Here is a 144179-nt window from a genome sequence, read left to right as displayed (position 1 = left end):
GAGCTGGCTGTGATCGTCATCTACATTTCAGAGCGAATGGAGACAAAGTAAAGATCACTTTCATCATTCATTTAGTTATGGCTTTCCGTGATTGTTGTCTTAAAGAACCAGCACAGCAATGCGAAGGACGGGCTGAATTAAGTCTAACAGTGAGTTGGCAAGTCTCTGATAAAACGGGGGTCATTACTATTCATGAAAACCAAATTAAATCCTCCATTGCCATTTGAAATGTTATCTTCCGCACCACAAGACACCCGAAACAAACAACAAGCAGAATGAAACTATTGCATAATTACGCTTAATAAATAATGAATACATTCTGAGCGTGGCTTAAGTTCATTCACAAAACATTTAATTGTTTTCGTGTAATTAGGAAAAGCCTGTTCAAAGTATAGATAAGCCTAATTGGACAGTTGAAAAGCATTGTGAATGCACGGTTTTGGGTGTGCGGTTTTTTTCTTTCTTTCTCCGAAGCGTGTGCTGAATTAATAAAACACGTGCATTCTGCTCCTAGTTCAGCGTGACCTTGCACGGTGCGTGTTCTGGGAGATTTTGCGTCTGCGCTCTCTTGTGATTCTTTGTGGTATGCCAAACAAGACCTGCGTAAAGCATTCCAGATATGCAAATGGCATCACAAGCCTGCTTCTGCATGCAAGAGGGGCGTCCAGAAATCTGTGCGTGTCAGTAATGTGTCCGTCTGACACCGGCGAGCTACAGTGGAAATGCTCGAGCGAGCCCCTCTCAGATTCTTTCTTGGGTGACCTTAATGGGTCTGGTGGAACCTTGCTCAGCACTGCAGGAGATGGTTTAGGGAAAGTAATTATTTAGCTCTCCGATTATTGACCTTGTTTCCTGCAAGGATGAATGATTTATGATTTCTGTAAGAGATGGACCCTCACAAAGCTCTAATTCCATAATACAGGGAGCGGAAATAGAATCTGCGACAATCCTTGGATATCAAAAACAGAGGTAGACTTCAAAGAATTAACAGCTACTAAAATACAGAAATGATGCAATTCAATGTGCATGTTTTCTTGCTGTTCTTTAAAAATTACATATTCATGGTTCTAATTGAACACATTGTTAATTCATAGTAATACCTGGCATTGTGAATCTGTATTTTTCTTTTTGTTTGTTTGTTGATTATCTGATTAAATAGCACTGTCATTCTTAATCTTGCCCTGAATCCTGGGGAATTTTTGATTGAAGGATTTGATTGAATCCAGGTGATGGTCACCACATCTTCGGACCTAAATCTAGTTACTAAAGGCTAGATAATAAATTACAGTTCCATGAAAAAGTATTTTTCCCCTTTCTGATTTCCTCTATCGATGCCTATTTGCCACTCTGAATGGTTTCAGATCTTTAATATTATAAAAAGGGGAAATTTTCATTATTATTTCATTTATTTAATGAAAAAGGTTTGCAAACAACCATATCACTTGTGTGAAAAAATAATTAGTTACTCAATCGACCTATTAACCAACATTTAATTGGTAATTGAATTCAACTGATTGAACGCAGTGAGGCTTGATTGTAGCCAGCACTGTTGAATCTGAACTTCACTCCTGTTACTTGAGTGTGAAGTAGTCACCACAAAGTTTCTACAAGCACATTATGCCACCAAAATTCCAGAAGAGATGAGAAAAAGTTGTTGAAATATATCTGTTTGGAATGCTCTGGAACTCTGAACCACAGTGAGAGCAATTATCTCCAAATGGAGAATACTTGGAACAGTGGTGAATCTTCCCAGGAGTGGCTGGCCTATCAAAATTTCTCCTAGGGTGGAGCAACAACTCACAAGTTCCAAAAGATCCCAGAAGAACATTCAAAGAACTGCAGGCCTCACTCACCTCAGCTAAAGTCAGTGTTCATGACTCCACAACAAGAAAGAGACTCGACAAAAATGGGATTCATGGGACTAAAGAGGCTATGTTTGCAATATATTTCTATATTTAACTTTGACCTGCAGCCAGCTCTTTATGTAGCATTGGAAAATTGTATAATTTAATGTTTCTGTGTGGTGACATCATCAAAAAGCAAGTGAAGTGTCTTATGTAGGCATATATGCATATTTAATTTATCTGCAATTATTTTCCGGACTTCCGCTCTCATTCTGGCCACTCTGGCTATGCTTAATTTGCTAGTTAAAATTGCTTTCTCTTGATGAGTTCTTGATCTTTAGAGGTGAAATAAATATGCCCTCTTCAGTGTTGCCATCATTTTGTGATCTACAACCCTCTCCCCCAAAAAAAAAAAAATAAATAAACAACATAGGTTACATTATGATTTTCTATGTGTTCTGTGATCTCGCAAAAACCAGCGTCACCTCCCTTTGTGCTTATATAAAGAGTATGATCCTGTTTTGGCATGCAATTCATCAATGATTAAATCCTGGAATAACTACTAAAATCATAATTCACGTTTTATTTAATAAGATAATTTGATAAGATATGCCTCAAATTATCCTAGATTGTTTAAGCAATGTACGTGAAACAGGACCCTATACTCACAATTCATAATCACACAATTCACATGTGGTGAAAGTGCACATTCTCATTTTTCCTTTAAGGGCATTTGCATATGCATTTTGGTTTTACAATGTATAAATTACAGCACTATTTATAAATAGTCCCCCCATTTCAGGGCATCATGATGGGCCACACCTTAGGCTAACCAAAATAAACTGTTTGGAACATTATTAAGAAGAAAATGTTCTGGGGAGCTAAGAAATCACAAAGAGCCTTTCAAGCCAAGGAAGATCTCTACAACTGATGACTAAATAATTCACACCATATTGAAGAGAAAACTCAGAAATAGCTACACGACAGATAAGATGAAAAAGCTGTTATTTCTGCATGCATTTCTGGCCTTTCTATAAGCTTGAACAGGTCTGCCCATTCTCCTCTGACCTCTCTTGTTAACAGGGTGTTTTTCATACACACAGCTGCTCCTGCTCACTGGATGTTTTTTGTTTATTGCAACATTCTCTGTAAACTCTAGAGACTGTAGTGTGCAAAAAATCCCAGAAGCAGCTGTTTCTGAGATACTGGAACCACCACATCTGGCACCAACAATCATGCCAAGGTCGAAAGTCTCTTGGATCACACATCTTACCCATTCTAATGTCATCATCATCATGTCTGCATGCTTTACTGTATATATTGAGTCGCAGCCATGTGATTTGCTTTTTGGAAAAGCATGCTATTTGTGTTAACAAGCAGTTGTACCTAATATAAGTGGTTGGTGAGTGTACAAGCACAATACACACACACACACACACACACACACACAGGGCCAGCATGCATGATGCCTGGGCCCGGGACAAAATTATTTCAACGGGCCCCGCCCCCACCCCAATTAAAATAAAAATACGCTTGACAGCACGCTTGGAATATTCAACGTCATGTTTTATTGTTAGGACAACTGAAATGTCATTCAAAAACGTTCAAAAAAACAGTCAGAGTGTCAACCTTTTTGGTAGCAAAGTCATGTATTATGTCCTTAAAGTCCAGATTCTGCGCCAACTGGCTCTCTATTGAAATCAGTGCCAAAATATTTAATCTGTCTTGAGACATAGGCCCTAGGTTCTTCTCAAATGTAGCCTTGTATACCGATTTTATGTGATTAATCTGCCTTTCGAGACAATTTGTCAAATCATCTTCGTATTTTGCAGACAGCTTTCTGCAGGACGCACCATTGCACTCCTCTGCTCTGACATGTTCCTGAAGTTCTACAAGATGGAGAACCAAGATGGATACCTGCTTCGTGGTCAATGACCTTACGTTTACGTTAACTAACTGAACCTGAATTTCCAAGCAGGGCTCAATAGTTAAGATTTTAATTTTTCTTTTTTATTATCTAGCTTTTTAAAAAAAAATGTAGCTAGCTGGTAGCTAACCACTTAAAGTAAATAGCCTATATAGTAGTACTGTAGCCTACAGTAGTAGCCTACTGTACATGACAAGGAGAGATTGTTAGCCTAACTAAAGTGGCAAACGTAGCAACAACAATGTCCCACCTTGCTCCTTTGATGCCTCAGCATGTCTGTCTTGTTTAAGAAATTTAGCCATTCGCTCCCTTGCCTGTAGACCTGTAGACTACGCTTAAGACCAAACCATTTTGCAATATAATAGGGGGGGCATGTTTAGGCTACATATTGTAGAATGAAGATAAATGATTTGACGGCAAGCATCATGTATTCAAAACCAACAATGAACACTTTCTGAAAACATATAAATTTGTCTAAATATTCCACCAATCAATGGCCAACATTTATGACTGAAGATCACTCTCTCTCCTGGGCACCCCCCCCTCCCCGGTTGTCCCCCCCAGATGTCGGGCCTGCACACACAAACACACACACACACACACATACACCCACACACACATACATACACTCGCGCGCGTGCGCGTACGCAAACACACACACACACAAACACACACACACAACGAGGTAGCTATGTAAACATCCTTGAATTTATTTAATGAAGATTATTAAATATGCTCAATTTCAGAAACAATTTTGAGAATACACTTTGAGTGTACTGCATTTAGACGTTCATCGCTCTCCCTTGGACAGAATCCACCTGCAACAGAACCCCCCTTGCTCTGTCCAGAGACGGCTCACTTTTCACTCAATTGATATTGATCCATGACTCAGGAAAGGGGAGGGAATGTAAACAGAAATCGAACGCACGTAGCACGATTGCTCATCGCTAGTCATTTGTTTGTGTACGGTGCGCTCACCAAAGACCCTAGTAAATATAAACAGATAATGTTTTCTCCACCGTGGCGGATATGTACTGTAGGCCTGGCAGCCCGTGTGTCTTTCTCTCTCTCTCTCTCTCTCTCTCTCTCTCTCTCTCTCGCCTGGAAAGCGCTTCATAACTGAGACGCCACACGATCGCGCCCAGACAGTGATGCAGACGATCATCTCGGCCGCCCACGCGCGAGGCGGAGCAGGATTATTAGTCATGTTCTCCGGGAGGGTATCGTAACCCGGTGGGTGTTCTACCAGGGTAAGAGTATAAATACGGCATAAATAACGTAAAACATTGTGTGGCTGTGTCCCTCTCTGACAGCCACAGGAATTTAGAGAGACCACAGGTACCCAGCGATGTGTTTCCTCTCTCTCCGACAGCCAGAGGGGTTTGGAGAGACCACAGGTACCCAGCAATGGGTTTCCTCTCTGTCTGACAGCCAGAGGGGTTTGGAGAGACCACAGGTAACCAGCGATGGGTTTCCTCTCTGTCTGACAGCCAGAGGGGTTTAGGGAGACCACAGGTACCCAGCAATGGGTTTCCTCCCTCTCTCCAGCCCCATTTCAGTTCCGAAGGCTGCAGGATTGCACTGGTTCTGAGCGGGCCGAGCATCCTGAAGCCTGTGGATTTTCTGAGCAGATTATTTTGTAAAAGCTGCTCTGAGGGAAAATGGCATACTGCACTGATGATGCTCATCAGCACGTCCTGAGTACGATGAGCATTTGTACACTGTAGCGTTACATTTTTGGAGAAATATAGGAAGTGTGGATTGTGGAAGATTTTAATTGGTCTTGTGATCAATGATCACATGGCTAATGTAGAAAGGAAAAGGTAAAACATGATAAACATGCAGGCGCACACACACACACACATACACACACAGACACACACACACTCACACACACACCACACACACACACACACACACTCACACACACACCTATACACACACACACACACGCACACACACACACAAGGAAGAAACATATGCATTGTATTGCTCGGATTACTCCAAAACTGGATTTCCTTTTAATCACTGAAATCATTTCTCCCTTCCCCTCCTTCTCAGCTACCCTTCTCTTGGTCTCATGTCTGATCATGTGACTGCAGAGCTCTGTTTAACATCACAGACCACCTAAGGTTTTTCTCCTTATTAATCATCCAAAGAGCATTTCTGTGTTCCATTCACTAATTGTAATTCAGGCTTTTAGGGGCCCTACTTTTATATTGTAGGTATGAAACCCAGTTGGTTCATGCAATATTGGTCTTTTTGGACGCGCATTGTAAAAACTATTAATTGCACGGAGATTGCCGTGTTCCCTCGTGGGTTTCCTGACACATGAATTCACCGGCTGTGAAAAGACTTGAATCATTTGTTCCGAGAATGTGAATTTTTGCCAACAAGAGGCTGGGTAGTGCTTTAATTAACTTCCATATGAGCCGAGAAAAACGATGGTTTCAACCCCAACACAATGCGTCTGCTTTACCCATGCACTCAGCCAGGGGGCAGTAATCACACTAATACTCTTCATCTTTTGTTTTGATTTTTTTAAAATCAAATAAGTCAGGCAGAAACACGTTTGCAGCGGTGGAAAATCCAGGTTCAGGGAGTAAAAGTCCTCCCCAGTATTTTGTTCCAGTCACCTGGATTTTCAGCCAGGAGGTGGAACTAATTAGTGAAATCAGCTGGCTGTGCTCATGGGCGGAAGAAACACATGGCAGGACTTTTACTTTCTGACCCCTGGACTTTCCACCCGTGGACGTTTGATAAAAATACAGGATATGCATCTCCGGGTCTTGTCCAGACGATTCTATTCAGACTCCAGCGCTGTTGGCAAGGTCGATTTTTACCCCTCACCCGCTCTGAGCTGGGGGGTCTGACAGGCTGCCCCCCCCCCCCCCCCCCTTTAGGAACACCCTCGTCTTATCCGTCGCTTGCTGCTGGAGGACCCCCTTCGACTGGGGAGGTGGCCAGCGTCAGCCCCTTTCAGCCCGAGCTTTACTGTACCGGGGAGGCAGCCGCGCGCGCGCGGACAGTAATCCTTTAATTAGGCGATGATGGAGTGTTTATTCGGTATGCAGAGCTGTAAATCTCCGCAGCGACGCTCGGGGCGGCTCTAATGATCCCGGGACGAGGCGGCGGTCCGTCTCCCCCTGCCCTGGCTCGGGCCTATTAATCACGCGGGTGCGCCGCTTAGACGAACAGCCCGGGACGGGGTGGGGTGGGGGAGGGTGGGGGGACGCGGGGGAAACAAGCTCCTATTTACGCCGGGGGGGGGGGCAGCGTACCTGAAGCGTGCAGGCAGCTGTGGGGCAAGCTCCAGGGTCTCCCCCGCGGACAGAGAGGGGACGCGCACGGGTGGGGGGGGGGGAGGGGGTTGGGTTCCGGGACGTAGCGTGGGGGGCCAAGGACGGACGAATCGCAGGCCTCCAAACGGCGCCCCTTGGAAGGGGAGCATAAATCACCTGGACGTCCCGCTGAGCGGTCATGTGACACGCCTCTGTGCGTGTGGAGGTGCTCTGGACATCCTGCAGTACAGCCAAAGTCCCACGGTTCTGCAGTTTACCAACAGCCCCTTTCCTCCTCTCTGCTTTCCAATCAGCTCCATTTGTGTCTAAGCAAACCTAAACCAAAATTTTCCCTGTCACATGATTTACTTTAAAATGAGCTTTGATTGGCTAATTGACAAGGGCATAAATTGTGCGGCGCTTTGAAAATTTCTATGGTATCGGGCTGATCTCTCATTGCAACACACGGTCCTTAAGGTTGGGTTCATTCAGTATAGCCACTGCACACACCTCTGAGCGTGTCTTCTGAGGGTACAGGGCCACAGCTGCAGGGGCCCCTGACTTCTGAGTGTAACCCCTGAGGGTACAGGGCCACAGCTACAGGGGCCCCTGACTTCTGAGTGTGACCCCTGTGGGTACAGGGCCACAGCTACAGGGGCCCCTGACTTCTGAGTGTGACCCCTGTGGGTACAGGGACCCCTGAATTCTGAGTGTGACCCCTGAGGGTACAGGGGCCCCTGATCTCTGAGTGTGACCCCTGCCATGAAGATCTCACTCAGAATTCCCTCGGCACCCACCCCTATTGTTCTCAAACATAAATAAATAAATAAATAAATAAATAAATAACTGTGGTTCACTATTTATTCGCAGGTATTGTGCCTTTCCCTTCCAAATTAAAACTGAATTCCTACATAAGTTAATTAAGTTAACATAATGAGATGTGTTAAATTAACATGCAAATATAAAACTGCAGGAAAATTGTGCGCTATGATATGGGCGGGCAGGGAGAGGGACAGGAACCATGACAACCAGATTTTGGATTAAAGGCATTCCACGCCTGATGAACGCTCCAAGTCTGAGATCAGTGACAGAATGCTGCCAGTATTGACTCTGGCAGCCGTCACTGACACAGAAGAATCAGAGATTTCTTGTATGATTGCGTACTCGTTTGGCTGGCCGCGCTGTTTATTCATTAATCAGTGCGTTTGTTAATTAAGCACTGCCGAGTTGTGCAGTACTGAAGCAGTGGCACGGCCTCATCACTCCCCCTCCTCCCACAGCTGTGTTTTATCTGATCCTAACGACCAGCTGCTTAACGGGGGAAACATGAGGCTCAAGTGGATTTCGCCATTCTCTACTACATCCCTCTCTCCCTGTTTCTTCTTTTCTTCTTCTCTCTCTCTCTCTCTCTCCCCTCTTTCCTTCTCTCTTTCTCTCACTACCTCCCTCCCTCTCTCTCTTTCTCTCTCTCTCTCCCCCTCCCTCTCTCAAATTCTCAAATTCAAATTCAAATTGCTTTATTGGCAGGAAATACAGATATAAATATTGCCAAAGCAACAGAAATCAATTCAAACTACATATGTACATTGAAATACTAATAACAGTGAGCATTCTATAAGCAAAAAAAAAACAGAACAATAACAACATTAACGTTAAATCAACACAAGCATTTAAAGAAAAAAAGAAAAAATTAATAAATAAATAATTTCTCTCTCTCACCCTCCCTCTCTTTCTATCTCTTCCCCCCTCTCTATCCTCTCACCCTCTCTCTCTCTCTCTCTCTCTCCCCTCTGTGACGACTGTCTCTAATATTGTTTTATTTTTATTGTAGTTACAGGAGTCGGCCAGTGTGTGCGGTGCACCCCTTTCTAATTGAGAGCACCTGGGGGTAAACCCTATAATAAGGAAGCCCCCAGTGCTTTCTGGCCCGCTTTTCTCTCTTTCTTTCTCACTCTGTTCCAGGTAATCCTGCACCAGGTCGGGCGGTTGGACGGCCCGCGGGTTTTTCCCTTCACCCTCTTTTATTCACAGGTTTTGCGTTGTACATTCACATCCCATATTTGCACACGCGCATCCACACACATTTAATATAAATACCTTAAGTCATAACACCTCTCTCATCCTCTCACCCTCTCTCCCCCTCCCTCCCTATCTCTCTCTCTCTCTCCCTCTCTCATCCTCTCACCCTCTCTCCCCCTCCCTCCCTATCTCTCTCTCTCTCCCGCCTCCCCCCCTCTCTCCCCTCCCTCCCTCCCTCTCTCTCTCTCTCTCTCTCCCCCTCACTCCCTCTCTCTCTCTCCCTCCCTCCCTCCCTCCCTCTCTCTCTTTGCTGCCAGTGATGTGGTCCAGCATGCTGGGCTCCTCTAACAGAGAGTCAAGGTGAGGCAGCTGAGGTGAGAGTTAGCTGTTGACAAATTGCGCAGTAGCTGGCGAATGGGCCTGCCAGCGGTGGACTGCTGCAGTGCTGATCTGCAAAATGCTGCGGTGCCAACAGCTGGCCCCGGCGGCGCACCGTTCATTTATTATTTCTAAAATAATTTGGTGCCCGACGGGCTGTATACGTATCCAATTCCCATCCTAATTTATTGGAATATCCTCCAATTTTCTGCAACCCCAGCCACGTTCAAGTGCGAACCACACTGCCGATTCAGGAGAGCGCAGACACCCGCGGTTCTCCTCCGAAGCAGGTGGTGTCGCCAGCTGCTTCTTCTCACACCGCAGCCTACAGCTAAGCTTGCACAGAGTGGAGTCAGAGGAAGACCTTTCATATGTGGCTTTCACATGCACTCCACAGGCGCTCGATTGTAGGGGAGGGGGGTGGGGTGGGGGGGGGGGGGTCGCCAAATAGTTGAGAAACGTGGACCCTCCCGCACTCTGGGCGATGCAATCCTCGATTGTGTGTCACTCTGTGGCGATACCGGACTCGGTCAGCTTTGGCACGGTCTCAATTTGATCAATGGGTTTCATCCAAGCCCCGGACGCACCATTAAAATAAAGTGTTTTGAAAAGCCCTAGAAATGGCGGCCACAAAACTGTCATCAATTTACGTTCCTTGAAACGCCAAAGTAAAAGCGGTCCATTGAAATGTCAGCCAGCTGCCGACAGCGCAGACATCTGAGAAATAGATTTTCTTATTACGTTTGCAGTCAATCGTGCCGGCCGGGATCTCTACTGGGTCAGCATGGAAACAGTTCACTCCCGGGTGAGCAGGGAGGGTCCCAGTGAATCGGTTTGCCCCATGACTGAGATTTAAATCACCCAATCAGAGCCCGTTCAGCATGACCCTGTGACTCTGCTATTGATTTCATATCGGGCTTGTGTCCATCGATGCGCTAAACCAAACCTGCTAATGTTTGGCACTGTGCGGTTTAAAGGATGGGAAAGCGCTCTGCGGTATTGGTGTAAACACTTCCGTCGTCTCCTCTGTGCATCGCGATGGGGCTTCGCTGAATTCGTACCTTAATGCGCAGGATAACCCTGCTGTTCCTGTCTCCCCGGGGAGGAGTCTTAGCCCCAGACTTCCTGCTCTGCTTCCTCCCTCAGTGCCAATGCTGAAGCAGCAAGACGTCTTGGGGAACACGGGACTCTTGGGACGGCAGGTGTGCCGTCCGCCAAGTTACGCCTTGGTGGGGCGGCATGCCCCGTACCTATACAGCACCGGGAATTTGGTACTTTTCAGGGTTTCCTGCATAAATGGATGGATGGATACCACCTTCTGATCCCATGTTAACAGACAGAATTCAGATACAACTTCAACACGTCCACACAATAGTCCCAAATGCTCCAGTCCCACAGTCAATAATTACCCCCATTGTGGACATCTGATCAAAGTCATCTGATGAAAATAGCCAATTGACTGTTAGCAAATTAAGACTATCACTGCAGTCCACCAGTCCCTACTTAGAAACTTGCTGTACCACTTCCTCCGATATCTAGCTCTGACACTGTCTGCAGCATCATTGCAGGTGGTAGCGGAACATGCTACGAGTTACAAAGCTTCTTCTGAATAGACTTGTTAAAAATTATTCTGTCATTGCTTTAATTGCATTTTAGGATTATAATATAAATATAAAATTATAATCATTATAATGGAACTTTTCTGTACTTGAGATCGTATTGTAGAAGTACCCCTTGTGTATTTACAGTTAATATGAGATGCTGACAGGGACACCCTTCCCTCTCAGCATATTCTAGTGATCTGTACATATTCAATATTCAGTAAAACAGCCATTAGAAAAGTTGGATTGTATACCATGAAACAATATAAGGACAGTTGTGGTTAATCGTCGCAATTAAGGAATTCCTAGTGTTGCAAGTCTTGCAAGTTAATATTGTAATACTGGCCATATTAATATACCGAAGTGCATATGTAGCTTTGAATTTAGACAGCTCATTACGTGTACTTATATTGGACTTACAATTAATAGGTAATGGTGTTCAGTCCTGTGGAATAAGTACAACCCTTGCTAAATAACCCCTACCCTTGCTTGTATGTATGCATATGAATGTCTCGCTCTAGATTTAATTATCTTATGGTTCATACATGTATATGCATTATTATCATCAGATATTCATAACAAACACAGGACAAAAATAAATCTCATCAAATACACATTTTCAATGTACAAAAATTGCAAGTTACTCACACATACAAAGCACTGTCCATAAGTCATTAATTAAAACTTGCTAAATCTAGGCCAGCCATTAAAAGTATTGATATCAAAATGAGGCCAAGTTGCAACAAAGAGTACTGGAAACTTAGCTCACACAAATTAAACAAGCTCTATTCCAAATGTCACCCAATGTTTCTTGAACTACGTATTACATGCAATTTTGTTTTCTTATCTTACCATCTGAAAAGAATGAGGGCATACACACACACACACACACCCGTGCACACACACGCACACACTGATAAATGCACACACATAAGCGCACACACACACACACACACACACACACGCACACACTGACTATGTTGGCTCTGGCTAAACGCAGCTGTTTCCCTACAGTGTACAGAGGGAACAATAACCATTATAATAATATATCCACTGTGATTTAAATCCAGCACTGGCTTGAATTAGTGATGTCAATTTCATATTTTTTTCATATTCTGATTATACTGGTTTCAGTGTCACACTTGATGAGTTTATTTTTAATGGTAAAAGGTGTTTGCATGTCTGCAATCCTTCTATATTTACTCCACCCTTATTTATAATTAGAATTCACTGTAGAGTGTGTTTTTGGCAGCAGGTCTGTTCTTGGACAGCTTTCTTGTTGGCTTATTTTCCTTCACCAGCAAATGCTGTCAAAGCATCTTTCCTCCTCTTTCTCCTCTAAATATTATACCCAGTATGATAGCACCTCCTTCAACACTGCTGTTTAATGGCCCATATTAAATATAGTATTTCAAAATATACTGGTTTTTGAAGCAGTACTATAATCTTATTATGTAGAAGATTAAGAATGAACCTATTTCAATGCAAATAAATCCATATTTTTTTCTATTTTTTTTTTCTATCGATGATAAAGAATTCATTAAGAGATATTGACTTCTTTAAAACAGGTTTTCCAGTTGTGTAATCAAACGTGATTTAGTGGCTTAATCCGCTCTAACCTTGCGACAGGCACCCCCAGACAGTTCCTCTTCCCCCCTGTTGAATGTGAAAGCAATGAATTTCCTGCAAGCACGACTGATAAATCTGTGCAGTCCAGCTGCAGACATCCTCTGAGGCAAGGCATCTCCTGAGTCATCTGCAGGGCATCTCCTGAGTCATCTGCAGGGTATCTCCTGAGTCATCTGCAGGGTATCTCCTGAGTCTCTGCAAGGTATCTCCTGAGTCTCTGCAGGGTATCTCCTGAGTCATCTGCAGGGTATCTCCTGAGTCATCAGCAGGGTATCTCCTGAGTCATCGACAGGGTATCTCCTGAGTCTCTTCAGGGTATCTCCTGAGTTTCTGCAGGGTATCTCCTGAGTTTCTGTATGGTATCTCCTGAGTCATCAGCAGGGTATCTCCTGAGTCATCTGCAGGGTATCTCCTGAGTCATCAGCAGGGTATCTCCTGAGTCATCTGCAGGGTATCTCCTGAGTCTCTGCAGGGTATCTCCTGAGTCATCTGCAGGGTATCTCCTGAGTCATCTGCAGGGTATCTCCTGAGTCTCTGCAGGGTATCTCCTGAGTCATCTGCAGGGTATCTCCTGAGCCTCTGCATGGTATCTCCTGAGTCATCAGCAGGGCATCTCCTGAGTCATCTGCAGGGTATCTCCTGAGTCTCTGCAGGGTATCTCCTGAGTCATCTGCAGGGTATCTCCTGAGTCTCTGCAGGGTATCTCCTGAGCCTCTGCATGATATCTCCTGAGTCATCAGCAGGGTATCTCCTGAGTCATCTGCAGGGTATCTCCTGAGTCTCTGCAGGGTATCTCCTGAGCCTCTGCATGGTATCTCCTGAGTCTCTGCAGGGTATCTCCTGAGTCATCTGCAGGGTATCTCCTGAGTCATCTGCAGGGTATCTCCTGAGCCTCTGCATGGTATCTCCTGAGTCATCAGCAGGGCATCTCCTGAGTCATCTGCAGGGTATCTCCTGAGTCTCTGCAGGGTATCTCCTGAGTCTCTGCAGGGTATCTCCTGAGTTCTGCAGGGTATCTCCTGAGCCTCTGCATGATATCTCCTGAGTCATCAGCAGGGTATCTCCTGAGTCATCTGCAGGGTATCTCCTGAGTCTCTGCAGGGTATCTCCTGAGTCATCTGCAGAGTATCTCCTGAGTCTCTGCAGGGTATCTCCTGAGCCTCTGCATGGTATCTCCTGAGTCATCAGCAGGGTATCTCCTGAGTCATCAGCAGGGTATCTCCTGAGTCTCTGCAGGGTATCTCCTGAGCCTCTGCATGGTATCTCTTGAGTAATCTGCAGGGTATCTCCTGAGTCATCAGCAGGGTATCTCCTAAGTCATCGACAGGGTATCTCCTGAGCCTCTGCATGGTATCTCCTGAGTCTCTTCAGGGTATCTCCTGAGTCATTGGCAGGGTATCTCCGTCTTCAGCTCTTTGAAGTAAATGGAACCAGAAAATAAGAGAAAAAGACATGAAGCAGCTCCTTGCAGCCTAATACATGTGCAGCTGTGCTTCTGTATAAACGCTCAGGTTCCAGGCTTACATGGGTCTTCATTTTTGCAGAACCTGAAAATATTTAACTTAGATTTTACATTTGAACATTCTTGTCCATTTTTGGTACCTTTCAGAGATTATATACCCATACCCCTTGCACATATTTATGGTCCTAACATAATTCCTGTATGTGTAGAGTTATATGCTTTTGAACAATGGACGAGTCTCAAACAACCAAACATTCAGTGCAAGTGAAATTATGAAGGATCACATTAAAAAAGATATATAGAAGAATATTTCTGGTACCACCAAAATATATGAAATGGAAACCATACCACACCATTAGATAAAGCCTGGTCATTTTATTTCTAATGACTGGTAATGTCTTTGACCACAGCATATAATCATATCTCAGGATTTCAACTTTTTTTTATTTAACAGAAGCCAGTACTAATCATTAGCAGTTCCATCCCAGCAAAGGGCTGAAGTTTGGGTGTGACCTCTTTGATACCTGTAGCAAAAGGCCCCTCTATGGTATTTATTAAAGCATTTTACTTTGAATGGCATGACAGCAGTATACCATGGTCAGTTCATCGCACAACTTGCGTTAATGCACCATGTTGCACCGTGTTAATGCACCATATTCATAACTAGCATTCAGAAATAGTACTAGTAACTTAGCTAGCCAGCTAGCTACTTTATGCCAATAAAGTGACAAGCCAGCTGGGAGGTTTGTTTGGCTAGCTGACAAGCGAGTGACAATACTTCATCTTCAAAATTATCTAATAGAAATACATTCTCATCCCAAGATTATCTCACATGCCTTTCGAGATAGGAGGTTTATCTTTTAAGAACAAGATCTTTTTGGTGGTGATAGCAATATGCTTTGGGTAAAAAAAAAAAAGTAATTATATTCACAATTCTAAAAAGAGAAAAATGAATCTCAACCGAGACCAACCTAACTTGGAAAGCATGACAAGAGCTATTACTTTCCCAAACGGAAACAAATACCAGGGGCGTAAAATTAAAGGTTTGAATTTAGGTGTTAGGATGACAAATTAACACCTAAACAATTTCCTGCTTTCCCATGAGGATGATTACAAAGGAAATCAGTAAATCTCTGTTCCCCGGGAATCCCAGTCTTCACCGCAGCGGAAAACACGCGCTCGCGCCTTCCGAACTGCCCCGGAAGGGTTCGATCGCGAGCCGCGGAGAGGCGCGCGTTTCACCGCGCTGGAGAGAAGAAGCAGCGCCGAGGCGCTCCGGCGGGACGGCGCTCGGTCGAGCGAAACTCGCGCGGAGGTGACCGCAGGAATTTCACGCCTAATCAACCGTCGTGGGGGGGGGGAAGGCCGCAGCCTTGATTTATTAGCCTCTCTCCGCGCTAGCGGATTCCCGATGGACCTTAATGCCTTTCGCATCCCTCTGGGAATCACTGAGTGAGATTCAGCGGGGCCAGACTGTTCCAGGGATGACTGAGGCACCCGCTCACGTGCCATCGCCGCCACAGGTAGCGGGGGGAAACTCCTGCGCCCGCCGCGGTGCAGCTGCTCCAGGTGACTCGTTTCAAGGGCGCCGTGGTTAAAGATAGAATCACACCGTCGGCTGCGGTCGGTCGCAAGTCAGAACAGCTTTCAGTGCCTTTTTTGATTCAGGAGGACTTGCGTTTCCGCAAGACGAAGGACTGAAAATGTTGTGCAAGTCTGTGAATAGACAGACATGTCTACGCACACACACACTCACTTAAGCACATGCACACACACACACACACACGCTCACTTAAGCACATGCACACACACACACACACACACACACACACACACACACTCACTTAAGCATGCACACACACACACACACACACTCACTTAAGCACATGCACACACACACACACACACTCACACACACACACACACACACACACACAAACACACACACTGCGTCTATTAGTCAAACAAGTAAAAAATGGATTGCGATCAAAACTGCATTTGTTATATATATATGGATATTTCTCTGACAGCAGAAATGAGTAATTTGGCCAATTATCTGCACCGAGGGAATTGAAAATAAAGTTGTTATTTCTAGTTTCTGTGTCTGTATGTGTGTGTGTGTGTGTGTGTGTGTGCATGTGTTCAACACTGGATCGTGCTTTAGAATATCATGTTTTGGAACAGCTAGATATAAGAACTCCTGTTAAAGCGAGAGGGCATTCTTTCCATAAATCTTTGTTGTTTGGGTTTGGCTGTGTACACTACAGAAAATGAAAAACTTAACATCTGACATTTCATTATTACCTCATAAGAGGATGGGTACAAATGTTGTTTAAACATTTATGTTTCTAGTTTGTCCAACAGTATAAAGAATCACAGAATTTTACTTTATTTTAATTTATTTTTTAATGGGATGTACAATATTGTGAAAAAGAAAAAAAAAGTATTTTTTTTACCATACAATGTCAGACTTCTACAACATATGATTGATCTATGAATCTGAAAATTCGGACTTAAAATGATCATTAAACAATGCTAATTTAAAATTAGGGGACAGAAATTAATTGCGTTAAGAAAGCATCATTTATTTTTTAATTAATCGCTTGAGTTCATGTGTTAATATAGACACCTTTCTATGTAAATCAGGTTCGCACATGGGGAGAAGCTGCTCCCGGTTATTAGTCATCTTCTGTCGGTTCACTTTCAATCTCGCGCTCGTCCTCTAGCCCTGGAAAGACAAACGCTCATCCTTCCTCCCAGTGATGCTCCGCTTCTGATGGCTTTGGATGATAAAAAAATGGATTACAAGCAGCTGGCCTCCAGTTAAACGTGGTCTATGTATGCTCATGTTCACTTCTTGCCACATATTGTAAGCCAAGTCTGGAGATGCTCGGGGGTGGTAAATCAGCCTTAAACACCTGCAGTCTTTTTTTCCAGGCAATAGGGCAATAATTTCATGCAGAATTCCACTTGCAATTATTTACATACTGGTGGTCCAATCGTTTCATCTCAAATGGCAAAGTGTCTTGTTGACCTGCTGAATGACAGTTAAAAACTCTCCTATCAGACACACGTACCTGTGGAATACCCTAGGAGTAAACTGGGGTTCTTACTTCTTACAGACACTTTTACCTGTGAACACTGTAAGAATAAATTGGGGTTCTTACAGACACACATACCTGTGGAATACTGTAAGAATGAACTTTTACCTGCTTTGAAATATTGAGGGAAGGAAAGAGTTTGTGTTTGTGTGTGTGTGTGTATGTGTGTGTTTGTGTGTGTGTGTGTGTGTGTGTGTGTTTGTGTGTATGTGCTTGTTTGTGAGTGTGTGTGTACGTGCGTGTGCATGTTTTCAGCTGAATTCACAATGGAATTTAATTTGTTTGGCACCCAGGAAATAACGAGTTTTTGTTGCAAAGTGCCAGTCTGGAGAGCATACATGGGGAGCAATGTTTGTGTTCTCCCTGTCAGGCTGTCTCCAGAAAGGATGTGAGCCGTTTCATACGGCTGAAGTCTTGTTTTACCACATGACAGGACAAACTATAGCTTTTCGACATTGAAAAATTGCGCTCATCCAGAAAAAAAAGACCTTGCAGCCATGGGAAGATGCCACCACACAGTTTGATTAATTTGGACTCCACCTGGGTTGGACATTTTTCTGGAATATGGACTATTTGCAATTCCCGGGTATTTTTGCATGCCCTCCCGGGAATTCAGAGATTCCAGTACAAACTGGAAGCATCCTTTAGAAGCTTTATTTTGATTGAATACATGCATAATATGCAACAATGACATACAAAAAATAAAACGTTTACTATTCTTGAACCCTTTTGTTTACAGGCATAATCCTAGTCTCTTCTGCAAGGTGACCCTTGGGAGTTTGTTTTCCGAGAATCATAATTACTATAAATATTACTGAAGTAACAGAAGCTCAAATGCAGTGGAAATGGACGTTTTTTCTTACCCAAAACATTTTTTTGAGCGCATACAGGTGCTTGTGGTTGCGCCTGATGGGTTTAGAAACACAATGAAACCACAACCATAACACTGGGCAAATACTGTGTGAAACTCTACGTACTTTTTATGGCAATACCACCATAAATGAGCATACTGCATAGTTTTTTTCAGACCTGTGTCTAGGCAAGTTTCCAAAAAGGCGACTGGAGACTCTTTTGAAGATATTATGGGTCTTCAGAGGTGTAATACTCTGTGTATTGTATGCTATATGCTCACGGAAGAAGTATGCTTAAAAGGAGCTTTCTTTCTCACTGCTCCTCCCTCTCCATCTCCTCCCACCCTCTCCAACATTGCAACTTCAACTTCTGGCAGGAGCAGGTCTGGAATATTGTAGAAAATAGCTACATTAGCTATCCAGTTCGCTAATCCATTGATTGAGGGCCATTGATTGAATTTTCCATCAAATACCCCACCCCCACAACAAGTCAAAATATTCTCAATTCTCAATATACACAAAATATTTAAATTATTATTCAGTATGTCTACTCCTTATTTATTAGAGCACTGAATAGTAATAAACATTTTGAGAATGTGTTTAGATGCTCGCCGATATAAAATGGGATCAGGTCCTTCACTGAACATGCCCTCTGCTGTAGATTCAAAGCCGTTTTCGCTGTCCTGCTCAGAAACATTCATTCAGATGAAGGTGACTTAGCCATTGGAAAATATTTTTTGTTTATTGTAAAACAGCCTTTGTAGGCGTAAAGTCTCAAGAACGTCGAGACTCACGCGCAACATTTTCAGCATGCGCACTGAAAAAATGGTTTGTTTACGCAGGAGAAAAAAACGTGTGTCCTTTTATGCAAGCCGAACTACAGATACAGGGTTCGAAAAGCAATTACATCTTCTAAAATGCTGCCCTGGCATCACTATAATAGCTTGTGTATTAGGCAGACGTTATACTGTCCATGTTGAGTTGTTGTGGGTCACATTGGTTATATTGAGGGACTGCTTGGCCAGTACTGGTCAGAGAAGCTTCTAGATGGGTTTGTTTTGTTCCAGAGAATCTATACAAACGAGATATAACAGCATTATTTTGTATGCAATATTTCTAGGGTGTGTGCAATGGTGAAACGGACAACAATTATAATTCCTCCGGAGAATTTATCATGATTCGTGTCATCTGTGGAGTTCCAAAGTACAAAGAAGGAGAGGACCCCACCAAGCTTGTTCTGACACCCCACACATTAAACAATATGGAACTGCAGTCGATAACTATGTCATGGTAAAATAGTTTATAGATATAGAACCGTGAGTTGTAACATTTTCAAAGTGTATCAGGTGACCAGAATGATCTAAAAATGTCCCCATAAAAAAAAACTGAAATTGAATAAACCGTCTGTGGTCTGAATACAGGCCGGTGCAACTTAAAGGGTTTTTTGGGAAATTCGTTTTTTGGCTGTCTTTGCCACAGTCAGCCAATAGGACTGATAATATCCTATTGCAATAATATCCTATAATATATATGTGCAATATTTTAGACAGTATCTTTTAACAGTGCAACCTCTGTGAAAAGCTTATTCTGTCATTTATTCTGGCGAAATCTTTCCACGCTGGTGAAGTAGACATTTTTGTATTTTTTCATTAGATTGAACCAGCCCATTTTATCCCCAAATCTATGCATAGGACAACTTATGTACAGCGGTTTAAATGTAGTCCAGTGAGAGTACATTTAACACACATATCAAAAAACATATTGGGCCTCATTCACGAAACGTGTATGTGTATTTGACCGTAAACTGTGCGTAAGAACGTTGGCATTGTAAGAACATCTTGGCATTCATCAATTTTTTCACACCTGTATTTGTTCATGGCTGTCTCTGTATGCTAATCACATGAACAGGATTGTGCATAAAATTCACAAACAGTCAGCATTCATCATCTCATACACCTGGGATATGCCCAAAAACAAAGGTCTGCACGTGTGGCATGTGTTTTGGATTGTTGCAGGAACCTTTTTAAGAACAAAAGTAAGAATAATTCAAGAAAGGTTTTGTGAATGAGGCCCATTGTGTCTGTTTATGTTTGTTAAATATGCAATGCATTTTAAGACTTTTTCACTTTTGCACATTTAGACTCCACGGCAGAGTTTAAGTCATTTAGACTCTACCACAAAGTTTAAGTTATTTAGACTCTACCACAGAGTTTAAGTCATTTGGACTCCACCACAGAGTTTAAGTTATTTAGACTCCACCACAGAGTTTAAGTTATTTAGACTCCACCACAGAGTTTAAGTTATTTTGACTCCACCACAGAGTTTAAGTTATTTAGACTCCACCACAGAGTTTAAGTTATTTAGACTCCACCACAGAGTTTAAGTCATTTGGATTCCACCACAGAGTTTAAGTTATTTAGCCTCCACCACAGAGTTTAAGTCATTTGGACTCCACCGCAGAGTTTAAGTCATTTAGACTCCACCACAGAGTTTAAGTCATTTGGGATCCACCACAGAGTTTAAGTCATGTGGACTCCACCACAGAGGTTGTTATTTAGCCTCCACTACAGAGTTTAAGTTACTTAGACTCCACCACAGAGTTTAAGTCAATTGGACTGCAGTTTTAGTTACATTTGATACAGTTCGCCTTTGCACGCCCATCATGTTGGCTCTCTGATTGGCTGTCAGGGAGCACTGTACATACAGCGCATTCCGTGCATGAACAGTAAACCAGGCTTTCTTCTGTTCATGACCCCCTCACAGGACCCAAGCAGTGTGGAATAACCATACGTCTAGCTAAGCTAACACAGCAGCTCAGCCTTTGTGTGGGGCATTGGCACTCAAAAAATGTAGAGTTGCTGGAAGCAGTATTTTGCTTAGAAAAATAGCATAGACTTAATGTAAACAAAGCCAGCCGCATTTAGCATAAAGAAGACATTCATTAAACCAGTAAAATGCAGCACTTTGAAAGATGGTCGGGTTGAAATCTGCATGCACATTTTACATTGAAATATGTTCACGTTAAAAGCTGCAATATGCTTATTTTTACTCTGCATTTTAAAAGGTGCTTTAAAAGGTTCTTTATGCTTGAAGCAGAGGGTAACATTAGAGAGGAGATAGTCCTTGGCTCTCTGCTTGGATGATATGCGATGTTAATTGCTGCATTTATTACCCGTTTTATAGACCAGATAAATACAAATATACAGCTTGTATGTGGGGAATAGGTGTCCCATCATTGCTGCTGCATAAAACACTGGTGTTTACTTTTGCATTATTTGTGTGTGTGTGTGTGTGTGTTTCTGTATGTGTGTGTCTGTGTGTGTGTTTGTGTATGCGTGTGTTTGTGTATGTGTGTGTATTTGTGTGTGCGTGTGAGTGATTGTGTATGCCTGTGTGTGTGTGTATGCATGTGTCTGTGTGATTGTGTATGTGTGCATGTGTGTGTGTGTGCGTGGATGTGAGTGTGTGAGTGATTGTGTATGCGTGCGTGTGTGTATGTGTGTGTGGATACGTGTGTGTGTGTGTGTGTGTGTGTGTGTGTATGCATGTGTCTGTGTGACTGTGTATGCATGCGTGTGTGTGTGTTTGTGTATGTGCGTGCGTGTTTGTGTGTGTGTATGTGTGTGTGTATTAAACCCTATACTCCCCCCCACCCAGTGGTGGAATGGGCTTCCCACTGTGGTCAAGACAGGAGAATCACTGTCCATATTCCCATGTAGACTGAGCCCAGTCTGAAGACCCAGCTCTTTAGACTGCATGACACTTCTCCTCCCATCCCCACACCAAGAATTAACATCGTGATATTTCATGGTTTTACATTTCTCTTCTGTAGGCCTTGTTAAGGATGTACTCTTGGTGTATTTAGAATCTGTTTTAGTTCTTGCTTTGCATAGTTAACCTGCACTTGTGATTTAGTGATGGTGAATGCACACTCACCGGTCTGGGTAGTGCTGTTAGCCATTAGGCCATATTAATAATCATAATAATCATAATAATCATAATTAACTTTATTTATTTAGCACCTTTCATATCATAAAATTCAGCTCAAAGTGCTTTACAAGAGAAACAATAGAAATCAGTACTTATTTTATTACAATATTAATCAGGTGTGTTCACTTCTGTTTCGCCTGTAAGTCCATCTGGATAAAAGCATCTGCTAAATTAATGTAATATCATGCAATGCATGTGATCATCCGATGCCTACTACCAATCCTCACCATAAAACATTTTAAACTGTTTTAGGACTACATATTGTGCTATCCATTAAGACTTTGCCATCAGATTCGCACAACTTGGTATCATTCAGCGCTGTATGAAATGGCTTTTAATAAGCTGCGTTTTATGCGGTATCTCTAAGTGACAATGAAGACAGCTCTTCCATAACGTGTTCTTTAGACCGCCTTGTAGGGTAAAGCTTTTCAAAGGCTAATCTGTTACATGTGAGCTTCTTTAGCACTGAGAAGGGAAACGCTGCACAGCATCAGCGTGGTCCGTATCATCACCAAACATTCTATAAAAAATGTGACTTCTGTTAATACCTTGCGGATATTTATGGTGCGTTTCCAGAACAGACCTCTTTTGTTTCCTTGTTTTTTCGCTTTCACCTCTGCCTGTATGTAAATTGTGAAAAGGAATTCAAATTCTTCAATACACCAGTAGGGGGCAAGATTGAGCTTTATGGAACACCCAGCAACCGTAAATGGTCGGAGTTTTAATAATAATAATAATAATAATAATAATAATAATAATAATAATAAGAAGAAGAAGTCGTTTATACAGTTTGCATTTAGGGTCACATCTGTTATGTATACATTGACTCTTCACTGAGTTTGCCGTTAGCGTCAGGTTTCATTAATTGCTCATCTTTTTTTGTATCTATGCCGATTACTTATGAATATTATCAAATTAATTGTTACTTACAATCTTTTCAAATGTCACAATATGAACCATGTTTCGCAAAAACTCTCATAAGCAACCTCGCCGTCATAGATGATTGAACTTTCAGCAATGTTCCTTTTAGCGGTTGCCGTTGTACGTGGTAGTACATAATATGTATTTTTTAGTCATGATAGGATACTTATTGCTGAAAAAAAAAATATATATATATATATATATAATAATAATAAGAAGAATAAGTATTACTATTTGTTGATAGAATTTCTGTCAACAAATGATAATAATATTATCATTATTAGCAACACCTATAATAAGAATAATAATAATAGTAATAATAGTAATAATAATAATAATAATAATAATAATAATACATCCAAAACTGTTATCCTTGTCTTAAACTTGATTAGACCCTAGCCGTTCTTTTCTTTGAGGGGGGTGGCTTCTCAATTTCGAGGTACTATCAGTGCCGTTTCACAGGTTCCGGAAACCTGAGTCCAGCGGCAGCAGCCCTCCGTGTGCCGGCGTGTGCCGTTTGTTACTGTACTCGCGCTCAGATGAGCTCACGCCGCTGATACGCACGTCGTGTCCACCAATCAACAAAAGGTATTAGGTCAACAGGCAGCGCGCTCAAGCAGGGAGTCAATGAATATGATGCAGAGGGCACTCACGTTCATCTGCACAAAGTTCGCGCATAAACGACTGGCTGTGGGAAGAAGCCTATTTCAATTTCACAGCCATGCTTGGATTAAACACTCCGTGAATTCGCGCAGGGAAATTGGGAAAATAATGTTGTGCACATTCCTTGTGCGGGAATGGGATTGGATTTAAAAGAAACGCAGAAGAAAAAAATTGTAGGAGACTGAAGACGTGCCTTGCGCGCGACTTCCAAGACTTCGTCAAATTCTTGTATTTTTTTGTTTAAAATGTCAGGACTTCTTCAGTCACGCGCTGCCCATTGCAAATTGAGCTGCTTATTCGGAGAGATACCAGACGGCCGCCTGTCTAATCTAAAAATCCGGTCCTATAAATTGTGACAAAGGCTGTCAGCGTTGGAATAAGAAATCGATATTTAAGAAAGCCGGGCGATTTTCTTTCAAAAATTTTAACGATCTGATTTATTCTGGCCCGAGCTGTGCGCTTGCTAGTTTTATTTTTTAAGGTGAGTGGGGGTCCAGCAGTTTTGTCGGGAACAGTACTGATAGTGACAGATTATTATTGTTGGGTCCATGCAAGGCTTGGGGTGAAAACATGTCTGGCCACTTCTCTGAGGGGATTATTGCTATCAGAGATGGCATTTTGGTCCAGTACTTCAGTTTTCACCGCTAAAGTGCCTCGGAAGATCTTATTCATGTTTACCCTCTCCCTCTCTATCACCTACCTGTTCTATAGCTTGATGAACTGTTACAACTCGTTACAGTTCCCGCTGCAGGAAAACTACGTGTACCAAGGGAGGCTAGTGACAGTGGAGACAACTTTCCTGACGATTAGGGAGAAACTTTATTCCACCACGTCTCAGGGTTATTTCACCGAGGAGCTGCTAGAACGTACCTCGACCGAGCAGACGGTCGCCGGTTACGCAGTCTCCCCGGTAAACCGGGAAGATAATGTACAAACGGAACAAAAGACGGCGGAGTGGATCAGAACACAGACACATCCGACTAAAACGAATGCGGGGCTCCAGAATATAGGGCTGGAGAGGGAGCGCCGAGAATTCAGCACCACGGGCGAGGGACTCAGCAGAGGGGCGAATTGCACCTCGGATTACGGGGAGAAAAAGTTGCCCCAGGCCATCATCATCGGGGTGAAGAAAGGAGGCACGAGGGCTCTTTTGGAAGCGTTAAGGGTCCACCCCGACGTTAGGGCAGTTGGGAATGAGCCCCATTTCTTTGATAGACACTACGACAAAGGATTGGACTGGTACAGGTGGGTGCGTTCCCCATTTTCAACGAATGATTATTTTCACCTGGTTGATGCGACCGCGATTTTCAAACTGGTTTTACCACTTCGCACTTGCAACCATTTTTTTAAAACCGGGAAATAAATGGTTTAGGCTACTGTTTTGTTTCAGCGGCTACCAAAAGATTAGCAATAATAGCATTGTACAGTACTTTGGTAATAAATACGATTTAGACTGCTGATATAGTGCTTTTTACTTTAAATCGGTTCATAATGCTGTCAGTAGGCCTTATGTTTTTTATTCAATAACAAAAGACCTCAGCTATTACATGACACGTGATTAATGCTGAAGCAACGGATACCCATTCATTATGTAAAACTAGTATCAACGTGCAATTTAATTCCCATTTAAGTAGGTGAGAAATTGTACAGATAGCTCTCTCAGAAGATTTGTCTTCTGCCCAAATAAATCATACATATGTAGGTACTGTACACCGGACAACATTCACCCAGTATGTATCAAAGTCCCTACAAAGTCTTTGCTGCTCTGGGTCCTTCTATTGGTACTTCACACGATGTTGAACATTGAACTGATGCGGAAGATAGTGGGGGTGGGGGTGGGGGTGGTGAGGCGGTGGGGTGGGGGGGTAGGGGTGTTGGGGGGTGTGGGGGTGGTGAGGCGGTGGGGTGGGGGGGGGGATCAGTGCTTTGGAGCTAGTATTCATGTCAATCTGTTACCAGGGTGTCAGAGGCTGTCATGTGTGGTGATGACTGTGTCAAACGTATGCGGAGAAACACCCAGTGAATATCACTCAGAAATTAGACTGGGGAAATTTTTCTCCTGGAGAAATCAGTGGAAAACTCTGACATGCTTGTCGCAGCGTGACATCAGGCTTACCCTTAGCGTCTACAATATGTCTGTTTAAAAACAAAAAAAAATGCAAACAAAAAGGAAGATGGCATTGGTGTCACCACTAACGCAGCGGAACGCTAACTGTTAATTTACCTATAACAGAATTCATAGGATTACAACTGGAATCCAAGGTGCTCTTATCAGAGAAATTGTACTCGGTACTGTTGTCAAGTGGCCTGCACCAGAGTTTATTTAATGCTGAACATTTTAAATTGTGGCTGAACAGGCGCAGTGAGGACAGTCATATCCGCAGAGCTCTCTGAAGTGGTCTGATAAGCTCTTTTGAACCGGTCCGGTTTGACCATCGCCGGCGCATCTCATTGGTCGGAAGCCTCGTCCGCACGCTTGAACCTTTCGTAATTCTGCCTGCGGGTGAGCCGTTCCGTACGCGGGAGAACGCTCGGTGTGCCGGTAAGTCACACACAGAGTGCGTTTCACACTGACGGGGCGCATTTTACACAGTGACAGGGCGGCGCTTTACGAGCTCTGCTAACAGGTGAATTAGCACCGAAGGTGTCAGTGCGTGGGTGGGGCCTGACTGGGCCTCTGTGGCCCGACTGCTGAGTGGTTATATTCGAGGGACGGCGCGGGCGAGAGTGAAAGGTGGAGGTAACGAGACTGGGAATATGATTTTTACCTCTCTTGGCATGCCCCCCCCCCCTCGCTCCCCCCCAAGGGAATTTCAAAAGAAGACAGGCTGTCTTTTAGTGCTTCTTCGTTAGAGCCTTCCCCCGCTCGGAGTCGGGAGTCTGCGCGGTTCGTAGCGCGACGCTAAATTAAGACGCTGAAGTGCTGACCCGGGCGGATCTCCCCAAACGCGGCCGCACCTCCCCGCGTGACCCCTCAAGGGCAGACGGAGCGCAGGAGACCCACCCCCCCCTCCTCGGCGAGGAGGCCCGGGGCGGTGCTGCGGGTAAGCTAGCCATTTAGGAAACGTCCGGAGATATCCATCTCCCCATTCGTCTCCATTCTCATCAGTGCGTTTTTATGCACCCGGGACGGCGGCATCCTTCACTGTGAAAATACTGTCTCCCAGGCATCGGGCTGAGACAATAATTCAGCGGGAACCATTTTAGGTCATATAACATCTCGATTTGATTGATATTCACAGAGAGAGGCAAGTTTGGAAAGGGGGGGGGAGAGAGAGAGAGAGAGAGAGAGATGTATTTTAATGAGAGTCGGAGAACTGATCCATCCCTTTGAAAGAAGAAAGTAAGCTTTTCGTGGGGTCAGTGTTCAGGCTATTGTCTGATCATTTGTCAGAATTCCAGCAGTGTGTCTCTTTTTTAAACAAATACTTAATTACGGGATATCCTGTCAGTTCATGGTTACAGATTGCTAATCTGTCATCTTTCAAGATAAAGGCGTATCTGAAATGTCAAGTTATTTGTGGTGTTTGATTCTAATACTTAAAGATTTCAGTCATTGGTGCTACCCAAATACCCAAACTGATGCTTCCCTGGGGTTTATATTAGTATTAGTAATGATATTATTCCCATTACATCCCTATCAGTTACTTGTCTTAAAAATCAATGCACATGCCCACAGCCACACTCGCATCTATAACACCAATCCTAACAGAGTGTCAGAAGAAAGCACCGCCGTTCTGCTCTTCAGAAGGATAGCTAATGACATGATGTTTGCATAACGCCGCATGTAATGCATTTCAATCCATGCTGTAAAATATGCAGCATATTGCAAAGTAGCAAACAGCATTGATGTCTCTGGTGTGAATGTTTGAAATGAAAATTCATGTTTGAAAAAAAAAAAAAAACCCAAAAAAACATATTGTATTCCTTCCTTTGTGCAAGGTAATGCATTTTCATCAACGTGACCCCAAAACTAACAGCAGCTGCCAACAGATTATCAAGTCCCTGTGGCAAATTATTTCTGCGGCAGTTCCCCGGAGCATTCGCTGTCTGTAGCTGGCGATGAATTAGTCCGGCGTCAACTCATTTGGGCCCTCCGGTACAGCGGGAGAAGGCTTTCTCAGCACGCTCGCGAAATGGCCGCCTTTTTTTTATACCAAATCCCAAACCGAATTAAACGAAAACCAGTCCTTAATGAGATCAAAAAAAAGTTCTTAAATCAGCAAGTGCGCTCTGTGACGGCAATCCATACAAGAAACAAACGACAAAAAATCTCCTCTGTGTAATTGGGAGACAAAGCACGGAAGGTGCTGGAACAATCTCGTTCTAATTTGGTTTTCGCCCGAAGCAGCTCGGGCCTCCTATGGATTCTCCACAGTCGTGTGAGTTTAATGCTCAGTGGTCATGCTCAAAGTTTTCTCTGCATTACTCAGGTGTGTTTTTAATATTCAGTCTTCTCTTCCTGAAAAAAACGAAACTGTGTGAATCCTAGGCCAGTTAGCTGCATTGCTCTCATGTTTTTGCTGACACGGTGTATTTTCCCTGTGGATGCACAGGCAGCGACGTCATGTCCTGTCATTGCAGTAATTACAGCAAGCATTTTTATCCTTGCATATGTAACATCTTGCATGGAAAATCTGTTGTAGGCAGTGTAGCACAGTGGGTAAGGAACTGGGCTTGTAACCGAAAGGTCACAGGTTAGATTCCTGGGTAGGACACTGCCATTGTACCCTTGAGCAAGGTACTTAACCTGCATTGCTTTAGTATATATCCAGCTGTGTAAATGGATACAATGTAAAAGTTGTGTAAGTCGCTCTGGATAATAGCGTCTGCTAAATGCCTGTAATGTAATGTTATGTAAAAAAACCTGATTGTGCGAGATTGGGTGGTTTTCTTTTCTAACTGATAATTAATAGACTGATTCATGTCGCTAATTAGCCAGAGTTCTCACTCACCTGGTGTCCTGGGTCTAAATCAGTCCTGATTGGAGGGGGAAGAATGAAAACCAGCAGCACTACTGGCCTTCAGGGGTCAAATTAGAGTATCCATGTCGGGGTAATTACTTCAGACACTTTGCACTCTTGGCCAGTTCATGAAGGTGCTCAGTGCTTCACATGTGCTGGAGCGAGACTCAGCCTCACTCTGGGACCTTTAGCTGTCCACGGGAGGTCAGGATCGCAAACTCAGTGCATTGTGAATAATTTGATTGTTTCAGTGTCACCATATTGGCTCATGTGTACAATGTGCTCAGTGCCATTTTGCTAATTCAACTGAAGCAGTGGTTTGAAAAAACATTACATTTAATATTTTGGCACTTCATTACCTTTATCCTTCTTTCTCTTTCACCCTGAGCTCCGCCCCCTCACACACCCCACCCCTCCCTTTCACCCTGAGCTCCGCCCCCTCACACACCCCACCCCTCCCTTTCACCCTGAGCTCCGCCCCCTCACACACCCCACCCCTCCCTTTCACTCTGAGCTCCGCCCCCTCACACACCCCACCCTTCCCTTTCACCCTAAGCTCCTCCCCCTCACACACCCCACCCCTCCCTTTCACCCTGAGCTCCCGCCCCTCACATACCCCACCCCTCCCTTTCACTCTGAGCTCCGCCCCTCACACACCCCACCCCTCCCTTTCACCCTAAGCTCCTCCCCCTCACACACCCACCCCTCCCTTTCACTCTGAGCTCTGCCCCCTCACACACCCCACCCCTCCCTTTCACCCTAAGCTCCTCCCCCTCACACACCGCACCCTTCCCTTTCACTCTGAACCCCACCCCTTGGGATTCCCAAATGACTAAGCACCATGAGAAAGACTGAAACAAGGTTGCACATCTACTGTCGATGGAATAGTGTGAATGAAGAATGAAGTGCTATATAAATTCCTGAAATGAAGTCATGAGATATGGGTAGCATCACTGAAGCAGCGTATCACCGTAAAGTTAATATCATTCATACAGAAAATGCACACCGTTCTCTGAAAGGTGTAGAGCGAGACAGTTCAGGAAGTCTCCATGTGTTAAATATGGTAAAAATAAGTGTAATCAATCAAGTGTAGAAATGTCTTGAAGGATATTCCATTAGCCTTAAAATAACGGGTCAAGAGATTGCAGCGCTTTTTTAATTCACACCTGATCACTCCGTATGTGAGTGTTAGAGGCATTAGGTTAAGGTTTGTATTTTCATGGGGTAATCCATCTTGGTGGCTAACTTAATGAATTCTTCATAGCTTTCAACACTGTTTAAGCATGAGTAGTTTCCAAGAGGCAGCAAAAAAAATATTTTTAATCTCCGGGGACATCCAGGTGATTGTGAGATTGAAAGAAGCCTGATTTGGGATTACCTGTACGATGTTGTCGAGCTCATTCTCAGCAAGACTCCGTATCCAGGCAAAATTTATCTTTAACTTTGAATCACAATTGAATGCACTTGTTATTAATATAATTTTTTTTATAAAACACAGGTTGGCAAATTCAGTGATTCACAGAAAAAAATTGATTGTGGATGTAGTCAACATGTATTTGTTCAGGACAAATGCAAATTGCGTAGAATTCTCCTAGTCTCTACTGTGATTTGTTCAAAAACTTTGGCTTGAGGCTCCACCAGGTTCACCAACAGTCTGGAATCAGATGGGACATCTTAAATAAAATAATGGCATTTGTCCTACATATAGTGCTTTGATGAATAGCTTTTAAAGGAGTACCATGGTGATTTTCACACTCTCTCGGTTTTATGTGCTATTTGCACAAGAGGCATTGAAGAAACACAATGAGCAAAGTATTAAATATGTCCGTTCTGTATTTTTGGAGAAATATGCGTTTTAAATTCATCGTCCTATTTTCAACCGGTTGAGAAAGTTGTCATTTTGCTACGTCACGAATACAGTAACCACTCCTATTTCCACGCCCCGTAATCTGACAGGACACACCGTCCTGCTGTTCAGACAATGCAAATATTTGACTAACGTTAGGTTCACTTAAATTAGAGTGCCTTTAGATTATTTCTGGTTATATTCATTTAGCTAGCTAGCTAACGTTAGCTAGCTAGGAGGTTTGCTTTCATAAGGCAATGTTATCGATAACGTTAGCTTGCTAGTTTGCTTTTATGAGGACATTATAGTTGTGCTTTTATCTTAACTTGGCTAGCTAGATAGCAAAAATTATAACTGGATATAAGTCAACGTCCTTACCTTAGCTATCTATCGATACTTGATATACTACTAAGCTAGCTAGCTTGTGAAAATTCAGTCTCCGAAAGAGAGTGCGTATCATGGGGGTAGCTATGGTAATGGGGCACGGTCTGTCAATCATAGCTAACTGATTCTCATTACCACGCCCAGATGGTTCGGGTGAATTTTTATAGTGGGAAATTTAGGCTTAGAAAAATATGTTTTAAAGTACATTGAAATGACTGAAGAATAAAAAAAATATGCACAATTGTTTTGTTGTTGCCTGAAGACAACTGGGAAGTGTCACGTTCAACCACCATGGTACTCCTTTAAACCAAAAAGGTTAAACCATTTTTGATTAGCTGTCATGAGTAAGTAGTCCTTATCTGTAATTAGTAGTTATTCTCAAATTAACTTCTACAAGTGGCCTTGATGCCATGAACACCGACATTCAGTGCTACTGCAACCAAACTATAAATGGAAGCAACAAATTGTTATAGCTTTATTAGTAGACGATGCACAACAACTAAGCCAAATCGGAGTTTCAAAGTGCCATCATTGTTGTGTAGTTTGTCCATTTAACAAGCACCCCCTCCCTGCAGTCTCATCTACCCCCCAGGCATGACACACTAGATAATACACTCTGGGAGACTTGAACAATCCACTTGAGAAATAAACACACAAATAGTAACTGGGGGTAGGCATTTGCATCGGCCACATGCAAAACCCCACTTCCTTTTTAAGCGGCTGTAACTCTTTTCAGTTCATTCGGGTTTGATTGAAAGGGTGTATTTTATCCAGTAGAGGACATTGGTGTGTGGCATTGGTTTCATTGGAAGTTCATAACAACGATTGAGAGTAAAACAACAGGAATGGTTGTTGTTCTGCACAGCGTTGCAGTCGACTGTAGCATTGTCCATGCAAGCAGTCGTAATGTTTTTTTTCTTTGGCATTTGGAAGATTTTTCTAATTTTGCCAGCTCACCAGCATGGCTAAGGTAAATCCATGGAGTGGGTGAGAAGAAGAAGAGGAACCATGAAGTCTAGCGAGGATACGTGCAAACATGGTGAAGATATATGTATTACTACTTGTAACATTTCAGTTATTTACATTGTGTTATATTTTTGATATTTGTTATATTTGCATTGGTCATTAGAAACAACTTTCTAGAGAGACAACAGCCTTTTCTAACAATAACATATGAACATGCAAACATGGTGAAGATATATGTATTAGTACTTTCACTTATTCAGTTATAGCATTTCAGAGGTTTTGGATATGTTTTTTGACCCTTAGACCTATATACTGATGAAATGATGTAAAAATGAGTTTTGTGAGTCAAAAAAGTTGATTTATTTTAAAATATATGATTATAATATGATTTACTTCAATGCACAATTTGACATTTTGGATATATTTGGAGACATTAAGGGACACCAGGGTAAACTGCTTACATTTTTCTCCCTAGATCTTTAGTAGTTCTGCATATCACACTTATGGTCACGGAGTTTATAATCCAGGACTTGTAAGCTTTACCTGTTTTATATATGTGATTGTGATTTCTCAGTGTTTCATTTCAAACTGAACGAGAAAAGCTTCATTTTTGCATTTTCACCATGATAATTGCAGTTGAGACACTTCAACCTATTTCAACCAAAATTTTGAATATAAACCAATCTAGTGTTGTAAATGGCACAAGCGTCTTGCTTCTGTTAAGCCATTTTCCAAGTCTCTGTGATTCTCACGTCTAGGGTTAAAAAGCCCTACATAAAACACCCCCTAAATGGGGGAGGATTTGGCATCTGCACAAAGGCGTTAAATCAGAGCATACTTTTTGTGTACACTGTCAAACAAATTAAGTTCTTCTTAATAGCCTACCTGAAAATAGAGGCTTTGATTGCTGGTTCCCTCTAAATTAGCTTTGTACACCTGTGGTGATTCTGTAGAGCTGGATCTACAAGACTGCCATCACGCAATTTCACTGATGAAGGGATTATGCTGAAATCTTAACTAAAAAATTTTGTGCGGAACTTTTCTGAATGTAGTTTCTGATTTCCTTACATCTGCAAACCTTCAGTTGTAAACGGAATGGCATAAATCACATCGCTCTCCATTCCCAATTAAATATTTTGCTACTTCTTGGATTTGTGGCCAGTAAGTGAAGTTCTTGTCAACGGCGTTCCTGAAAATAGAGGCTCTGATTGATAGTTCTTCTCTAATTATCTTGTACACCTGCGTGTAAAAGATTGCTATCAGCACCCAAAACCGTTTCACTGATGAAGGCAGTGGGTTGAATCTTCGGGTAAAAACAGCGAGTGTGGATCTTTAGCGAGCGTAGGCATGGCCTTTGCACCCGAGCGTGATGCTTAAACTTTCTGTGCTGAGGAGCAGAACCAATCCCGTCAGACCCTGTTCACTCGCTGAATTCCGAAACGCGATGACGCAGCGTGAAAAGGAGCTCCGTGTTTGTGTCGTTTTCACCGCAGTTATTTAACCAGATTATTTACTCCACAGCGGTCTGTGTGACATGTTTACTTGTCACTCTTAAAAGTGTTAAAACCCATAAACAGTTGGCATCGGATGAGGCGGTTTGGAAAATCGCCTTTAAAATCAGCTGTGAAGCCAGCTTTGACGGCAGTGTTTCGCCCTGGATGTAGAAGGGGTGGTGCGATGGTGCAACACGACCCAGGATGGAGTTGTGGGGGTGGGGGTCCCTTTGGACCAGGAGGGTGGGGTCAGGGAAGGGGGTAGGGCTGGATGCTGTAGTTAACACTGACCAGGGTTGGGGGGGGGGGGGTCTCTTTGGACTGGGAGAGTGGGGTTGTGGTGTGTGTGTGGGGGGGGGGGGGGGTAGGGATGGATGGTGTTGTGAACATGGACCAGGGTGGGGTGGTCTCTTTGGACCGGGAGGGTGGGGTGGGGTGGGGGAAGAGGGTAGGGCTGGATGCTATATTGAACACTGACCAGGGTGGGGGTGGTCTCTTTGGACTGGGAGAGTGGGGTTGTGGTGTGTGTGGGGAGGGGGGGGTAGGGATGGATGGTGTTGTGAACACGGACCAGGGTGTGGGGGGAGGGGGCAGTGGTGGAATTTGCATCCAAATGCATTTTATTTTTATTTTCTTCCCTTTGTTTGGCGCCCCCTGCAGATCGACTGCACTGTAGGTGACCACCTGTGTTGCTCCTATCTAGTGCTGGCCCTTGACCTTGTGGGGATCAGCTAAAGGTCCCCACAAAGATACATTTTCCTCATCTTTCTATCCTTGTGAGGACATTTGGTTCCCACAAAGGTAGTATTACAAGTTCACACTTACACACACACACACAGACACACACATACTCCTAGGAGCCACTGCTGTCCTCCCTCTTGCCAACATTGTTTTTGTTTTCTGTTTGCCAAATATGTCTGAGAATTTTTTTCCTGTGCCTTGATGCCAACGGCAAAATCAAACTCCAAGTAATGCCATATAGGCTTCACATAAAAGCAAAGTTTACTTGAAGTTTTTGCTGAAGTGCTCTGTGGAGAGTTCAGCAACATGTAGCCTGTAACTATGATGGGTGAAATATATAACTATTATAGCTAAACTATAAAACTGTATACATAAACTATAAATGTGGTTAATATACGTTGCTGAACAAGATTTTAGCTTTTTGTCGGCACATTGAAAACTGGCAGATAGCTGTTACAAATGTCCCTTATCCATACTGGAGGCTGTGTGGTCTGCTGGCCCTCAAACTGACTTCAATCTGAAGTCAGAGCGTTAACGTTTAATAACTAGGACAAGATTTTTTTCTGTTTTGGACGATTGGGCAGAAGGCGTTGATTTTGAATGAAGAAATAGAAAATGGAACAAAATCTGTCGGCCGATGCCGATTGCCTCAAAATGTCCTTGTATCAACCTGATAAGCCATATCAGCCCGATAAATCAGCCATATCAGCCCGATAAATCAGCCATATCAGCCCGATAAATCAGCCATATCAGCCCGATAAATCAGCCATATCAGCCCGATAAATCAGCCATATCAGCCCGATAAATCAGCCATGTCAGTCCGATAAATCAGCCATATCAGCCCGATAAATCAGCCATGTCAGCCCGATAAATCAGCCATGTCAGTCCGATAAATCAGCCATATCAGCCCGATAAATCAGCCATATCAGTCCGATAAATCAGCCATATCAGCCCGATAAATCAGCCATATCAGCCCGATAAATCAGCCATATCAGCCTGATAAATCAGCCAGGCTGATTGATCGGTCGATCTCTATTCCTAACACAAACTGCTGTCAGGCATGAGGGTCTGCTTTGTAAGAAGACGCCAAGTTGGACTGCCCTTTTCATAAGGCCGACACAAACATTTTAGCATCTGGGACCCACCTTCCAGTGCACCAGCCAAATTATACCGCCATTCTGTATAGCCAGCACAAGCAACTGTCCAGCGTGTAGTAATTAGAGAAACTGTCCAGCATGCAGTTTGTCAAATGCTCTGAGCTCTGTGGAATTTAAATGTTCATAACTTGACTTTATTTAGTGCTGATCCACAATACAGCACATAACCTATGCATTGGAACTTGCACATTCAACATAACTTCTAAATATTACGGTCCAAATATGGGTCATCACCTTATTAATGAGCAGTTCATGAACGTATACCCCATGTCTTGCGGCTTGGCGTTGATCTTTACCTCTGCACTGCTCTCTCTGTCCAGGTCTGGTTAATATTTTAAGCATATCAGTGACGAGAGAGCTTTACTGTTTGCGCCCTTGTATGCATGTATTTCTGTGATGTTATTTCCAATGATAAACAGCCATTCACATGCTCCCATTACATTCAGTATCATTATACGTATTAATGTGTATATTCATGAGGACTTCTCGGTCTCTCGCATTCACGCTTTTTTGCTTTGACTGAAATTTTGGGCATGCTCGTCTTCAAGCAGCATTTCTTTCATGGTGCTGCAGGACCTGTGCGAAATGCGTTTTCCTCACTGGTGAGAATGCGTACGTTTCTCCGCTCCTCAGCGTACTGTGCCGGGTCCAGCCGTCAGTCACGTGATCAGGAACCCCCCGCAGACGCAGGGGCTCGCTCGTCCTTCCGCGTTCCTCCCCGCTCTCTCCCTTCCCCGTTTGCGCTGCGAGCACGTGCGGTATCGGGGCGTCTTGCGCAGGCCGACAAGCCGCTCGTCTTATCTCCCGCTCCCCGGCTGCTCGCGGTGACGACCGTCTCTGCGCACGGACCGCGGGGTCTCCGGCGCGGTTAAGCGTGTCCTGCCGACGGAGCGCCGCGGACTCCGCTAATCGCGGCGGCGGCCAGCCGATGGGACGGCGCGAGCACGCCGAACGACCAGCTCAGAGACGAATGGAGACGGAGAGCTCACGCTTTAACGACCAGTCTGTCACGCGGAGCTGATCTTCTCGCGTGAGCCGGGGAACCTATTTGATTCTTTATTCGCAGGGTCGGGGTACGGGGGGGGGGGACTCTGCCGCGGTTAGTCTCCCCACTCTTTTACATTACATTACATTACAGGCGTTTAGCAGACGCTCTTATCCAGAGCGACTTGCACAACGTTCTGCACAGCATTTAAATGCATCCTTTTATGCAGCTGGATGTATACTGAAGCAATGCAGGTTAAGTACCTTGCTCCACGGCACAATGACAGCGTCCTACCCGAGAATCGAACCTGGGACCTTTAGGTTACAAGACTAACTCCTTACCCATTATGCTACACTGCCACTCTTCAGATATGATGCAGGGCCTGGGTGACATTAGACATTTATGAACCTTAGGTCCTGCCAGCCTGCTGTTATTAAGGTTCTCATAAGCGGCCGCAGGTTTTTATGGAGACCCATGAAAGACGATTTTTCTCTCAGTGCTTTGAGATAAAGTTTTATCGGTGCAATGAAGGCACTTAGAACAGCAGCAGCACACTTCTGCGACACAAACAGCCAGTTTAAATATGGGATATATAACAATTATGTGTGTTTATGAATTGATATACTCGTGTTCTAGTCATGAAACTATTTGTTCGAGGTGTTTTTGGACTTGTCGCATTGCGATTGCACTCTCAGTAAAATTCAGGTCTAGTACTTTAGGACTGGAGGCTTTGAGCTGGTGATGTTACATTACATTACAGGTATTTAGCAGACGCTCTTATCCAGAGCGACTTACACAACTTTTTACATAGCATTTTACATTGTATCCATTTATACAGCTGGATATATACTGAAGCAATTCCGGTTAAGTACCTTGCTCAAGGGTACAACGGCAGTGTCCTTACCCGGGAATCGAACCGGCGACCTTTCGGTTACGAGCCCAGTTCCTTACCCACTGTGCTACACTCACGTCACGTGCGAGGGCCTGAACCTGACGGCAGTTATAAGCCTGCGGGCGTTTGAGCCGCAGATCTTCTTCAGCACGTGCCCCGTAATGACGGCCAATCGCAGGTGGCTTACGAGGCGACGGCCGTTACTCAGGAGACCGGCTCCGTTTTACCCGGCGGCTGCCGGAAGAAGAGCGCGGATCAAAAAGCGCTGAGCTCAGCTTGACGGTTTCCCCCCCTCTCTTAATTTGGGGTTTCTTGAGCAATGCCCGCGTGCTCAGATCCCCATGAAACTATACGTTTGTCACCGAGGGTAAATCGTTTTCTCTTTCCCCGGCGAGACGCTGTAATACGGTGCTTTTTTATCTTTGCTTCAGCCGGCTCCTGCTCTCTTAGCCCTCGGCTCTACGCAGTATCAGAGCCGTGTAGTTCTCAACTTGTGTTCTTCGTTGTCCGAGGACATTTTCCTTTGCATTTAATCGTGTATTATTATTATTTTTTTGCGGATAACCATCGCAGAGGATTTCTTGTTCTTCTGTCTCTGGAATGGGGTGGAGATCGTACTTAAACCCCACTCTCTGTATTGGGTGTGGTGTGGGGCTGTTGGTGGTATCGGGTGTGAGGTAGAGAGCATGCTGAAACTTCGCCCTCTGGAATGGGTGGGGTGTGGGGCTGTTGGCGGTATCGGGTGTGAGGTAGAGAGCGTGCTGAGGCCGGTCTGTACCCTCTCAGGACTGACATGACACGCGGTGCTGGTCGATTAGAATGTTCTGGAGTCTAGCACTTCTGCACAGTACGGTTCAGCCAAGTGAGAACTGGCCCGTTCTGAAAGGCGCTGTTTACAAAAATGAATGTAAGGTTCTGCAGCTCAGGAGGTCTGTTAGCAGAGTGGTACTGCCTGCTACATTTAACTCCGAACCGGTGCCCCTTCTCTCCCTGGCACGGGGGAAAGCCCTGTCGTTCATGCAAAAATATTCATTTTGAATCCAGTTGGATTTAACATTATTGTCACCTTGTGAAATGAACCCCAGGAAATGAGACTAGTTTGAGGAGCTGTGCACATACAGGCTCCACGTTCCCTGCAAAGTTGATTCATAAATGTTTGATACAGGGAACCAGACGTTCCTTGGATTTCTACCCCGAGGAACCTTTTAAAAACTTTTTTTTAAAAAGCTACAATCAATTACATGATTAATTAATCAGAGCCTCCCCGATTAAATAATTTATTCTGGACATAAAAGAGTAAGGAGTTCGCTGATTGATCGGACGGCTTTTGTCTAAAAGCAATTCGTATGCTACGAGATCACTTTAAGTTGCAGCGCACTCCTGGTGATGCGATTCCTTTCAGGGCAGACGTGGGATTGTTTTGGATTGAAATTCTTTTCTACGCTTTACTGATCTTGTCTGGTGTATTGGAACCAATGAAATGCTCTCAAAAAGTGCTTTCTGGCCATATTTGCAGGATCAGTTAAACCAGGCAAGATCAACAGAGCACAGAAAAGTATTTTAATCCAAAACAAATTGTTTCAGAGGGACCAGCGCAGCTAAATGCAGATTTTAAATCTTAAATGGGTGACTTGTAATTTCTCTGGAATGAGGTTTTTGCCGGGCGAGAATGCCAGTCGTACTTTTGGGGATTCCGGGCCCCGCCGGTGGCATCTTGGCGCTTCCCCCGCTCCCGTCTCTTATCTGAGAGGAACAGAGAGCCCTCCGCCTCGTCTTTATGAGCACCACGGCCCAATAAACTAATTCGCTAATTCAATCGGGGCAGCCTGGGGGGGTGGGGGGTTGGGGGCTGGGGATGGAGCCGCTCGCGGGACGGCAGAGAGTGCACTCGAACCCTGCGCCCGTCCCCGGGGACTTTCTGTTCCGCTCTGGGTCCGGGGTGGGGGGGGGGGGGCAGCCCCGGCGTTCGGACTGCCGCTGCTCTACAGATGGGGTCAGTATGTGAAGCGTTCTGCTGGCCTGGACAGGCAGCTCGGTGTGAGGGTTTGCTTGTTCTGTTCAGTACATCCTTATTGCCCCAACGCTAGAACTCCACATACATTTGACAACCATGCAGACACCCGAATTCTGCTCAGCCGGTGTTAATGTCAAGCCCTGGTCACAACACCTGCTGAAATAGCTATAGACTGCTGGATTTCTGAAACTAACGTTATTATCCGTAGAACGACACTGTCTATCGATTACTGTGTAGTGCTCAAGCTGTTTTTGTCTTTCAAACACTTGAATCCCAGAGTACTTGTGCCCATCCTTAATTTGGAGCATCATAAAGAAGAAAGAGAGCACTGGTGCGCTCAGTAATCGCAATGGGCCTGGTAGGCCAACCCCTGAACACCTGTCCAACAGATCAGAAACACCCATTAGTCGGTAGACATGGATGTGTCGGTGACTACTGTCTGCAGAAGACTTCACGAGCAGAACTATTGAGGCAACACTGCAAGACACAAGCCCCTAGAAGTCCTCTCAGTATTTACTTTGAGCCAATTGTCACTTATGCCCTCTTGTTCTACTGACAGAACGGAAATTTGTTTCGTGGTGAAACATTTAGACATTCAGCAGAAGCTCCATAGGAAACTTTTGGTTTACAGTCTTGTCAATACAATCCATTTTTATAGCAGGATATTTATTGAAGCCACTCAGGTTAAGTGCTCAAAAATGCAACAGCTGTGCCCCGCCTGGGAATCAAACCCGCAAGCCATTAATGCGGTTGACACGGTCTTACATGATTGAAGTGGGTGCTGAGTCCCATACGGGTGCTTGTGTCGCCTTGTGTGGCTGGGTAGGCCCCTTTGTCCCTTTTCTGATCAAAGCAGGGCCCGCACACGTGACTTCGCTGAGTCCCTCGCCCCTCACGCGCGCGCTTAAGCGCGTCGTCCGCCTAACGAGGCGCGATTGAGAGCGCTCGCCGCGGCGAAGCGTCGGGAAGGCGAGAGCCGGCGAGAGCCCCGAACAAAAGGCAGGCAGCGCCGAGAAGCTTCCGGGCCTCTCTGGATCGGGCCGCGCTCGATTATCTCCCCTTCTTTTGAAGTCTTTTGAATTTGTGTTGCTTTTTTATTCTCGTTCTGCGATTTGAAAAACTCACCCTGGGGTCTTCCGCAGGAACGGGCTTAGCGCAGCGTGAAACGGCGCCGCGGAGGGAATCGGACGTGCGAGCTCGCGCTCTACACGCGTCTTACGGCCAAAAGAAAAGATCACAGAGTTTCGTGGAGAATGGAGGCATGGAAAGATAATTTTAGCGCCGCTTTTGAACGAACATCCTGTTGTGCACGGCAAGGGTTAAGATGAGGTTAATATTATGCCAAAGGCCACTCTTTGAAAAATGAACAAAAGTTTTTTTTGTTTACACAATTTTTTTTTTTTTTTACTGTGTGGTTCGTGACTGGAGCTTGAAATTTATTCAGAATGAACCAATAAAAATTGAAATCTTGGTAAAGCAGCTAACCGAGTGTATAAAATGCATGAGTGAAAAGCCAGTTGTATGTGTCAAATCAATCATCATTTGTCTGTTAGTCTTACTTAAATATATAATTATTTTCTCATTTTATTTACAACTACTTTGCTCCATCATAAATACAGTTTGGCAAGTTGATTATGGATATTTCTAAACATTTGACAATCATGCAGAAAAAAATCTTTTCACAGGGAAGAGCTGAAAGGTTAAATTATCAATCCATCAATCCATTATGTATACCCGCTTATCCTGGGCAAGGTCGCAGGGGGTGCTGGAGCCTATCCCAGCGTGCATTAGGCGAGAAGCAAGAATACACCCTGGACTATCTATCAGGGCACACACACACACTCACTCATTCACTCATACCTATGGACAATTTAGAGTCTTCAGTTAGCCAACCTGCATGTCTTTGGACTGTGGGAGGAAACTGGAGTACCCAGTAAAATCCACGGGGAGAGCATACAAACTTCACACAGAACGACCCAGGCCGGATTCGCACCCTGGACCTTGTTGCTGGGAGACGACAGCACTGCCCAGGTTAGACTATATATTATGAAATGTTTGAACTAGTAAGTCAAATCTAATGACCAATGTTGATTGAATACAGGTCTTAGTGTATCCACCTAAGCATTTTTCCTGGATTCTTCTGATCTCAGAGCAGAATTACATCACGTGCCTCCAGTGTGTATTGAGCAATTACGCTAGCCTCTAATTGGAGCATCCAGAGGCTGTTGTTCTTACAGGATAATTCGGATTAGCGCAACTAACCAAGACTTCGGGGGCAGTTGGTGCATTGGCCTCTTTGATGGGATTATGTACGTTTGTAGTTTTTGCGGTTTTAGCTGTTTAGCCACTTTGTAACCCTTGTAGCATCCCCTTGTAGCAAGCCTGAGAATGATATACCCAAAATAAAACGGTTACAGTTTTTTGAAACCTTCTGAATACAGGCATAATCCTGTTCTCTTCTGAATGATAACTCTTGGTAGTTTGTTTTTTCCAGAATTATTCTAAATATTACTGAAACAAGGTAACGGAAGCTCACCTGGATTTTTGCAATTTTTTCAACTGATTTTCACCCATTCAAAATAAACTGAATATTTAAATAAAATAGAACGCGAAAACAATGAGCCGGTGCTGAAATTAGCTGACTTTCCCCCTGCCCTTCATCCTCCCTCTCCCTCTCCCTCTCCCACTCCCCCTCCTGTCCCTCTCCTTGCTCTCCCCTTGCCACCTCTGGCAGCAGCAGGTCTGGAAGATTGTAGAAAATAACCATATTAGCTATCTAGGTTATTAATCCATTGATTTGAAGTCCATTGATTGAAGTTTACGTAAAATACCCCGCCATCAACATGTCAAATGCCACAGTTTCACATGCCACATTTATTATTGAGAATCAGGCCTATTCCCTATTTATAAGTGTGGTAAATGATAATAAAACATATTGTTAGAATGTATTTACGTGCTCAGATATGAAATGGAATGAATTCATTCATTGAACATGCCCTCTGCTGTGGAGTCAAAGCTGCTCTCACTGTCCTCCTCAGAAATACCCAGACAAGTGATTTATTCCAAGGTGTGCTGAGTGTGCTGAGTGTCCTGTTTGGACTTAGGCATTGCAAAATGCATTTTTGTTGTAAAAAACAACCTTCATAGGTATGAAGTCTCAAGCACTTTTTTCCCGGTACATAACATTTTCAGTGTACATACTGAAAAAGGTTATGGTTTGTTTACACAGGAAAAACAATGCGTGTCCTTTTATGCAAACCTAACAACTCATAAGCTGTCAGAAACATCATTTCACTAGCTAAAATGCTTCTCAGTTGTCTCAGTTTAATAGCTTGAAACTGGCTGGCTGGTTGTGTACTGGGAAGAATTAGTGCTGTCCATGTTGAGTTGTTGCTTGGCAGGTCCCATTGGCTTTACTGAGGGACTGCTTGGTCAGTACTGGTCAGAGAACCTTGTAGGTGGGCTCACCTTCCAGAGAGTATATATAAACCGGAGAATCGAAATGTTTCATATATACACGGAATTGTTTCCGTGTTTGCAATGGTGAAGCAGACAACAATGATAATTTCTGCAATGGTAAACAATGGACATTCCATCTATGTTTCAATAAAGTTAGCACATTTCTGGGACTAAAAGCTACTAATTTTGTTCTTGCCGTGATAAGGATACTGACTTTACCATGATTTGTGTTGTCTGTGGATTTCCAAAATACATAGAAGTTGCGGAACTCCCCAAGCATGTTTTGCCTTCCCACAAGTTACAAAGGAAGGAACCTTTGTCGCTGAAACATTGAGATGGTAAAATAATGGTTTATAGAGAGAGAACTGTGAGTTTTACCACTTTCAAACGGTATATCTTGTGACCAGTTGATTTGCAAATTTCACTAAAAATGCAAATAAACCTACACAACTGGAGGGGATAATTAATTTTTTTTTCGTGCATTGGGTTTCATGTTGCAGAATCGCTGCTCTGGCTGTTTTTATTCCGGTGGCGTCCCGCACGTCCACAGTGCAGGCGTGCCGAGGGGCTGCGAACACTGCTGTAGTTTACGGGCAGAGGGAAAAGGGCAGCACCGCACGCGTGCGTGTGGAGCGGAGTGGAATGACAGCGGAATGAAGATGAGGAGGGTGCGCTCTTCGCTGCCTTCGCTTCAGCCTCTTTCCCAGGGCAGGCACGTTCGCGCTCGCGAGAAGCACCGTCGGATTCGCGTCGAGCGAACGCTCATTCGCTTCGAAAGCCGCCGGGGCTGGGGTCAGCTTCACGTCAGCTCAGCCGTCGCAGGAAATCAGTTTAAATTTAAACGTCCGGTTCATGAATTAGAATTTGCAATTCACTCATTTTACTGACCCCTTTACCAATGTGTGGTTTACAAAGTGAAGTTTGCTTGGTATAGTAAGCAAACTGCATCAATTAAATGGACTGCATTTATATAGCGCTTTTATCAAAAGCGCTTTACAATTGATGCCTCTCCGTCACCCACACACACACACACACACACACACACACACACACACACACACACACACACACACACACACACACACACACACACACACACACACACACACACACACACGGTGAAAGGCTGCCATGCAAGGTACCAATCAGCTTGTTGGGAGCAATTGGGGTTAGGTGTTTTGCTCAGGGACACTTCGACACACCCAGGGCGGGGGATCGAACCGGGAACCCTCCGACTGCCAGACAACCCCGAGCTATGTCGCCCCATAGAGTTAGAGTTAGAGTTAGAGACAGGTACAGGTACGGTCATTAAGGTGCTTCCACCTTCAAGGTAAAATATGGAGAGAGCAAGACCAGTTAACACATCCTAAAACCAAATGGAGAGTTTGCCAAATGGAACATCACTAAACAGAGAGAATAGAGCAAGATCTGGAGTGGGAAAAACAGAATCAAATATGGTTGGATGGGGATTGAGCGAACATGGGAGATGCTCATGTGGTGCAGAAAATCAGGATATGGACCACATCCTAAATAACTGTCCCTTAAGTCCACCTGTGACGGAGCATGACCTCTTAGAAGGAAATGACATTGCATCACAGTGGATAATGGTTTGGCGCCATAAGATATGAATGAACCTTCAAGGTGCCTATCTGAAGACCTGTGAAATGATAAAGATACATGTCTACTTAAACCTGTTTCCTGAATTCATGGAATTGACACCCCGGTCCTGAAAAACTACATTAGAATTGTGCAAATCGTTAGATATTCTTGCTGACGGAAGAGGGTCTCTCAAGAACAAAAAAACTTGCATGGCTGGTAGAACCATAGCAGCTGGTCTCTGCGACAGACCAGATTCTCGTGGATCGGGATATTTCATTCGTTTCAATTTATTTCGCAGTCTCTCCAATCATGTGAGATTGCCCGCCTTTCTCTAGCTGCCTATTGGTTGAACAACCGACCTTCCAGTGGTAGAATTGGCGAGAAACTTACTGATGCTTTGTGTCTTCCAGAGACACACAATGCCTTAAATGCTGCTACACTGAGTAAAAGAAATGAGCGTCTGTTGAAAACATACTGAACCAGTTCATATTTATTAAACACATTCATTTAATGTCTAAGCTGCAGACATGCAAGCCACTCAAATATATCAGGTACATTTATAGCATTACATTACATTACATCACAGGCTTTTAGCAGACGCTCTTATCCAGAGCAAGTTACACTACTTTTTACATAGCATTTATATTGCATCCATTTATACAGCTGGATATATACTGAAGCAATGCAGGTTAAGTACCTTTCTCAAGGGTACAACAGCAGTGTCCAACCCGGGTATTGGACCTGTGATCTTTAGGTTACAAGGCCAACTCCTTACCCATTATACCACACTTAAGCAATCATGTGTAACCATTTGATTGTCCGCAATTCAATTGAGTAAATCCACTGGAGTGCAGTGTAAGTGAGTTAAGTCCCAGAGAAGACTGTGTAGTCACACACACACACACACACACACACACACACACACACACACACACACACGCGCATACATACACACACACGCACACACACACACACACACGTGAGGTAGCTGCAGGGAACAAGGCTCAGAGGAGCAGAGTTTGTGCCAAATTTTGGTCTAAATTCTCCTGCTCTGAGCGTGGCCTGCTTCAATGAAAATGTCTTTTAACTCTGAGATATGTTTTCTGCACAACCACCACTTTATTTTGGAAAAAACAGTTTGCAAACTCAATTTTGGCTATTCCAAATGCATTACACTGTGGTTGTGAATAAAATTTAATAGTGAGTCAAAGATAAGAAGATATGATATATTTGATATTTGTGTGCAAGGGTTCTGTGTTTTGTCTTAAGGGAGCTGCATTTATGTGTAAAACCATAGATTAAAGCCAAAATGATTGAGCCATCGAAGAGATTATTTGATTTCTCTGCTTATATTGCGTAAAGACTTTTTGCACCGTGAAAGAAAAGCACTATAAAGTAATGATAATTATTTTTGTAATAATAATACCAATAACAATAATATCAATGATAAATCTTTGAGTTCGACGCTCGAATAATCTGGTGTTGTAACAATGCGGTGTGGTTCAGGGGATATATGCTACCCTGCACTTGTCCTGTGTGTGACTTGTTTAGCCCTGACTGAGCTCTGTCAGTAAAACACTGCTCTACCTGTCTAATTGCAGCTCTTTACCTCTGTGTGAACAAGGTTTGACATCACAGCACCTGGCTCTGTGGCGTTATTGCCCGAGTCGAAATAAATCAATACAAACGGTGTCAATGTATGAAAAAGGGGGGCTTATGTGCAGTTATGAAGCAAGAGAGTCATTGATCACTGAAGCACTGCTGTAAATTACGCGTTCCGATAACTCTGGATCAGTGTCTTAGAGGCTCGTGACAGCAGGATGCCTTAACTCGTACGCGTTTAGTCTAAGTGTTATGTGGACTCTGTGTAAGTCTCGCTTGGCTTGATCAGACGGCGCGGGCTTTTGCTCGCGGCAGCGCAGTTAAGCTTGCCGGGTTTTCCAGCGCGCGCGCGTTTAGCTCTGAAGCGCGTTTAGCTCTGAAGCGCGTTTAGCTCTGAAGCGCGTTTAGCTCTGAAGCGCGTTTAGCTCTGACTCGTGTTTAGCTCTGAAGCACGTTTAGCTCTGAAGCGCGTTTAGCTCTGAAGCGCGTTTAGCTCTGAAGTGTGTTTAGCTCTGCAGCACGTTTAGCTCTGAAGCGCGTTTAGCTCTGAAGCGCGTTTAGCTCTGAAGCGCGTTTAGCTCTGAAGCGCGTTTAGCTCTGAAGCGCGTTTAGCTCTGAAGCGCGTTTAGCTCTGAAGCGCGTTTAGCTCTGAAGCGCGTTTAGCTCTGAAGCGCGTTTAGCTCTGAAGCGCGTTTAGCTCTGAAGCACGTTTAGCTCTGAACGCTCGCGGCGGCTGTCGCCTGGGCCCGCGAGGCGGACGCGGTGTTTTTAATCGCCCCGGCCGGGCCGGCGGACGCTGCGGACACCCCGCTGCGGCCCGGTGTGTCAGATTCGGATGGCGGTTTCCTTTTTTACCGAGTTCTTCGGCTGTTCGGCGAGGCTGATGAACGATTGGAGGAAGCCTCGGAGAAGGTCGGACGCCGCCGCGGCTAATGGCTAACGGCTAACGGCTCTGGAATTACAGCGGGAATCCTTGATTCCGGGCGAGCCTACGGTTGCCATGGGAAGGAAAGCAGGGGCTGGGAAATAGAAATCGTTTCGTCACGCTGCGTTTTCGCCCGCAGATACACGGTCACATAAATCTGCAGAACTAAATAAATGCAGGTTTTCTGATTCCCCCTCCGCCCCCCCGCCGCCACCGCCAATCAGCGTCATGCTCAGGTGCGCTTCGTCGCACGCAGAACGGGTCTGAAATGAATGCTGGGTAAACAGGCCTTCAGGCAGACTGGGGGGGGGGGATCTCCAATAACACAGTCCTCCTGATTGGAAAGCGTGCTGCTTTATGAAAGTCTAACAGAGTGTGTATGTGTGTGTTTGTTTTGTTTTTGTTTTTGGTGACAGGAAGTTGGTGCTGCGTAAACTGATGCAATATCCGCACTTCTTTACAGGACATTGATTGTAATGACGGAGGTCCGCCGTGGGAACACGTGTGTAATTAAGTGTGAATGTGCCTCTAATGATGTTTAATGCGCGGTCCGTTTCGTTTTACCAGGTTCGCGCAGACGGCGCGGTCCCCTGGCCACGCGCTCGTTCCGCGGTAAGCGCAGGGGGGGGGGGCTCTGCGTCTGTGACAGTCCGCGGGGGCCATCTCCGTCGCCCGCCGCCCCCCCCCCGCCCCGGCTTCACGTCCACGCAGCTCCAGCCGAACGCTTTTCTATCCGATCTGCTCCACGATCAATCCACTTACGGTTTAACAGGCTAAAATAAATGGCTGATATCTCCCTGGGTTAGATTTGACGTTTGCCTCAGGGTTTGAAAATGGGCACGGTGCCTTACTGGGGTACGTCCAGGGAGCAGTCTGACTGCTTTAATTGAGACAGTTCTTTAATTTTATGAAACCGAATGTATTTACATTATGTTATTTATAATAATTGAGGCCATTTTGTTTAGTGTTTAATTGGTTTTATTTTTGTTCCCTAAGCGTCTAGAGCACTCGTGAATGTGATTTCTTTGAAGAGCCTTTTTACCGTGTGACACAGTGAGCGGCTCGTAACTGGCTGCACTCATTACAGTAAAATGATGATGCTTATTCTATCAGTGGCGTGGCCTGGGGAGGGGGGGGTACTCAGTGGAAAGGGGGTGGGAGTGTCTGGTGTGTGCGTATGTGTGTGTGTGTGCGTGCGCGCGCGTATGCTTTTGTGTGCATGTGTAAGGTGTGTGTCTGCATGTGTAATGTTTGATTGTGAGTGTGTGTGTCTGTGAGTGTGTGTAATGTATGTGTATATGTCTGTGTGTGTGTATGTAATGCGTCCATGGCTATATGTGTGTGTGTGCATAATGTGTGCATGTGTAGTGTGTGTAATGTGTATGTAATATGTGTGTAATGTGTGTGTATGTGTGATGTATAGATATGTATTGCGTGTGTGTGTGTGTGTTTGTGTGGTGTGTGTGTGTGTCTGTATGTGTTTGTGTGGTGTGTGTGTGTATGTCTGTGTGTATTTGTGTGGTGTGTGTGTGTGTGTATTCTGTGCCTTGTGTGGTTTAGTGACATAGTAATGCAGTCATGCCTGTCCCAGTATGTCATGTTTGTGTGGTGTGTGTGTGTGTGCGTGTGTGTTCTGTGCCTTGTGTAGTTTAGTGACACAGTAGTGCAGTCACGCCTGTCCCAGCATGTCATGTTTGTGTCACTGATGTCTGTATTGATCAACAATTCCAAGATAAAGATGAAATAAAGTGTTCTTGAGCTTTGCAGTCATGCCGGACTCATGCTGAAATATATGCTTTTCATTTGCACATCTCTGTGTTTCAGTATAAAAGCCCTTCGCTGATGTACAAGCTCTCTGTGTTTCAGTATAAAAGCCCTTTGCTGATGTAAACGCTCTCTGTGTTTCAGTATAAAAGCCCTTTGCTGATGTACACATTCTCTGTGTTTCAGTATAAAAGCCCTTTGCTGATGTACACATTCTCTGTGTTTCAGTATAAAAGCCCTTCGCTGATGTACACATTCTCTGTGTTTCAGTATAAAAGCCCTTCGCTGATGTACACATTCTCTGTGTTTCAGTATAAAAGCCCTTCGCTGATGTACACATTCTCTGTGTTTCAGTATAAAAGCCCTTTGCTGATGTACACACTCTCTGTGTTTCAGTATAAAAGCCCTTCGCTGATGTACACATTCTCTGTGTTTCAGTATAAAAGCCCTTCGCTGATGTACACTGACAGAGGTTTGGTGCGCCCCCACATTTTAATAAGGCCAGCAGGGGCCTGCAGTCACCTCATATGTCTCCATATTTCAGCTGTCTATCTCCTTTCCTCCCTTCTCCCCCCCCTCATCCATCTCTCCCCCCCTCTCCTGTCCTCTCCCCTCTTCTCTCCCTGCACTTTGTCCCACAGCTGAGGGACTCTAGTTTGCTCTCTGCATCTCTGCCTGTATTGAGCCTTTAGGTGATAATGAACATGGCTGGAGTTCTTACCTGTGCATTAGGGCTACACGGCCAATCATTTCACTGTCACCGCAGTGCGGATTTCCGCAATAAACGCATCGCGAAGGGCTGTGATGTCAGACTTATGTATGTTAGTGCAAGCCATGTCAACCTCTGCACCACGCAGTCAGCAAAGCTAAAATTACACTTTGTTGCACGACAATTTTGATATGGGTCCTCCAACCAAAATGACGTATTTTCATTTGAGAAAAGTGTCACATGTTGCGCTCGTCTACACAGTAATTTTGTTACGTGGTGGACATCATCATACATTGTAGTGCAGTGTCATTGGACAGCCAGGGGGAATGCCGAATTTCATTATCATTGATACGTTGCTCCACTTCCTGGTTTTGACTGGTGTTCGACATGTGTGGATAGAGGGAAAACTATTGGAATAATAATAATTAATGGATTCATTAAGCCATTGAACCGGGTGGCCATCCTAAAACCGGTGGGAAATCCTAAAATATTTTAAATATGCTTAACTGGAACATATTCTGTTTTACCCTTGTTTGGTTCAACAGACCACCTTTGTTTTTCTGTTCTCTGTTTTTTTTACCAAAAGTAGATTTAAATATATCTTTCTTCTCGATCATTCAATAATTTCACCAGGCATAGCCGTATTTTCACAGATGTCAGGTGGTCACATGGTCAGGTGATTGGTGCCTTGTTTCCATAGAGACAGCAGAACCCTCCCCGCAGGCTACTACTTGGCTAAGGATATAGTGCCAGTTTTTACCGTTGGCAAAGAAAGCTTTGGGAGCCATTTAAAAGAAGTTAGATGAACAGCACCACATCCCCTCAAGAATGTTTTTCTCCCAGATTGCCTTCCCTGAAATGTGTAATGCATGTCGGAGATTGGTAAAATCAGACAAAGAAAATGTTGCTACTACAAAGGATCTTTAAGGACAGATTGCACTTTTACCTGTGGTTGTTCAATTAGTCCTTTAAAAATAACATCAATTGATTTATTTACACAGCAGACATAGGATTTTCATTTTCAGGATCAACAGTTTTGACGTGGAAATGGTACTCTTAAATATTTTTCTCATCACATTTCATATTGCCATTGCAATATCAAACATGTAAATTGCACATTTTGCCATATTGCACAACCCTACTGTGTGTATCCCCTCTAGACTGCCCTTTCCCTTCTGATGTGCTGAGGGTGATTTCTGTCTCTGATATGGAAGCAGGATCACCCTTCTGAAATGCTGAGGGTGATTACAGTCTCTGATAACCCTTCTGAAAAGCTGTGGGTGATTTATGTCTCTGATATGGGAGCAGGATCACCCTCCTGACACACTGTGGGTGATTACAGTCTGATATGGAAGCAGGATCACCCTTCTGAAATGCTGAGGGTGATTACAGTCTCTGATAACCCTTCTGAAATGCTGAGGGTGATTACAGTCTCTGATAACCCTTCTGAAACGCTGAGGGTGATTACAGTCTCTGATAACCCTTCTGAAATGCTGAGGGTGATTACAGTCTCTGATAACCCTTCTGAAATGCTGAGGGTGATTACAGTCTCTGATAACCCTTCTGAAATGCTGAGGGTGATTACAGTCTCTGATAACCCTTCTGAAACGCTGAGGGTGATTACAGTCTCTGATAACCCTTCTGAAAGGCTGAGGGTGATTACTGTCTCTGATATAGAAGCAGAGCACTTCCAGTCTGTTCCACTTTGTGGCGCTCTCAACCCCTCATCAGGGCAATTGCTTTCCGATCTTGATTTGATTGTGGCCATCTCGCTCTCCCTTCCCACAATGCCGTGCGGCGCTGGCGCCTGCAGGTGAACGGCGCCGTCAGAGGAGCGAACGTTAGAGCTTCCAGAGCGCCCTTCCCCCCTAACCCCCCCGTCCCCCCCCGTACAGACCGCCTGCTCACCTCCCCTCTAAAGTGCGTCAACCCAGCGCCGGTTCGTTTGTTCAGGGTGTCTGACACCGAGCTGCGGGGTCCCCAAAACGTGCGTCCCTTTCGCTGTCACGGTGTCAAAGGAAAATAAGCTCGAGGTGTCCAGTGCAATTCGGCTGTCCAGTACGGGAGCTACTCAGGTGTGAAATGCAGACACCTTTACTGTGAGAAAATACGAGCAACCTGTTAATGTGACCTCAGTGTGTGCTGTCTGCCCCCTGCTCTAAAGAGCTGGACCTGAATCGCTCGTAAAAGCTCTGAAAGTGCCTCGTAAATGCCCTGCACCTTTCTGACACTCACACGGTCACTTTTATGTAAGTCCGGTTTTCGCCTCTCTTGTTACAGCCTTAGGTACCACACCGATGTCATAAACATTGCATTCTGTTATGTGCGTACTCTCGTTTCAGAAAACTGCATTGCTTCTCGTGCCATTATTTTTCAGTTGTTAACGAGTAATTTGGATGGCAGGTATGCCATCCAGCCAAGTTACGCCTTGGCGGGGCGGCATGCCCCATACCTATACAAAACTGAGAGTTTGCCACTTTTCAGGGTTCCCCACAGAAATAACCATAACAGCCACAGACTCTCAGCCCTTAAAAACATTAATTTCCGTGCATTCTGTTTTCAACTGACAGAATTCATAAAAAACTATTTCGGAGACATTGGGTAGCATTGCTTTGGAATACAGCTTCTTTAATTTCTGTCAGGCAAGATAGCCTATATTGTTTGTAGTACAGTAACTTGCCGTCATTTTGATATCAATACTTTTAATGGCAAGCCTGGATTTAGCCAGTTTGATTGAATGACTTATAGACAGTGCTTTGTAAGTGAGAGTAACTTGGCGTTTTTGTAGGTTGAAAACGTGTTTTTAATAAGATTTAAAAATAAATGAAGAAGAAGAAGGAGAATTATTATTATTGTTATTATTATTATTATTATTAGTAGTAGTAGCAGAAATAGTAGTTGTAGTGGTAGTAATCAGTATGACATAATATAATATAAGGTGTTTATAGAGCCATCTATACCACTGAATGTTTAAAGCTCAGTCATGACTAATATACAGCATCCACGTGCAGGGGGGACGGTAGCCATTTTGAGTGCTCACAACACATCAGATGAGATGGAAAAAGGAGGAAATCTGGAGCCACTTAATCTGGGTGATGATGACTATCTGACCACGTTTAGAGACCAAGGTCACCAAGGGAAAGCCCTGTCCTTTGCACCAGCCGCTCCCTTTGCCCCGCCTACTCGGCATTACATCACATTCATTTAGCAGAGGCTTTTATCCAGATCCACTCACATTACTCTGACTCATTTATCACTTTTAGCCAGAGCAATTTGCCATAAACGAGATGCGTGAGGGAGGTCACCTGGGTAATATGAGCAATAGTGGCAAACAGGATTCCCAGACCAGCGAGTGAAGATGCATCGTTAGTGAAGCACTAGCGCAGGTTAGCTATGCTAACCAAGAATCAAAATACGAATCATGACACTATACAGATCCATAGCGAGCCCTAAGAAATCTAAAACCATGAAAACACCATAACCTGACAAGTGCTAAAGGTGTGTACTAGTGAGTGTTAGGGGGTTGGAATGGGAGGGGAAGCATGATACAGTGTGAAGAGGTGGGCTTAAGTCTGTTTGGACATTGTCCAACCGTGATGCGCCATTATGCGTGCTAATGAGTGTCCCCACCGAACCTGGCCTGGGTGCTCTGTAGGGCTGTGGGATTGGCTATTTACAGCTCTACGTACCTGGGTGCTCTGAAGGGTTGTGATTGGCTGTTTTAAGCTTCACGGGGCTGGTTCCACGACTTCCATTGGCCGACATTTCAGTCGTGAAGAAACAAGGCGGTGAAAGCTTTACAGTACGTGCCCGTGTTTAGCAATTAATCAATTCATATTCTCCTGAGCTAAGAGCATTTCACAAGGTAGAAAAATATGGAGGAGGCAGCATGGCCGCTGCCTGCATGTAGCCAGGAGAGGTAATGTATTTGTGTAATGGGAACTCCTGGGACCAAAGCCTTTCAGGCTGCTCTGGAGCAGCAGTTAAGATTTACAGTAATTGTCGGTGAATTACTCCGCAAATGCACAAGACCCTGGCCCTTTACTCATCCTCGTCTCTGTATTATTTATTCAGCATTAAACTCGTTTGAATCGTCCTCTTCACATTTCTTAAAAGCATAAACTACTTTGGGGTACATTCATGCAAACAAACTTGCTCTGTTTAGGCCGTATGAAAGGCCATTCCCTGCACTCAATGCTCAGAGAAGCTGCAGCTATTTTCATATCGGGAGATGTGTGTCTCTTCCGCAGATGCTACAGCATCCTGATGCTGCTGCTCTGTAGTACATCTGTGAGATGCTGGTGTATCCTGCTACTGCCGCTCTGTCGTACATCGGATTCTGTGTATCGCTACTGTCTGTCGTATCGTGATTTGCTGTATCCTGATGCTGCTGTTCTGTAGTAGGCCTACATCTGTGAGATTCTGGTGTATCCTGCTACTGCCGCTCTGTCGTACATCTGTGAGATTTTGCTGTATCCTGATGCTGCTGTTCTGTAGTACATCTGTGAGATTCTGCTGTATCCTGCTACTGTTCTATAGTACATCTGTGAGATTCTGCTGTATCTTCCTGCTGCTCTATAGTACATCTGTGAGATTCTGCTGTGTCTTGCTGCTGCTCTGTAGTACATCTGTGAGATTCTGCTGTATCCTGCTACTGCTGCTCTGTAGTACATCTGTGAGATTCTGCTGTATCCTGATGCTGCTGTTCTGTAGTACATCTGTGAGATGCTGGTGTATCCTGCTACTGCTACTCTATAGTACATCTGTGAGATGCTGCTGTATCCTGGCTGCTGCTCTGTAGTACATCTGTGAGATTCTGCTGTATTCTGCTGATGCTCTATAGTACATTGGTGAGATTCTGCTGTACCCTGCTGATGCTCTATAGTACATTGGTGAGATGCTGCTGTATCCTGCTGCTGCTCTGTAGTACATCTGTGAGATGCTGGTGTATCCTGCTACTGCTGCTCTGTAGTACATCTGTGAGATTCTGCTGTAACCTCCTGCTGCTCTATAGTACATCTGTGGGATGCTGCTGTATCCTGCTGATGCTGCTCTATAGTACATCTGTGGGATGCCGCTGTATCCTGCTGATGCTGCTCTATAGTACATCTGTGGGATGCCGCTGTACCCTGCTGATGCTGCTCTACAGTACATCTGTGAGATGCTGCTGTACCCTGCTGATGCTGCTCTATAGTACATCTGTGGGATGCCGCTGTATCCTGCTGATGCTGCTCTATAGTGCATTTGTGAGATTCTGCTGTATCCTGCTGATGCTGCTCTATAGTACATCTGTGAGATGCTGCTGTACCCTGCTGATGCTGCTCTATAGTACATCTGTGGGATGCCGCTGTATCCTGCTGATGCTGCTCTATAGTGCATTGGTGAGATTCTGCTGTATCCTGCTGATGCTGCTCTATAGTACATCTGTGGGATGCCGCTGTATCCCGGCCCGTTCCGCTCAAGCAAATTACCCAGCGGAGACTTGGCTGATTAGACAGCAGTTCTCAGAGTCAGTCGCTCTCTGACAGAAGGCCATAGATTGGGGTCAGATAGGATTGATGGATCCCCTCTCGGCTCAGGCCTAATAGCAGAAGCGGAATGTGACAGAAGGGACCACGTGCTTCCGAGCAGATCCGTTTGTTAAACAGGGTTCAGCAAATAAAATAGCCGCAACGCAAACTTTCGAACCGACGATCGGTGGCGTGTGTGATATGCCTCCTGAAAATCAAGGATGGGGAGAGAGGCGCTGGGTATGAATTAATCATACAGACTAAGTAATGATTTCTGATGACGGTCGACATCAAAGGCAGTGGAAGACTCAGATGGGATCCATGGGGAATAAGTGAGGCTTCTGTGTGGGTTTGAGCTGGAAAGAGAGAGCGCGCTCTCCTTCGATGATTCATGCCTTTCTCGCTGCAAGACAGCAGGCCATTTGGCCCCACAGAATCATGGGTATCATTATGCATTCTGTGGTGTTATTTCAGTGGTCGCCATTAAAAACAGCGCTAAGTCTGTAACGACTTCACTGATTGGATGTGGGTTAGCAAACGAACATATATCAGGCCAGCGGAATGGGCAGAACGGGTAGATGTGTTGCGGGCTGTCTTTCAGATGTAAGGGCTATGAATAATGCAGGCCCCAGCTGTTCCAGTATTGATGGTATAGTACACAGTTATGCTACATTTGACTATTTTTCAAAGCTCATCCGGAAAGTCGGCCATTATTTTTGTTGCAAATTTTGGTTTAACTGCCTAAAGTTGATGGATACATAAAGATGAGATATGAGCCTATTAGTCTGTCAGAAAATGAATAAAACATCGTTATCTGTTCTATTCCTTTTCAGCGTTTTTTTTTTTTTTTAAAGACCCGTTGTAAATTTAATAGCGAGCGCATTTCGTTCCTCGTAATGTCTTACGAGGCCGTTGAAATGAATTGCCTCGAGTCCGCGGGCGTGCGAGTGGCGTTCTGGCGGTCTTACGCATGCGTGAGCTCAGGTGTGCCGTGGACGAATCAGGGCTCAGGGCAGCTCGACTCCTAATTGGCCAGCAGGCAGCAGGCAGCAGGCAGCAGGCAGTAGACAGCAGGCAGCAGGCAGTAGACAGCAGGCAGCAGGCAGCAGGCAGCAGGCAGTAGGCCGGCGCTCCTTGTGCGGGCCATCCGATTGGCCCGTGCTGGAATCCTCACGATGCTCGTAACGATCTGTTGCTGTCACAGGAAAAGGAGCCCCTGCCGATTCTCCAGCTGATCTCTCTGCTCTTCTGTGCGTTCTTCTTAAGGAGCGCCGCTCGTGGGGTACCAGGGTTTTTCCCGCATTTGAATGTCTTAGGCGGGCTGCCAAAATGTTTTGTTTTTTTTCTCCAGCCGTCTAAGCCACCAGTGAGATAAGTCAACACAAAAAACCTGTAAAATGATTAGAAAATGGTCCCTGAATTTATTGGTACAATTTTTGTTGTGAATGGTACTGAAGGTTTTGACTGCTTTCGAGTTTATTTGCAACCTCAGGCACGCTGAATTAACCACAGCAGAATCCTCTCAAGCGTAGAACGAAAAGGACAGAGTGCTGGCAACCACACGTGCCACTTTCTTGTCCGATGTGATTTTCTACAGAAACCGCCTTCCTTAGTACATTTTGGCAGTTTCATGTTTTTATAGGACAATTGTCGGTTTATTTACGCCAGATCTGCTGACTTTTAACGTATATTTATAGATCATTATGCAATGTAATTGGACATTTCCATGAAAATATCTGAACTATGCACTAATTGTTTGTAAAGACATACAATCTTTTTACAGTGGAATGAATGGGAAATGGTTTGGGATTAGGCAATTCTATGCAAAAATAATTATATGCATAGAAGCATATGCAATAATCTGTTATGCAATTAATTGGATTATACTGCATTAATGTACAATGTTTTTGCCTGTGCAGGCAACCGTAGTCTGAGCAGATTTAATTTTGGAAAGCCATTAATGTTGTGTAGGGTACAAGTAACACCAGTGAATAAAAAAATGGTGCAAGCATTCTTTGAGTGAATGTATAAAACTAATTGAAATACAGTAAACTGGAATTTCTGTTATTCATTAAGTTAAAAGGTGAACTAATATCCTACTGTGAGTTCTGAGTGACAAAAGTGAAGTGTAAATCCTTCAGTATAGACAGTATTTTCATCCAGGATCCGGTACTGGCAATATGTAGCCCTTCAATAAATATTTAAATTGTTTAAATTTTTAATTTTTATAATGCATTTCATTTTTTATTGCTTACATCTCAGTGGATCGCAGTGGTCACTTGAAGACAAGCGCTTAGTTAAATTTTGGGAGATGACGCGTGGAGGTCACGGTGGCACGGAGGCCGGACCGACTCAAACAGACTCCCGCAAAGTCACCACCTAAGCCCCATTTTGAGCCAGGAAAACCCTGCGTACGCATACTGTACGGTGGCATGTCGTGTGATATCTGCTGTTTTTACAGCCGGCAGGTTTATTACCACATAAATTTACCTAAATTACAGCGTCATGCCAGGAGACGTATTTTGCCGTATTTATCTATTCATAGAGCCACATAAGTGAGTTTGATTTACGCAGGCCCTCTCATGTAAGGACGTGTGTACAGCTGGATGTTTACTTATGGATTTTTCATGGTCTGTTCCATGTTCCATGGGACATAAAAATGCCACACGAGGACATGGCTCTTATTCCAGCCCATTATCTTACCTATAAAGCACAGTCAGCACTGTGGTACTCTGTACTGGGGCACACTGTCAGTACTGTGGTACTCTGCACTCGGGCGCAGTGTCTGTACTGAGGTACTCTGCACTCAGGCACAGTGTCTGTACTGAGGTACTCTGCAATCGGGCACAGTGTCTGTACTGAGGTACTCTGCACTCGGGCACAGTGTCTGTACTGTGGCACAGTGTCAGTACTGGAGTACACTGTTAGTACTGGGGTATACTGTCAGTACTGTGGCACAGTGTCTGTACTGGGGTACTCTGTACTGGGGCACAGTGTCTGTACTGGGGTACTCTGTACTGGGGCACAGTGTCTGTACTGGGGTACACTGTCAGTACTGTGGCACAATGTCAGTACTGGGGTACACTGTCAGTACTGTGGCACAGTGTCAGTACTGGGGTACACTGTCAGCACTGTGGTACTCTGTACTGGGGCACAGTGTCTGTACTGGGGTACACTGTCAGTACTGGGGCACAGTGTCAGTATTGGGGCACACTTACAGCACTGGAGCATACTGTCAGTATTGGATTACACTGTCAGTACTGGGGCACAGTGTCAGTACTGGATTACACTGTCAGTACTGGGGTATACTGTCAGTACTGGGGCACAGTGTCTGTACTGTGGCACACTTACAGCACTGGGTTACAGTGTCAGTACTGGGGCACACTTACAGCACTGGATTACACTGTCAGTATTTGGGTACGCTGTCAGTATTGGGACACACTGTCAGTCAGGTGTGTCAGTGATTAAATCACTGAAATGTCACTGCCAGTCGATGGAAATGGTGTGTCAGTGGTTAAATCACTGAAAGGTCTGTGTCGGTCAGTGGAAACAGTGTGTCAGTGGTTAAATCACTGAAGGGTCTGTGCTAGTCAGTGGAAACGGTGTGTCGGTGGTTAAATCACTAAAAAGTCTGTGGAAACAGTGTGTTAGTGGTTAAATCAGTGAGGGTCAGTGGAAAGTGTGTCAGTGGTTAAATCACTGAAGGGTCTGTGCCGGTCAGTGGGAACAGTGTGTCAGTGGTTAAATCAGTGAAAGGTCTGTGCTGGTCAGTGGAAACAGTGTGTCAGTGGTTAAATCAGTGAAAGGTCAGTGGAAACGGTGTGTCAGTGGTTAAATCAGTGAAAGGTCAGTGGAAACGGTGCAGCGCTGGTGCTAGTCAGAGACTGTGAGTCAGTGCAGATGCTTGCGTATGGCTCCTGTCACTTCCCCTCACACTCTACACAGCCCCAGCTGCACAGCTCTATTCCCGCCATTATATGGCGCGACAGCGGCGACCATTGCTCAAAGTCGCCGTCTGCTCTGACCGCAGGTCTCGTGAAGGGAAAACGCAAAATCCCGACACTTCCTGCCTCCCTCGTCCCGCTCCTACTGACGGTACTGTCAGCCTGACCGAGCAGTCAGTGTTAATTCAACTCTGAGTTTCAGTCCAGTACCTCGTAATATGTAAAAGCAGTTTTACTAAATTAATTAAACTCAATTACAAAAAATCTGTATAGCTTAATTAAAGACTAAAGAAAGAGTTTAACTTAGTTGCTGAAGACCAGTGTATATTTGAGCAGATTAAGGTGCCCTTCTCAAGACAATCAGTTCCTCAAATGATTTTGAGTGTTGCCAATATGTTTTTGTTTTTGTCAATATTTTTTTGTTTTTTACAGTGTAGGGTTTAAATTTACTATGTTCATTTAATGTTGAGCATTTTCCTGTGCAGGTTAACACTGATCTAAAATAGGCCCAAATTCCAGTGAGCAAGAACTGGATTCTAGATATCTAGAGCGATGTAAATCTAGGTTGAGAGGCATTTTGACATAAATGTGAACCTTGGTTTTGCTCAGGTTTGACCAGGATGTAGCCTGGCTGCTTCCTGGTCAGCTTGAAAACTCAATTTTCTGCCGGATGTAGCTGGGTTTTCGCCTGAACGCCTAGATGGCAGTTCAGTGCCTTTTCACTGACTTTTCACCTCAGTAATGTTGACTGGGATATACTGTAAGCCTGTGCTAAGTCACTGCTCCAGGTGAATCGGGATCTTGTGTAGGTGGAGCTCGTACAGGAGATGCTGCTTCGAGCCACCTCCAATATATTGGACTGTAATACAGGATAACACTCTTGAGAACACATACAATTTTAGAAAACCAATCTGACAGACTTCAAGACTCAGTTCCAGATGGTCTAGAGCAGGGCTGCCCGGTACGTTGGTCGCGATCGACCGGTTGATCGCAAGAGGCCATCCCGGTTGATTACGTGTCATTTTAAAAACTCAAAATTAGAATTAATCTGGTACCGTACCCATCCCTCTTCCTTACGGCTTCTGCCTGACAGACAGGTGCACTTGATTGACATGAAATGCGGCCAATCTGCTGCTGTTCCTACCTTTGCTTCGTTAAGTGCGCCCATTCATGATACGGACAGGATTATGCACTCAAAATTTTGCAGTATGGTCACATAAATGTCTAGTATTAGCAGCACGATAACTTCGCCAATGCATTTCATATGGGGCAGGCGGTCATGGTGGCAACACGAGAAATCGGGTCCATTTTAGTCAGGGATTTCTACTTTTATCCAACAGGTAACGGTGTAAATCTTAAACTGGGTTTTTGTCCAGATCTAAATGTGTTGGTCTAATGATTTCACTCTTATGGCAATACAGGTTTCTATACAATTTAGCTTGTATTTTTATGTGGTAGTAGCAAACTTTGCCAATGCATTTTATATGGCACAGGGCAATCCTGGTGACACAATAAATCTGGCGAGATAGTGCAAGGCTATGTTCAGTTTGTTATTTACGTATCTATGCTAGTCTAGTGAGCCATATATGGGCTTGTAATGTCCGGGCCCAGTAAACGATGGGAGCAATATACCAGTCAATGACTCCCTGGTCCGAGGTCGGACAACTGCCCCCCCCCCCCCCATCTCCCCATCCCCCCATCCCTGCCCAGTCAACTCCATTTGAATAAATATCGCCAATGTACTGGTATCGCCAATATGCACTACCAGTAGTAGCGCTGGCCTTAGGAAAAGTAGATTGCAAGCCAAAAACGTGTCAGCCCCCCAGGGCTAGAGAGCGTCTGGTCTCCATTACTGCATGTTGGCATCTGTACAGTAACTCAAAAAAGCTCTTGTCATGGCTAGTTTAGCCTTAGCAAGGTATGGGACCGCAGCCAGCAATGCTTCCAGCTATGCGTTTCCAGCAGAATACATATTTATTTAAAAAGTACCTTGGGCTGTTATCTTTTCACAGTTATCACAATATGTGTCTATAAGATACTGGAGTTTCCTGTAGCTGTGAAAAAAAGTTCTGCATTAGAAAATAGGCCAATGGTTTATTTCAGACAGAACTCCCCGTGTGAGGGAACAGGCAGAAACTGACTGGAATGGCTTTATGAGGTAAATAGGAAGGTGCGTCCAGTCAAATGTTTACCTTGAATTTCACCGGAATCAACACAGTGCTCTTTATCGGTGCTGCTTTTTTTGGGTGCGCCGATTAGCTCATTGTCAGTGTTTACAAATTCGGTTTGTTTTCAATATACTTAATGTTTAACCCACAGGCGGGGGTGTTGTAATAAAGCCATAAATGTCATTTGGAAATTGCCATTAGGACAGTATTCATTAACCCCCAGCTGCCAACGCATTGCGCAGCTGTTCCCATAATGAATAATGCTTCTCTTCTAATGAAGAAATCAAAACATTTATATGATAATGAGGTCCCCCATTCAAGCCCGTCCAGAACCTTCTTTTTCCAAACGGCGTAATTTCCGCCAACGTAAGCCTCCCCAGCTGGCCACTGTCTGCGGTGCGGAGCGGTGAAATGCTCATTTAGCAGTCATTAACTCTTTATGAGCTTGGGTCATGAGTCTGGGGGGGCGGGGGGCGGGGGGCGGGGGGCTTACCCTGAAAACTATTCCTGTGCTTTTAGGGCAAGTGATTTACAAAACAGAGCCACAACAATTAGGCTCATTCATACTGACATACCTCATATAATTGATGGTATACATATATGTGTATTCATACATTAAATATACATTATATATATAATATATTTACCATTTTATTTCTGTAAATAAATTAAGATACATATCCTCAGGCAATTGTGCCCTGCGATAGATTGGCGGCCTGTCCAGGGTGTATTCCTGCCTCTCGCCCAATGCACGCTGGGATAGGCTCCAGTACCCCCCACGACACTGCTCAGGATAAGTGGGTATAGATAATGGATAGATGGATGGATCCCCAGCAATGCTAATGTCTATCTATTGTATAATCCTAAACTCTGTACACCATATAATGTGTAATTCAGGTATTTGATTTAAGGAAAATGTACTACATACACTGAGGGTTTTGATGCACATTTGGAGATTTTCTCTCCATTGTGCTTCTGAAGCACCCTGTTTATCCAGTACGGGCTCAGAATCACCTCGACATTACAGGTGTGTGTACTGTGTACACAGTGTGTTGACTGACAGAGTGGATGACTCAGTAGAGAGAAAAGGAGAGAGAGAGAGAGAGAGAGAGAGATATGTAGGGTTGTGGGACTGCAGTCTAACAGAAAGTGGGTACTTTTATAATGTAGCACTATTTATGTCAGATTACTCTGCCTCAAAACCTGGATGATAAAGACTTGAAAACAGTGATAGAAAGTACAGAACAGCGTGTTCTTTTCTTACGGGCAGCGATGACATGTTAACCAGATCAAAGTTCCGGATGGTTCGCGAGACGCTGTCAAAACATCTGTGATTCGGAGCTTTTTCAGTTTTCTGCACTTTTGAAATGATTCCGCTCTCAGAACCACTCTGCGGGGATTTAGTTAAGAGACGCTCACTAGAATATGTCATTATCAGGCCTTTCCTTTCGTCTCTATGAATACCATTGATACCAGAGTAAAGGCCTGGTCTCTATGGTATTTATTAAGATCCCAGTGCTGTGGCTTATATTTGGTTGTGTAAGGAGCGATCTTGCTGCTCTCGTAGCAGAATGGCTGTAGAATGTTCCGGGTTCATGAGACACTCTTAGAGACAGCATAGAGGTCAAGAACCAGAATCCTGTGTGTGTTCTGATTCTTATTCTGTCTTCCTACCACTGACTGCCAGTACAAGCCAGAGGTGACTTCAGAACGCTTCCTTCAACATATGAAGCCTTGCGTGGATTGGCCGTCTACCTCTCTGATCTTATTACACCATCCACACCAGCAGGCACCCTGCGCTCCCAATGTGCAGGCTATTTATCACTCCCCAGATTCAATAAGCAGCTGGGAGCAGAGCATCGCAGTGCTGTGGAATGCCCAGTCCAGCAGAGACTGCCCTACCTCTGGAATGCTCTTCCCCATCAATTAGGAATTGCAAGTTCTGTTAATATTTTTATTACAAGCTGACTTGACTTATTTTCACTCTCCTACAGCCCAGCATAACTGGGTTCATCCGCCGGTCGGGCGGCCCTTAAATGAGCGTTTTTATTACTGTTGCTGTTTTTGTTATTGTTATTTTATTATTGCTCATTTGCTGCATTGCTGTTGTTTTTTCTTTTTATCTTCCGTTTTGTTTTAAATGCACGGTCTGCTGAGACATCTGCGAAATGCACTTTGTATGAATGATGACATGACTTGAAACAGAAGAATAAGAAAAGAGAAGAACACATGCTCGGGTGGTGACAGTCTTCATCCGTCTTATTCTGCCTGTCATGACTACATTACACCCCCCCCCCCCCCCGAGCTCTTTGCATACACAACTTTGCGCTAGGTAGTGGAACGCATAGAAATGATTTTAGTCGTTCATAATTAAGGTCAAACGTCATGCCCATGGGAATGATGTATTGCTGACCCATGTGAGAGCAGACATATGCCATATAAAGAATTAGCATTTGAATGATTATATGCTATACCTGCTATATAAAGTACCAGTCTTTAAGTGATTATATGCTATACCTGCTATATAAAGTACCAGTCTTTAAGTGATTATATGCTATACCTGCTATATAAAGTACCAGTCTTTTAGTGATTATATGCTATACCTGCTATATAAAGCACCAGTCTTTAAGTGATTATATGCTATACCTGCTATATAAAGCACCAGTCTTTAAGTGATTATATGCACACCCACATCCTCCCCCTCTTGCCCCCAGCCCCACTCCATCAGCTGTTCAGAGCACTGCTCCAGAGCTTGCCTGTTAAGGCTTGCCTTGAACTTTAATTCTGATTCTAATCAGGCTTTAGGACTGTCTCCCTCTAAGCCCTCTCTGCTGCTCCGCACAGAGACGGTGGCAGAGACGGCTTGTGAGGAGGGAAGAGGCTGCTTCATGTCTGTTAATAACCAAATGCGGGACTAAGCCTGTATTCATCCTGATGGAGGCCCATTTTATTTTTTGTATGCCATTATAGTCAGACGGCGGTGATTACTGCTTAAGAGTGGCGTATTGAAATGGCACTTTTGAGCACAGATTGAATTCATTCATCGTCTGGCTCAATGGCCAAAGGACCAACGGTAGCCGAGAAGGACAAATAGCGCAATGCATTCTCCTGAGCCGTTTCAAGGCCAAATAGGTAATGGCCACAGCTATCATGGCCCAAAGATTGCAGGTCTGACTCCCAGGAAGGACACTACCATTGCACTCTGGAGAAAGGTACTTGACCTGAATTTCTTCAGTACATATCCAGCTGAATAAATGTATATTATGTAAAATCATGTGTCTGTCATATCTGTTATAATTATAATTTTTTCTTTCGCTTGGGCAATTGATCCACCGAGTCATTTTATTGCAGTGAACAGCATCATTGGCGTTGTTATTATCTTCCCTGGTTGTATTTCGTTTTGATAAACCTGCTGGCATTATTTCTTAGTAGAAATAATGCATAGCACGTTTAAGCTATTTAACTACAGATTTAATGGGGAATTAAAATATGGGCTATAATTATACATTTAGGCAATGTTTCGTTGATATTTTAACGGCATAAAATTTGAAGAAAATTCTCATGAGATTTGTTCAGACTGCGTTTTTGTAAAAAGAGACAGCCCTACTCTGCACCTCTCGCACAAGAACGCCAGTTTCCCCTTTGGAGAAACTTCTTCTGAAAAGTATATCCTCATTCTCAGTTGCAGTGGTAGACCATGGAAATCGTCAGCACACCGGGGCACAAAGCACACGGCTCGTAAAAGGAATGGAAAGACGTCGTTTGATTGGTTAAATCCGGCTGCGACACCCACTGCAGCCTAATCCAGCCCATTTTCCACCTGCTCTGTGAGCTCTGCCTTTCGCGTCACTGCGCAGCTGACCGCGCCCAAGCCCCCGGGCAGCACTGAGCCGAAGGGGAGAGCCCTCTCAGTGCTGGAGTCTGAATTTAACGCTGTGCTACGGCCCAGGGCTGAGTTTACAATGCATCAGACCAGAGGCTCTAAAGTTAAAACAGTGAATCCTGCTCTGTTAACAGTGCAATTCAAACTCTGTCTGACTCCTGATGAGATAAATGAGACTTTCAGATGTTTTTTATTCTCAATTATAAACATATCTAAAATTGTTCTCAGATCCTGACAACATAAAAAGTTGTATGACAAAGCTGGATCTTCCATCACTCAGCACTGACAAAGGTAATCTCCTTACTATCCTTAATTCTCTACTTACTTTTTCAGAACTGAGTGATGCTTTGATTTCAGTAAAAAGGGGGCAAGTCCCCAGGTCTGGATCTGGTCTGGTTTCTCCCCAGAATTTCTTACGGATATTTGGCATCTTGTAGGACCACTAATCTTAAATTCTATCAATTATTCTATCAATTATGCAGTCTAGTACATTTCATAGGGAAAATAACACATCTTTGATTGCTGTTTTATTGAAAAAGAATATACCTACATGTAATTTTGTTCCAGTTAAACCCTTGTCATTAATATAGAACTGAAGCTGTTTGACAGGGTATGTGAAGACATTCGAACCATCTGTGGATATGTTATTTAAATATGACCAGACTGGGTTTTTGTGACTATTTGTGACTGAATTAGACCATTGGCAGCATAGATAGGTTCAATTGGTACTATTTGTGTACAGTATTGGATATGATGGGCCTTGGTAAAGGTTTTATCCTAATGATCCACTCTTTGTAGTGCACCCCTAGCAGTTGTTTCGATATCCTTTCCTTTGCAGTGTGGGCCTCGCCAAGGCTGTCCACTATCCCCTGTCCTTTTTGTGCTATCTCTGCACTCTTAAAAATGAACTGACTTTTACAACATTCAGCAATAATATTTCACAGTACAGTACTGTAATCAGCATTTTACTGTGAAATCAATGTTTATCTTTACCAGATTTAGCATTAATATTTTACCTTAAAACATTGTAATAAAGAATTTTATCCAGATAATCAATGGCTACCTGGATTCTACAGTGTTTCACAGTAATATTTCACAGTGCAATCAGAATATTACTGTGAAATCAAAGCAGGCTAGGCAGTATTACAGAAAAATACGGGGCAGATGGAGACAGGCCTCGAAGATGCACTGAGAAAATCTTTGCAGCAAGAGACACTTTTCCCACTCCCCAAGATGAAAATCATCGAGCAGTACTGATTAAGCAGCCACACAATAACTAAGGCTAGGTGTTCATCACGGCAAATATTAGCTAAAGTCTTGGAGCAGTCATGGCAAAGTTGTTAGAAATTGTGGGAAACTAAAAGAAAAAGAGGCAGAAATTACATTTTAAAAAATTAATTTATTGAATTAACACATAGATCTCATGCACAGCGGTGGGAAATGATTGAAATAGCATGCGCAACTTACTGTAGTTACGGTAACAAGTGCTTGAAGTTTAAAAAAAAATCAGTGGGCAGTTGCCACGAGTAAAAAATATGAGTAAATGCATTGATAGGCTGGTGCATTTAATTGCTTTTGTTTCAAATGTTTAAAAATGTTTCTCCGAACCAGGGCTTCCCAAACCTGTTCCTGTATATCTACTGTCCTGTTGGTTTTCACTCCAACCCTTGCAAAGCACATCTCATTCAACAGCTAGTGATCTGATTGAACTGCCAGTTTGTAGAATCATGTATTCCAAATTATGGCTAAAATGAAAACCTAGGGGGACGGTACATCTCCAGGAACAGGTTTGGCCAGCCCTGCTCTACACAGTTTTATTTCTACTTATTGATAATGCCTCTATTGCCTCATTTCAGAAGAAAACAAGATTTGTTGGTTTAACTATTGCTAAAAAAGCAATATTGTAATCTTGGGTCACTCCAAATTCTCTTTCAGTTAAATCTTGGCTTACCTGCTACAGATATATTGCTTGTATAGAAAGATCAATGACAATAATTAGCAAAGCTAAACCATCTACTGTTACTGCATGGGATGTCATAAAGCAAGTACTTACAAACTTAGCCTTTAGGTTCTCATGGCCATGTACCTGTGTATCTGGATGCTTTTTTAAGGAGGAGGTGAGGAGGTAGGTGTGAATGGAATGAAATGGGAGGGATACCTGCAGCCATTTTGTTTGTAAGCTCTTGATATCAAGCTTTGTTTTTTTTTGCAGGGCCTGGTAGCTTGCATTAATGTTTGAGATTCCTGTGAATGTTGTGGTTTTGTTTGAGTTGTTCGAAAGAGTGACACCATATCCTGTATTTGCCTAAAACTTTTTAAATGATTGAATAAAACATTGATCACAAAAACAATTCATTGTATCTGCCGCCATATCGGTTATCAGTGACCCATGTTGGTCGGGCTCTACTGTGGATAAGAGTGTCTGCTTGATGCCAGTGATGTCATGTCATCAGGAGAACTTAGGGTGGGCTGTTCTAGTGTGAAGTGGGTCTTGGCAGGTAGTAGCTGGTGAGATGATGAGAGACGATAAGAGAAGGAAGACATGTTCCGACTGAGTGTGACTGTGGATGGACTCCATTAGTGCTGTGATATATTAGTGAGGACGCTGGGTCATGACTCAGTGTTTCAGCTCTGGGTCAAGGTTAGTGTTTCAGCTCTGGGTCTTAGTGTTTCAGCTCTGGATCATGGTTAGTGTTTCAGCTCTGGGTCTTAGTGTTTCAGCTCTGGGTCAAGGTTAGTGTTTCAGCTCTGGGTCTTAGTGTTTCAGCTCTGGGTCTTAGTGTTTCAGCTCTGGGTCTTAGTGTTTCAGCTCTGGGTCTTAGTGTTTCAGCTCTGGGTCATGACTCAGTGTTTCAGCTCTGGGTCATGACTCAGTGTTTCAGCTCTGGGTCATGGTTAGTGTTTCAGCTCTGGGTCTTAGTGTTTCAGCTCTGGGTCATGGTTAGTGTTTCAGCTCTGGGTCTTAGTGTTTCAGCTCTGGGTCATGGCTGAGTGTTTCAGCTCTGGGTTTGACCCTGATGACACATCCTTCCTCACAAGCCCCACTGCCCGTCTGGCTCTGCAAATAGTTGGCAAACAAGTTATAAATCAGCTGGAAAGGTTTTTTTTGTGTGTGAATATGAGCTGTATGAGGTGCTTATCCTTGTCCGTTTGCTGAGCAAACAAAATGCTGTCTTAGTGACTTTAATATACAGGGTCCCAGTTATCCGCTGCTGGGTGTTTTGTCCTTGGCAGAATATTGATGCCATCTCCGGGCTTAAAAATATGAACACTTTTATTTGACCTCAGTCTAGACATACACTAGAGCTCTGAGTGAGAGCGCAGATCACAGAATCCCGGCGTAGGTGTAATTAAAACTTTTTTTGACCCGAACTAAACAGCGCAGGGATTTCTCACTGATTGCAAGAGGGGAGACGGGAACCCGCCGCATCCGGAATTCTAAGCGTGTGTTTTTTTAAGGTCCCTCAAGGCCACTCCGAGAAGGACGGCTGAGTGATAGCGCGAGCTCGCGGATGTCCGTGCTTTGTGTCTGAATGCTGCCCGTTGTGAGCCGATGAAGCCTTTTCAGGCGTTTTGGAGAGCGCAAGCATTATGCTAAGCGGTGTATGGTTTCGTGACGTAGCTTCAGCAGTAAACGTATTACCTTGAAAGCCTCCGTTGTTGCCGCGCGGCTATGCCGGGAGCCGTCGTTTCCCGCTCGTCCCGTTCGTTTCTGTACGCTTCCGCGCTCGGCAGCACCGGGAGTGGCGATTCTTTTTTTTTTTTTTTTCGCTGACAGCTGTAGGTTCGCGCTCGCTCACGGGCTCTGACAGGCCGGGGGCCACAGATCCATCAGCCGAGCGGAGGTTTTTTTCCGACGCGAACGCCTACCCGTTCGTACCCCGGGGCGGACGCGAAGCCGCGAAAACCGCGCGAAACGAGAGCCGTCCGCTCCGGTGCCGTCGCAGACGACCGCGGTTAATGGCGGCGACGGAAAATAATGTGTTCAATTTGGTCTCGCTTTAATGGTCATTCACTGTAAAATATTGCAGGTTTCATTTCATTCATATGGAGAATAACCATTCTGAGCACGTGGCCCTGGGAAGCTAATTTTCACAGCAGTGTCCCACAGTGTAATTGCACCGTAATATCCTCGAGATAGCAGGTGATATTTACATGTCAGTTTCAACTATGCAAAGCAAACGATCTTATGAAAGAAAAGTTTAATTCTGGACAAAATCATTTAGTTCTTGAAAAAAAATTATCTCTGCATTTATTTAAAAATTGTCTGTAATCAGTTGTAGGAATTGTGCTGGCGTGTGTCGAGGGTTAAAACATTTGAAATAATTATTACACCCGAGAATGGTTAATATTTACAGACCGGTGAGAAATGAAGGGAAAAATGTGAATAAACGAGTGGAGAAACATAACAAATGCAGATGCTTCCATACAGGTGCACTGCATGATACAATTAAGCAATTACAATCCAGTCATGCTCTGTGGCGTGTATAAACATTCAGGGCAGGCTCAGTTGACCTTGATTTTGGATCAAGATGGTAAGAGGAAAAGATCTCAGTGACTTTGAGAGAGGGTTCATTATTGGGGCACAGCTGGCAGGAGCTTCAGTCACAAAGACTGCTCAACTGGCTAGTGTTTCAATAGGAACAGTCACTAAAGTGACATCTGCATTTAGATCTATGGGAAAGACATCAGTAAATACGGTTGGAAATGGTGGTGGAAAGCAGACATTCGATGACCGTGATGCTCATGCATTAGTGTGCTATGCAAGAAGAAACAGAACTCTTCCTCAGGTGACTCATAATGTCAGTGCCGGACGTCATCAGACTGTGTCAGCAAGAACAGTCCGTCGACAACTACATAGAGTCAGACGTTATGGTAGGATTGCAGTGAATAACCCCGTCATTGCAAAGACAAATGTACTTTTGAGAGTTCAGTGGTGCAAAAACCATAGGCACTGGTCTACAGAGATGTGGAAAAAGGTGACGTGGGCAGATGAGTCATCCTTCACCATATTCTCGACAAGTAAAAATGATGTAAATCATGTGTTATGGCCTCCGCAGTCACCAGATCTCAACCCAATTGAACTCCTATGGGAGGTTGTGAACTGATGTGTTAGACTGCGCTCTCCACCACCATCATTAAAACACCAATTGAGGGAATATCTTTTGGAAGAATGGTGTTCAGTCTCTCCAGTAGAGTTCCGGAGACTTGTTGATTCTAAGCTAAGGCACGTTGAAGTTGTTGTGACGGCTCGTGGTGGCCCAACACCTTACCAAGACACTTTTTGTTGGTTTTCCTTTAATTTGTCCCCCGTCTGTAGAACCAACAGTCAAATATTTATCAAAGCAAGGATGTAAATTTATTAGCATGTGTCGGTCGGAGCAATGCAAGCATTTAAAAAAAAGAGGCCTAATTAGCTTTCGGGTATTAAACATCTAGCCATTGAGTGCATATTAAAACATTATTGCATTTGTAAACTGCATTTCCATAGCAGCCGGCTCTCTGGTGAAAAAGCATTAATATGTTTTATTGGAAGCCTTTTTTAAAGGACCAGTGGAGCTGCTGAATGCCTCATCCTGTTAAGGTGCTCATTCTGTGGACGCTGGTATTGGGTGGACGTGGGTTAGATGTCAAACGCACACTGTTGCGAAACCCAGACTGGTGCTAAATCCAGACTCTTGCTAAACCCAGACTGGTGCTAACTGTTGCTATAGCAATGCCAATGGAAGGGCATTGCACAGCAAAATGAACTCCTGACAGAATGCTTTTAATTATAAAACAATGCTTTCAACTCTTAACAGAGTACTTTTACTGAAACAAGAATGCTTTTAACTGTGACAGGTGATTATGTACTCTAACAGGGTGAATTTAACTGTAAGAGTACTACAGCAGAATGGTTTTAGCTCTAACAGACAGTGCACAACAGTGATATCTGTATTCTGACCTTCCAAATGTGAATTATATATTGACAGTGCTTACACCGAGTAACTAAAACAATGTTTCAGTTCGAGTTTCAGCTGTACTCTCGTTTTCACTTTAGGGGGTGCATTTCCCAGCACACTCACTTAGACATAGTCTGACTTAGGAAACGGGGCCCATGTTTTGAGAAAAAGAAAATGTTCTTTCATAAGGTTCTGACAAGACATGCCTCGCTTGAAAACAACAGTTTTAGAGCGAAAGCATTGCAGTGGCTGCAAATTAGGTACGCAACAAACATTTAAACCTGCACAAACTGTGTACTTGAAAACATTTAAAAAGCGTTTATTAGTGAAGCATGCAGTTATCACCATCTCAACTTCAGAGGAAGGGGAGCGTGAAGTGAAAAACTGCTCCAGCCAATCAAATCTGTTTTCAGTAATCTGGCACCAATCAGAATGCGGGAACCTAAATGGAAGCATTACCAAGGTTTCCCAGGAATTGAGTCAGAAACAAAAGATCTGAAGTCGAAACTTGTCAGATACAACAAAAAGTCTTTGTGCAGTAATAATTCATAAACTTTTAATAACATGTCATAATGAAATTTGAAACGATTTCAGTGCAAGGTGACGGAAAGAAACTAACCGGAATGCCAAGCACTGTGAACTGGAAAGTTTTAAATGGGAAATGGCTGCTGTATTTGGGGAATATAATACCAGAAATGAAAGGCAAATAATAAGGTTGTAGATATTTTCTATTTTTGTGCACAGCAGTATCTAATACCCTACATTTCCTACCTGCTGTACCTTAATGTGGAACTAAAACATAATTGAACATTCTTCCCGAATCGGATGAGAATTACAGATGGATAATATCGTAGATTACATAGATTCTTTGTATACAATGATTTATATTTAAAGGAAAGGAAATGTAAGAGGTTAACCCTTGCTAGCAACACATCCCTTTGTTTTGCGCTCGTATATTCCCGAGTGTTACATGTGACATACGGCCGCTAATGGATTTCTACTATGTCATATTAATTGGAGATCAAATCTTGAAGTAAGAACAATTTAAGAGCCTTTTAATACAATAATGGAATGACTCACTGAATTCCCCGTCTGGGCTGGAGATAAATGAAATTAGCTCTCTGTAATTCGCGCGCTTTGAATGAGCCGTTCGCTGTCTCTGTTCGATGGGATTTTAAATGGGGGTAATATTTAATGCTCATGCAGGTTTCGTGGAAGGTGCAGGAAATTAGGCTCCAGTCTGCGGGGGTTCTTTCATCGTTCCGCGGCACGACGCGTCTCATACCCGGGAGGAGCGTTTCTGAGCGAGGGCGACGCGCTTTCCTTCCTTCTCCGAATCTGCGTTCGTGCCGGCGACACCCCGCGCTCGCCGTCCCCCACTGGGGGGTGGGGGGGGGAGAAGGGCGTCAAAAAAAAGCCAAACTGGAGTCACTTACACTGGAAGCCTTGTTACTTCCCCTCCGTGGAGGCTGACTGTGCCTCGGGCGAATGAAGGTGCTGATTACAGATTAGTAGGCGGGGGGGGGGGGGGGGGGGCTGTGGGTTCAGGTCCACCACTCAGCCTCCTGCGTGGGAAAATCCCGCCGTCGACCCTGTTCCTTTTCAAAGAACGCTACGCTCCGCTTACAGTGACGCCGATAGCCTGACATCACACAAGAGCCCTGTCACCTTCTTTAGTTTCTCCTCTCGCCTTTTTTTATTTTTTTTTTCCTTTTTCAGTCTAGCGAGCCGTAGACAAATCCGTGGGCCGAGCTGCGCGAAGCGTGTTAAATTATTTACAGGGGTGCAGCTCCCAGAGCAGAGGCGGGGGACGGGGGTTTACCTGACAGATACAGGCATCCGCGCAGTGATCCGTTACCTGTGAGCATAGAGAGAGCCAGGTTAGTCAGCGCAGAGACAGCCAGGTTAGTCTGCAGCACAGAGACAGACAGGTGAGTCTGCACAGAGACAGCCAGGGGAGTCTGCAGCACAGAGACAGACAGGTGAGTCTGCACAGAGACAGACAGGTGAGTCTACAGCACAGAGACAGACAGGTGAGTCTGCAGCACAGAGACAGACAGGTGAGTCTGCACAGAGACAGACAGGTGAGTCTACAGCACAGAGACAGACAGGTGAGTCTGCAGCACAGAGACAGACAGGTGAGTCTGCACAGAGACAGACAGGTGAGTCTACAGCACAGAGACAGACAGGTGAGTCTGCAGCACAGAGACAGACAGGTGAGTCTGCAGCACAGAGACAGACAGGTGAGTCTGCACAGAGACAGACAGGTGAGTCTACAGCACAGAGACAGACAGGTGAGTCTGCAGCACAGAGACAGCCAGGTTAGTCTGCACAGAGACAGCCAGGTTAGTCTGCACGAGCAGCAGGTGAGTCTGCAGCACAGAGACAGCCAGGGGAGTCTGCAAGTCACTTAGCACAGAGACAGCCAGCGGAGGTTTTGTTAAGCACAAACTGTGTGTATTTCTTTAATGGGTTGTTTTTTTAAATTCTAAAACTGCAGTTAGTTGAAGCCCAGATGCATTTGCGGTGTTTGTGTTATTTTCATTTTAAAGTTCAAACGCCTGATGGCGTCGGCTCTGGCCTTTTTAGTGTTAAATTCCTTTGCGCTGGCCGTATGTTAAAAGTAAACAGCTAGCTCGCAGGAAAAACCCTGGAAGTTAATTAAAAGTTCTTGACTACCTGAAGAATGGGAGAATGCCTGTTTTCTCTGTTGATTTGAACCAATGAAATTGTTTGTCCTACAAAAATTGGCTATTCAGATTTGATGAACAGCTCTACTTGCATCACTTTGATATTACTTTATTACTAAATGTTACACAAGTATATACTTCACTGAACACTGCCCTGAATATAAGGGGGAAGCAGCCCCCCCCCCCCCCAATGTAATTACTAGCGGGGAGTCATCCAAAGCAATCACTGAAGGGTCATCTGACCCTCTGTTCCTCGCCCAGTACTAGTGCCTGTTTATACATTACAGGGAGAAACACAAGCACACTAATTAACGATCAAATGTGTGTATCGCAACAGACCCACGCGCGAGCGCACACACACACACACGCTCACACATGCACTTGCGCACACACACACACACACACGGACACAGTATCCGACGCAGAATTTCAGGTAACGTGATTTATCAAACAGCTTACACAGAGGACATAATCAGCGTCTGTCCAAAATCTGCCAGTGAGGCGAGGCCTGCGGTTGAGTTTAGCCTGCAGGTAATTGCAGGGCCGTAATTAATGGGAAATGCGATGCGTACGGTGGATGTATTACTGGAGGAAGAAGAAGCTCGCTGTGGCTGGATCCAATCTGAGCCCTAACCAGAGGCCCAGGAAGGGGCTTTGTAGCCCCCCGCTCGGGCGTGTAATTAGGCTCAGGGGCAGAGATGCTCCGGTGCGCGGAGGCGTTGGGAACGCTCTGCTTTATCCAGTCCGGTTCGGCGCTCGCGGCACCGCCGCCGGCCTCGCGCCTCGAGGGCCCGCCCTGAGGGTCGGGGCGCGGGGGGCCGGGGCGCGGGTCGGGGCGCAGGTTGCTCCTCCCGGGACGGCGCCCTGCTCCGGCGCTCCCAAACGCAGGCGCGCGATCACACAGCCGGCAGTCCCGCGCTCGGAGTAACCCCAACCCCTCCACAGCGCCTGAAGGGAGGCGGAGATGTGAGCGACCGTGGGGGGGGGGGAACGCTGGCACCAGCACCACCTTTTTAAAGCCTGCACCAGCACCACCTTTATAAAGCCTGCACCAGCACCATCTTTATAAAGCTTGCACCAGCACCATCTTTATAAAGCTTGCACCGGCACCATCTTTATAAAGCTTACACCAGCACCACCTTTTAAAGCCTGCACCAGCACCACCTTTATAAAGCCTGCACCAGCACCATCTTTATAAAGCTTGCACCAGCACCATCTTTATAAAGCCTGCACCAGCACCATCTTTATAAAGCTTGCACCAGCACCATCTTTATAAAGCCTGCACCAGCACCATCTTTATAAAGCTTGCACCACCACCACCTTTATAAAGCCTGCACCAGCACCACCTTTTTAAAGCCTGCACCAGCACCATCTTTATAAAGCCTGCACCAGCACCACCTTTTTAAAGCCTGCACCAGCACCACCTTTATAAAGCCTGCACCAGCACCATCTTTATAAAGCTTGCACCATCACCACCTTTTTAAAGGTTGCACCATCACCACCTTTTTAAAGGTTGCACCATCACCACCTTTATAAAGCTTGCACCATCACCACCTTTATAAAGCTTGCACCATCACCACCTTTTTAAAGGTTGCACCATCACCACCTTTTTAAAGGCTGCACCATCACCATCTTTATAAAGCTTGCACCAGAACCATCTTTATAAAGCCTGCACCAGCACCATCTTTATAAAGCTTGCACCAGCACCACCTTTTTAAAGCCTGCACCAGCACCACCTTTTTAAAGCCTGCTGCATGCTGCTGTGGCACACAAGTTACCGTAACCAAGGAACGCCTGTCATTTGGGTTTAGGACACATCAAATGATTGAAATGTATCTTAAACCTACAAAAAGAGCAATACATTGGAAAATGCAAAAAGGATTTCCACTTTCAAATATTTCGAAATATTTTTGAAAATGCATTAGTGTAAAATGAGTTCATCATGTTTTCCAAAAGGTCCATGTTTTTACTGAATATATCTGTATATTCCATTGTTGTTTTTTTTTTCCAGATTGTGTCAGGGATAATGTAATATGGAGCCAAGAGTAATGGAGGAAAATGGCAGAGCAATCAGAACTTTCAGTGTTATCTGCTGCTGCAGACTGATATGTAATTTAGCAACAGGGGCAGTTTCAGATGATAAATGCTAAAATAAGCACTTCATGTACAGACGGGTGACAAATTAAAGGAAAAACCTTGAATAAACGAGTGGAGAAACATAATGAATGCTGATGCTTCCATACAGGTGTACTGCATGATACAATTAAGCAATTGACATCCTATTATGCTCTGTGGCGTGAATAAAAATGCTGAGCAGGATCAACTTGATCTCAATATTGCATCCAAAATGGCAAAAGGAAAAGATCTAAGTGACTTTGAGAGAGGGTTCATTATTGGGGCATGACATGGTAGGAGCTTCAGTCACAGCGGCTGCTCAACTGGCTAGTGTTTCAATAGGAACAGTTACTAACGTGTCTGCATTTAGATGGGAAAAGACAACAGTAAATAGGGTTGGAAATGGTGGTGGAAAGCACACATTCAATGACTGTAATGACTGTGCAATAGTGTGATTTGTAAGCAATAAGAGAAGAGCAACTCTTCCTCAGGTGACTGAGAATGTCACTGCAGGACGTGATCAGATTGTGTCAGCAACAACAGTCTGTCGACAGCTACATAGAGAGGGATATTATAGTAGGGTTGCAGTGAATAACCCCTCCTTGCAAAGACAGATGCACATTTGAGAGTTCAGTGGTGCAAAAACCATAGGCCCTGGTCTACAGAGACGTGTAAAAAAAGTGATAAGGTCAGAGGAGTCCTTCCCCATATGCTCGGCAAGTGGGCGAGTGCATGTGTGGCGTACACCAAGGGAACGGTGAAGGCCTGAATTCTTGAACCCTACAGTGAGGGGCTCCGGTGGGTCCGATACGCATTTTCCCGTCATGTTTTGAGTCCACTTGTATTGATTTACAAGGGTAATTGTAAATCAATACAAAGTTATTGTGATCACCTTCATCCTATGATGAAACATTTCTATCCTGATGGGAGTGGTCTCCAAACACCAAATGTGAGGAATATCTTTTGGAAGAACGGAGTTCCATCCCTCCAGTCAAGTTCCAGAGACTTGTAGAATCTATGCTAAGGTGCATTGCAGCTGTTCTGGTGGCTCGTGGTGGGCCAACACATTACGAAGACACTTTATGTTGGTTTTTCCTTTATTTTGCCACCCGTCTGTATGTCATATCTCCCTCAGCTTTGTTACTCTGGAGACAGTGGCAGGACTGGCCGCTGGTCCCCAGCCCTGTGACTCAACCATCCGAACTGCGTCTGGAGGTGTGCAGCGTCCTGACCACCTGCTGTCAATCGCTGACTTGACTGAACCAATCAAAAGCTTTCCACAGCAGAACACAATGATTGGTTGAAGTCAGTGTGTCACTGATGTGTATGTCATAACTCAAAGCCTCATTTCCCTATCACAAGAGGAGGGCTGGTTCATGCTGTAAATTGACTGGCCCTCTGATAAGCTCTCACAGATGTAAGGGCAAGAGACCAGGACGTCACACTGTGCATACTGCCCACTGTGTGTAGTGCGTGTGTCTTTGTGTGCCCTTCTGGGAATATAATGAGAGTTTGTGTGAGAGCAGTCTGGCAGTCATGTGGATAACAAGGTTACACCAAGCTATTTCATTAGAGAACAAACCCTTACCACCCACACAATCTTTGTTCTCTAAACTGTGACAAACCCTTACCCACCGTCACCATCACCCACTGTAACAATCAGTCTAGAGAACAAACCCTTACCCACCATAACAGTCACAGTCTAGAGAACAAACCCTTACTCACCATAACAGTCACAGTCTAGAGAACAAATCCTTACCCATTGCTTCAGATTCTAAAATGAAAACATATTAGACGTTTTCTTAATGACTAATAAATTCATTTCATTCAATATAAAATTATAAACAGGTCACATATTACTGAACACCAGACATTTAAAATGGGATTAATCAAATCAGACACATGCTCTCATTGTCCCCAAAACACTCTAGATAATTACTTCCGTGCCATTTGGCTCTGTCCTTCTATACAAGATTTTTGGAAATGAATAACCTGTAAACTAACCACTATTTTGGGCTGCCACATTCAACTTTCACCGTCTCTATCCCTATTAGGTCACCTTTCCACAGTCAACATAAAAATAAATCACAAAAGCCACTGTTAATTGCTTTTTTCCAAAAAAACTATTATTTTAAATTAGAAATCTAGTGATTCATTACACATTAATAAAAGGATAAATATACTCATAGACTACATCTCAATGTACAAAATAACAGCCTCACTTAAAAGTTCTAATTCAGTGTACAACACAATCTGGACTACATTCATAGAATATTTTTCTCTAGTCTCTTTCATCTGCATTCGCTGTGTACTTCCTTCCTCTCACACTGATACCTTTCATTAACTGGCCCTCATTTTGTCTTAACCATAATGTCTGTATATTTGTATGAATACAAAAACCATGGGGTTTTTTTTGGCAATGTATCTATTATATAGAACTGTTTCCACTTCTTTTTGCAAGACTGTCCTACGTCCTGGTTAGTCTATGTTTGGTCTACGTCTATTCACATTTGTCTCAGTCTGCTCCCTCTAGTTGTTGAGACTATGTCTAGTTCATATCAGCCTATGCCTGTACCTTCCGTCAGTCCGTCCCTGAGAGAGGCAACATCATAATGTTTTTTTTTGTTTGTTTTTTTGTGCAATTCTTGACCTCTGAAGGCGGGAGGCAAAAAAACAAAACAAAGCCTTACCCACCATATCAGAGTCACTGCCTAGAGAACAAAGAGGCAGTGTAGTATGATCTGTAAGGAGCTGGTCTTGTTACCTAAGGGTCATAGGTTTGATTCCCCAGTAGGACACTGACATTGTACCCTTGAGTAAAGTACTTAACCTGCATTGCTTCAGTATATATCCAGCTGTACAAATGGATTAAAAAATTGTGTACGTCTGCTAAATGTCAGTTATGTAATGTAAAACCTTACCCAGCATATCAGAGTCACCACCTAGAGACCAACCCTTACCCACCATATCAGAGTCACCACCTAGAGACCAACCCTAACCCACTACCTAGAGACCAACCCTCATCCCCATATCTCTGATAACCCTTAGCCCCCCCATATCGGAGTCGCCGCGTAGAGACAAACTCTTACCGCCCATATCAGAGTCACCACCTAGAGAACAAGCCCTGTTATAGTCTTTACAGATTGCCAACAGGCCACAGAGGGGGACATTTTGTGTAGGGTCTGCAGGAGAACGCTAATAAACGTGTGTTGTTTCATCCCCTCAGTGTTCGTCTGCAGCTCCTAATGGCCAAATAAATGGCGGGAGACCGAAGACGGCCCCTTTGTGGTTTCTCGACGCCATTCAGACGGGCGGCGGATCGCCACTTTCCGAGAGGATTTGCATGCGATTATGCAGCTGCTTCAATGGGGAGCGCGAGGACGGCTGTAATCTTCTCACTTTTAGCGAGCAATTATACGGCAATTTTCCCCACTGTAATCTGAGAAGCTATCGGAGGCGTCGCGCCGTGGCGTGATATATGGGGACAGGGCCGCGGGGGCGGCCTGGCGCGCGGATGTCCCTTTGTGTTCCGTTATCCCGAGCGTTTTAAAAAAGGAAACGTCTCTTCCTGCCAACTGACATTATCTCACGTAAGCAAAAAAAAAAAAGGATTTGTGCTAAAAAGACACTTTCAGGTTTTCTTTTTTTTCCCTCAAGTTCACCGTTTCCTGGTGCAGAATATCTGGGAAATAAGCAAACGAAACTTCCCAAACTGAGTTTTGTTTCATTGGAGTGGGGGGTTCAGGTATAGCACTACAGCCAGTGTGACTGGTCAGCTGTTGATGACTTCAAGTTATGAGACCACCCTGAGGGTCTGTACGCCTGTCAGTCTCTCTCCTCATTAACAACGAGAGATTACAGCTGGAAACGGGAGGTTCCATTGCTGTATCACACTCTATGAATATTTATGAGAAGTCTTACAAATGGGCTGAACATCCATTACCACAGTACTGTAATTGGGCACTCCCTGTCATGAATATTCATGAGAATAATCACAGTGGCGTGTTTCAGTTTCAGTAGGGACAGAGCTTTGAATGTTCAGACTGTGGAGCTGTGAGCTGTCCATCGGGGTGGTCTAGAGGCTCAGTCTGGTTTAACAAAACACTGGCAGTCTGGCCCTGCTTCCTCTGCTGGTTGCTAGCAGTGGTATGAAAAAGGAGGGTCCCATTTGGGGACACCAGTTTCAGACCTGGCACCTTCATCCTGGCGGTGGGCTCCTTATCTTGCTCTCGAAATCAGCAGCTAAAAAGAAGCAAGGGAATCCAATCCAACCCTGCTTACTGTCCCCGGCTCAGCCTGGCTATCTGTCAGACTCGTAAATGTGGTTGAGAGTGGTAAGTGTGGGTGAGAGTGGTAAGTGTGGGTGAGAGTGGTAAATGTGGGTGAGAGTGGTAAATGTGGGCGAGAGTGGTAAATGTGGGTAAGAGTGGTAAATGTGGGTAAAAGTGGTAAATGTGGGTGAGGGTGGTAATTGTGGTTGAGAGTGGTAAATGTGGGTGAGAGTGGTAAATGTGGGTGAGAGTGGTAATGTGGGGGAGAGTGGTAAGTGTGGGTGAGAGTGGTAAATGTGGATGAGAGTGGTAAATGTGGTTGAGAGTGGTAAATGTGGGTGAGAGTGGTAAGTGTGGGTGAGAGTGGTAAATGTGGGTGAGAGTGGTAAATGTGGGTGAGGGTGGTAATTGTGGTTGAGAGTGGTAAATGTGGGGGAGAGTGGTAAATGTGGGTGAGAGTGGTAAATGTGGGTTAGAGTGGTAATTGTGGTTGAGAGTGGTAAATGTGGGTGAGAGTGGTAAATGTGGGTGAGAGTGGTAAATGTGGGTGAGAGTGGTAAATGTGGATGAGAGTGGTAAATGTGGGTGAGAGTGGTAATTGTGGGTGAGAGTGGTAAATGTGGGTGAGAGTGGTAAATGTGGGTGAGAGTGGTAAATGTGGGGGAGAGTGGTAAATGTGGGTGAGAGTGGTAAATGTGGGTGAGAGTGGTAAGTGTGGTTGAGAGTGGTAAATGTGGGTGAGAGTGGTAAATGTGGATGAGAGTGGTAAGTGTGGGGGAGAGTGGTAAATGTGGGTCAGAGTGGTAAATGTGGGTGAGAGTGGTAAATGTGGATGAGAGTGGTAAATGTGGATGAGAGTGGTAAATGTGGGTAAGAGTGGTAGATGTGGGTGAGAGTGGTAAATGTGGATGAGAGTGGTAAATGTGGGTGAGAGTGGTAAATGTGGGGGAGAGTGGTAAGTGTGGGTGAGAGTGGTAAATGTGGGTGAGAGTGGTAAGTGCGGGTGAGAGTGGTAAGTGCGGGCGAGAGCGGTAAATAAGAGTGAAAGTGGTAAATGTGGGTGAGAGTGGTAAATGTGGGTGAGTGGTAAGTGTGGGTGAGAGTGGTAAGTGTGGGTGAAAGTGGTAAATGTGGGTGAGAGTGGTAAATGTGGGTGAGAGTGCTAAGTGTGGGGGAGAGTGGTAAATGTGGGTGAGAGTGCTAAGTGTGGATGAGAGTGGTAAATAAGAGTGAAAGTGGTAAATGTGGGTGAGAGTGGTAAATGTGGGTGAGAGTGGTAAGTGTGGATGAGAGTGGTAAGTGTGGTTGAGAGTGGTAAGTGTGGGTGAGAGTGGTAAATAAGAGTGAAAGTGGTAAATGTGGGTCATAGTGGTAAATAAGAGTGAAAGTGGTAAATGTGGGTCAGAGTGGTAAATAAGAGTGAAAGTGGTAAATGTGGGCAGTATTATATTTTGCCCAGCTGGGGCTTTCCCTGAGAGCTGGAGCTGTTACACTTACCCTGGTTTTGGCGCCGGGGCGGTTCCTCTGAGAGAGTGGAAGAGGGAGCCTTATACTCAAGCCAGGTCTGAACTGCTTGCCCAGCAGAGTTACCAAAATAAGGCCCATATGCTTCTTTCTGTCGGCAGGATCTGGCTACGCTTAAGATCTGATCGGAGTCAACTACCTACCGCCAACTTTTCTGCCCGACCTTGTGTGGCTGTGAAGGTGGCTGTGAAGGTGTCTGAGACCTCTAAAGACTTCTGAACTCTAAAGATTTCTGGTCTGCTGTTTCATATGTAGTTTGCTGTACTATACAGACTCGTTTAAAAATGGAAAGCATACAATGGGAAAAGGTTTCAGGGTACTGCTGCATCTCCTTTGGGGTGGGGGGTGGATGGGAGGTGGCACTGTCTTGGTTATACTCGAAAGCTGTACACAGCGTCCCACAGCAGGGTCTGACTCTGTCTGAAGCAGGTGGGCTGTGGTTTCCGCCAGCTGCCTGTACGTGACATTTACACCCAGCCATCTGTAGGCACCCCCTCCCCCCGCACACACCTCACACCCCCCTATCCCCTACCCTGAGACAGCAGTGACTGCAACTTGAGGATATCGGCAAATGCACACAGAGAGTGACCTTGCGCTGAAAGAACGAGACTCCTTTCAGGTCAACAACAACCTTTTCACTCAGTAAATTTATCAAGTAGGACTTTTGGCTGGGGTTAAAACTGCAATTTCCAGGAACTGTTATTTCCAGGAGATAAACATGATAAATGACCAGAAATTTTACTCAGGAGATGCAGTCATGAAAATGGATTCATTTAACGTTCATCAAATACCAAATATATGTAACTATCACACTATGACCATTAACAGGGACGCCGTTTAACATTTAACCACTACCATGAGCTCATAGCACTACTGAAGAAAGCATTAAACCTGTGATGAATGAGTCCATACTGTGAGGAACGTAATGGTAGGCTAACATGCAGGGTCTGGAAAATAACGTCCGCCTTGAGCGCTTTTCCGTGGGCGTGGTAATCGGTGGCAGTAAATGTTAAGCGGGTGGATTATGGGTAAGGAAAGAGCGGCGGCACACGCTCGCTGCTCTACTGCTGAGGGGAGACGGATGGAAGGGGAGCAGCATGCCTCGTCGCACCAATGCTGCATCAACCGCTAACATCGATAGCTAACTTCTGCTCCTGGCTCTTATCAGCCTGAACGCTAGTGCCAAGCCGCATTCCTTTCCTGTGTGACTGTGGGGACGTAGAGCAGACTGAAATCAGCCAATCAGGGTTCTTTATCTTGATCGAGGTGCTATCGCTAATGTCCATGGCCCACATGGAGGTGCTATCGCTAATGTCCATGGCCCACATGGAGGTGCTATCGCTAATGTCTGTGGCCCACATGGAGGTGCTATCGCTAATGTCCACAGCCCACATGGAGGTGCTATCGCTAAAGTCCGCGGCCCACATCGAAGTGCTATCGCTAATGTCCGGGTTTGGCTATTTGCACGCTAAGTTTGCTCCCTGGCGTTCTGCTGTTGTGACTCTGTGCGCCAGCTGTGTGTGCTGCAGCCTTTCCCAGGCCTCAGACCCCACATCCCGCCTGACATTTAGGGAGATATCCTCAGACGCCCGTGGCTTTAAAAGGACGTTGGCATTTGGAGGAGTCTGTGCTTTCGCCTTGTTCGCTCGTCACCCCAGCCTGTTAAGCCATTCCCGTCCGTCCATCCATATTAAAGCCATTAATATAATCCGCCGACCTGTCTCTGAATACTAATTAGGTGCTATTTTCTTCTCCTTTGCTCATTACCCTTCTTAGAGCAATCAATAATTACATGCAGTGGAAGAGGGAATCAAATCACCGAATCAGCCATTAAAATGAAACCGGATCAAGTTGATTAGCGAGTGCCGAAATGCATCCCGCGATGTTCGGCATCGCAGGAGTCCGACCCCCTCATCCGTTTATCCTTCGGCTCTTGGCATGTGCGGGAGGCTGATAAACCCGGAGGTCCGAGACAATTAAGTCTCAGACAATAGGCGATCTCGCGCGCCGCCCCGCCGCGTAGCGCGGTTTTATTCGCCTCGTGTTTTTTTTTCGTCTTTTAATTCCAGTTCCGCGTACTTATTTCCGCAGACCGTCCTTAGGACCCGCACGGGCATGTCATCCGGCCCGACTGCTGCGATCTTATCGCCGCCGACACTTCACAGCATCCTTATTAATCTCGAGACTGCCTTTAAATCCTTCCCTGCGAGGCTTTTTTGCTATGCGACGCAGCTTTGCGACAGCTTTTCAGGTCGTTAGACTGCCAGCTGTAGTGCCTAATCTGCTAACCACAGGATTCGCTCCGTTTCATGGCCGCCATTTATCAGAGGCAAGACAATGCCCCGTTCATCACATTTGCTTTCGGGGGCCCCTTTTTAGGGGGCCGAGGCGCAACGCGGGGATTAGAGAAGATGCCATCTGGCCTAAAGGTCAGGCGCGGAGTCGCGTTTAAGCCAGACGACGTGCCCCGCAAAGGATGGCATTTCAGATAGCTGCGGGAAAAAAATGGAAAAGTTTTAAGTCTTGTACTTTCCATTAGGTTTTTTTATGCCCTAAAAAAGACACATTCTGCTGTTGTAAGGACTCCCTGAGTTATCTTAAATTGCTTCTCTGACCTGTACGAACTGCCCAAGCTGGGACAGCAACAAAGGCCAAATCTTACAAAAGACCAAGAAATAGACTTAAACTTTCAACTTTCCTGCTGCATTGTGGGTAGTGCTACTATTTTCTGTTTGAATGACACTTGCCTTGTATGAATTTCCCTATATTTTTTAAAAAAGAGAACTTTGGGGACTTGTCTATTGCAGTTCATTGCAGTGCATTTATTGCTGTTCATTTCTGTGGATTTATTGCGGTTAATAGCAGCACATTTGTCACAGTTCCTCTCAGTGCATGTTTTAGACAGCCTGCAAAGCACTGATTCATTTGAACTGGCCATCTTCAGTCTCATAGATGTAGTACCACAAATTATTATGCCTGCTCAGGCAATACGGTGTGTTGACAATCATCTGCTTTGCCTCGTTGAGGGTTAATAAATGATCCACTAAGGTCACCAATTGCAGGTTCCTACTCTAAAACTCCAGATTTATTACAGGTCATAAGTGCAGAGGAGGTATGTGAAATAATATGGTGGTTATCAAAAATCTCTTTAAATTTGTGATGGTGGGTAATTTGTACTGACTGGTTGTGCATAATGAAGGGTAATGTTATTTAAATCCCATCACAAGATGCTGCCAATTACAATGATTGTATGCTCACAGAATTTTCGAAATCACGTTAACCGTACGATGCGCCCTAAAAAAATCCCGAAGTGACAGCGGTAATGAGACAGATTAATAAGAAGGAGGAGTGAGCTCGTTAGGCCCTGCTTCACTGTGCTTGGTGGGGGTTGGGGGGGTGCTCAAGTGTAGCCTTGCTGCTGTTTAATGCCCATGCTGGGGACTGCCCCTGTTTAAGTGTGTGACCATTCAAAGGGGACATAAAAGCTCCACTCTTGCTTCAGGTCTGAAGTCATCCACAGGTGTTTCTGTCAGTCCTTCCACAGTGAGAAGACAACTCAATGCTAAGATCCTGAAAGGATGTGTGCCTGTCAAAAAGCCACCACTGACGTAAGGAAATAAACAAGAAGAAGAAGACACTGAACACTGGATCCCTGAGATGGGCAGTGAGGTTTTATGGATGGATGAGTCTAAATGTAAGATTTTCATAAGTAAGAGAAGCCAGTATGTACTCTACCGAAGCAATGAAAGACTCATGGAACCAGGGCTACACCATCTGTGAAGCATCGTGGAGGACCAGTGCAAGTTTGAGGTTCTGTAACAACACCTGGAGTTGGTGATTTGGATTTTATTGAAGGCATCATAAATGCTGATGTGAATACCAACATATCAGGCAGTACCCTCTGGACAACATTTGACTGGGAGCAAATCCATTCTACAGCAACATAATAACCCCCAGCGTACTGCTAAGAAGATCAAGCTGCTGGTGTTCTCAGAACAATGGACTGGCAACCCCAGAGTCCTGACTTCAACATCACTGAACGTGTTTGGGATTACTTGGATCGAGAGAAGCAGAAAAAGCAACCAACTTCTGAGACTGAACTTTGGAGATGTTTGCAAGTAGCATGGAGAAATACCCCTGCCGATCTCTTCGAAAAACTCAAAGCAATTCTCCCAAAAAGAATGGAAGCTGTAATAAAGGCACAGGGCGGGCACATTATATACTGAACTATCTGGTTTTATGCAGTTGTGGAGGTTTTTTAGTAATTTTGTGTGAAGTATGCTTCAATGGCCATTCACGCAACGGCTGTTCACTGGAAAGTAAATAAAATAAATGGTGGTCTCTGACTTTTGCACAGTGCTGTGTTTCTCTGAGTTTGTTTAACTCTTCGCTCTCGGTTTGTGGAAAGCGCACTAAACCGTTGCGCATTTTAAATGCCTGAAAACCGAAGGACTGCTCTGCGTGGTGTTTTCACACGCGGGCTGAAGACTGAGGGCCCTCGGAGATCGGACGAGGGCGTATACTGTGAAATGTGCCGTCTTAAATCAGCCCTGATACAGTACATTTTGCTCTAACAGAGCTAAATTTGGTCCCTCTTGGACTCCATACACCGGAGTTAAAATTAACGCTGAACACTTGACATCTTTGCGTCTTCTGCACAATCTTCGCAGGGATGCAGAGGCTGTGAGCGTTGAGCCGCTCGCTGTGTAGTGCACCGACAAAACAAACAAACAAACAAGCAGGAGCTACGCTGGCCGAGCGCACTCTTTGCTTTAGCCTTGGGCTGCTCCGCTCTAAGGCTTCTCTCCTGTTTGCAAACAGAAGCTCTTCGCAAATATGTCCCCGCCACAGCTCCGAAAACATGTCCCCAGCCCTGAAAACATGCCCCCCCCAGCACCTCAAAACATGCCCCCCAGCACCTCAAACATGCCCTCCCCAGCACCTCAAACATGCCCTCCCAGCACCTCAAACATGCCCCCCCAGCACCTCAAACATGCCCCCCCAGCCCTGCAAACATGCCCCCCAGCTCCCCAAACATGCCCCCCCCCAGCTCCCCAAACATACCCCCCCAGCTCCCCAAACATACCCCCCCCCCGCTCCTCAAACATGTCCCCCCAGCTCCCCAAACATGCACACCCACCCCCCCCCCCCCAGCTCCAGCAGGACTGCTCTGCTTGCCAGAGCGACGCGATTCAGCAGCTGACACGGCGCCCGCTGCCACGCTCCCCCAGGGGTGCCCCGCACGCGCTCAGACAGAGGGAGGAGCTCTGAGCGAGGCCTAAAGCAGGCCTGGCCCCGCTCGCCTCCCCCACCTCCCTGCACCTCCTTTACTCCACTGGCTGAGGAGCGGGGAGCACGCCGCTGCTGCGGCTGCAGCCGACGCCGCACTGCCCCGACGGCTCCTTCACACACAGACGAGCGAAACACGGTCAGCTTTCCGCAAGGAAGCGCTCGGAGAACACGGCCACCCGCGAGAAGCTGGGCCGTCCTTACCGTCTTTACCGGCTTCCTCAGCGCGCGTTTAACTTTCACAACTTTCCCAGCAGCCGGCAGATTGTCCGCCATCTTGTTAAGATATTTCACGCTTCTCAGTTCGGCAGGGAATTGTCAGTCGTCAGCCGCTTCCACTTCGTCAGGTGCGGCAGTGAAAGCGGCGGTCCCGTGTTTCCGTGCCGATCGCTCTGGCGAATACCGTGAGGGGGGGGGGGGGGGGGGAGCTGTGAATCTGTGCCTTCGGAGTGCGAGAGCCGTGCGTTTGCTACTGGGGGAGACGAGCGCTCCTCAACGGCGAGTCTGGCTCGGCGAAACTGCCCTCCTCTCTTTCATTTCTCTTCTGTGAGATTGCATTCAGCCATTTTGTCTGTTGAAAACTTACTCTGGAGTGCTTATGGATATACTGTAGTCTAATTGGTCTGCAGAATAGTCTGTTTAAGCCGCTGTCATCATTTCATAATGATATATTTATATATCATTATATACATGGCTTTTTCAAATTCGATAGAAATTTGGAAAATAATCCTACTTAAATATGTGAATATTTAATGTAATACTGTACTTAACAGTGCTTATTGTATGACTGTGTGTGTACTGTGTGTGTTGTTCACACCGTTGAGTGTTCCCTCACAACCCTCACACAAAATATAACACATTAGTCAGGGATATCTATTTTAATTCCAGCATTAGCAGTTCTTCCAGGAAAGAAGAACCTCATGGTTTTGTGATGGTTGGTATATTTGGTCCCATTCCTGTCCTACGTGCATGCGGTTTGCTAACGCTAACGTACATTTTTCATTATCAGTCAGTAGCATTTTCGTCATTACTGGTGCAGATCGTTGGCGTTTTTGAGTAGCAGCAGCTGATAAAACAGAAGGAAAAAGTAGCCTTCCTCCCTCGACACCCAGAGACCCAGCCAGACTGCCTTCGCCAACTTGTGCGCTTTGACGATGACGCTTAGCAAAACGATACAGGGAGGAGGCTGAGTTCTCAAGCCTGCGTAAGCACTGTTCCTCATCCTCCCCCTCATCATCATCATTATTACTACTCTTGCTTTTTTTAAATGCTAAAATGAAAGAACTGTTATTTCAGTGATACCTTTCCATCTTGAGAGGCATCGCAACAAAGTCAACTTTCTCAAAAAATAGAATGAGGAAAAGGCTGAGTTCTAAAATATGTGGAATTTAGAAATGATTTGAAGCGTGAATAATAATGTGTCAGGAAGTGCAAGAACAGTAGCAGTGAGCAGTAGCAGTTGTCCTGGGTCATTCAGTGATGTAGCGAGAAATCTCACTTGGAGGTGCACTGGAAACTGCTCAGGGTTAATTCAGCTCTGCAGCAGAGATCAAATGTACTCTATCAGAGTTAAATGTGCTCTATCAGAGTTAAACGTGCTCTATCAGAGTTAAATGTGCTCCATCAGAGTCAAACGTGCTCTATCAGAGTTAAATGTGCTCCATCAGAGTCAAACGTGCTCTATCAGTGTTAAATGTGCTCTATCAGAGTTAAACGTGCTCTATCAGTGTAAAATGTGCTCTGTTGGTGTAAACGTGCTGTATCAGTGTAAAATACATACAAAGACTGAATGGCAGGAAGGGAGAAATGGAATTTGTGCCCCTGCCCCCCCCCCCCCCACACACACACACACACACGCCTCCCATCTCTCTGTGCTGGGCTTTCCCTCTCCATTAGGGGCTTTTTTTCAGGAGACATTAGCAGGGGCCAGGCTTCGGCTTTTAGCCGCTCGTCACCCCGCTCGTTTCGCTTACAGGGCGGAGGGCAGCGCGTCCATAAAGCAGCCGGAGATTATTCATGCGTCTGCATCAGCTGTGACCCCCCGTGACCCCCGCCCAGGACGCCCGCTCCTTAAGAGCCGAGCGGCGGCGAGAACGCGCAGGGAGGGAGTGGGAGTAGCCGCTTCACCCGTCACATTATCCAACGCACATCTGTTTCTGTCACGTGTGTTGTGTGCGCGTGTGCGTGTGTGTGTGTGCGTGTGTGTGTGTCTGTGTGTGTGCGTGTGCGTGTGTGTGTGTCTGTGTGTGTGCATGTGTGTGTGTGTGTCTGTGTGTCTGTGCGTCTGTGTGTGTGCATGTGTGTGTGTGTGTGTGCATGTGTGTGTGTGTCTGCGTGTCTGTGTGTGTGTGTGTGTGTCTGTGTGTGTGCATGTGTGTGTGTGTGTCTGTGTGTCTGTGTCTGTGTGTGTGTCTCTCTGTGTGTGTATGCGTGTGTGTGTGTGTATGCATGTGTGTGTGTCTGTGTGTGTGTGTGTGTGTGCATGTGTGTGTCTGTGTGTGTGTGTGTGTGTGTGAGTCAGGTCCTGCGGAGCAGCATGAACAGGCTCATTATTAGAGCCTGTAGGTGCAGATGCTCTGAAGCTGTGTCTGATGGAAGTGTACCAGCAGGGGCAGGTGGGGGCGGCTGATGGAAGCTCTGAGCTGCAGGTAATGGGGAGGGCCTGGACCTCCGCCCCGGGCCATGCTGTAAGCCCTGGCTTTGCAGGGTTTGTTTTCCCCTAACCTGCTGTTAACGGCGTTAATCCATTAAGCTTCCCTCGCCTCCACTCGGATGAGCCGCTCTGAAAGGGACACCCGCAGCCAAGCTTAACTGCCATCTCCTCCCTGCAAATGGGCCCTTCCTCTCAAAGAGCGTCGGTGATGGAGGGGTTTTTATTAAGGGGGGGGGGGGGGGGGATTCCTTGCGATTTCCCCGCAGGGCCTTTTGGGCGATTCATTAGGCCTGTAGTCGCTCTTCAGATGTTGATGAATTAAGGTTTTTGTTTTTTTAAAAGCGCCGATACGCACCGTCGTTCCCGGGCGCGCGGGAGGGGTTTTTTTTTTCGGGGGCGGGTTCCGCCGTTAACTCGGCCGGTCGCCGGAGCGGCTCTCGACGGGATCCGGTGTCGTCTCGTTCACAGCTCAGCGTCGGCGCGCCGCTCGCGAGCTTCGGAGACCAGAGCGTGCCGGGAGAAGCATCTCGCACAGCCGCCTGCCTGCGTGGTGCGGGGAAGAGGTGTGCGCTCCTGTGGAATAACAACACAGCTATTCACATTACACATGCGTTCACGGGTTCATTAATTATAATTAAATGTGTCTACATGACTAACATTCTCACACCGAACAGAACATTAATAGAATATCCCGCTCAGGAAATAGAGCCTTCATCCTTATTCAAAGTGTTGTTTTTACAGTTTTTATACAGAGAAATGTAAGTATTGCATTTCTCTGAATGAAAAACTGTGTGAATTTTGAAATGTGACCTCTGTTGAGGGAATATGAGGTCATATGTACATGTGGACCTTCTCTGGACAGTCTCATGTTGTTGTTGCTGCTGCCTGAGGATTCACATAAAACACTGATTGACTGGTTACTGATGTTGGAGTGACACCGAAAATGGGCGGGGCCACCGCCTGCAACCAACGACTCACCGATTTTAACCAATCGCAGTGTTTTTTGTGCGAAGCTAACGATAGCCGGACCTTGAGTTCGGTGACCTCGTCCCCGTGTAATATCCGGTCCGACTCCGCCGTCGCCCGTCCGGCGAAGGGGGGCGAACGCGGGCCGGGCGGAGGGTAATCCCCGATTCTCTCTTTTTTTCGGCCGAAACGCGCGGCGGGGTGCGAAAAATAGTCCGGAGGCGCCGCGCCTCATTCATCCTGTTCACTCACGCGGAGAAAATAGACTCGCTGGGGATGAGCCGGGAGTTTCTTCGCACCTCCTGTTCACAGTATGGCAGGTTATCACAGGCGCCAGAACCGAAAATAACCCTGCGGTGCTCTCAGTGGCCCGCCTGCTGGAGCTGCAGTTAGCGTGTGTACACAACCACACGTTCGCACATAAAACATTTAAATAACTTGGGGGGGGGCATTTTTACAAAATTCAGTAAAATGTCTGCCAGGTGTCATTTGTTTTCCATCAATCACTGCTTTTTCTTTATTAATTGAATTGTGGCTGTGGAACACCAGCGAGAACACTGCTGGAACGTGGCAAAGGAAAGCAGATTAGAACCTCTGGTCCAGAACTGACTGGTCTGTGTGTGCTCTAATGAAAATATTAGATTATACATAGGGACTGAGTAGTAAGATTAAATATCATTGCCCTATAATGAAATACCAATTGTAATGTAAATCTTGGCTTGTGTATAATGTCTTTTTTGCTCTCTTGCTCACTCTCGCTCTCTCTCTCTCTCTCTCTCTCTCCTTTTCTCACACACACACACACACAGTTTAAATGCTTCCTCAATGGACACCCCATTATTTACGCTACAAAATGAGTTTCGGTAATATATTCTGTGCATATGCTCACATCAAAAAACTGTTTCATGTGAAAGAATTTGGGATGCACTTCAGAATTTCCAGTTAGCCCATGTGTGATATCAACATCTACAATCAGCGCTGTACAGTCCACAGACACCCATGACAACAGCATGCACGCTAGCTGAGACTGCTGCATAGCATAGCCAATTAAACAGGGATTAACTAGCTATAGCCAGTTGACAGCCAATAAATTGCATGTCCACAATTTCATTGAGGTTGCAGGTGATATCATCTAACCTTGAAAACAACGTGATTGTGGGAAAAAAATGTCCAAAAGGTCTGTGAATGAAACAGTTATATAGTTAGACAGAAGGTTAAGCAAGGCTGAAAGCAAATTTTCAAATAATGTGTGAAAAAAACATGTGAGAAACATGTAACATTTTGGAGCCCTACACCACCACATTTCACCCATATCATCCATGTGGAAAAGTAATTGTCCCCTTGGACTTAAAAACTGTTTGCATGTGTCTATAGAACATTACCCCAGTAGGCTTGGGGATCATCCAGGTGCTTTTTTGCAAATGTGAGAGAAGCGTTAATGTTTCTCTTGGTTAGCGGTTTCGCCTTGCTACTCTCCCATGCATTCCATTTTTGCCCAGTGTCTTTCTTATTGTGGAGTCACAAACACTGACCTTAGGTGAGGCAAGATAGGCAGTTCTTTGGATGTTCTTGTGGGATCTTTTGTGACTTCCTGGATGAGTTTTCACTTTGCCTGAGAAATTTCGGCAGGCTGGTCACTCCTGGGAATATTCACCACTGTTCCAGGTGTTCTACATTTGGAGATAATGGCTCTCACTGTGGTGAGTCCCAGAGCCTTAGAAATGGCATTGTAACCCTTTCTGACTTTTTTCTCATCTCTTCTGGAAATTCTTTTGATCATGACATAGTGTGCTTGTAGAAACTTAGTGGTGACTACTTCACTCTGATGGTAAGGTTCAATATGAGTGAGGTTTAGATTTAACAGGGCTGGCTGCAATCAAGCCTGTCTGTGTTCAATCAGCTGAATGTAATTATCAATTATATCTGGTTACATGGTTGATTGAATTACTAAGTAGGCGATTACTTTTTCACATAGGTGATATGGGTATTTGATAACTTGTTTCTTTGAATAAATGAAATAATACACAGACTGTGTTAAAGAGGTATATACTGTGTCAAAGTGGCACTTGACTTATAAACAGTCTTAAAGAGGCACTTAAAGAGGTATAGACCATGTTAAGGAGGTATAAATGGTATTAAAGAGGCGCTTGCTGTGGTATAGAGGTATAGACTGCGTTACACAGGTAGAGACTATGTTAATTAAAACTCCTTCAGACTTATGGTGATTTTGATGTTGATCATTTCTGTTTTTTCCAGATTAAACGGGTTTACTCAATAGATAACCCGTCTTGCAACCCATCATTTTATTTCACAAGACTTGTCCCTATCTGGAAATATACCAAGTTTATATCTGGAAGTGATATTGATTAGTTGGTAGGCCCTCTTTTAGGAGGAAAGAAATCATTTTCGCTTCGCTACAAAAATGTGTTCACTTGAGTATATCTCCAAAACCAAGGGTGTCAGCTCAAGCCTATAATCTTACATTGTAAGAATTGGTTGTAAGGAGTAACCACACCATAGAACCATGCCAATAAGACGTACCGTTTCTTTATAATGTACAGACATGTCAGCAGAGTACCTGGCATTTCTGCATCATTTTCCCACTTATTAAATCACTGGGTATGCCAACTTGAAAGATGCTCTTTAAAGCAGCACAGGTAACTGTTAAATAGGTAGAGGCTGCGTTAAAGATGTCAGGGTTTTGTACCTACCAGTGTAAACAGGGCTTTAAATTTGCAAGGAGATGTTTAGTCATACCTCATTTGGCGCCGAGATGCTCAGCCTGCTCAGTTAATTAGTCTGTGCTTTTGCTGTCATGCTTTTAAACAAATTATTCTGTTTTCTGCTTAAAGTAAGATCATTAAACTGCAGCTTTGAATCCTGCTTTCCCTTTTTCACGCAGACCTGCTCACCTTCTGTGGAAATCTCCTGCATGCTCCTTAAGCAGGGAGACAAAACGGTCTCTGTTAGTACAGATGTAATCCATTCACCTGCCAGCTAGAATTCTATGGTATTAGCCTCTGGGACTCAGGGGTTGCAATACAACGACATTCCTAATTATCAGTGCCTTCATGTCCATTGAGCTCTGAGGGTGAAAATCTCGCACACGTGAACTAGGAGAAAGAAGAAATAAAATGCTGCTGCTAAAAATGGCAGTGTGTAGGGAACAATACACAAATAATATTCTCTTAGGGTAGGGGTCAAAAAAAGGCAATATTCTGCTTTAGCGATCACCGGTTACCGCATGTGTCACAATGCAATATTCTGTTTAAGCTATCACAGTTTACTGTATGTGTAATATTGCCATATTCTATTTAAGCTATAACAGTTTACGTTATGTGTTACAATGCAATATTCTGTTTAAGCTATCACAGTTTACTGTATGTGTAATATTGCCATATTCTATTTAAGCTATAACAGTTTACGTTATGTGTTACAATGCAATATTCTGTTTAAGCTATCACAGTTTACGTTGTGTCACAATGCAATATTTTGTTTAAGCTATCACAGTTTACGTTGTGTCACAATGCAATATTCTGTTTAAGCTATCACAGTTTACGTTGTGTCACAATGCAATATTCTGTTTAAGCTATCACAGTTTATGTTATGTGTCACAATGCAATATGCTGTTTAAGCTATCACAATGTTATGTCACAATGCAATATTCTGTTTTAGCTATCACAGTTTACTGTATGTCTCACAATGTAATATTCTGTTTAAGCTATCACAGTTTATGTTATGTGTCACAATTTAATATTCTGTTTAAGCTTTCACAGTTTACTGTATGTGTGACAATGCAATATTCTGTATAAGCTTTCACAGTTTCCTGTATGTGTCTCATTGCCATATTCTATTTAAGCTATCACAGTTTACGTTATGTGTTACAATGCCATATTCTGTTTTTGCTATCACAGTTTACGTTGTGTCACAATGCAATGTTCTGTTTTAGCTATCGCAGTTTACTGTATGTGTCACAAGCCATATTCTGTTTCTGCTATCACAGTTTCCCTTATGTGTCACAATGCAATATTCTGTTTTAGCTATCGCAGTTTACTGTATGTGTCACAAGCCATATTCTGTTTTTGCTATCACAGTTACCCTTATGTGTCACAATGCAATATTCTGTTTTAGCTTTCACAAGTGATTGTAGATTGGGGAGGGGCGGGGGGGTTGGCACCAAACAGATGAGGCCCTAGGTGTTCTCCTATGCCTAGAACTGGCTGTTCGGACAATACAGTGTTATTTTTGGCTACCGCTATTTACCTCAAAGAACACATTCTGTTTGGCAGAACTGGATAGTCCATTTTCCCATCGCACTGCAGTTCTGTCTCCCCGAGGCTTATCACTGAGCTTGGCTGGCAAAGACATTTCTGTGGGTTGTGTGACAAAACTTAGATCATTCAGTGTATGAGGTTTTGCATGAGCTGAAATTCTGAGCCACGCATGTTTCTCGTGCCACAGGGCCACATCCAGCAGATTATAACACTACTGACAAACCTTAGCAGACAGCTTGATGTTTCCATTGGTGCATGTGATGCAATAGCATGAAATAAAGGACACATATAAATATTTTCCAAGCACAGTGACTGTGCAGCGCTGATCTATGTGATGAGAGAGAAGGCTGCACCATCTCCTAACTAAAACTTTATCAGACGAGACACACTGACATGGTAGCTGTTTTAACCAGATGAGAACACTGACATGGCAGCTGTTTTAATGGGAAGAGAAGCACTGACATGGAAGCTGTTTTAACGGGAAGAGAAGCACTGACATGGCAGCTGTTTTAACCAGATGAGAAGCACTGACATGACAGCTGTTTAAACCAGATTAGAAGCACTGACATGGCAGCTGTTTTAATGGGAAGAGAAGCACTGACATGGAAGCTGTTTTAACGGGAAGAGAAGCACTGACATGGCAGCTGTTTTAACGGGAAGAGAAGCACTGACATGGCAGCTGTTTTAACCAGATGAGAAGCACTGACATGGCAGCTGTTTTAACCAGATTATAAGCACTGACATGGCAGCTGTTTTAACCAGATTAGAAACACTGACATGGCAGCCGTTTTAACGGGAAGAGAAGCACTGACATGGCAGCTGTTTTAACGGGAAGAGAAGCACTGACATGGCAGCTGTTTTAACCAGATTAGAAGCACTGATATGGCAGCTGTGTTAACCAGATTAGAAGCACTGACATGGCAGCCGTTTTAACGGGAAGAGAAGCACTGACATGGCAGCTGTTTTAACGAGAAGAGAAGCACTGACATGGCAGCTGTTTTAACGGGAAGAGAAGCACTGACATGGCAGCTGTTTTAACCAGATGAGAAGCACTGACATGGCAGCTGTTTTAACCAGATGAGAAGCACTGACATGCCAGCTGATTTAACGGGAAGAGAAGCACTGACATGGCAGCTGTTTTAACGGGAAGAGAAGCACTGACATGGCAGCTGTTTTAACCAGATGAGAAGCACTGACATGCCAGCTGTTTTAACGGGAAGAGAAGCTCTGACATGGCAACTGTTTTAACCAGATGAGAAGCACTGACATGGCAGCTGTTTTAACGGGAAGAGAAGCTCTGACATGGCAACTGTTTTAACCAGATGAGAAGCACTGACATGGCAGCTGTTTTAACGGGAAGAGAAGCTCTGACATGGCAACTGTTTTAACCAGATGAGAAGCACTGACATGGCAGCTGTTTTAACCAGATTAGAAACACTGACATGGCAGCCGTTTTAACGGGAAGAGAAGCACTGACATGGCAGCTGTTTTAACCAGATGAGAAGCACTGACATGGCAGTCACTGTGATACTCCCCTACAGAGCATTTCTGTGATATTCCCCTACAGAACATCACTGTGATACTCCTCTAGAGAGCGTTGCTGTGATACTTCTCTAGAGTGTCACTGTGATACTCCTCTAGAGAGCGTTGCTGTGATACTTCTCTAGAGTGTCACTGTGATACTCCTCTAGAGAGCGTTGCTGTGATACTTCTCTAGAGTGTCACTGTGATACTCCTCTAGAGAGCGTTGCTGTGATACTTCTCTAGAGTGTCACTGTGATACTCCTCTAGAGAGCGTTGCTGTGATACTTCTCTAGAGTGTCACTGTGATACTCCTCTAGAGAGCGTTGCTGTGATACTTCTCTAGAGTGTCACTGTGATACTCCTCTAGAGAGCGTTGCTGTGATACTTCTCTAGAGTGTCACTGTGATACTCCTCTAGAGAGCGTTGCTGTGATACTTCTCTAGAGATGTCACTGTGATACTCCTCTAGAGAGCGTTGCTGTGATACTTCTCTAGAGTGTCACTGTGATACTCCTCTACAGAGCATTGCTGTGATATTCCTCTAGAGAGTGTTGTTGTGATACTCCTCTAGAGAGCGTTGCTGTGATACTCCCCTACAGGGCATCACTGTGATACTCCTCTATAGAGTGTTGCTGTGATACTCCTCTCGAGAGCATCACTGTGATACTTCTCTAGAGTGTGTTGCTGTGATACTCCTCTAGACAGCATCACCGTGATACTCCTCTATAGAGTGTTGCTGTGATACTCCTCTAAAGTGCGTTGCTGTGGTACTCCTCTACAGAGTGTTTCTGTGATACTCCTCTAGAGAGCATCACTGTGATACTCCTCTATAGAGTGTTGCTGTGATACTCCCCTACAGAGCATTGCTGTGATACTTCTCTAGAGAGCATCACCGTGATACTCCTCTAGAGAGTGTTTCTGTGATACTCCTCTAAAGTGTGTTGCTGTGATACTCCTCTAGAGAGCGTTGCTGTGATACTCCTCTAGAGAGCATCACTGTGATACTCCTCTAGAGAGTGTTGCTGTGATACTCCTCTAGAGTGTGTTGCTGTGATACTCCTCTAGAGAGCGCTGTTGTGATACTCCTCTAGAGAGCATCACTGTGATACTCCTCTAGAGTGTGTTGCTGTGATACTCCTCTAGAGTGTGTTGCTGTGATACTCCTCTAGAGAGCGCTGTTGTGATACTCCTCTAGAGAGCATTGCTGTGATGCTCCTCTAGAGAGTGTTGCTGTGATACTCCTCTACAGAGCATTTCTGTGATATTCCTCTAGAGAGCGTTGCTGTGATACTCCCCTACAGGGCATCACTGTGATACTCCTCTATAGAGTGTTTCTGTGATACTCCTCTAGAGAGTGTTGCTGTGATACTTCTCTAGAGAGCATTTCTGTAATACTCCTCTACAGAGCGTTGCTGTGATACTGTAGTGAGCATGGCTGTAACACTCTTCTAAAGTGGACTCCACTAGTTCCAGCAGATATGTCATTTAAATCAATCTGTAGCACATGTTCCTCTAACTGGGTGCAGAGACTGGCTCTTTATCCAGGTTGTCGCATGAATAAATAGAATCCAGGAAGATTGTCTTTTTGAATGTAACAAATATTTGTATGTCTGCCTTCCTTCTGTTGCAGCGTTCTTTCTCAAAATATATACTTTACTTGAACATGCAACTTTTCTCTTGAAATAAAATTTGTTTCGTGCTGCAAATACATCCATGATGTATGATCCTTTAAACTGAAAAAAAGATCTGCGTTAAATGATTAAAATCATTTTTCATCCTAAAAAAACATTTATTTGATTATCATTCTGCTAACGCAGGGAAGGCCTCATGCTACTCGATAAGAAACCCTATCCACCTGGTAAAGGGAAATCTCTCATCACATTTCCGCAGAGAACAAATCAACCTTTCAAAACATTAACAGCATGAAATTAAACAGGATGACTGCTGACCTCTCCTTAAAAGAAGCTCTTCACAATTTTAACAGTGAATAATGAGACAAAATGGAGCCAGGCACTAAAACAGGCTAAAACACTTTCTGTATTTCAAATAAAAAATTCAAACTAATTGTTATGCTTTTGCAAGCTTTTACTTGATTCCCAGCAAAACATATTTCCAACAAATAGTAAAAAAGCATTTAATTCTCATTATATCCTAGAAATGCACTGCAGAATGCATAACACAATGTGAAGACAGTTAATGTCCGGGATTACTTTACCCTTTGCTGCAGTGTACAGTTACTCATATGAAGCATAACCAGTGGAATCCAAGGTGAATCAAATCAACCCCAATACCACAGGAGGTCACTTGTGTGCGATGAGATGCGATCCTACCCAGGGAAACGCACCATCCAATCAGTTGGCTCACTGTGGGGCTGCTGGCCAATCAGACCCCAGTGAGCACTGACACAGTCTGTATTCAAACTCATACGGTGTCAGGATGGACCGGCAAGCAGTCGGTATTAGCATTTGAAATAATGACTGTGATAAATGTGTTTGGCTGCATGGTTGGCTCTTCGCTGGCTCTTCCATCATGTGAGACATGATATTACAGAATCAGGAAGTGGGTTTAACCCCTCTGATAAGTCTGCTTGTTGTGGACGTCATTTGTTTTTGTTGGAGCATTGTTATCCAAATTAGGCATATGGGATTAATAAAATAATACATTCATTTTGGTCCGGAGAAAAATGTTGCATACAGGACTTGGCGGTCTATTGGCTCAACTGGGCCAATAGGTTAGTGTTCTGCTTGCTCCAACAATTCCATTGGTCCGGGTGTATCCACTTTTTTATAGATGATAGAAGCCGCATTATAAGATGCCAGCCTAGAGCAGGGGTTTCCATAGGGACCCCTGTGTATGTTTCATTCAATCACTTTGCACAATTAAGGTTGTTGAACACATGCATTTAAGTTATTTCATTTTTTATTTAATTTTTTTGTTAGCATAATGCTGGTTTTGCTTGTTATCATTTGCTTTGTATTTGAATACTTCATTATCAACCATATGGTTAGTTTTAGTGGTCAGGTGACCACATTTTCACCAGTTAGGAGCCTATTGATTAACCTCAGTGTGTTTGATCTTTGAATTTTAACCTTTTTTATGTAATAATTTTCAGTATAACATAATAAGCATACCGTGAATTTAGGACTTTTTCATGGCATGAATTGCTATTTCTGCCATAATGTTTTAACAAGGTAAATGATCCCTCAAAACACGAAAAGCCTCTTATTATGAAAAAACTAACAGCTTGTTTGTTATTAAAATTCTGGTTGGAATGAAAACCAGAATAAACAGGGGTCCCCAGGATCAAGATCAAGAACCACTGGTCTGGAGTGCTGATAAAATATACATTTTTCTAAAACAGCCGCATAGGGCTGTCTGTGTTTACTCATGTGATGTGCTGCGGTAAACAGCCTCTCTGTTTGCTAGTTGGTCTCCTGGGTCCAGACCTGGGTCAAATATGTAATTGTTTTGGATTCAAATACTTTTCTACGCTTTACTGATCTTGTCTGGTGTATTGGAACGAATTAAATACTCTCAAAAAGTGCAAACTCCGCCTTCTGGTCATATTGGCTGGCTCAATTACACCAGGCAAGATCAACAGAGCATATCTGTTTCGTTATGACATAGAGCGGTACGGCCGTGGGATTGTCAGCAGCACGTTTGACCAACGAAGGGCTCTTATCATTCGCGTTTGAGGGCGCGCGTTCTGTTGTGATCTGTCGTTATACCATGCCTGTACAATCCACTGTCGTGGGATGTTGTTGAAGCTGGGCATTTGTCACGGAAGGCACGGGTGTCACGGATTCTGTGATTTTCCCCATTTTTAGTGCTTTCCATGATTTTTTGGCAGCTTTGGATGGTAACTGTCAGCCTAATGTAGTCTCCAGTCAGTTAATACAATCAGGTGTTTGAAGGCCCCTGTCAACACTGCTGAGGCTGAGTGCTCCTTCTCCTGTTACGGTAATGTTGTCAGTGACAACAGGCGCTCCTTCAAAAACTCAAACCTTGCAATGTAGGCTACAACATGTTGTACCAAAACAAATTTTACCAAAGTAAAAACGGACAAATGGTAACCCTGTTTTATTATTTTAGAATTGCAATTTGAGTATGCCCTGTTTCTAACAGTGTTCTGTGAAAGGTAAAAAACATGCTCCTTGGTTGCACGATTGACCAAAGCAATTAAATGCACCGGCCTGTCAATTCTTTTACTCATGTCTTTTTAGCAGCAACTACTCACTGATTTCTTTTTTTTTTGATACTTCAAGCAGGTGCAACAGTTGCACATATTTAATTCATTTACCACAGCTGCATTTGAGATCTATTGGTTAATTTAATACATTTTTTCCACGATTTCCCATAACTTTTCATGTCTTCTCCCTGACTTTATAGCCAATATTTTCCGTGACAAATAATGAGCCTTAGATATTGTCTGTTGACTGAAAAATATCTTTCTTGACCCATGGAAATGGGCTTCAGCTTCGTAATTCGCCACCTCTAGTGTCCACCTCGTCGCGTGATCTTCTGAATATGTGCCCACAGTACCGGACCAGAGGAGAGGCGGCCCATGTGGAGCTGCTCAGTGGCCAACAATGGAGGATTGTGGTTGTACTGGGCAGCTCCCAGCTGCGAATGTGTATGAGTGTGAATCAGGGCGTTCCTGCAAAAGAGCGTCCGTGCGCAGCGAACCAACGCTGGGTAAATAAAAGTTAAATAAAAAATGGCCGAGCAGGCGGCTCATTTGTAGTTCAGGCCTGACTGGGCCAGTCACCGATCAGTCGACTGGCCCACGCCAAGCCCATACTGGCCCTGGGCCATTTGGCTATCTTTATTGTTCAGCCATGCCATCTCTGTATTTGTCCAACTGATTTTTTTGTATTGATAATTATTTGTCTTTGTATTCAGATTGAATCCTGAAGTGGTTGTGGATTAACAAAAGTCATCGTATATGCTTATTATCCTGGATCGGGGATTAAAATTAGATTTTTAACATTTTAAAATATCTACCCATTTTTCCCAACAAGATGAGCACCGAATGAACAATGTCATGTTTTTCCCACCATCTTAGTTCTGTTTGTGGTGTTCTTCCATCAGGGTTTATAGTGGCTTTGTACAGCCATTGTTCTGGCTTGTGTTATGTTCCTGGAGAAGTGATTTTATAAGGTCCCAGGAGAGGGTAATCTGTACCTCCTTTAGGAGAAACATTCTCACCTGTTTGTACATCCTTTAGGAGAAAACTTCTCACCTGTCTGTACCTCCTTTAGGAGAAACACTCTCACCAATCTGTACCCCCTTTAGGAGAAACATTCTCACCTGTCTGTACCTCCTTTAGGAGAAACACTCTCGCCTGTCTGTACCTCCTTTAGAAGAAACATTCTCACCTGTCTGAACCTCCTTTAGGAGAAACATTCTCACCTGTCTGTACCTCCTTTAGGAGAAACACTCTCACCTGTCTGAACCTCCTTTAGGAGAAACATTCTCACCTGTCTGAACCTCCTTTAGGAGAAATATTCTCACCTGTCTGAACCTCCTTTAGGAGAAACATTCTCACCTGTCAGAACCTCCTTTAGGAGAAATATTTTCCCCTGTCTGTACCCCCTTTAGGAGAAACATTCTCACCTGTCTGTACATCCTTTAGGAGAAAAATTCTCACCTGTCTGTTCCTCCTTTAGGAGAAACATTCTCACCTGTCTGTACCTCCTTTAGGAGAAACACTCTCACCTGTCTGTACCTCCTTTAGAAGAAACACTCTCACCTGTCTGAACCTCCTTTAGGAGAAACATTCTCACCTGTCTGAACCTCCTTTAGGAGAAATATTCTCACCTGTCTGAACCTCCTTTAGGAGAAACATTCTCACCTGTCTGAACCTCCTTTAGGAGAAACATTCTCACCTGTCTGAACCTCCTTTAGGAGAAATATTCTCACCTGTCTGAACCTCCTTTAGGAGAAACATTCTCACCTGTCTGAACCTCCTTTAGGAGAAACATTCTCACCTGTCTGAACCTCCTTTAGGAGAAACATTCTCACCTGTCTGAACCTCCTTTAGGAGAAATATTCTCACCTGTCTGAACCTCCTTTAGGAGAAATATTCTCACCTGTCTGAACCTCCTTTAGGAGAAATATTCTGACCTGTCTGAACCTCCTTTAGGAGAAACATTCTCACCTGTCAGAACCTCCTTTAGGAGAAATATTCTCCCCTGTCTGTACCTCCTTTTTGGGGAAACATTCTCACCTGTTTGTACCTCCTTTAGGAGAAACACTATCACCTGTCTGAACCTCCTTTAGGAGAAACACTCTCACCTGCCTGAACCTCCTTTAGGAGAAACATTCTCACCTGTCTGTACCTCCTTTAGGAGAAACACTCTCACCAATCTGTACCCCCTTTAGGAGAAACATTCTCACCTGTCTGTACCTCCTTTAGGAGAAACACTCTCACCTGTCTGTACCTCCTTTGGAGAAACACTCTCACCTGTCTGTACCTCCTTTAGAAGAAACATTCTCACCTGTCTGAACCTCCTTTAGGAGAAATATTCTCACCTGTCTGAACCTCCTTTAGGAGAAATATTCTCACCTGTCTGAACCTCCTTTAGGAGAAATATTCTCACCTGTCTGAACCTCCTTTAGGAGAAATATTCTCACCTGTCTGTACCTCCTTTAGGATAAACACTCTCACCTGTCTGAACCTCCTTTAGGGTGAACGTTCTCAATGAGCAAACTCAATTCATGTATCTATCCCTCCATCCACCCATCCATTATCTATACCCACTTATCCTGAGCAGGGTCGGGAGGGGGGGGGGGGGGGTCTTGGATCCTATCTCAGCGTGCATTGGGCGAGAGGTAGGAGTACACCCTGGACAGGCCACCAGTCTATTGCAGGGCATCAATTAATGTAATTAAATTAATTAAAAGGACCACCTGGCTGCTGCTGAGAGCTTTTCTCACCATTCCATACTGTGTCTGCCACCAGACCTTTCATGCCTGAACTCCCGCATGCAATTTAGAGTAAATCTTAAATAAATATCTTCATCATGGCATCTTCACGTCTTGTTGTTTTAAGGTATCTGTGAAAGGACGGTCTCAGGGAACACTGTGTTCTAGTTTCATTTGTCTAGGTGGATGTGGAATAATGCTTTGTGATGGGAGAGGAGCATTCCCTATTTATCACTTGTGCAGCACCGTAAGAGAGGACTGTTTCCATGTATTTCCTGTGATTTTTTTTACTGTGTTGAAACCAGTATGATTATCAAACCGACCAATAACATTTCATTGGCCATTAAGCATGATTAGTGTGACTGGGCAGTAAAAGAATCGGTCACATATATGTCATTAGGATGTAATCATATTGTTCTGTGTGATATATAATTGTGTGATATTGTGCTGCTCTGCGTGATATAATCCTGTTGCTCTGTGTGGAATGTAATCATACTGTTCTACGTGGTGCATAATCATGTTGCTCTGTGTGATACAATTCTATAGTGGTGTATAATTGTGTCGCTCTGTGTGATATAATCCTATCGTGGTGTATAATTGTGTCGCTGTGTGTGATATAATCCTGTGGCACTGTGCACTATTTAATCCTGTTGCACCGTGTGATATATAATTGCACTGCGCTGTTCTATGTTTGTTTATTTATTCGTGTATTATTTATTTATTTGCACATTCATAAAAGAGGAGTAAAGTATAATAATGGAGGATAACAGATGTGTTGCACTGTGTGGTGTATAATAGTGCTTCACTGTGTGATGTGTATTTGTGTTGCAGTTTGTGATGTATAATTGTGTTGCACTGTGTGGTGTATAATTGTGTTGCACTGTGTAGTGTATAATTGTGTTGCAGTTTGTGATGTATAATTGTGTTGCACTGTGTGGTGTATAATTGTGTTGCAGTTTGTGATGTATAATTGTGTTGCACTGTGTGGTGTATAATTGTGTTGCACTGTATGTAATTGTATTGTTCTGCATGACATATAATCATGGAGCTCAACACAATATATAATCACACTGCACTGTGTAATATGTGATCATGTTTTTCTGCCTGACACATTGTCACAATGGTCTTGTCTATATATAATTATGTTGCTCTGTGTGATATAATGAGATAATACAAGTATTAGGTTCCTTTTTGGGACGTTCTGGACCACACTACACCTTCAAATGAACTTTATTTTTGTATACTGATTTTGATATAACACTGAAGATCGAATGAAGAACAGTGCTATTTTTATGAAGCAGGGCGAATGGATTTTTTTTAATGAAAATGCCACATTGCCCTTTCCCGTAGTTTAGTAGTCGTATGCGTCTTTATTAAGTTACTCCAATATCCTGGCAACTTTTTCATTTTGTCTTTTTTCCGCCCTCTTCTAAATCCAGAGCATGCTGTGGTAGCAGCCTCTGCCGTTGTTTCCTTGGTTACCGCTCAGAGCAGATCAAAGTTTTCTGCCAAGGCTGAGAAGAAGCTTGACAGAAGTGTACATATATTATTATTAATATATATATATATATATATTTTTTTTGGAAACTCCGGTTGACTCCAAGGCCGTGTTCGTCGTGGGGGGGTGGTGGGGGGGGGAGTTGTCATCTCAATCCGCTGTGTTCTGCCACCCCTGTCACCGAAGCGCATTCTTTACGGCAGCGCTCCGATTGGCTCCTTCATTTCTCTCCAGCTCGAGCGGCGCTGGTTTTACAGTCGCTTTCTCGCCGAGGCTGGACCGGCATAGCAAATAAACCGCGCGGCTCCCGGCTCACAGCACATTTACGCCGCTTTTATTTATTCATTTTTTTCTTGTTGTAAACGTAGCAATGTTAGAGGAACCCCAGCCCTCACACCTCCCTTTAAATACAGGATAGTATCCGTTCTCGACCCCTTTCCCAGACCGAGATAACCGTGTCCGTGCCAATATAGAGTGGACCTGGGTCAAATACGTATTTGTTTTGCATTCAAGTACTTTTCTACGCTTTGCTGATCTCGTCTGGTGTATTGGAAGCACTGAAATACTCTGAAAAAGTGTAAACCCGGCCTTCTGGTCATGTTGGCAGGCTCAATTACACCAGACAAGATCAACAGAGCACAGAAATGTATTTGAATCCAAAACAAATACGTATTTGACCCAGGTCTGATACAGAGACGACAATGTTCATGCCTGCATTGAGATAACTGTCCATGCCAATTTAGAAATGCACAGTTATACCTGAATTAATGTAACAATGAGATATCTGTGTTCATACCTGCATCAAAATATATACTGAAATTCTTTGAAAAGTAAAATGGAGAAGAACAAAGTAATTAATGTCCAGCAGTAAGCAGACAATCACAAAATCAGACAGGCCTGACTTTGCATTCCGTTCAACCGAATACAACGATGACCTATTTCTAAAATCATTGCCATGAAATACATTTGTCATAACATTTTTTCAAATAGTCCAAATATTTGCAATACATTGCAGTATATTCCATTTCATTTACATGCAGATGAACACACATGCGCGCACGCACACACACACACACTCTCACATACAGAGCCTATGGGTGGGATTAAGTCATGTGACCCTGGAGCTGGACTCCAAACACCAGGTATTTGCTGAGGAATTACGCAAATTTGCCTCAGTTTTGTCTCCTTCATTTTTTCATTAGAACAACAAAGTCGGATTCAGTCACCAAAGGGAGCGCTCAGCATCTCGTAGTTTTATAAATATTTTGCAAAACACCAGATACTTCAGCGTGATTAATGTGAGCTGAAATCCCTGTGGAATATATTAAGAAGGATCGGGGAGGGGAGGAAAGAAAAAAAAACGAAAAAGAAAAAAAAAACAGCGAGACTGGGTGTGAATCAATCACATGTTTTGAAGTTATTTATAATTTTGTGAAGGTGCAGCTGCTGACAGTAATTGGCATGTCTGGGCTCCTTGTCCTGTAAAATACCATTTGATGTAATCTTCCCTCTCATCTGCATCACAGAGAGGCTGCAAACCGTGCTTCCCTTTCATTCGCGAGCGTTAATCCGTCCCCCCCAACCCCCCCCCCCCACCCCCGTTTCCCCCCGCGGGCTCCTTGTGCCTGTCTGCATCGCTCGCGAAGGGGGAGCGTTTACTCGGTTAAGTAAACTTTGCGCGCGGAGAGGGGAGAGGAACAGTCATGTATATTTGATGATATTGTTAGTCTGGATGGGCCCTTTGTTCCGGGGAGCTCTCTCTCTCTCTCTCTCTCTCTCTCTCTGTCTGTTATCCAGGCCGAGGGATCAGCAGAGTCCCAGCATGCAGTGTGCATGTTTAACCGTCCTCGTATCTCTCTGATCCTCACCCGTCTCTCCTTGCCCAGGCCACAATGCACCCGGTCCCAGGCATAAGGTTCATACCATCAGAGGTCCTTTTCTGTGGAAAAGAGTGTCTGGGGAGGGCTTCAAAATGGCCAACTGTGCCCAAGCACCACAGGTCCTGGGACCTTATTGTGTTCCTTATGATTTTTATTATTATTATTTTAGGGTCCAAGCATAAAGTGTTGGAACCCTATTGTACTTGTAGGAGTTATGATTATGATGATGATGATGATTATTATTATTATTATTATTATTATTATTATTATTATTATTATTATAAGCAGCTGCTGGACGCTATTGTATTTGTAGGAGTTATTATATCTTCTGACATTTCTGGCAAGTGTGTCTGATAAATTCTTGCAAAACTTTGCTCAGTAGTCAGAGGGTGCATGCATAACAGAATGAAGGATTGCGGTGCCAGTTGGACACTTGGTGGTGCTATAGCGCTCAATTGAAAATGCAAAATTTGACTGAAAAGGTGTGACTGGTAGATTTTCTGCCATTCTCATTAAATTAAAGAACACTTAGAAGACATCTCCTTCTACAAAGTTTGACCAATTTGCAAGAAACCTTCACTGTTGTGTTCATTGGATGCTGCTCTTTAAAAGTTTTGTTTGTATCTCAAAAAATATGGCTCTTTTAAACATTGTCTTTTTATCTCAAAAAAAGATGGCCATAGTAAGTGAATTAACCTGACAGTGGTTGTGGCTTTTTACAAAGAAATCTAATAATTCCCAAGTGGTTTGACATAAAGTGATGAAACCTGGTGTGACTATCAAATAATTAGCCACCATTCTTAAAAATGAAAACATTTTCTAAAAATCACTGTTTTTGTGTCGACATTTCAAACCTGCTCCCCTGACTAATCACCTCGGTTTGAATATGTCTGTGTATGCTTTTACCTCCACCATCTAGAATTCGTAGTCATTTTGTATTTTCTATGAATTAATGAAACATTGTATTTAAATAGCACCTTTTCAGATGCTCAAAGTGCTTTACAATGATGAGGGGGAAACTCACCTCAACCACCACCGATGTTTAGCAGTCACCTGGGTGATGCACAGCTGCCATTTTGCACCAGAATGCTCATCCCACATACTGTAGAGAACAGAAATACATATAAGACTGAATGATTACGTATTTGTGTATGTGTAGCACAACTTTTTTGCATTATTTTTCAATGTGATGTTAATGATTCATCTTAAACCATCGTAAGGGGTAAATGTATATGCTTTGTAATGGAGAGGATTTTAATAGGTTTCCTAGATATCCTAGATCCCTATACTGATGAAAAGATAGCAATTCACACTGGAAAATTATGTAAAAGTGAGTTTTATGAGTCAAGATAGTTAATTTGTCGTGATTATGATTTATGATTTACAATTTTGACATTTTGGATAGATTTGGAGACAAGGGACACCGGGGTACACTGCTTACTTTTTGCTTCACAGATCTTTAGTATTTTAGCATATCACCCTCAGATTTTGCACACTTGTGGTCAAGGAGTTTATAATCCAGGACCTGTATAGTTTTACCTGTTTCATACATGTGATCTCTCAGTATTTAATTTCAAACTAATGGAGATCAACTTAATTTTTGCATTTTCGCCAAGATAATTTTGATTTGTGGCACTTTATTTCTACCTAAATTATGAATATAAACCAATCTTAGTATTGTGATACAAATCTTGCTTCATTTAAGCCATTTCCAAGTCTCTGTGATGGTCAGATCTGTAGTTATAAAGCCCTAATGGAACAACTAAATGGGCGAGGATTTGGCATCTATGTGAAGGGGTTAATTGTGGTGTGAGAGCTTGGACCCCTTTTTCACAGCTATTATTATTATTATTATTATTATTATTATTATTATTATTATTATTAATAAAGTAAATGAATGGCAGGTTTATAACAGGCAGCAGTGAAAGACCTGACCTGACTGCGGGACTGCAGTAGAGAGTCTAATCGTGACTGCTGTGCCTCTCCCAGGAAATGCATAATAAATGAACGCACTGCAGCCCAGCTGCAGAAGCCTAAGGTCAGCGGTATCGATCCTGATTAAACGGAGCGGCTTCGCCGGTCTGCCGCGTCCTCCGCGCAGCGCCAAGCTCTTCAGCGGGCGGGTCCATCCGCCGGCTGCTCTCTCCGAGCCCAGCTGCTCGGAGCAGCGCGAACGCGGGGCTGATCCCGGGGTTGCTGTTCTTACCGAACCACGGTGGGCTGATCCCGGGGTTGCTGTTCTTACCGAACCACGGTGGGCTGATCCCGGGGTTGCTGTTCTTACCGAACCATGATGGGCTGATCCCGGGGTTGCTGTTCTTACCGAACCGCGATGGGCTGATCCCAGGGTTGCTGTTCTTACCGAACCGCAGTGGGCTGATCCCGGGGTTGCTGTTCTTACTGAACCGCGACGGGCTGATCCTGTACGCGCAACCAGGCCGCTTTTACAGCCAGCAGAAGACACAAGGCGTAAAAGCACTGAGCTGTTAGGAACAGGCAGCTTTTCCGCACCAACGGTTGGCCTGAACGAGGATGCCGGAGAGCCAAGGGAAGGGGAGAAGGCGCACCACCCGTTCGGCGTGAGCGTGGCGCATTAGGCAGTCTTCATGGGCCAACCCCTCGCTTATCCACAGCAGGAAGAGAAGTGTACCCCGGCTGCTCCTGTCCAAAGCAGCATGCCTTTGCATTTGCCCCTTTCTGGTGGAACCCCTTGGAACTGGGGCTTATGGGAGTGAACTGCAGTCTGTTGCTGTGTTCCAAGCCTTATGGTTGCGTGTAGCATGTAGGTGCGGGAGTAAAACGGCCGTGTGACCAAATGTGTGGCAAGATTGTGAGATTTCACCCGAAGTCCTCCTCATGTTCTTGGGAGGACTGAAAAACGAAGTGCGCTTCGAAGCCGAATTTTCCTTGCTTTCCCTTCTCAGTAGAAATTCCGTTTTCTGCTTGGTATCTCAGGGCGAATAAAAAATTTTTTCTCAGCCGAGAAAATGGACAATAGAAGGCAGGAGTACGTTTATTTGAAATATGGATTTTTGTAGTGTCAATGTGTTAGAGGTTAGAGGTCAGTCGTGGTGACGTCAAAGTATAAGTACGTTTAAAATTGAACAAATTTTAAGCATTCCTGCACTCGATAAGTGTAGTCTTGTAAGTGTACCGGAAGGCGTGTTCTTACAAGAACACGAGAACACAGAACACAAGTATACAGTTTGGAACACAGACTTTGTTACACTGATCAGGAGGCTGGGCTTATGGGAGTGAACTGCAGTTGTAGTTACACTGATCACGAGGAGGGGCTTATGGGAGTGAACTGCAGTGTCTGTTACACTGATCAGGAGGCGGGGCTAATGGGACTGAACTGCAGTGTCTGTTACACTGATCAGGAGGCGCGGCTAATGGGACTGAACTGCAGTTGTAGTTACACTGATCAGGAGGCTCTCCTGATAGAGTCTGTGGAACACTGGGAGGCCACTCACACGAGGGAGAGATCATAGAACACTGGCCTGGCTTTGCAGTGAAATGCAGTTGTGCTGTCACCTCCTCTCAGGGGTGTGTATGTGTGTATATGTATAAGCATATATATATGTGTGTGTGTGTGTATTGTTATATGTGTATGTATATGTGAGTCTTTCATCTGCTTGGTACTGAATCCCCTGCTTCTCAGATGCAATTGCTTTTCCCTTGTGGGTCTTTTATGGGTCCGGCAGAAATCAGTCGCCTTTCACCTGCGACATTAACTGCGACAGAGCTCCTAATTGACCTTCTCATTATGTGTCGCCGAAAGATTTTTCTTTTGTTTCTGTCCCCACTGTTTTAATGACGCAGTACATGTGTCACCATTTCTCTCTTTGTCATCAGGAGGCTGAAAGAGGCCAGTGATGGGGCTGCTGGTCATGAGGGGGGGGGGGGGGGGGAGGGCGGGGGGCACACATCCAGTAAGGAACAGCCGTACATTTAGGGCATCATTGTTTCACTGCCCAAACCACTTCTGTTATTTTTGTCACTTATTTGTTTCATTTATTCTCTTGGATGTTCTGCTGTGGGTCGGTTACCATGGAAACTTTCGTCGGACATAGGTTCTGAATAGGGGCAGAATCCTTTCCACTCAGAAAAAGGGGTTTCATTAAGTTTGGGGGGAATGCCGGTGAAGAGCGCAGCTCGCGAGGTCCAGGCTGGGTAGGACGGTAAAGGGCGAAGGGTCCTTAGCGTGGGGTGTCACGGAAGAGCAGAGGCGTGGCGGTCCTGAGTGCTTTCGGGAGTCGAGTGCTTCGCATGACGCCGCCCGTCTGAGAAAGCGCTCGGCCTCTAGCCCGACTTCGAACGCCCCGACCTGTCTGAAAAGCACTCCGTCATTCCGCCCGACGTCGTCTAGACCGAGCTCCTGACAAATGGCCTGCGGACGTGTGCGAGAGCACTTGGCGAATCACAGTCCGGGTAATTACAGGCTGCAAGTGGAGCGAGAGCACTGTCTCTGCAGTCCGGAGGAGCAGGACGTGCATAAACAATATCACACTGCTCTGGAGGAGCAGGACGTGCATAAACAATATTACACTGCTGTGGATGTGCAGGTCAAGCATAAACAATATTACACTGCTGTGGATGTGCAGGTCATGCATAAACAATATCACACTGCTGTGGATGTGCAGGTCATGCATAAACAATATTACACTGCTGTGGAGGAGCAGGACGTGCATAAACAATATCACACTGCTGTGGAGGAGCAGGACGTGCATAAACAATATTACACTGCTCTGGAGGAGCAGGACGTGCATAATGACTAATAGTACACTAAATCTGTACGTAAGCAGCATGATCTCCAAGAAACTGGTGCCAAATCTTCCTGTAGATGGCAGCATATGAACTGTCAGGATTAAACCTTTTTAAATTCTCACGGAATAAAATAGGCTTAGAATTCATTTCCTTCGGTTCTTCCTGTAAGCATGCAGTGTTAGCCGGAAGCTGATTGGTTAGGACGTCAGGGGAAGAGCTTTACAAGTTGAAAAGGATATTTGAAGCGCAGTAATGAACAGTGAATTCAGCTTCCCCATGGTCCATCTTACTGTCCCACCGATTGGACAAAGAGGGGGTGTCATGCTCCAGTCCTGGGGGGGGGGGGCAAAGTTTCTGAATCGCCAGAGTAGGCTTCAGCAATGAGTACCGATAAAACAAATTGTGGAGAAAAACAGGGTTCAGGCGTTACGCAGAAACTGCGTCCGTTCAGAATTTCGGGTTTGACCCTCCTGAGATTTTCTGACTTTATAAATGTCCCATTTTGTCAAATCAGTTCTTGTGAAGAATGACTAACGGTGATAATGCAGCACAAACAACGCACAAATGTATTTAATGCTAATTCAGCTCTCACAGTGTTTATAAGGATGAGAATGTACTGTGGGTGAGTTGATTAACCCCAGCCATTCAGCTCTGTTTTCAAGACAGCGCCTCTCGCTGCTGTTTGCTGGTGTAATATTGTACAGAGATCGTCCTTCAGCGTGTGGGTCCACTACAGGAGTTAAAATCATTGGTTTCCACAGCCAGCAGTCAAGACAAGGACAGCGTTCACAAACCTGCAGCAGACTAATTCTATATATACTGTATGTTTGCATATATTCATAGAGGGAGCAGTCAGTGTGTGGAATAACTTCCTTGCCTGGTCATGTAGTAGAGGCAGAAACTGGGGGGTTTTCAAGACCAGGCTTGCTATGGTGTAGGTACTCTGCAGTTTGTAGGAAAATGGTGAGCACTAGGTACCTTTTAGTGGCAGGCAAATGGCAAGCATTGGTGGGCTGGATGGCCTGGGCCCTGTTTCATGAAGCAAGATTACTAAATTAGCTGGATAAGTGCGCTCCAGAACCCTCTCAAAACCATAATGTATGGCTGCCACACACAGATACTGGCTTACATTTCCTCATTGATGATGTAACTACTGATAGCAGCAGGGTACTGAAGCATCTTATCTGTGCAAGTTCAACTAAATGCCTCCAAACTCATTGTATTCTCCGTAGAGGTCATCCTGGGCTTACCAGGCTCTTTGTCCATTCTGAGCGGAGCTCTTTCTTCTTAATATGTTCCAAACAGTAGGTTTTGGTTAGCTTAAGGTTTGGCCTATGTTCCTGACTTTAATTCTAAGCCTCAAAGTCTTCCTTGGCACAACTCTGGTCGTCATGTTGACAAACGCCAATAACAGACACCAAAGGCAATCAGAAGGCTAGACTCGAAATTCGATACTCACTGCTCTCCTATATCTGCAGCAAGGAAGCAATTGAACTCACCTGACCAATCAGAAACACCTGTGAAACCATTTGTGCCAAACATTATGGTGCCCTGAAATGGGTGGCTATGTGTAAAAAGTTCAGCAATTTTTATGTGGTGAAACCAAAATGTATAAATATACCCTTAAATGAAAGTTGGGAATCTGCCATTTAACCTCGTGTGAATTGTTTGATTACAAATCTAAAATTGTGGAGTACAGAGCCAAAAGAAGAAAAATATGTCTTTGTCCCAAACATTTTATATACACATATACGCTTTCCCCTAGCAGAGGGCACTGCTTAGAAGCACATTATCTTTAGCAGTTAGAGTCAATAAATCCATAAACCTGAAAATGCATATTGTTTATTTAGCAAAATTGGTTCTTGATTTGTACATGTTGATTTTATTTTATTTTTTTAGTTCCTAGATACTGAAAACTGTCTGTTTTTACTTGCTTGTCTGACAACATACTATGGTTAAATGCATACTTATACAGCAATGAACATGAATTCAGAAAGAAAATATCACATGATGAAAATTAATGTTATTATTTGGTTTCCGTACGAAATGTTCTACTCTAAACGTTTTATCGGGTTTGCCAGTGTTAATTTCGCATATAGGCAAAGAGAGTTCTTATCATGTTTTTCCCATTAACCGCTGAAGTTACTAATTTTAATGATCCTTGTAGGAATTGGTTTAATGAGCAGTTCATTTGAATTGCCATTTGTAACTTCTTGCAAGGACACATCATTTGGTTCAACAAAAGAAAAAAAAAAGAGCAAATTGATGCGCCGTGTATTGACTTCCGGCTGAACGGAACATCGCCATTAAGCAAAGTGAGCTCTAATCATTCCCATAGCTCAGAAGGAGGCCTGTTCGAATAGAGCGCGGTCTCCAAATGCATTATTAAGGTTCCATTTGCCGTCGCTTCCCCGTTGTTACATCCATGCCTCTCTCCATGTTCTCACTGCACAGATTCAAGTACAAAAATTAAGTTTTTTTTTTTTTTTCACCATTATGCAAATGAATCCCACGATGTCTCTTACGTCTCATAATAAGCATATGTCTTGGTATGAGAGGAGCAAAAAAAGGAGGATGAGGAGCAAGAGAGCAAGGGTGTGTTGATGAGAACGGGCGATGTTCAGCCCCTCTGGTCCCCTTATCCCCCCCCCAGGTCTGGCAGCCCTTCTGGCCCCCTTATCCCCCCCCCAGGTCTGGCAGCCCTCTGGCCCCTTATCCCCCCCAGGTCTGGCAGCCCCTCTGGCCCCCTTATCCCCCCCCCCAGGTCTGGCAGCCCCTCTGGCCCCCTTATCCCCCCCCCAGGTCTGGGTTGTCGCTCTTCGGTCTTCCTCCGGAAAGCTGCCGGTTCCGCAGCTCTGTGCTATCAGCTGAAAATCAGTGGCCAATTCAGTCCCTCGAAACCTGGTGGGCTGAGTTACCCGTGTAATCAAGGGCTTTAATTGGTCGATTAAGTGCTGAGTGACAGCTAAAAGCCTGCACGCCCGGGACGTTAACTGTGGTGGGATTGAGTGTGTTTTACCTGGATAGCACGGTACTGAGCAGCCCGAGGGTCTCTAATGAGCGGAACCAGGGTCCCCTCCTGTCTGCAACCTGATGGACCAGGTTAACCCCATGACTGCACCTCACTGAAGCTCTCTAGTCAGGCCTGTGTGCTCACATTTCAGTATACAGAAGCAGTTAATCTGCTTAATTATGCTGCTCAGAAGATCAGGTGGCTACTGTTTAACAGCAACGCAGCAGGGCATTCTGTCATAACATAATTACGCCAATCAGAAGCTGCGGTAAAGGCTTGGCTGAGTTAGGGGACATTATGATCTCCTTAGAAACCATTAATAAAGAGCAGTTGTTCAACATTGATTACAATTGACAACTCATTATTACAAAGCTATTACAATGTAACTGTGAAGTGTTTCCTACCTAACATAAAGAACCCAAGATCTTGGTTTCCTTATTTATAAATTGTCAGCACTATTACTGTGGAAGCAATCAAAATATTTGAAAATATATTTAATATTTTTCACAGCAGTGTAATGTATTACAATAAACAATGTTGTGAAAAATATTCAATATATTCCAATGATTTCCATTTTTTCCACGGTAATAGAGGTGATCATTTACAAATGGTATTGTTAAATATATTACATTTCTGTATAGAAAGTCTAGGTTGGATTTTTGTTATGTTTTGTCAAGACAAGTGACAGTTTCAGAACTGTCATTAAAGTGTGAACACACAAACATACACATGCACATATGCACATCTTTGCATGGAATACTGCACGAGATGATATCTTGTTTAAATCTAGTTGCTTGCTTTGTAAGTTGTTTTGCAGAAAAAGGAAGAAAATGGCACCTAAATCTAGGTTAACCCCCCCATCCCCCCCTTCTCCTTCATCAACTCATCTCTCCGTAAAAAAGCTCTGTTTAGGATTCCTCTCAGTAGGGAGACACCAGCCAGCCGCAGTGCAGTTTTGCTGTGTCAAGTGTTCTGATAGCTGTGTGTAATCAAATTTTAAGGAAGAAAACCTGACAGGAAGACACCATCCGTCAACAGTACCATCAGCAGTTAAGAGCGGGAGATTGGGTACGGGCTGGTGGTTTGATGGAGGGAGATTGGGCGTTAGGGGGTGAGAGGGAGGTTAGGTGGCAGGTGCTGGGGGGGGGGAAGCTGGGTGGGAGGGGGAGTTACACAAAGTTGTGTACGTTGCTCTGGATAAGAGCGTCTGATAAATGCTTGTAATGTAATGCAGCTTGGGTGGAAGGGGAGCGAGGGAGGTTGGGTGTGGCTGGTGGGAAGAGTATTTTTAGTTTTGTATCCCTCACACCTGTAGTCTTATAGTGCCAAAGCCATTTCATCCATCTTCTCTGGTGCAGGAAATGACATCATTCAAGGATAAGGGTCAGGGCTCAACTGGTATTTAAAATGAGTCTTGGATACGCCCAGGAATGAATGCAGTGGCCAGAAGATACCATCTGCATTTTGGTTTCCAGGTTGACAATAAAATAGATAAATGAACAAACACGGCACCAAAAATAAAAAGGCAAGATGGGGAAAGTTTGAAGTGCCGCCAGCTATTACACCTCAGAAGGATGACTCATTTCCCCTTCATTACACCGCATACTACAGAATTATGTCCGCATAAACTCAGGCTGGACATTCATCTATAGTGCCTCATCTCAGAGATTCCTGCACTATAGTCCTTTTACCTGCAGCTGGATTGAACGGCCATTTTACACTGAGGTGGTGAGCAACACCCCAGGAACAGACCCTGAAGGATGAGATGGCAACAGCAGGTCCGATCCGTGGCAATTCATTAGCCGAAGTGTGCACCCAATCAGAAACCCCACGCACCGGTTACACCCATAGAATGACCACCAATTACCTCTCGGCACGTTAGTAATCACCCGTCTTCAAACACAACTCTCCTCTAATTACCCTATCTGGCCTTGAAGTGGCTGTCCCTGTCTGCACAATTGGTTATAGGATAGGAGAGAAAGAATAATGGCAAGGAATAGGGCGTGACCAGGGGGTCAGGTCAATCTAAGGCCATCAGATGAAATGAAAACACAGGGGAATACATAGGATTATACATATATATATATATATATATATATCAATCAATCATATCCACGTCATTGGGTAAAGATGATAACCCTGACAGCGCCAATTGTCAGCACACACCATTCATCACACCATACCATGGTATTTAGATCCCATTACCTCCTGCATGTCTTTGACTGTGGAGTAACGAGTCGGGGAAACCCACACAGACACGGGGAGAACATGCCGACTCCACACAGAAAGGCCCAGACTGGATTCACAACCAAGAACCATCTTGCTGTGAGGCAACAGTGCTACCCACTATATATACAGTATACATGCACAACATTTATATATACACAACATTTTTGTACCTGTTTATCTTTACACCCCCCCCCCCCCCACCAGCCTATGCCTTGGCCTTGGCTGCTGTGTAAGCTTACTCATTACCCAGACAAACAATGTCTGGTGTTAATGTGTAAACACGCACTCTGATGACAGCAAACAAATCAACAGCACGTGCAAGTCGCATCACATGATCGTGGTTTTTGATTGGTTGAGCCACAGTTGTGATAAACCCCTGGTGTTCCCGACTTTTCATAAAATCATGCACCGCCCCCCATGCATACATACTGTCTGTATAGAGCTTAACCTGCTATTCCTCCCCCTGTTCGCATGCTTTAGTGGCAGCTACCAACTCAGCATCTTGTACATTTAAATCAACCGACAGTGATCCTGAGTGAACAAAAACTGTACGCGTTTCATTAGCTTTGAGCACCGTAGCCCAGGCCGTGGACAGTCTCCGGTCAACGCACGCGCAAGACCCGTCAACAAAAACGTCAAGATCCTGGTCCGCCAATGGCTTCCTGCTGGAAAGTGGGCCGTCCTCAGCCTCCTTTCAGCGGGCGGTGACGAGGCTCCCTGTCTGCATTGAGCAGCTCCGCTGGGTCGATGCCGGTGTCATGATGCACCACCTACACACCCAGAGGCGGGAGGTCAGCCTCCCACACAGCTTACCCTTGGCCTGCACCAGAAGACAACCTTCCGGTGTTTGGCAGTTAAACAAGAGTGTGTTTGGTGTGATTCACAGTTTCAACCCCCAACACAACGGGCTCTACGGCCTCCACCGCCCGAGCTCACTCAGTCAAGAGCACGAGATGTGACGGGCCAGCAGCTAGGAAATGGTGTAAAAGGTTCCTAAATCAACTCTGGTAAAGTACACTTCACTCTGAGTGTACGTTCGTTCTGTTTTGTAAACTCTGCTAAATTTGAACGAACGCTTATCCTTTGACTGTGATGGCTGAAGGCCTAGTTTAGGAAGGTTGAGGATCAGCCATACTTGCCCCCCGAGCATGTAGCACCGGGTTATTTCACGAGCCCGACTGGAAAAGAACTGAGACAGATATTCATGGACACGTGTGCACAGTCTTGTTTGCATGAGTCGCACCGAATTGCGTACGTAAATGCATAAAATAATTTGATGCTTTGATTCGGGGTCTAATTATTGTAATGAATTATTATGTGTGAGTTATAAACGCGGGATAATTACGCAGCTGTGCATTCTGACTGAAGGGTGCACTGTTTTTTTTCTGCGGGAAAGTTATTTTAAACGGGTCAGGGCTCTGTTTGAACGGAGTACTGAAATAAGGCAGAGGGATTTTATCTAAAATTATTGTAAACAGAGGAATCTGTCCCAGCTCCAACAAAGCCACTAGTCCTAATTTAATTACCACATAGCTGTGATTAAGAAAAGAACAGTGCATAAGAACAGTGCATGAGCAAAGCAAATAATGGTATGACAGCTTAATTTGTAAGATAGGGCATCGTGACATTCGCAGTGGCGTCCTCGCTGGAGGATAAGCGGAGCTTTTTTGTTAGCTTCAGTGAGCCGCGGAAACGCAGTCACTAAAACAGTACTTTCAAAATGGACCTCCCAGCAGCCATGGCCGTCTGAACTCTACCCAAGACGCTCATTGGAGTTCTGGGAGTGCCTTCAAGATCAAAGGATAAACAACGCTATATTTCAAGGTTACTTCCAAACGAGTTCGCCGTAATTAGAAGAAAGTGTCTTCAAACAGTCTAATTAGTGATAAATAGAGAAATCAATAAATCGATGCTGGGGTCAGCCTTTAATGAAACCCCTGACTGTCTCCCACAGAATGAAAAAAGCCATTTGTATGGAAATGGTATTCATTGGGGTGCAGAGTTTGCAGGAGGTGAAGTTTCTCTCTTGTTGTACTTCATTTCTGATTCGGTGACCTGGCTGATTTGGGGGGCAGAAGGGGGTCTGGGATAATCTCGCCTCCGACAGCAACTGCAAGAAAAATGGGAGCGTGTGTATGTGTGTGTGTGAGTGTGTGTTAGAGAGAGAGAGAGAGAGAGAAAGAGGGCGAGAGAGACACGGTTTAGCAGATGCATCCAGCCTGTGTGAACCCAGTGAGTGAAGGTGGAGTTTTCAGTGAGAGTCAGAAGAACAGAGAAACCATGGGCGTGTGAACGCTGTCTCATGAATAAGAATCACCAGTAATGCCCTGGCTAGCGCACACACTGTGAGCTCTATTTCTCCGGCCCGCGCATGGTGTGTCGCGAGCTGTCGCTCTGGCAAAATGGCATCTCCGTCATGGGTTTTGACGCGACTGAGCCGTTTGGTAATTTTGTGACTGGCCTCGTGCGAAAGTGGTAGAGGGGAGCCTCTGCTGGGGGTGTGTCGGCCAATATCGCGTTGTACAGTACCGTTTTGATGCAGCTCGTCGAAATTTTCGGGTGAGTCAAGTCCGCCGTTTGCGCCTTTCCGCCGCCCGGAAGCTCAGACCACCTCTGCGGCGGAAAGCGCAGGCCATCGTAAAGCGGACTGCTAATTTTGGGAATCGCCCATGAACTGTGCACATGGTCACAGCCCATTCGAAAGCAAGTCGATGGTTTTGGTGGATCATGTGTTGTCTTATTTGACTTTGATATAAATCCGAGAAGCAGGAAAAATGTATACCTTGTACAATCCACGCAGCCCTTCATGGGAATGAAAAGAGGTAATTTGATTGGCTGTTAATAAATCCATCTGCACTACACACACTGATAATATATTCAGTATGACCCAGTCCTGTGTCCAGGTGCACCATGCGTTTTGCGCAGTGCACTCCTCGCCTCTGTTCCCGAACATACCACCATTCACTAGCCACGCCCCTTATACCCACACGCAGTGGCATTGACTGCGCTCATGCACCAAGTGACAGTGATTCTGGAAAATACAGCTCTACCTGTGTGCATATAATTCACCCATTCAGTTTGTATGGGTTCTGTGTTCAAGGTACCTACAACGAGACTCTGGTCTCCCTCTACATCCATCCTCAACTTGCACTCACAATTAAATGCAAGTGTTACTTCTCCCCTTCATAAACCCGGGTCAATGAGATTGGCGATCTATGCATCAAATGAGAAAAAAAGTGTTTGTTTAAAAAAAAAAAAAAAAGACCCCTTGAATTTATTCATAAATCAACTTTTAGGCGACATAAATGAATGCAGACGCACACCTAAAGTAAGGCAAGACCGCATGCTAAATTGATAGCTTGTGCTTGCCGTCGGACAGGCGGGTGGTTTTAATGGCAGTTTGGTTCTGCTTTATGGAGTCCCGCCAGAGAGGGTGCCGAGGGACTTAGTGAGGTGAGCGGAGCGTGGAAGCTGCGTGCGCGCGCGCCTGTCTGTTACACCTGTAGGGAGGGTGGCTTAGGCTCGGTCTATATTTACAGTGTGAAATCGATAGCTGCAAGGCGGTGGCCGGCATCCTGAGGCAGCTGACAGGGACTGAGCTTTCCAACTGACCCAGGCTCTTTCCTCAGCTAGCTCTGCGGGGCCTTTTTCTGCGATAATTCTAACATCAGTTCCCATTCAGCGATTGTATTTTTTAATGAAATGACCCTAATAAATTATTTTTTATACATGGTGAAAACGGGGACTCCCCTCCAGAGATTTTCTACATTTGTGGTGCATTTCCTCTGACGCTGATGATCTTGATGCACATTCCGCATGTATGTTTAAAACCATTGTTGCGTCATGAGTGAGGATAGCCGTTGCATTGCATTGCAGTCACTTAGCAGACGCTCTTCTCCAGAATTACGTACAGAAATGGAGAATGGCAGTGTAACTCAGGAATACAAAAATGTGGTATCACCAAGGAGGGACAGAACGGCCATTGGTAATCAATGGGCCTTCTTCACAAAACTTGTCTTAAATTATTCTTACTTTTGTTCTTAACAAAAGTTCTTTTGAAAAACCAAATGGGGATTCATGAAACATGTGCAGGCATTCGATTTTGTGTGTCCTGGGTGTATCAGAGGTTGAATGCCAATTGTTTATAAATTGAACTATTCATGTTGATTTGCATAAGGAAACACCCCAGCATTCCCATAAAAGGCATGCCACCTGCAGGGTCGAGTGCAAACATCAGCCATTCATCACTGTCCACAGACGTGTCTGCGTGTTCAATAAAGATTTGCACTCTCCCCAATGCATAATTAGCCAAGTAATACAAAAGCAACAAATACACTAAGTGTTAGGTTTGGCTGCATGCTTGTGGGTCTTTATATATCATTATCAATCATCATCATCAATCAACTTTTTCAATAAATGAAATGAATTCCATGCATTCCTAACAAGGGGTTATTATCATAAACTAAAACTATGATAACTATGTGAGAAAAAACAAAAAATTTTGTAAACTGAAATAAAAATAAATACAAGGGTTTTTGAAAAAAACTAAAACTTGCTAATCATCTTCAGTGTCTGATTGTGTTGTTTGTTGATAATAGTATTTGGCAGCATTTTTGAGATTCAAAGAATAAGCGCTTAATTTGAATGAAAAGTCAAAAACAAGAGGTCACGCTCTTGCTCAACATGAGGGTTTTTAAATATCAGCCTGCCTGCCAAAAAATTAGTTTTGATCAGAACGGCAAAACATTATTTGTATCTTATTTCATGCCTCTAATTCCGCTTCTGTTACAAGTGTCATTATAATATTTTGAATAACATACATTTATTATGTTATTATTGTGAGGAATATTATGGCAAAAATAGTTTGTTTTGCGGTAGGTGAATGCATTAGTGTAAAAATTTTGAAATGTTCTGCGTTCCAAAGACGCAACGTTCCATGGGCTAGCCCAAACACTGGTTGAAAACATTAAGCTGATAGGATGTAATTTAGAAAATATTGGACGTGCTTGGGTGCAAAAGAAAACAAGATTTAGCTGCCCAAATGCGGGTGAGCTAAGAGGGACCTCTGATCATATACTCCATGCAGGCAGCTGCTGTAGCTTTATGTTGTTCTTCAGTAGCGTTCTTTCCAGGTGCGTTGTGCTGATTGTGATGCGGCTCCACATCAGAGTAATCCTGCCTTTGCAGTTACAAATGATAGAAATCCTCTGTGCAAAATGATTATATTTATTTTATTTTTTCATGCTGACACCAGTCACCATTTGATCAAAGCAGCTGCCTCATAACTTTCTATGCAGGAAAGACCCTGAGTTTAACTAATGATAGCCCAGTCACAGTTAGCTAATGATAGCCCAGTCACAATAAGCTAATATCAGCCCAGTCACAGTAAGCTAATGATAGCCCAGTCACTGTAAGCTAATATCAGCCCAGTCACAGTAAGCTAATGATAGCCCAGACACTGTAAGCTAATATCAGCCCAGTCACAGTTAGCTAGTGATAGCCCAGTCACAATAAGCTAATATCAGCCCAGTCACTGTAAGCTAATGGTAGTCCAGTCACAGTTAGCTAATGACAGCCCAGTCACAGTACAGCCTACTGGTAAGACCCAACACAGTAAGCTAATGACAGCCCAGTCACAGTAGCTAATGGCAGCCCAGTCACAGTAGGTAATGATTAGCCCAGTCACAAATAGCTAATGACAGACCAGTCACAGTGAGGTAATGACAGCCCAGTCACAGTTAGCTAATGACAGACCAGTCACAGTGAGGTAATGACAGCCCAGTCACAGTTAGCTAATGATAGCCCACACACAGTAAGCTAATGATAGCCCAGTCACAGTAAGCTAATGATAGCCCAGTCAGAGTAAGCTAATGATAGCCCACTCACAGTAAGCTAATGATAGCTGTGTCACAGTTAGCTAATGACAACCCAGTCACAGTAAGCTAATGGCAGCCCAGTCACAGTAAGCTAATGATAGCCCAGTCACAGTTAGCTAACGGCAGCCCAGTCACAGTAAGCTAATGATAGCCCAGTCACAGTAAGCTAATGGCAGCCCAGTCACAGTAAGCTAATGATAGCCCAGTCACAGTAACTAATGATAGCCTAGTCACAGTAAGCTAATGATAACCCAGTCACAATAAGCTAATGATAGCCCAGTCACAGTAAACGAATTACAGTCCAGTCACTTAGCAGTTTTTTTTTTTTCTGGGAGTGCCACGTGACTTATCTTTTTCAGATCATAATAATATACTGTCAGCTAAATGACTGAAACTTTATCTGTATAATGAACTTGGGGAAACAGTTTGGGAAGCAGGGCCTGGGTTCGCTCACGGTCACTGCAGGCACTGATGGGCAGACAGGAACAAATGACTCACTCTGCCTGTCAGGACTGTCAATCTCTGCCATCTTGGCGAGGGGCTCAAAGTCAGGACAAAGCCAACCATGATGAAAGACAGAAAGCCCGGAAGCCTTGGACGTCAGAGGCAGCAGCGGAAGTGGATTTAGTAGCTTTTTCTTCAGCAACTCATTTCCTTACCCCCTTACTCGCAACCTTGGTAAAAAAAATGAGCCACTAAATAGGTCGCTCCATTCCAGACAGAACAGGAATTAATTATCCTTCGCCCAAATCTTAACCTCTGACGCCGAGCCATTTCTCACTGTGGTCTCGCTGTGCCTTCTGTATGAGCGGAGTTCCTCAACGCCTCCTCAACACCTCCCCCTCTCCAGATCAGAGACAGTATCCAGGCACCAGGGGGTGTCGGGGGGGGACGGGACGGGAAACAGCACTCCTGCTGGGAGGGTAATATTTGGGATTACAGAATGGAGAGGAAAAAGGAAAGCCACGGGAGTTTGGGATTTCATTTGCGTGGGGGGCTTTTATTTTGACAGAATACACTTGGCTTACATTTACCCTTTGGCAGCAAAGATTATATGAGTTAATGCGTATATATTATCCTGGAGGCAGGCTGGTGTCAGCTTCATTTGCTGTAACACACTGCCCCTGCTGGGGAGGTAAGGTAAGGCATGTATAGAGTGGGTCTTTCTGGAGTGGCTGATATTAAGCTTCTGCGCTCTCCTAGATGAGCACCAGGATAACATGAGCTTGTAGCTTCTGCCCCCTGACCCCTGGCCTCCCTAACCCCTGCTCCCCCTACCCCCTGACCCCCAGGGCTGAAATGCATAGATCTCCATAATGACAGAGAGCAGCCATTTTACAGCCAGCATGCTCTGTGTGAAGCCAAGGAGTGATTTCCATTCAGGATACTGAGGAGTTGGTAAACACAACCGTCTGGCCTGTATGCCGCAGTTTGCACAACCGCCCTGATTAGGAAAGGCTGGCGATTTGTGTCCCCAAGCCCAGGGGACATTTTGTTTCCACATCCAGCTATTTGAGAAGCAGAGCAGAGCCGTCGTGCCGCCAGCTCGGTTAGCAACCGGCAAAGCTCTCGGCAAACCGCTTGGTGCCCCAGACGGGTTGAGGAGCAAGGTGCATCTCCGTGCTAGAGGAGCAATTGTGTTCTTTTCCTGCAGGGGGTGCTTTAACATGGCTATTCGTCTGTGTCTCAGGAGAACCTCCCCAAAGCTTACTCTGTCTGATCCCGGAGGTTTCTCCCACCTTAACGAGAGAAAGTTGAAGAAAAGGATGTACACACTTTCTTTTTTTTTGAGCGGTGTGCTTTTCTCACCGACAAAACCCCACAAAGGCAACAAATAACTTTACAAATGTGCTGCATTGCACCTCTACTCCAGAATAAAACAATCTCTTCAATTATTTTGAAAGTGTCAGAGAATGTAATTCAGCCTTAATGTATGTCAATTTGTTCTCAACTTTGACCAAATCGTTTTACAAATAAGCATGGAAATGTTAACTTAATTGAGGTTATAAATAACTGCAGGCATTTCTTTTTACAATACGAGCACTGTTCTCGCTTTAATGTTGGTAATTATTTTCAGCCATAAACATGGGCTGAGCTTTTCAATTTTTGTGTTCTCCAGCTTGTGTATTTTCCTCAAAATTTGTTTTATCAGCTGTAATGTTGTAGAATTGTGGCTAATCAGCAGTAATGTTGTCAGGTTGTGGCTGATCAGCTGTAATGCTGTAGGATTGTGGCTGATCAGCTATAATGTTGTAGGATTGTGGCTTATCAGCAGTAATGCTGTAGGATTATGGCTGATCAGCTGTAATGCTGTAGGATTATGGCTGATCGGCTGTAATGTTGTAGGATTGTGGCTGATCAGCAGTAATGTTGTCAGGTTATGACTGATCAGCTGTAATGTTGTAGGATTATGGCTGATCAGCTGTAATGCTGTAGGATTGTGGCTGATCAGCTGTAATGTTGTAGGATTGTGGCTGATCAGCAGTAATGTTGTAGGACTGTCGCTGATCAGCTGTAATGTTGTAGGATTGTGGCTGATCAGCTGTACTGTTGTAGGATTGTGGCTGATCAGCAGTAATGTGAGGTTGTGGCTGATCAGCTGTAATGGTGTAGGTTTGTGGCTGATCAGCTGTAATGTTGTAGGACTGTCGCTGATCAGCTGTAATGTTGTAGGATTGTGGCTGATCAGCAGTAATGTGAGGTTGTGGCTGATCAGCTGTAATGGTGTAGGTTTGTGGCTGATCAGCTGTAATGTTGTAGGACTGTCGCTGATCAGCTGTAATGGTGTAGGTTTGTGGCTGATCAGCTGTAATGTTGTAGGACTGTCGCTGATCAGCTGTAATGTTGTAGGTTTGTGACTGATCAGCTGTAATGTTGTAGGATTATGGCTGATCGGCTGTAATGCTGTAGGATTGAGGCTGATCAGCAGTAATGTTGTAGGATTGTGGCTGATCAGCAGTAATGTTGTCATGTTATGGCTGAAAAGGTACGCGTTTCCATCAAATGATGTGTTTTTGTGCCTAAACCACCCAGCTGAAATCAGCGTTCAGCCGCACTTAAAAAAACACAGTATTTCAGCAACAGTCTCCAAATGGAAATCCTGCTTAACAGGCTGCTGAAATGACGATCACAAGGTGTGGACCGAGGCGTTCTCAGCCAGTGAAACGCAGCTCCACACACTTCATCTGTGTGACCTCATATGAAACAGAATGAGAGAAAGGGAAGAAAAGGTGAAAATTGCACTTAACTGAGCAGCGCTCCAACGTTGGCTGTGGGAACCTGAGAATCCGTCCACGTAGCTCAGCTCCAGTGCATCCACACATTACCCATGTACCCCAGAAAGCTCAACATGAGCTGAAGACTGCGTGCGTTTCACAGCATGTTTTTTTTTGCTCATCGGTTTCACTGTAGAATGTGCACAAGCACTATTTTAGATTAGAATCGGACCCCCCACTCACCCGGCTTAGACCTTAATGGAGCAGATTATTCCACCCACACACAATTATGACATTCTTAGTGGCCTCTCGTCTTGTGACCAGATGTTCCCCAAATAAACCCCCAGTAATATTTATGCTGCCTTTCCCTCTAATCCAGCACCACTCTTATCCTTTTCAGAGTCCCAGAACCCACTGGGGCAGTTTGGTGACACCGTTTGCATTACTGTATATAAGCAGAGGTTATTGTAGTTAAATTACCCCATGAAGATATGACATTTATGGCAAGTAGGTGGTATTAATGTAAACCAGGCTTGTTTTCAGGGTATTAGTTAACTTTTTTTTTAAATCATTCGTAAGTCATTTTGTTTGTCGAAACCAGCAAACCAGGGCTGAGCAGGAAACAGAGGCTGCTTTCGGTTGTCAAGACGTTTGTTTCCAGCTCAAGAACAGCCACAGGGAGAAATGTTCCTTCATACGTCTTCCATAAAAAAACGTGGCATTTTCAGCTGTCAAATGGCAGCAGTGTCAGACTGAGCCAGCAACGCGCTTCCAGCTTTAATCTGCTGCCTGCGATATCTGGGATTATTTTATAAACCGCTGTCGAGGACGGTCCCGCTTTGCATCTCACAAATTCCGTCTCCTCTCCACATGCATTAAAGGTCGGTTTGCGAGTGGCAAAAGGTTGATAAACGTATCTGAGCTCGCCCATTGTAAGGCTCTGTCGGGTTGCTGACCTTTAGCCCGGCTAATTTCTCCGGCTGCTTCGTCCGGCTGCTTCCTCCCTCTCTTCGCCCTCGCCTCGGCGACGTCCCGCGTGCCCTTTCGTCCCGAGCCATTGTCGCCGGGGCGATAACGAAGCCGCCCAGGCCGCTAACTCGCGATCAAATGAAGGTCCGCTAGCCGAGGCAGCTGTGCTGTTCGATCACTCTGACCCACGTCCCTCCCTCCTCACTGCCCATCGGTTTTAAGTGAGCCCAGAAAGAATGCGTCGCCTTGCTAATTTGCATGCCAGATACACGGAAGCGGAGGTGTGCAGGGAATGAAATAACGATCGTGGCGTTGATTTGCATGAACTCACTCTGTTGTTCTTGGCTTGGAGAGAAGACGTGTTTGCGTCCCTGCAATGCTCAAACCCACCACCGGTGTGGGGCTCAGAAGCGTCTAAACATGACCATTATTACCGTTAACTGATTATTAAGATTGTTATTAAACCTGTTGCTTTCTCCTCATTGTAGTCACATGCATGAGCAGTGAGCTTGTGTCCTGTGTCTTCCAAAGCTTTGTCTACTGTAGTAATACTAGTAATAACGAGACACTCTACCCCAGAGACACTCTGCCCCAATGTATGGAGGCAAATCAAGAAAAAAAAAATGTTTTTGTCCCAAACATTATGGAGCTCATTGTGTGTGTGTGTGTGTGTGTGTGTGTATATATATATATATATATATATATATTCTGAGTGGCGAAGTGTCTGTTGTCATGAACAAATGACAGCAATCAGCATCTTCCCGTGCGTCACCCGGGGATCAGGATGAAGTAACCGTGTAATATCAAGTGTGCTTTCCCCCCCCGAGGAGAGAATCAATGGGTGTGATGTTAAAGCCCCCTTTAGGGCATTATGGCTTTGGGAGGTATTCTCAGGCTCTCTGGTACCTTCTAAGGCCTTTGAAGGAGTTACAATGCAGAGAGGCTGGATCTTGGGAAAACTCAGACAGACACTGAAAGGAATTAGAAAATAATTAGTCAATGATCTGGCCTGATTCCTCCTGGGTAAGAGGGGTTCTTGGGTCCAGGGGGCAGAGGTCATTACAGTGGGGAAAAGGTTAGGCTAATGTGGGTGGGGGGATGGGGGGGGTTGGGGTGGGGAGGGGGGCTGTGGAGAGTTTGTTAAGGGCTTGTGTGCTTTGAGAAGCAGGTACAGATACCTTGAGCTGGTTGCTACCATCGTTTTATCCACTTCTCATGGTTTGTGCTCAATCAATCAATCAAATTTGATTTACATGGAGCATTTTACAAAGAATGTGCAGTATTATTATTTTATACCTACCACCCCCTTTGAACACTTTTAAAGGTCTTTTACAATTTACCTTGAATGAAACTTGCTGTTGCTGTTTCACGTCTCCTTAACTTGATATGGACTTGATCTGGTCTGTACTATGGATATAATTGCTTTGGATTGTATGTTTCGATTTTTAAATACCTTTCTAGTTGCTTAATTTTCTTGTATGTATTATGTATTTCATATGACCATATATGACCATATGAAATTGTTTTTTATGTTTCTTTTGCTATATTCTTGACAAAGGCTTCCTGGAAGAATAGATATTTTAATGGAACCTTCCTGGGTAAAAAAAGCAGAAAATAAATAAAAAGCTAAATTTGTGACGATATATTTTGCAGTTAGTTCACCCTGGCCTAAGCCCCCACAGAGCGAGCCAGTGATAAGAAAAAGCTCCCTGGGTTTCATGTGGGAGGAAACCTTGGGAGGTCCATCCTTCTCTGGCTGACTCGGGGTGGGTTTTCACAGGAACACAGTCGCGGAAACGATCAGACCTATTATCGGTCCATCTGACCAGGTCAGGCTCAGATCGCTTCGTTCATCGCACGCTGTTCGTACCCCTGTGCGTCTCGAGCAGTCAGGCGCGCGCGCTCACGCGTCGAACGGCTGGTCGTACGGCGACGAATGTGTTCGCCGGTGCCGCGCGCGCGAGCGCGTTTTCAAAACAAGTTCGCGGCTCGCACCCGTAGTCGTTCGAACGCGATCCCGTTCGCACCTCCAGCGGTTTCGCCCACGCGATTTCCCCTACTATGAAATCAGTCGTGTCTAATCTGTCGTATTAATTAGTTCTGCCCAACTTCACCAAATCAGCCACTTTTTCGGGACGCAAAGGCCAGCCCTCTCCGGTAACCACAGCTGTGGCTCAAAATTGCCAGTCAGAGCTTCACTTTCATGGCAATAATGTAATTCCGCTAAATGCGTTCGGAGGAAAGGATTAAATTACCTTGAAAACTATGACCACGGTGTCTGATTGCTTTTCCACTCCCGAGTCCTTTGTACCTGAGGTGCCGTGTTTTTCGAGCGTCTTGCTTGTCTACACGTTCCCGGAACTACACTCTGTCTGTATTTATGTAGCGCTTGGGCTATCAGAAGTTTGTCCAGGTGACCCTGACAGACAGACAGACAGACGGACTGACACAGACAGAGACTGGAGAGAAATAACGACAGAGCTCGGCTTGTGTCTGGAGGGTCGATCTGGGTCGTTGAGCGTGGGCTGACTCCAGGCAGCCCGGACACGAGCTGACTCAGCAGCACGGTGACGGCGACTGTCAGGAACTATGACGGGAGACTTCGCTTCAGAGGAGAGATGGCAGGCCCTTAGGAACTAAGCCCCTCCCACCCCAGTAGCCATTTTGTCATATTCTTCTACTTTGTTTGTTTGTTTGCTTGTGGTTCTATTAGAAGGCTTACACATTAAAATGAAAACATTGTATTTCCTAGGGGGTGTACATGAGAGTACAGGGGAAGCCGCATGGCGGCGAGAGACCAAACAAAATCAAACGGTGGGGGGCGGAACGCAGCGTCCCGCTTGGGGATGACTGAAAAAGAGGCATAGGGACAGGGACGGGACAAGACAGGACTCAGAGGAACAGGCGTCCAGACAGGCAGATTGGAGCAGACAGCTGCAATTTCTGCTGAACTCTGAAGGAGGAGAAAAGTAGCAGAGCAGAGCCTTTCTCCAGGACCCACATCACTGTGGATGGGCCTTTAATAAGGTAACAGGCTGCCATTTGGGACAGCGGAGGGCAGTATGGTAATTCTGCTTTGGGACAGGGGAGGGCAGTATGGTAATTCTGCTTTGGGACAGCAGAGGGCAGTGCGTTGTTCTGCTTTGGGACAGCAGAGGGCAGTGCGTTTTTCTGCTCTGGGACAGCAGAGGGCAGTGTGTTTTTTTCTGGTTTGAGATACAGCAGTGATCTGTAAGTTGGGCTGACCCCTGCCCGTGGTGCTGAAGGCCCTTTATTCTGCTGAGCTGATTGTCTTTTTCCCTGGTGCTGGTGCTCCATTCAGTAATTCAGACAGGAACATATCAGCTCATAGGTCCCTTAATGAAGTCACACAATGGATGAACATGTATAGCATTTATATGGCAATGCACTGCTAATTGGAATCTACAGCAGGTCATGTTAATTATCCCAGCACATTGCACAGGGTACCTTTACTCCCATTACAGCACTGAGCACCTCTACTCCCATTACAGCACACAGCACAGAGCACCTCTACTCCCATTACAGCACACTGCACAGGGCACCTTTACTCCCATTACAGCACACTACACAGAGCACCTTTACTCCCATTACAGCACACTACACAGAGCACCTCTACTCCCATTACAGCTCACTGCACAGGGTACCTTTACTCCCATTACAGCACACTGCACAGGGTACCTTTACTCCCATTACAGCACACTGCACAGGGTACCTTTACTCCCATTACAGCACACTGCACAGGGCACCTCTACTCCCATTACAGCACACTGCACAGGGTACCTTTACTCCCATTACAGCACACTGCACAGGGTACCTTTACTCCCATTACAGCACACTGCACAGGGCACCTCTACTCCCATTACAGCACACTGCACAGGGTACCTTTACTCCCATTACAGCACACTGCACAGGGTACCTTTACTCCCATTACAGCACATTGCACAGGGTACCTTTACTCCCATTACAGCACACTGCACAGGGTACCTTTACTCCCATTACAGCACACTGCACAGGGCACCTCTACTCCCATTACAGCACACTGCGCAGGGCACCTCTACTCCCATTACAGCACAGGGCACAGGGCACCTCTACTCCCATTACAGCACACTGCACAGGGCACCTTTACTCTCATTACATCACACAGCACAGGGCACCTCTACTCACATTACAGCACACTGCACAGGGCACCTCTACTACCATTACAGCACACAGCACAGAGCACCTTTACTCCCATTACAGCACACTGCACAGGGTACCTCAACTCTCATTACAGCACACTGCACAGGGCACCTCTACTCCCATTAGAGCACAGGGCACCTCTACCCCCATTACAGCACTGATCACCTTTACTTCCATTACAGCACACAGCACAAAGCACCTCTACTCCCATTACAGCACAGGGCACAGGGCACCTCTACTCCTATTACAGCACACTGCACAGGGTACCTTTACTCCCATTACAGCACAGGGAACAGGACACCTCTACTCCCATTACAGCACACTGCACAGGGCACCTTTACTCTCATTACAGCACACTGCACAGAGCACTTTTACTCTCATTACAGCACAGGGCACAGAGCACCTCTACTCTCATTACAGCACACAGCACAGGGTACCTTTACTCCCATTACAGCACACTGCACAGAGCACCTTTACTCCCATTACAGCACAGGGCACCTCTACTCCCATTACAGCACAGGGCACAGAGCACCTCTACTCCCATTACAGCACAGGGCACAGGGCACCTCTACTCCCATTACAGCACACAGCACAGGGCACCTTTACTCCCATTACAGCACAGGGCACAGGGCACCTCTACTCCCATTACAGCACTGAGCACCTCTACTCTCATTACAGCACAGAGCACAGAGCACCTTTACTCCCATTAGAGCACAGGGCACCTCTACTCCCATTAGAGCACAGGGCACAGAGCACCTCTACTCCCATTACAGCACTGAGCACCTCTACTCCCATTACAGCACACTGCACAGAGCACTGTTTGTAGCTGATGCTACAGCCATGCCCTGCATCCTTAAAGCCTTCATCCTGTCCTGATAGAAAAGCCAGAGTTCAGATTCACCGCCATTTTGGAGGGCCAAAAAAATCTGCAATACTAATTTTCCTGTCTTTATTTCTGTCCAGTACATCACGAAGAGCTGCAAATAGTACACTTTTAACTTCAAAACACACAATTTTGAATGCTAGTAGCCGTCACAAACCCGGACGAGGAATGCTGTGTGTTATTCATGGAAAAGTTGTTTCCAGCTGCCAACTCAATTGTTTGTCCTTGCCATTAATAAAAATGAAAATTGAAGCTGGTCATTTTTCATGTTTATTATCAAATATTCCGAGCCTGGTGATATCGCTGCTCATTCTCCTTGTTATGAGCGAAGTCCCGAACAGATTAAAGTGAATTGTCTAAAAACGGCATTAGCGGCGGGCGTAGCAGCGTGAACGAAAGCAGACGACGCGCACCTCTTCCTGACCGCTGCATGGTGCGGTACGCTCTGGCGCCGCCGCACGCCCGCGCTGACGGGGGACGGGCGAGGGGAGGAAACGAACCGTTCGGTTCTCGTTTAGCAGAGATCCAATAGAGCGCAAGGCCAAGGGAAGTCAGCCCCGTCTCGAGAGCTCACGAACGGGCTTGTTTGCGAGCGGTAATTTATTTGCCGCGGGACGGCGTTCGCGGTGCCTCTCTCTCTCCCTGACATTTAAACGCAGGCGATCCGTGACTGATTTATTCACAATCTCAATGGGTTCGACCTCAATCAAAGACGAAGGCCTGGCTCGTTTGTAATCCACCTGTTTTGTTTTTTTTTTTTTTTGTAGTTTGTTCTGTTGTCTTTTGGTAAACACACTTAATGAGTTGCATCAATTCTGATTAGGGCAATGCCTAACTCCCTTTCACAGGAAGAAGCGAAATAAAATGAAACTGAATAAATACAAAAGCCTAAAAATAAAAATGTCACATTAAGAGAAGCTAAAATAAACAAAGAAAAGAAATAAACATTCACACTGTGAAGTAATAATCTTTCCCATCATGGAATTGAGCATTGTGCATGATTTAAATTTTTAGTTTTTTTTTCTCACAGGTAATTGTTATTCTGTGAATGTCTGGATGTGTGCAGACAGTTTCTACATTCGAGATAAACTGTGAAAAAGGCATTTTGAGCCAGGGGCCAAATCCCAGTTGAACTAAAAGTCCTGATTGCAGTTAGACGTGCAGTTATTTGACTGTCATACTCCTTCACCTGTACGTCTGGAGAGTCCAGCAGTACTCAGGCACTCTGGGTGCCATTTACACACCTTTCTGTTACCTCTGCCAATCAGTCATGCAGTACACCACCCCCTGCTCTGAGCTTCTGCTGTTCCATCATACACTGCCCCACCCCCTGTTCTGAGCTTCTGCTGTTCCATCGTACACTACCCCACCCCCTGTTCTGAGCTTCTGCTGTTCCATCATACACTACCCCACCCCCTGCTCTGAGCTTCTGCTGTTCCATCATACACTACCCCACCCCCTGTTCTGAGCTTCTGCTGTTCCATCATACACTACCCCACCCCCTGTTCTGAGCTTCTGCTGTTCCATCATACACTGCCCCACCCCTGTTCTGAGTTTCTGCTGTTCCATCATACACTACCCCACCCCCTGTTCTGAGTTTTTGCTGTTCCATCATACACTACCACCACCCCCTGTTCTGAGCTTCTGCTGTTCTATCATACACTACCCCACCCCCTGCTCTGAGCTTCTGCTGTTCCATCATACACTACCCCACCCCCTGCTCTGAGCTTCTGCTGTTCCATCGTACACTACCCCACCCGCTGTTCTGAGCTTCTGCTGTTCCATCATACATGACCCCACCCCCTGTTCTGAGCTTCTGATGTTCCATCATACACTACCCCACCCCCTGTTCTGAGCTTCTGCTGTTCCATCATACACTACCCCACCCCCTGTTCTGAGTTTCTGCTGTTCCATCATACACTACCCCACCCCTGTTCTGAGCTTCTGCTGTTCCATCATACACTACCCCACCCCCTGTTCTGAGCTTCTGCTGTTCTATCATACACTACCCCACCCCCTGTTCTGAGCTTCTGCTGTTCCATCATACACTACCCCACCCCCTGTTCTGAGCTTCTGCTGTTCCATCATACACTACCCCACCCCCTGTTCTGAGCTTCTGCTGTTCCATCATACACTACCCCACCCCCTGTTCTGAGTTTCTGCTGTTCCATCATACACTACCCCACCCCCTGTTCTGAGCTTCTGCTGTTCCATCATACACTACCCCACCCCCTGTTCTGAGCTTCTGCTGTTCTATCATACACTACCCCACCCCTGTTCTGAGCTTCTGCTGTTCCATCATACACTACCCCACCCCCTGTTCTGAGCTTCTGCTGTTCCATCATACACTACCCCACCCCCTGTTCTGAGCTTCTGCTGTTCCATCATACACTACCCCACCCCTGCTCTGAGCTTCTGCTGTTCCATCATACACTGCCCCACCCCCTGTTCTGAGTTTCTGCTGTTCCATCATACACTACCCCACCCCCTGTTCTGAGTTTGCTGTTCCATCATACACTACCCCACCCCCTGTTCTGAGTTTCTGCTGTTCCATCATACACTACCCCACCCCCTGCTCTGAGCTTCTGCTGTTCCATCATACACTACCACACCCTCTGCTCTGAGCTTCTGCTGTTCCATCATACACTACCCCACCCCCTGCTCTGAGCTTCTGCTGTTCCATCATACACTACCCCACCCCCTGCTCTGAGCTTCTGCTGTTCCATCATACACTACCCCACCGCCGCTATTCAGAACTTCTGGCGCTTCAGAGAACAACTCTTCTTTTCCGCCTTCGTGCAAACGCGTGGAGGAAATGTCAGACTGGTCTGACAGCGGCTCAGGCGGCTGTTATTTTTAGTTCCGGAGCTCAGTGGACTGGGGCGGGAGAGCCTCTTTGTCCAGAGAACCCGTTCGCTTCGGCCACGACGCCCCCACGGCCAGAACGCTCTGCACCTCCAGACGTCCTCCATTAGACTGGCGCTCCCCTCCGCAGCGTTCCACGGCGACAGCGTCCGTGGTGCTGCTCCCGCTGCTCTGACACAGAGCCCGAACCGCCGGACCCCTCCCCGCGTCACACGAGTTACGGCTGCCTTCACGTAGCCCGCTGCACCAAGGGGAGGAGCCGCAACTCTCACCTGTTGATCCAAACTCTGGTCAGGAGAAATGAGCCAATGGGTCTGTGCATCGTGAATGGAAATTGAATTACACAACCGTGTATGATTGGGGGGTGGGTGGGGGGTGGGGGGATTCACGTGTATGCATATGCGGATGAACGCGATGCCATTTCTCTCACGCTGTAAATTGGATGGAAAGGGCGTGAGAAGGTGGCAGCTAATTAGGTTTCAACAGCAATACTTTCACATTGAGAACTGTTAAAGATTTTTACTTTTTTCACAAAGAGGAGAGTGGAAGTCTTTGCTTCACGGAAAGCATCTAAATTTGGAGAGACTGAGAGGCAAGATAAGGCTTTTCCACAACATTGCACAGAAAGCCATTCATTAGGTCTGTTTTTTTTTGGGGGACTACCTGTCATCCTTGGGAACAAAGATGGCATTTTTTAATTGTGTGCCCACATAGCTTTTGCGTCTTCAACTTACTGAAACCTTACACAGCATTTGCTCCATCTTAAATTCTGTTTACTGAGCTAAGCACCTTCAACTGCAGTCAGACTCTACTCCTGAACAGCCATTTTGTCTGTGTGTGCGCGCGTATGTGTGCGTGTGAATGTGCGTGTGTGCGTGTCTGTGTGCGTGTGTGTGTGCGTGTGAATGTGTGTGTGAGTGCATGTGTCTATGTGTGTGTGTGTGTGTGTGCGTGTGTGCGTGTGTCTATATGTGTGTGTGTGTGCGTGTGTTTTAGCATTATACAATGATGCAGAATATTGCCCATTGCTGTGAATACCAGGTAATGTGTTATTAATAAATATAGCTTATATAATAAATAAAATTAAAGACTGGGACAGCAGGAGCCCATAAGTGTTAATCAGTTTGTGTGCCCTGATAGAGATCCAGAAGGAAATATTAGATTTGATCCAGCAGTGATCTACTGTTAACCAAAATGAAAATCTAAATCAAGTTTCACAGCAGATAGACTGTCTACAAGGTGTAAGCTATAAGTTAATGAAGTTCTTTTGCTGGAGTTGGTTTTAGTCTCTGTAGTGTTTTAGTCTTAGTGTCTGTGAAATAATCACATCAGATCAGTGCTAATTGCACAGGGACAGAAATACATGCAGCATTCTACTTCTGCCACATTCCAATTTAGACCTGCAGAAAGCAACCTTTGCCCCACTTCTGTCTTAGCGAGATGAAAAACTGTTTAAGCTGTATCTTCACATTAGAGATACACTCAGACTTCAGAAGTGCGACCCATAGAGCTACACACATCAGTCTACCCACTGGATGTGAAACTGGGAGCAGCAGATTGTTGGTATCATTAAAAAACTTTGTCTTCAATTTTGAGACTTTTCCAGGAATATGAAACTTGCAAAATCAGTTGCGTACAGTTAATATTTCAGAGGTCATTAACTGTATTATATATATAAAAGGGAGCTCCCTAATGTTTGGGACAAAGGCCTATTTTTTCTTAATTTGGTCTGTAGGCTACTCCACAATTCTTAGATTTGTAATCAAACAATTGACATGTGGTCAAAGTGTCTATTCTCAGCTTTTATTTAAGGGTATTTTTATACACTTCAATTTCACAATGTAGAAATTACAGTACTGTTTATACATAGCCCCCCCTGATTCTGGGCACCATAATGTTTGGAGCATATTAATGTTATGTAAATGGAAGTAGTCATGTTTAGCACATTGTCGCATATACTTTGCATGCAAATGACTGCTTAAAGTCTGGTCTACAGACATCACCACTGAGTATATTCTCTGGTGATGCCCTGCCAGGCCTGTACTGCAGCTATCTGACTGCTTGTTTTGGGGGCTAGTTGCCTTAGGTTTTCTCTTCGGCATATGAAATGCATGTTCTGTTGGCTAGTCAAGAACTTTGAAAAACTCCTTTTTTGCTTTAGCAGTATGTTTGGGATCATTGTCTTGGTGTAGGATGAAGTGCCTGTACTCATTCATGGTACTGCTATCAGTAGTTACATCATCAATGGAAACAAGTGAGCCAATACCTGTGGAAGCCATGCAGTACATGCCCAAACCATAATACCTCCACCACCATGTTTCACAGATGAGGGGGGTACTTTGGATCTTGGGGGGTTCCTTTTGGCTTCATACTTTGATCATGCCATCTCTCTGATACTAGTCAATCTTTGTTTCATCTGTCCACAAGACCTTTTTCCAGAAGTTTGCAGACTCTTTTAGGTACTTCTTAGCAAACGGTAACCTGGCCATCCTGTTTTTGTGGCTAACTACTGATTTGCATCCTGCAGTGTAGCCTCTGTAGTTCTGTTCATAAAGTCTTCTGACAGTAGTCATTCACATATCCACACCTGCCTCTTGAAAAGTGTTTCTGATCTGTCAGACAGGTGTTTGGGGTTTTTCGTCATTATGGTGAGAATTCTTCAGCCATCAACTATAGAGGTCTTCCTTAGCCTACCAGGTCCTTTGCGGTTACTGAGGTCACCAGTGCTATCTTTATTCCTAATGATGCTCCTAACTGTTTAGTTAGTAAGTCTAGGGTTTCACCTGTGTTTTTTTGCTCTTTTATAAGCCTCATAATGACTTCCATTTGTACAACTCTGGTCCCCACATTGACAAACGGCAATGACAGACTCCAAAGGCAATAAAAAGCCCAGAATCAAGACTAGATACTGAAATCTGTTTTATACCTGCACCAAGGAAGCAGCTGAACACTCATGAATCATCAGAAACACCTGTGAAGCCATTTGTCCCAAACGGCGAAACCAAAATGTATAAAAAATACTCTTAAATAAACAATGAGTATCTGCACTTTACCCAAATTTGAATGGTTTGATTACAAATCTAAAATTGTGGAGTACAGAGCTGAATTTTGAAAAAATATGTCTTTGTCCCAAACATTATGGAGCTCACTGTAAATATATATTTTTGGCAATTGTGCTTTATCAGTATCCATCTCTTTAATATCACTGATGCAAAAAGATGAGATCAAAACGAAAAATAGTTACACTATATTGATGAGATACTGTAAATGCTATCATAATTAGATAAAGCAGCTTGTCTTTGCTCTAACTACTGATAAGAAACTGTATTGGAAAGTCAAGTGTTTTATACAGAGAAGAGCTTGAACAAAATCAAACAGTTTTCCAAAGAAAGTAAAGTCAGCAGGACAGTAAAAGGGGGCATATCATCTGGGAGGTCAACATTGGAAAAGTGATGTTCAAATCATATCCTGACGACGGCTGCTTTTATTGGTTCATTTAAACACAAGTTTACAGCTACTAAATGAAAATGGAAGCTTCCCATTTTAAAAAGTATGGCTACAATAATATAAGTCCCATGGATGAAGGAAATTAAATCTCAGAGTTACAAACATTTCAGAGGACTTCCATTCCCAATATGTTTGTGCCTTTGTGGACTATATCCACTCCACAGAGGTGGTCATAATGACCCTTCTTATACTTAAAAATAAATGGCCTACTTCTATTGGCCAGAAAAGGGGAGGTGACAGATGGAGGGAGAGAGTGGTGAGGGTGAGAAAAAGAAGGAGAAAGAGGTAAAGGGAGACAAGGGGGGGACACAAATAATCTGGGAGAGCAAAAAGGCAATGAGAAAGGAGGGGAGAGAGGAAGAGAGCGACACAGAGGGAGAGAGATGTTGATCTACTGTTGATCTCGTCTCTTTCTCGAGAGATAATGAGAGGGAGAGAGTAAAGAGGAGAGAGAGACAGAGGGAGAGGGATGTAGATCTACTGTTGATCTCGTCTCTTTCTCGAGAGATGAAGAGAGGGAGAGAGTAAAGAGGAGAGAGAGACAGAGGGAGAGAGATGAGAAGGACAGAGAGACAGAGGGAGAGAGATGTAGATCTACTGTTGATCTCATCTCTTTCTCGAGAGATGAGGAGAGGGAGAGAGAGTAAAGAGGAGAGCAGGACAGAGGGAGAGAGATGAGAAGGAGAGAGAGAGAGGGAGAGAGCAGAGAGCGGTTCAGGCAGCCTGACGGATCGAGGCTCTGTAGGAGGGCTAACAGGGCAGGCTGTGGTCGGTTAATCATATGCACTGAACTCATTATCACAACTCCAGTCCGCCTCTCCTGGAGTCTCATAGATGGACTCAATTAAGCACCCGGCAGCTCCAACTTCTCCCTCCGTTTTATCTCTCAGACGTTACTCCTGGGTTGTGACTGCAGGTTTGCATCTGTTCCCTTCAAAAATAACTGTGATATTTAGACCTATTCTCGTATTGTTCCACACATGGTGTAGGTAATTGTACATATCAGAGTCACATAATAACATAATATAACATAACATAATGACGAGATGAGAACAGGCCATTCAGCCAAACAATGCTTGCCATTTTCCCAACTAAACTGTACCTAGTGCTCTGATCACCTACAGACCAGAAATGATCTAACACCGTATCCAGCCTGGTCTTCAAAATCCCCAGAGTTGCATAACTTCCTGTCTGTTATGTTCCCTGTGGAATAAACCCTGTGCTGGCCATGGTTACAGTTGCCATGGTGTAAATCCTGTGCTGGCCATGGTTACGGTCTCTGCGGTGTAAACCCTGTGCTGCCCATGGTTACAGTTTCTGTGGCGTAAACTCTGTGTTGGATGTGGTTACGGTCTCCATGGTGTAATCTCTGTGCTGGCCATGGTTACGGTCTCCATGGTGTAATCTCTGTGCTGGCCATGGTTACGGTCTCCATGGTGTAAACCCTGTGCTGGCCATGGTTACGGTCTCCATGGTGTAAACCCTGTGCTGGCTGTGGTTACGATCTTCATGGTGTAATCACTGTGCTGGCCATGGTTACGGTCTCCATGGTGTAATCGCTGTGCAGGCCATGATTACGGTCTCCATGGTGTAATCGCTGTGCAGGCCGTGGTTACGGTCTCCATGGTGTAATCTCTGTGCTGGCCTTGGTTACGGTCTCCATGGTGTAAACCCTCTGCAGGCCTTGGTTACGGTCTCCATGGTGTAATCTCTGTGCTTGTGCTCTTTGTCTCCACAGAGACCTGATGCCTTCAACCCTGGAGGGCCAGATCACCATGGAGAAGACGCCCAGCTACTTTGTGACCAACAGCGCCCCCAAGCGCATCCACTCCATGGCCAGGGACATCAAGCTGATCATCGTGGTCCGGAACCCGGTGACCAGGGCCATCTCCGACTACACCCAGACCCTGTCCAAAAAGCCGGAAATCCCCACCTTCGAGGTGCTGGCCTTCAAGAACAGGACCCTGGGGCTGATCGATGCCTCCTGGAGCGCCCTGCGGATCGGGATCTACGCCCTGCACCTGGAGACCTGGCTGCAGTACTTCCCCTTGGCCCAGATGCACTTCGTCAGCGGCGAGAGGCTCATCACGGACCCCGCCGGCGAGCTGGGCCGCGTGCAGGACTTCCTGGGCCTCAAGCGCATCGTCACCGACAAGCACTTCTACTTCAACAAGACCAAGGGGTTCCCCTGCCTGAAGAAGCCCGAGGACAGCAGCGCCCCCCGCTGCCTGGGCAAGTCCAAGGGCAGGACTCACCCCAGGATAGACCCGGACGTCATATGCAGGCTCCACAAATTTTACAAACCCTTCAACATGATGTTCTACCAAATGACGGGGCAGAACTTTCAGTGGGAGCTGGACGACAGGCAGTGACCCCCAAAACTCCCAGACGCCTATTTACAGTAATGTACCATATTGTGACATTCATAAATATAAGGAATATATTTCTTAAAAAAAGGATTATATGCTGTATGCATTGGAAAATGTATAAATTACTGCCACTGTGGTTTATCTAATTTTATGCAAGGACTGCAGAATACGTAAAATTAGACACAAGGGCAACACGGAAAGTAATTTCATGGTTTTTTCATGTCTACAGGAAGAGGCTTAGACCTTAGCTCTGCGTGGGTTTTCTTTGGGGAAACAATTTGCACATGAGCCTGTGAATCTACAAGTTGTGAGGAGAGGGTTCATTTTTTATTCCCCACATTCTGAGGGAAAAGGGGAATTGATTTTTTGTGTGACCCGTATTGTAAAATATATTGTAAAAAAAAATAAAAATGAAAAGAACAGTGGCAATATTTTATATGTTTTGTAATATATGCTGTATATTTTGAGACCTTGAAATATTTATTCCCTGTTTTGTATTTCATGTTGAGTCTGGGATAATTGACATAATTAACATAAAATGTTTCAGAAGGGTGGAGAAGCTCCCTACAGTACAGACACTATCTTTGACAGAACATGAGAACTGACATTCACCTCGCTTTGCAAAACACTCCCATCCGTCCTGGACAGGTATGAGTTGATGTCATTCTAATGCCAGTGGTGGTGACAATCCCTGTTGTACATTATAATGCATAAGATATATTTTTATTGGGAAAACAGGCAATTATATTCTTTTTTTAACAAACTGGTAAAATTGTAGTTTTCAGTTCAATCAACCTGCAGTGCTGTGTGCAGCTAATTAAGTGTCCTTATAACGTAAATGGCTCCTGCCTTGTCGTGAATAGACGGGAAACACAGAGAGCCTCCTTGCCCAAAATGTCCATACTAAATAATTCATGGTTTGTTAAAGCATAACTGTGTCCCTGTTTCTTCAGTTTTGCAGTGCTCCTCCACACCATTAACAAGGCTGTATAAACACGTATGAGGTGCGCTGAGTTGCTGTTCCTTCACGTTTGCTCGCATGCTTGGCTGGCGGTTGGGGAGCCCACAGACAGCCGCGGTGTTTGAGTGAACACACACATGTAAGGGCCTCTCTGTTCCAGAAGAGCTGACGCACAGGCGTGTCTTATGTATGTGATTCTGCCCACATTAAATGTTGCTTCTTTTCATATGTCCTGGTGGATATTATTTGTTTTAGATTGCTTTAGAACCTGGGTGTCAGATTGCAGTCTTGGAGAGCCACAGTCTCTGGTTTTTTTTGGGGGGGTTTTTTTGGTGTTTTTGTGCAAATTAATTATTTAAGCCATTGATTGGCTAAAGAGGCCGAACACCTTGTTTCAAAGTTCTAAATTTCACATCGAAAGAAAACCACAAAAACCCATAGAGACTGTAGCCCTCCAAGACTGGAGTTAAACCTGCAGACACTGCGGCCCTCCAAGACATAACTAAAAAACCCGCAGACACTGCGTTCCCCCAGGACTGGATTTAAACCTGCAGGCACTGCGGCCCTCCAGGACTGGAGTTAAACCTGCAGACACTGCGGCCCTCCAGGACTGGAGTTAAACCTGCAGACACTGCGGCCCTCCAGGACTGGATTTAAACCTGCAGATACTGTGGCCCTCTAAGACTGGATTTAAACCTGCAGACACTGCGGTCCTCCAAGACATGACTTAAACCCGCAGACACTGCAGCCCTCCAGGACTGGAGTTAAACCTGCAACCAACCGTGAACATCCAGAACTGTCACTTCCATTCAGAATGTGGTTTGCAAAAAAGAGAACATGACATGGCCAAGACTTTTAATTGTACTTTCAAATCTATGATTTTACGTATTTGGACATACTAACCCTCATGTAGGCTTCACCTAAATCTAACCTCATGTGACTTATGACACACAGATTTTACTTTGTCATTTAATAATTAAATAATCTGGAATAAAGAAGCCATGTGTGGAACCGTAAGCCACCCGTATTGCTTCCATACTGATTAAGAAGGTAATTAGAACCAGGTGATGCTAATCAAGTGCACATGATAAGTGTTTCCACCTGTATATAAAAGCAAACTGTCAGTTTGGCCTGGAGCATTCAGGTTGTAGTGACACAGCATGCCAAGGGCAGCAGGTATATGTGACCTCAGAGAAGCTCTGATCAGTCTGGGAAATAGAGACTGATCAGAGACAGAGACTATAAAGACATTTCCAAACAATATGAAGTCCATTATTCCACAATGAGAAAGATTATTAACAAATGGAGAACATTCAAGACAGTTACCAATCTATCCAAGAGTGGGCATCCCAGAAAATTCACCCCAAGATCAGACCTGAATGAAGCTCCAAGAAACTTGAACATACATCCAGGGATGTACAGTCCTGTGTCAACGTGGTAAATGTTCATGACTTCTCCATGAGGCAATGACTGGACAAGTGTGGCTTTCATGGAAGAGCAGCCAAATGAAAACTCCTTAACTCCAAAAAGAACATTGCAGAACGGCTTAAGTTTGGAAATTTGCACCTGAATGGACAACACCACAGCGAAAACTGAAAACGGCATATCAGCAAAACATTGTGTCAACTGCCAAGCATGGTGGTAGGAGGGTGTGTGGGGGGGGATCAGGCAACAGGACAATGATCCTAAGTACACCAGCAAAGCTACAACTGAATGGCTGACAAAGGATTCATTCAGGGTTTTGGAATGGCCAAGTCAAAGTCCAGGCTTCAATCCCATTGAGGTGTTGTGCTCTCACCTAACACCTCAACCCCATTGAGGTGTTCATGAGAGCTGTACCTAAACGGATGCCCTCAAACATCAAAGAGCTGAAGCAGTTTTGAAAGGAAGAATTGGTCAGAATCGCTCTAACGCAATGCAAGAGACTGATAATCGAATTCAGAAAATGATTACTTATTAAGGTTATTGCCGCTAAAGGGGATTCTACAAGCTACTGACTCAGTGAGTGCTCTTCTCTTTTCACATGAAGTTTCTGCACGATGGCTTATTTTTGGTTTAAATAAATAATAAAATAGTAAAATGTGTTTGTCACATAAGATTAGATTTATCTGTTGTGAGGACCGTGAGGCGAGATGGTTATGGCCTAATATGAAAAACCATAGAACTGAAAGAGGGTGCATTTTTTCACATCACTATATCCATCTTGAAAATGTACGAGAACCATATCTCCTTTATTTAACACAATATCATAACCAGAGTGTCAGATATCATAACCAATTTCACAACAATGAGACAATCTCAGATATACTAACAGCTGATCTATTTTTGTCTTTTTCATTTCAAGTATCTTGTGTATGCATTAGATTCAATAAGCGAGGGAGTCCTGTCAGTCAGTTTCTCTCCATGGAATTAAATTGCTCTGTATCAAAATACATACATGACAATTTGAGGCGACAAATGCACTGTCATTTTAATAAATGACAATCACAGCTTGGCGTCCGTGCATATAAAACTGATTTTAACAAGTATAGGATGATGTATCTCAGGTTCAGGAGGTCTGTCCCAGTCAGCAGAGGTGAAAAATCCTCATAGTAAAGTAAAAGTCCTCCCTAGTATTTCTTTCCAGTCATCTGGATTTGATAATTAGCACAATTCTTCAGCCAGGAGGCGGAACTAATTAGTGAAATCAGCTGGCAGAGTTCATGAGTGGACGGCGCACATGACTTTTACTTCCTGATCCCTGGACTTTCCACCTCTTTCCATGTCAGTAATCAAACTGATTTCAGAGTAAGCACCAATGCCTTAAGCAGAATTTTAGAATCAGACCAAGAATCAAATGGTTTATTTGAAATACTTACACTCTTTAAACACCAATAAAATGTTCAGACAATTACCATAAATTAATATTTGCATTAGTATTTAGCACAAAATTTGTCGTTTGTATGATTGCGAGCTGTGGTTGTTAATGTCTCTCAAAATGTAGGGTTTTATACAAGTGTTTTCAAATTTTGTCAGCATCTCGAGCAGGGCTGGCCAACCCTGTTCCTGGAGATCAACCGTCCTGTAAGTTGTCATTTCAACACTAATTTGGCATACCTGAT

General features: G+C 44.7%; 1 protein-coding gene and 1 long non-coding RNA gene across 2 annotated transcripts; both read left to right on the top strand.

Annotated features, from left to right (window-relative positions):
* Positions 1–23482: 23482 nt before the first annotated feature.
* Positions 23483–141373, top strand: hs3st4 (heparan sulfate (glucosamine) 3-O-sulfotransferase 4). Its single transcript, XM_064315639.1, has 2 exons — positions 23483–24912; positions 139487–141373. Exons 1-2 carry the CDS (start codon positions 24278–24280, stop codon positions 140118–140120), a joined length of 1269 nt encoding a protein of 422 aa, XP_064171709.1. The 5' UTR covers positions 23483–24277; the 3' UTR covers positions 140121–141373.
* Positions 141374–142324: 951 nt separating this feature from the next.
* Positions 142325–143172, top strand: LOC135243675 (uncharacterized). Its single transcript, XR_010326749.1, has 2 exons — positions 142325–142861; positions 142899–143172. It is a non-coding gene; the product is annotated as an uncharacterized LOC135243675 (long non-coding RNA).
* The last annotated feature ends 1007 nt before the right edge of the window (positions 143173–144179 follow it).

The sequence above is a fragment of the Anguilla rostrata genome, chromosome 17, assembly GCF_018555375.3.
Source record: "Anguilla rostrata isolate EN2019 chromosome 17, ASM1855537v3, whole genome shotgun sequence".
In the NCBI taxonomy this organism is placed as follows: domain Eukaryota; kingdom Metazoa; phylum Chordata; class Actinopteri; order Anguilliformes; family Anguillidae; genus Anguilla; species Anguilla rostrata.
Note: the sequence above shows the minus strand (reverse complement) of the source record. Positions and strands in the feature narration are given on the sequence as shown.

Coding starts and splice junctions, on each gene's coding strand:
- hs3st4 (XM_064315639.1), top strand. CDS start 24,278: ATGGCATTTTGGTCCAGTACTTCAGTTTTCACCGCTAAAGTGCCTCGG. Junction 24,913..139,486: donor AAAGGATTGGACTGGTACAG/GTGGGTGCGTTC, acceptor TTGTCTCCACAG/AGACCTGATGCCTTCAACCC.